The 122,736-nt window shown below is 32.4% G+C and overlaps 15 protein-coding genes across 22 annotated transcripts; 7 read left to right on the forward strand and 8 right to left on the reverse strand.

The window, feature by feature from the left end:
* Positions 1 to 770: 770 nt before the first annotated feature.
* On the reverse strand, positions 771 to 1,501 carry LOC103869748 (rapid alkalinization factor 23). Its single transcript, XM_009147827.3, has one exon. The coding sequence runs from the start codon at positions 1,376 to 1,378 to the stop codon at positions 995 to 997; it is 384 nt and encodes a 127-aa protein (XP_009146075.2). The 5' UTR covers positions 1,379 to 1,501; the 3' UTR covers positions 771 to 994.
* A 1,406-nt stretch (positions 1,502 to 2,907) lies between these two features.
* LOC103869749 (alanine--tRNA ligase) lies at positions 2,908 to 5,570 on the forward strand. The gene is made up of 9 exons (XM_009147828.3): positions 2,908 to 3,115; positions 3,185 to 3,331; positions 3,429 to 3,532; positions 3,781 to 3,873; positions 3,952 to 4,054; positions 4,133 to 4,207; positions 4,703 to 4,798; positions 4,889 to 4,975; positions 5,314 to 5,570. The coding sequence occupies exons 1-8, from the start codon at positions 3,029 to 3,031 to the stop codon at positions 4,946 to 4,948; spliced, it is 765 nt and encodes a 254-aa protein (XP_009146076.1). The 5' UTR covers positions 2,908 to 3,028; the 3' UTR covers positions 4,949 to 4,975; positions 5,314 to 5,570.
* An 8,603-nt stretch (positions 5,571 to 14,173) lies between these two features.
* On the forward strand, positions 14,174 to 16,963 carry LOC103869751 (probable protein phosphatase 2C 40). Its single transcript, XM_009147829.3, has 4 exons — positions 14,174 to 14,414; positions 15,088 to 16,203; positions 16,277 to 16,541; positions 16,625 to 16,963. The coding sequence occupies exons 2-4, from the start codon at positions 15,106 to 15,108 to the stop codon at positions 16,750 to 16,752; spliced, it is 1,491 nt and encodes a 496-aa protein (XP_009146077.1). The 5' UTR covers positions 14,174 to 14,414; positions 15,088 to 15,105; the 3' UTR covers positions 16,753 to 16,963.
* Positions 16,964 to 17,945: 982 nt separating this feature from the next.
* Positions 17,946 to 21,044, forward strand: LOC103869752 (UDP-glycosyltransferase 88A1). Its single transcript, XM_033291877.1, has 3 exons — positions 17,946 to 18,104; positions 18,367 to 18,998; positions 20,038 to 21,044. Exons 2-3 carry the CDS (start codon positions 18,435 to 18,437, stop codon positions 20,866 to 20,868), a joined length of 1,395 nt encoding a protein of 464 aa, XP_033147768.1. The 5' UTR covers positions 17,946 to 18,104; positions 18,367 to 18,434; the 3' UTR covers positions 20,869 to 21,044.
* Positions 21,045 to 23,151: 2,107 nt separating this feature from the next.
* Positions 23,152 to 25,091, forward strand: LOC103869753 (auxin-responsive protein IAA26). Of its 2 annotated transcripts, none has more exons than XM_009147831.3 (5): positions 23,152 to 23,676; positions 23,939 to 24,204; positions 24,296 to 24,428; positions 24,616 to 24,683; positions 24,755 to 25,091. In XM_009147831.3, exons 1-5 carry the CDS (start codon positions 23,372 to 23,374, stop codon positions 24,838 to 24,840), a joined length of 858 nt encoding a protein of 285 aa, XP_009146079.1. In that variant the 5' UTR covers positions 23,152 to 23,371; the 3' UTR covers positions 24,841 to 25,091. The 2 variants fall into 2 exon arrangements, with proteins under 2 accessions (XP_009146079.1, XP_009146080.1); XM_009147832.3 differs by having other exon boundaries at positions 23,372 to 23,676; positions 24,736 to 25,091.
* Positions 25,092 to 25,338: 247 nt separating this feature from the next.
* LOC103869755 (protein IQ-DOMAIN 14) lies at positions 25,339 to 42,606 on the forward strand. Of its 3 annotated transcripts, none has more exons than XM_033291878.1 (4): positions 25,339 to 29,000; positions 29,878 to 41,341; positions 41,541 to 41,723; positions 41,806 to 42,606. In XM_033291878.1, exons 2-4 carry the CDS (start codon positions 40,961 to 40,963, stop codon positions 42,403 to 42,405), a joined length of 1,164 nt encoding a protein of 387 aa, XP_033147769.1. In that variant the 5' UTR covers positions 25,339 to 29,000; positions 29,878 to 40,960; the 3' UTR covers positions 42,406 to 42,606. The 3 variants fall into 3 exon arrangements, with proteins under 3 accessions (XP_033147769.1, XP_033147770.1, XP_009146082.1); XM_033291879.1 differs by having other exon boundaries at positions 29,882 to 41,341; XM_009147834.3 differs by lacking the exon at positions 25,339 to 29,000 and having other exon boundaries at positions 29,713 to 41,341.
* Positions 42,607 to 43,965: 1,359 nt separating this feature from the next.
* On the reverse strand, positions 43,966 to 49,628 carry LOC103869756 (probable mitochondrial-processing peptidase subunit alpha-2, chloroplastic/mitochondrial). 3 transcript variants are annotated; one of them, XM_033291876.1, is made up of 13 exons: positions 48,356 to 49,628; positions 46,659 to 46,880; positions 46,293 to 46,589; positions 45,712 to 45,879; positions 45,463 to 45,630; positions 45,303 to 45,380; positions 45,165 to 45,231; positions 44,977 to 45,074; positions 44,835 to 44,904; positions 44,669 to 44,739; positions 44,536 to 44,585; positions 44,361 to 44,473; positions 43,966 to 44,272 (listed from the first exon to the last, which is right to left on the reverse strand). In XM_033291876.1, exons 2-13 carry the CDS (start codon positions 46,665 to 46,667, stop codon positions 44,226 to 44,228), a joined length of 1,236 nt encoding a protein of 411 aa, XP_033147767.1. In that variant the 5' UTR covers positions 46,668 to 46,880; positions 48,356 to 49,628; the 3' UTR covers positions 43,966 to 44,225. The 3 variants fall into 3 exon arrangements, with proteins under 3 accessions (XP_033147767.1, XP_009146083.1, XP_033147766.1); XM_009147835.3 differs by lacking the exon at positions 48,356 to 49,628 and adding an exon at positions 47,158 to 47,354; XM_033291875.1 differs by lacking the exon at positions 48,356 to 49,628 and adding an exon at positions 47,048 to 47,286.
* A 2,263-nt stretch (positions 49,629 to 51,891) lies between these two features.
* On the forward strand, positions 51,892 to 54,206 carry LOC103869757 (jacalin-related lectin 35). Its single transcript, XM_009147836.2, has 5 exons — positions 51,892 to 52,101; positions 52,390 to 52,599; positions 52,679 to 53,140; positions 53,233 to 53,679; positions 53,783 to 54,206. Exons 2-5 carry the CDS (start codon positions 52,405 to 52,407, stop codon positions 54,029 to 54,031), a joined length of 1,353 nt encoding a protein of 450 aa, XP_009146084.1. The 5' UTR covers positions 51,892 to 52,101; positions 52,390 to 52,404; the 3' UTR covers positions 54,032 to 54,206.
* Positions 54,207 to 54,250: 44 nt separating this feature from the next.
* LOC103869758 (jacalin-related lectin 34) lies at positions 54,251 to 58,236 on the reverse strand. The gene is made up of 6 exons (XM_009147837.3): positions 58,121 to 58,236; positions 56,720 to 56,879; positions 55,874 to 56,611; positions 55,336 to 55,794; positions 54,778 to 55,239; positions 54,251 to 54,678 (listed from the first exon to the last, which is right to left on the reverse strand). The coding sequence occupies exons 2-6, from the start codon at positions 56,861 to 56,863 to the stop codon at positions 54,427 to 54,429; spliced, it is 2,055 nt and encodes a 684-aa protein (XP_009146085.3). The 5' UTR covers positions 56,864 to 56,879; positions 58,121 to 58,236; the 3' UTR covers positions 54,251 to 54,426.
* A 5,920-nt stretch (positions 58,237 to 64,156) lies between these two features.
* On the reverse strand, positions 64,157 to 71,786 carry LOC103869759. The gene is made up of 9 exons (XM_009147838.3): positions 69,670 to 71,786; positions 68,949 to 69,222; positions 68,169 to 68,283; positions 67,968 to 68,092; positions 67,578 to 67,659; positions 67,360 to 67,471; positions 67,119 to 67,282; positions 66,902 to 67,022; positions 64,157 to 66,837 (listed from the first exon to the last, which is right to left on the reverse strand). The coding sequence occupies exons 1-9, from the start codon at positions 69,856 to 69,858 to the stop codon at positions 66,502 to 66,504; spliced, it is 1,518 nt and encodes a 505-aa protein (XP_009146086.3). The 5' UTR covers positions 69,859 to 71,786; the 3' UTR covers positions 64,157 to 66,501.
* A 246-nt stretch (positions 71,787 to 72,032) lies between these two features.
* Positions 72,033 to 80,159, reverse strand: LOC103869760 (nitrile-specifier protein 1). 2 transcript variants are annotated; one of them, XM_033291874.1, is made up of 4 exons: positions 77,841 to 80,159; positions 77,528 to 77,760; positions 77,177 to 77,437; positions 72,033 to 76,443 (listed from the first exon to the last, which is right to left on the reverse strand). In XM_033291874.1, exons 2-4 carry the CDS (start codon positions 77,717 to 77,719, stop codon positions 75,409 to 75,411), a joined length of 1,488 nt encoding a protein of 495 aa, XP_033147765.1. In that variant the 5' UTR covers positions 77,720 to 77,760; positions 77,841 to 80,159; the 3' UTR covers positions 72,033 to 75,408. The 2 variants fall into 2 exon arrangements, with proteins under 2 accessions (XP_033147765.1, XP_033147764.1); XM_033291873.1 differs by having other exon boundaries at positions 77,528 to 80,159.
* A 5,812-nt stretch (positions 80,160 to 85,971) lies between these two features.
* LOC108871905 lies at positions 85,972 to 87,030 on the reverse strand. Its single transcript, XM_018658935.2, has 2 exons — positions 86,500 to 87,030; positions 85,972 to 86,403 (listed from the first exon to the last, which is right to left on the reverse strand). The coding sequence occupies exons 1-2, from the start codon at positions 87,028 to 87,030 to the stop codon at positions 85,972 to 85,974; spliced, it is 963 nt and encodes a 320-aa protein (XP_018514451.2).
* A 9,052-nt stretch (positions 87,031 to 96,082) lies between these two features.
* On the forward strand, positions 96,083 to 96,481 carry LOC103869826 (classical arabinogalactan protein 9). The gene has a single exon (XM_009147895.1). It carries the CDS (start codon positions 96,083 to 96,085, stop codon positions 96,479 to 96,481), a length of 399 nt encoding a protein of 132 aa, XP_009146143.1.
* Positions 96,482 to 96,858: 377 nt separating this feature from the next.
* LOC103869761 (nitrile-specifier protein 1) lies at positions 96,859 to 107,250 on the reverse strand. 2 transcript variants are annotated; one of them, XR_004458374.1, is made up of 5 exons: positions 104,816 to 107,250; positions 104,509 to 104,735; positions 103,767 to 104,027; positions 97,270 to 101,200; positions 96,859 to 97,162 (listed from the first exon to the last, which is right to left on the reverse strand). XR_004458374.1 is itself a non-coding variant. In XM_033292125.1 (4 exons), the coding sequence occupies exons 1-4, from the start codon at positions 104,892 to 104,894 to the stop codon at positions 100,121 to 100,123; spliced, it is 1,647 nt and encodes a 548-aa protein (XP_033148016.1). In that variant the 5' UTR covers positions 104,895 to 107,250; the 3' UTR covers positions 96,859 to 100,120. The 2 variants fall into 2 exon arrangements, 1 of the variants encoding a protein (XP_033148016.1); XM_033292125.1 differs by having other exon boundaries at positions 96,859 to 101,200.
* Positions 107,251 to 108,955: 1,705 nt separating this feature from the next.
* Positions 108,956 to 114,420, reverse strand: LOC117134187. Its single transcript, XM_033292124.1, has one exon. It carries the CDS (start codon positions 114,393 to 114,395, stop codon positions 111,591 to 111,593), a length of 2,805 nt encoding a protein of 934 aa, XP_033148015.1. The 5' UTR covers positions 114,396 to 114,420; the 3' UTR covers positions 108,956 to 111,590.
* Between the last annotated feature and the right edge of the window lie 8,316 nt (positions 114,421 to 122,736).

Here is a 122,736-nt window from a genome sequence, read left to right on the forward strand (position 1 = left end):
CTCACGAACACTCCTACCATCTACTGCGATAACGTGGGTGCCACATATCTCAGCGCCAACCCGGTGTTCCATTCCAAGATGAAACATCTTGCTCTTGATTTTCATTTTGTCCGCGGGAATGTACAGTCTGGAGCCCTTCGTGTCACACATGTCTCAACCAAGGACCAGCTTGCTGATGCTCTTACCAAACCATTACCGAGATCACGGTTTCATGAACTCTTATCCAAGATTGGAGTGCTTAAACTCCCTCCATCTTGAGGGGGTGTGTAGAGTATATATGTATTAAGGTCATATTAGTCATTATGTAATACCTAGATTAGTATTGTAAATCACTATATATAGTGCTCTCATATCATTCAATAAGATCAAGCCTTCTATCCTATAGGAGTTCTCGTGACTTAACAAATTTCATATCGAAATTCATGGATCTTTTTAATAATTTTAGTATTACAGATTAATTATTCGACCCAAAAAAAAGTATTACAGATTATCCTGCACGTGTGGCTCTGCCGAAAGGGGTACAGGTAAAGCTGGCTTTAGTTGGCACCCAACCAAATCATATTATCGTCTTTCTTTTTTCCATCATTATTTACATAAAATAAAAACTTTATTCTCTTAGCGATCATACTTTCACCATATTTTATTTCTTAGGTTCTGTTATTTCTCTAGAACATGCGTGATGCACCGATGAACACTCATATAATACACTATTCTATTATAAGGGATAGTACGCATTATCTGCCTACAAAAATTTCATTTAAATAACAATATTACTTCAACACATTCCTATATCACTGATGATACTATTGATTACAACGTTAATTATCTAATTCAATTCCATACTTATTTTCTTGGTACTTTTACATCAATGACGGAGATTATTTCCAGAGAAATTTACATATATATGCGTATGAATATTGCAATGAAACTGAGAAATTATCTGAAAATTATATATATAAGAAAAAAGAAAAGAATATTGAGGAAAATTACAGATTTATCGCCGGCAGCGAGTGATGACACTGCAGCCGCGAGAGTACGGGTTGGCTTGTGCGCCACGTCGGCAATTGTAGTAAGATGCGCCGCGTCGTGAGCAAGGTACACTGTTTCTCCTCAGCGCACCGTAGCTGATGTACCTCCTGTTCGCTAACATGCGCCGGTTGATCTCCGAGTCCATCTCGAACTCCGCTCCCATTCCTCCGCCGTAGAACAGATCTCCTTCGTCTCCAAACGCGGCGGAAACCGAGCATTCGGCTATGGTACCGCGGCACTCTGTCTCTAACGGAGGGAAGTCGGCGGCTACGGTCAAGTGCTGAACGGCGAGGATTGCGAAGATCGCGAGAATCGCCGCCGTGCCGGAGTTTCTGGAGAGTCCTCTCATGTTTTTCAGTGCACGAACTTTGATGAAAGAGAAACAGAGACGAGGTTTAGTTAAAAGAGAAGTAACATGTCGAAATGACACTGCAGATGTTAGTAATTACGATACTACCACTTGACTTTAGTGTGATGTTAAGACAGCTTTTACAAGTGGGCTCTTTTGTTAGCTTCAAATCTTAAGGGTGTTTAATAATGCCCTAAGTGTTTTGATGGAGACATCCACCTTACTTTTTTTTTTGTTCTTTCTTAATTTTCTTGGTCACTTTTACTCATTTTATAGATGATTTACTGTGGTTGCGCAAAAAAAAAGATGATTTACTGTAATTATATAAACCAATTTAAAAAACTTATAGTGTATGTTTTGTTATTTGAATGAAACTTCTTTTTACTACCTTATATTCACTCTTGAATGTCTTTTATTTTTCGCAAATATCATAATGTTTTTAATCAGAATCATAAGTAGAACAATTATACTACAAAATGTCAATAAGAGTTATGATTATGTTTTGGCTTATGTCATTAACCCATTATGCACATACATTTGAAAAATCTAATGTTTTAAAGTACTAACAATAAAAAACGAGTACAAGGGTAGATAAGAATACTACAAAACGCATTTACTTTTAGTTTGTACAATTATGAATGGTTTTCTACCATGATTTGTGATTATTTCAGATTAAAAACATACTGAGTAAAATGAAACTTTTTTGTGTTACTGTTAGTCTAGTTGTAATTTGTAATTTGTAATTTCATCAAATTAAAATTTTTGTTTTGACATCAATGAAATTGATTTATTATTAAAGCCATCTCGTGCGGCAGCGCCACGCCGCCACCAAACAGAAGATTATGATTTGGACCTACATTTACGGGGAATTGAGCTTTATTTGGCTTTTATTCAGTTTTTCTCAGCAGTTTTTTTTTGTTCTGACGTGTGACTAAAACCATGTGTTCTCACCGATTTACGCGTTTCCATCTCTTAGAATCATAGGGTGTGCCCGGTGTGTGGAGTATGTATTCTTCTGTTCTAACAAAGAATATAATCACAAACCAGGAAAATCCAACAAAAAAAATGGTTTTCTAACTTTTCGAGATTAACATTAAAATCTACAGTAAAATTAGAATGAAATTATTCATCTGCCGATTTTTCAACATCATTTAGTTTCACTCGAAGAAATCATCTTTTCATCCACGAAATCTTCACCACATGAAAAAAAATTATCAAACTTCAAGGTTATTTATACACGGGTGTGTGAGAGAGTGTGGTTAAACTTTAAAACAAACGTGAGTGAAGTTGCTTCTATCATAGTCTTAATACATAACCCAAAAACCTCCCAAAAAATGGTGCTAAGGATATCTCTATCCTTAAAATGGAGTAAAAGTGAATATGAACTAAGAAATGCTCTAACTCAACTCCATATCTCATTCCATAATGAAATTAGTCTATTTTTTGTTTGTTCATCAACTCCATTTTGGAGGAAAAAATAAAGTTATACATTCGAGATGTTCTAAACAAATTGAAAATTCGAAGCCCAACAAGGAGATGAAAAGCCCATAATAATGAAGGCCTAATTACACTGCACTTCCTTCTTTGTTTCCCGTTGCTGTGGAGACTTATAGAAAAAACTCGGGAGGGTTCACACCCATCGGAATCACCATGGATTCTCCTCCTCCGACGAAGCTTGAATATCATGAGGACATGTTTAAACTTCAATCCCAAGCCACGTTCCTCTCCTTATTCAAGGTCCGTTCACCATTCTCGACCTCTTCGCCGTCTTCTTTATATACAATGCTGAATCTCTATATGAATCAGGGGGAAGATGGACGTATAGCTCTTATATTGGACTCCACCGTGTTTCATCCGCAAGGTGGAGGCCAGCCGTCGGACACCGGTTTAATCGAATTCGCCGGTTCGGATTTCAAGTTCTCGGTTCAAGATGTTCGATCCAAAGATGGAATCGTGAGATTTTGAATTGTGTATCTCAATCGTTCCCACTGCTTGATTAGTTTGGTAAAATCTTTATAATGTTTGTGTGTTACATGATTACATCCTTTAGGTTCTCCATTACGGAGTGTTCCAAGGTTCGAATCCTGAAGATGTTGAAAAGGGGAAAGAAGTTCACTTGCTTGTTGATGAATCAAGGCGTAAACTCAATTCCAGGCAAGGAAAGCTAAATAGAAGTTGTAGCTTAGTGTAAAGGTTGATTGTTTGATTGGTACTGGAAGTGTTTTCTGCATAGTGGTTGCTGATGCTCTTCTAATTGATGTGAAAAATGCTTTTGGAGATCTTCTGAGTTGTTATTTAGTCACTGTTAAAGATTGTTCTCATTGTTTATGATGGCAACAGAAGTTTCTGAAAACTAGGTTCTTGAGTTGTTAAAGTTTACTTTTTTTTTTATTAATGACCAGGTTGCACTCAGCTGGGCACTTGCTGGATTTGTGTATGCAGAAAGTTGGGTTGGGACATTTGGAGCCTGGGAAAGGGTACCATTTCCCTGACGGGTAATAAGATATTTGAGAGTTTTGGTCATCAGTTTACCTCTATGCCAAACTTAACTGACAATAGGATATATGATCCAGTCCTTTTGTGGAATACAAAGGAGTCGTTCCACAGGCTGAACTGCTGGTGAAGCAGAAAGAGTTGGAGGCAGAGGCTAATGAACTAATATCCAAAGGAGGAAAGGTAAGTCCTCAGAGTCTCTTTATTCATTGTTGGAAATTCTTAATAGTGATTTTTTTTGGTTGTTGTTCCTTGTATAAGGTTTATGCTGATATATTACCCTATGAAGAGGCATCCCTGCTCTGTGGTGGCACTCTTCCTGATTATATTCCCAAGGTATTTGTTTCAATTATCTTCTTCCTCGATCTCCAATGATTTTTCTCTCAGTATAAACCTCGAGTGTCCAGCTTACGGAGTAGCATTTTTCCTTGAATGACTTCGAGATCTTATAGGAGTGGCAATGTTTATCTTCAGTTGTAGCAAATTTTTTCAGTTAGGCTATATGGAGGCAGTTGATTTTCATAGAATGATCATTTTTGCTTTGAATTAAAGTGTAACCATGATGGATAGATAAATCAGTTTCTGTATCAGTTCTTACTCTCTGTCTAAAATGTTATATCATCTATCTGGTATCTATGTTAGTGATGATTCCGGTAGCATCAAAAGTACTTAACCTTGTTGCATTGCTGGTTAATAGGTATCCAGTTAGAGTAAGCTAGCTAGTTATGCTTGGAAAATAGATAACAAATGAATCCACAATAGATTGTCCTGAGCCACTTCACCTCTTGAAGTATTATCAAACTCAAGTTTCTATGTTTACTTACCTTACAGGGCAGCACTCCCCGAGTCTTAAGATTAGGTGAAAACCCTGGGTGTCCGTGTGGTGGCACCCATGTCTCCGATATATCTGATATCATAAGCATGAAGGTACACATCCATTATACCCAGTCTCGAGTATATATCTCTTCCCTTTTTGTTGATTACATGATTCTCTGTACTTCCCTTCTCGTTTCTCAGATCACACAGATGAGAACAAAGAAAGGAATGACAAAAGTTTTCTACACCATTGCATCTTAATTCCAGTATACAAAAAAAAAAGTCAAGGTAACCTCATCATCAGACTTCTTCTTGCTAAGATTATAAATCCTGGATCTATACATATGTGTACTATCTTGGTAAAACAATGACAACGAAAAACAACTTCAGGTTCTGTGGTTTAAGAAAGAGACGTAGTAGTTAGGAACTTTGCAACTAGATGCACATAACACAACAGCTTGCAGCTAAGATGCACATAAGACAGACAGCTTGCAGAAAATGGACAATCTATAGTTGAAAATTGCTTTCCAATAAAGACAAAACTGAAACCTCTCCTGTTCATTAGAAATTGCCAAAAGAAAAGGTACGTAAGCTAAAATGGGATTGTCATCGAATGTCAATTTCAGGGAAGGAATTGAAGTGATGACGACTGTTTCAATCAGTTGGCTTCAACAGCAAGCAGCCTCTCCTGTGCTCAACAGCCACCAATTAGTATTTTGTGGGTATTTTTTTTATATCAAAACTACTAAACGACTCTCCCTATCATTGATAAGTCGTATATTGATATGATATTGATGTGATATGATCTTCCACTCAGCCTCTTATTAGCATTACAATATTGACTCTTGGTTTCTATAATCATACCAAACATTTGGTTCGATAATTTTTAATGATGCATCGCTAAGGTATAGGAAAAAAAATTAGTGTGGAACGCGATCTCAAGCTGTAAACCGGAATTTTAGTTTACCAAACCGAATCTATTGAGTGATTTGCGTGGTTGTTAAGCTCTGATCAAGGAAACCGGTCAAGCTTGAACAAGTCTTTGTTGTTCAATACGGAGACCGGTCTGAGGTTGTGGGACTTTTTCAATATGTAGAAAATCGAAATCGAAATGGATTTTCTTTCAGGTGTGACCTCATAAGTTAGATAATAGTAGCTCCAAATAAACCAAGTCAAAATCGATAAACGTATATAAATTCATATAGCTTTTTCATTGCGTCGTTGTGATTATTTAATAATTTTCGTGTGGCTTCTTCGTCAGGTTTAACAAATTTTGATTAAACAGTAGTATAATAAAATTAAAAAAAAAAAAAAACACTAGTATAATATATTCTGAGAGAGATGTAAAATGTAAAGAACCGCTCCCGTTTCTTACGTCACTCGACCTAACTTGTAAACATTCCCGACTTTTTTTCTTGCTCACCATTTGAATAGTATTATTTGTGTGTACTATTTATTTTATAAGTTACTTCCTTGCGTCTCTGGTTGCGGCAACTATGATGTACGACACGTTGATATCTAGTGACTAGTAGCCTAGTACTCAAAATTTTATGATTTTTGTATAACGTCACTATGTATTTTGGGGGGTTTTATATTATGCTGCCCATCCAGACTGCAATATTTGTATTATAAATATGTAGAAGTACTCGACTCGATATCGTCTTGGACCGCACTCGTGTGATCGACTCACTTAGTTTTCTATCTCACTCTACTCTCGTTTGTTTGTAGATCGCAACTCTACTCTCTCTCGAAAGAAGCAAGAAGAAAAGAAAAGTAAAAGCGATGACACAGAGCAAGTTTTAGAGTTCCCCAGATCTTGGGTACATCTCCTTCAGGATCGGCACCTGGAATTCACTATCTCTCTGATTCTGTATGATTACAAGAGCTTTTTCTCGATTAACAACAATGGCTATAAGCCAGCGCCTTATATCAACAGAAGATAAGGACGTTAGGTTGTTACGGGATGTGATCCTCTGCGACGCAGACTCTCACCTGCTCTTCTGATTTGGGTCTTCTTCAATCACCGAGGCCCAAGTGTTGGCCTAAGCGTATTCAGCCTTCTTGCCAATCTCACAATCTCCACCTTGGAAAGACGGCTGAACCGGCGAGCTCCGACCAAGCTACCACCGTGACGCTGTTATCGGGTCACCACTACCTTTGCCGATCCTGGTTTTCCTCCGGACTCTTTTGTCATTACTTCAAATCCTCAACGAACATTCTTTCGTCACTACCGTCTCTTCTGTCTTCCGAGACACACCTCACCACCGTCGTCTTCTCAGTTCCAAAGACAACTGCTTCCTCCGTGAAATGTCAAGCTTCCAGAACGCCTAGCTTAGCTAAGCACCCATCAAATTTTTCTCCAGGTAAAGTCTTCGTTAGCATATCAGCTGGATTCACTGACGTATGTATCTTGATAACTCTGACCTCCCCGTCTGCTATAACTTCTCTGATGAAGTTATACTTCGTCCTGATATGCTTCGTCTTCTCTCTATACACGAAGTTACTCGCTAGATAGATTGCGCTTTGTGAATCACAGTGGATGTCCACCACATCATCACTGAGCTTCATTTCTTCACAAATGCCTTTGAGCCATAGACCTTCCCTAACTGCGTCTGAAAGAGCCATGTACTCTGCTTCCGTTGTTGATAGAGCTACCACCTTTTGTAGGGATGACCTCCAGCTGACGGTGTTCCCTCCAACAGTGAAGACATAACCAGTAATGGACCTGCTCTTGTCCAGATCAGAAGCATAATCTGAGTCACAATACCCTCTTACCCTCATGTCTTCTCCTTTCCTAAAGGTTAAGTTTACTCCCAATGCTCCTTTAACGTATCTCATAACCCATTTCACAGCTAACCAATGTTTTGTGCCAGGTTTGCTCATGAATCTACAGACGAGTCCTACTGCATACGCCAGGTCCGGTCTCGAACCCACCATGGCATACATCAAGCTGCCAACTGCGCTTGAGTAAGGTACGTTCTCCATATCTCTGCCTTGTTTTTCTTCATCTGCTTTAGATAGACTCTGTAGCTTGAACTGCGAACCGAGTGGTGTACTGACTGCTCTGCAATCCATCATACCGAAAGTCTTTAGGACTTTTGATAGGTAATCATTCTGAGATAGAACCAATGTCCCCTTTGACCTGTCTCTGTAGATATCCATTCCTAGTATTCTTCTTGCTGCGCCTAGGTCCTTCATCTCAAATTCCTGACTCAACTGATCCTTTAGCCTTCGCACTGTTCTCATCTCTTTCGCCGCTATTAACATGTCGTCTACGTAGAGTAGTAAGTAGACCACATCCTCTATACTTGTGCCCTTCATGTACACACACGGATCATACTCGCTTCTTCTGTAATTTTGCTCCACCATAAACGTATGGAATCTATGATTCCACTCTCTAGGTGATTGTTTCAATCCGTATAGTGATTTTCGGAGTAAACACACCATCTTCTCTTGCCCTTTCTTAACGTATCCTTCAGGCTGCTCCATGTAAACTCGCTCCTTCAAAACCCCGTGTAAGAAAGCTGTCTTCACGTCTAGTTGTTCCAGTTCTAAGTCGTGATGAACTACCGCTGATAGAAGAAGCCTAATTGATACGTGTTTTACTACCGGTGCAAAGACTTCATTGTAGTCAATGCCCTCTATTTGTGCGTATCCCTTAGCCACTAACCTCCCTTTGTATCTTGGAGGTTGATCTGTGCCTGGAACTCCTGGCTTGAGCTTGAAGATCCATCTGTTTCCAATCACCTTGTGATTCTTCGGTCTCTCAACATATTCCCATGTTTCATTTTTATCGAGAGAGGTCATCTCCTCGTCCGCAGCTCGATTCCACAGCTTCCATTCTTTACTCTTCATCGCATCGTGAAAGCTCTTGGGTTCTTCAATTTCAACGTCTTCTGAGCTTGCCAAAGCATATGCTACAAAATCCCCATCTTCGAACTTCGACGGTGGTTTGATGGTCCTTCTTACCCTGTCTCTTGCAAGAACATAGTTTCTTAGATCATCTGTCTGGCCTAAAGCGCTTGACGTCTCAGAGCCATCTTCTTCCACTGATTTTAGACCCTGAATTTCTTCTTCCTCAGTAGCTCCACCAGAATCTGACGTCTCCCCTTCACAAATGTCTTCAAGAACACTTTTGAAAGTAACTTTCTTCTTTGTGACCCTTTCATTTTGTTCCTTCTTGGAGTTTGATTTTTCTGCTTCCAAGTCCTTGAACAGCTGATCTTCATTGAAAACGACATCCTTGCTGATGACTACCTTCTGTTCATCAATTAACCAGACTCTGTATCCTCTGGTTCCCTGAGCGTAGCCTATAAAGATTCCCTTCGCTGCTCTTGAGTTTGTTTTCTCCTTAACTTGATGTACATATGCCACACAGCCAAAACTTTTCAGGTGACTGTAGTCGGGGCTGCGATCTGACCACCTTTCTTCTGGTATATCAAACTGGATTGAGGCACTCGGTGAACGGTTTATTACGTATACTGCTGTTGAAGCTGCCTCTGCCCAGTAGCTCTCGTCAAGACCCGTCTCATTCAACATAGATCTGACCTTGTCCATGATGGTGCGATTCATTCTCTCGGAGATTCCGTTTTGTTGTGGCGTGTAGGGACATGTTTTGTGTCTCTTGATGCCAGATTCCTTGCACAACTGATCAAACTTCTGGTTACAGAACTCCAAGCCGTTGTCAGTCCTAATGCACTTAATCTTCCTCCCCGTTTGATTTTCCATGAGCAATTTCCACTCTGCAAAATAATCAAACACTTCAGTCTTAGCTTTTAAGAAATATATCCACACTTTCTTTGAATAATCATCAGTAAAGGTTAAGAAATATTTAGCCCCTGATAAGCTTGAGACTGTGTTTGGTGATCCCCATAGATCTGAATGAATGTAGTCTAGGACTCCTTCTGTTGTGTGTTTAGCCTTTGGAAACTTCTGTTTATGAGCCTTTCCCATTACACACCCCTCGCAGAAGCCTAGCTCTCCTATCTCTTCCTTCTTCAGATAGCCTTTGCTGACTAGATGCCTCATCGAGCGAATGTTCATATGTGCTAGCCTTGTGTGCCATCTCTTGGTGAAGTCCTTGCAGTCTTTTGCTGAATTTGCTTCTGGTCGCCTTATTGTTCCTTGGAGATAGTACAATCCGTTGTTGTACTTCCCAGTTAGGACCTTTCTACCCTCTTTGTAGAAGTGGACCATGTAGCCTTTTCCAGTGTAGTTGCAACCTGATTGTTCTAGCTGACCATAGGATATCAGATTTCTTCCCATCTCTGGCATGTACCGAACATTGCTCAGAGTGACTGACGTTCCATCCTCATTGTCGATTGTAACCTTCCCCATCCCTTTTATTGTGCAATGGGTGTTATTACCCATCATGACCTTGTTACCTTCGAACTCCACCAGTTCTGTTAACAGGTCTTTCCTCGGGGTAATGTGAAACGTGCAGCCTGAGTCTAAGACCCATTCCTCGTCTGATACGATCAGACTTGCAGTCAATGCAATCGGGCCCGGGAGATTTGAAGCCACATTCGCGGAATTGTTTGGCTTGAACGACTGTGAGGTGTTCTTCTTCTCAGGACAGTCTCTTTTCCAGTGACTGTCACTGCCACACACCCAGCAAGTCTTATCTGATCTTCCACCATTTTTGCCTCTTGACTTTGATCTAAAACTGCCCTTAGATCTGTTGTTCCATTGCTTGTTGTTTCCTGAGTCATTTCTGGACGATGATCTTCCCCTTGACTCTGTGAAGAGACCTTCTGATTGTTTTCCTCTGGTGTTGACTCCCTTCTGCTTTAGCTCTAATTCTTTTGAGTATGCAGCTGTCATCACCTCATTTACGGTCAGGGTGTCTTTTCCAGTTCCATATTGTAACGTATGGACCAATGGTTCATAGGCAGATGGTAGTCCTGATAGGAGTTGTATAGCCTGATCCTCGTCGGTTATATCAATCTTGATGCTTGCTAGGTCAGCCACCAGCTTCAAGAACTGGTCAAAGCTTTCCTCCATAGGTTTCTCTTCTTCCATCTTGAAGCAAGAAAACTTCTTCTTAAGGTAGATTCTGTTTGGAAGGGACTAAGTTTGGTAGTCCCTCTCCAATGCTTTCCACATTCCCAGTGCCGTGGTCTCATTTATGATCTTCCTTAGTATCACATCACTCAAGCAGATGCTTAACAGGCTTCGAACTCTTAAGTCCTTCTCTGCCTTCTTTGGATCCTTCTTTACATCAGTGTCCTCCTCTTGCTTTCCTTTATCCGTTTCTGATGGGTCGGTTTCCTCCAGTACTGATAGCAAGCCTTGAATCTCTAGCTGAGCTTGCATCTTGAACTTCCATAACCCAAAGTCTCCTTTTCCATCGAACTTTTCGATCTCAAACTTTCCTCGTGTTGGATCCATCCCGTCCTTGGTGTGATTCTACGTTTCTTGTTACCTGCAGATAACCAAGAGTACAGTACCACAGCCAACAGAGAATATGCAACCGATCTATGAGAATCGAGATTCAATTTTCAGATTAAAACAGGAGATTAGACTTTAACTTCCCTTTCTTATCGCGATGATCGAAGTCTATCGCGATCCGATCCTTGTTGACTCCTCTTCCAAGAGAACCAGTAGGTTCTGAGTAGAGGCTTGATCCTATCTTCCTCGATCGAGAGCTCCTCGTTCCTCTAACCGATGCTCTGATACCACTTGTAGAAGTACTCGACTCGATATCGCCTTGGACTGCACTCGTGTGATCGACTCACTTAATTTTCTATCTCACTCTACTCTCGTTTGTTTGTAGATCGCGACTCTACTCTCTCTCGAAAGAAGCAAGAAGAAAAGAAAAGTAAAAGCGATGACACAGAGCAAGTTTTAGAGTTCCCCAGACCTTGGGTACATCTCGTTCAGGATCGGCACCTGGAATTCACTATCTCTCTGATTCTGTATGATTACAAGAGCTTTTTCTCGATTAACAACAATGGCTATAAGCCAGCGCCTTATATCAACAGAAGATAAGGACGTTAGGTTGTTACGGGATGTGATCCTCTGCGACGCAGACTCTCACCTGCTTTTCTGATTTGGGCCTTCTTCAATCACCGAGGCCCAAGTGTTGGCCCAAGCGTATTCAGCCTTCTTGCCAATCTCACAAAATATTTTGTTAAATTATTTACCTGAATATGGATTAACATAATTTACGCTACTATAATAAAATATGAAAGCTGTTTTATCTCTGAAAAGGTTATATACAGTCGATCCTTCGCATCAGAATGTGCTAGAGTGGAGGAACATGTGGGTTTATGTCATAGGATGGATGTCAAGAAATTTACCATTTTAAATTGCATACATAAGCCCTCTTGTAATTTTAATATGATGTATCGTGGGAAACTAGACAACAAACAAAAAATGGAGGTTATTTGCTTAATCTTATAGTATTATTAATATTATATTGTTACATTGAGCAGTCCAAGAAAAATAATAGAGAGGTAGGGATCTGAGGATGACATAAGCATAGACAATGTCAACCAACACACTTATTGCCTTCAATTTGTTGACTATAGTTTTTCAATCTCGTCTATAGATTTGTTTGGTTATGATTATTTACGAAGGTTATACGTTATAACAACAACAATGCATATTTAACAGATTAAAAAATTATATTAATTTCTTATAATTTTTCCTTTTTGAAAAGTAGTTTTAACAAGCCCACCAAAAATTTCTAACATCTTTTTTATCAGAAGGATCTGAAAGTATCCTACCAAGAAAATTTTACTTTAAAAGTCTAAGATTTAATATTGGATATAATTTTCTAAAATTTGTATGTATGATTTCTACCAAACATATCTTCGGTTTTTATATAATAATTTACTCATTTAAATTTATAGTATTTTAAATAACTATATACAAAAAGTAAAATCATTTTAATTTTAAACAACACATAAAATTGTAATTAAATATTAAAATGGCTTAAAATAATCAAAACATGTTTTTGTTCTTAAACTAGTTCAAAAGGGTCAATATAACTAAATTAAGTTACATTAAAACTAAAATAAAAATTAATATGCTTTCTACAGATATATCAAAATAAATAATTAGGCATAGCCTATATGAGTCGGTCTCAGTTGTTGACAAAAATATATCAAAATAAATATTTAAATTAAAATTTGATTTTTTGGAAATTTCTTTTTGATTTTTTCTTAAATATTTTTAAATAAATTTGAATTACATGCATATCTAGTAAAACATTACTAAATATACGAACTGTTCCTAAGTGGTGAAGATGGTTTCGAAACCAGAGAAATGGTCAGCATTTGAAAGTTACCTAGAAGACATTATGCTTTTGAAAAGAAGCTTCACCAACTCAAGCATCGTTCATGTCTCCAGGACGGAAACCACAAAGGCGGATTGTTTGGCACGTAGTGCTCGAATTCAGTCGTCTTTCGTCATACACATGAATGCAGAGTTGCCGCCTTGGTTTACAGAGTCTATATGAATCTGTAGGTTGTTGCTGTCAAAAAAAAAATTCTAAATATACATAATATCTTATTAAATTTAGGAAGATAATGATAACATGTATAATATCTTTATAAAATTAGGAAAAAATCATAAATATGTATTTTAAAATGTATTCTTAGATATGTATTTAATAAGACTTTTGTGAATATATATTTATGAATAACTTACTGAATTAAAGTTATACCTATATTTAGTAAGATATTTTTGAATATGTATACATCTTCTTAAAGTTGTTAGAAGATATTCCTGAATTTAATATCTAAATTTATGAAAATATTATAAATATTTAAAATTATCCTTGTACAATTTATAAAAATATTATGTATTTAATATTGTTTTTTAATATGCACATAGTTCATATTCACGAAAACGTCATATACATATTTAAAAAAGTTTTTCCAAAATATACATACAAGTTACATTTAAAATTTTTAACTAAACGTTTGCGAAGTCCTTGAATTTGAAAAACCGTTTTTGTTTATAAATTCAGAAAATTCCATACACATTCAATAATTTTTTTTAATATTTTTTTTTAAAAAACACATCCCAAACAAAACATAAAAAAAAAACAATTTACAAAAAAAACAATTTTGAAATAAAAATTTTAAAATTTCTTTTGAACATTTTGAAAAAAGATTAAATTTTATATTTTCAATTTTGTTTTATTTATTTATTTTATAAATTTAATAAATAATTAAGTGAGTTTATAAATAAAAATATAATTTATCTTTTCACAAATTAATGAAGCTAGTGATTATACTTTTGTCATAAAATATTTGATATCTTAATTAAATAACCTCAGACATTAAAATATATGATGAATGATTTATAAATAGATAAAAGAGATTTAATAAATACAATAATAATTTATTTTAACCAAGATAATAAAGTAGCATATTTTTCCGTGTAAAACTGAGCTTTGAATGAAAAATATATAAAAAAGAAGCGAAAAGGTAAGGACGAATCAAAAACCCAGAGAGAGAGAGAGAGAGAAAGGTTATAAAGAGAGGGAGGCATCGATTTTTTTTAAAGAGACCCAAAATTAGCAAAGAAAACATTCACTCGTTAGCTCTTCTCCTCCATCCATTCTATATTTCCTCTTCTCTCTCTCTCTCTCTCTCACTCTTTTCTTATTCGCTTCCTCCTCCTCCGATTCGCTTTCTCCTGTGACTTCTCTCCGGTTCTTCGAATCCCTCTTTGAGTTTTCTCCATCCGCGTTACTAATCCTTTCTACGTTAAGGTAAACACAAACACACGTTATCACAATATCCTGTATAGTCTCCAATGACTTCCCTATAATTCGATACTCTTGATTCACGGTTTTGTAATCCGGTTTGCCTGTTACTGCTTTTGTTCTGTCAGTGGAGAATTATTAATACATCAGTGTTTAGGAGATTTCCTTCAGACAACAGTGTTCAGTAGATTTTGTTAATGACCACTTACAAAACATGTATCTCTCTCTCTCTCTGTTGTATGGTGAATAAGTCGATATTCTCAAGGTTTTTTTTTTTCTTTCATTCATTAAAAGTTCGTTCCTCTGTTTCTGTTTTGTTTTTCTCTGTAAAACATTTTTATCTGAATCCTTTAGCAGCAACAGCTTCTGTGGTCTGCATTTAATATTGTCCTATAGTAAAAATATTGTTTTTTTTAACTCCACATGTAACTTGTGCTAACTGTGAAAATGTTTGTTATTTTGGCACCAATCTATCTTTCACTTTCGCTCTCTGCTTATACTCACCACCACGTATCTTGTCTCTAAGGTCATTACTAATGCTAAGTTTCTCAGTTTAAGATTTGATTAGGACTGGTTTTTGGATCAAAAATAATAATAACAAGTCCTTTTTTGTACTTTTTTTGGTTAATGGCTCTTTTGATTGATAAGCAAATACTAAACTAGATCTTGTTTATTACAGAAACATTTTTTCACAAAAATGCAGCAAGAGACGTTAAGTGATCCTTATGGAGAGATTGAGATAAGCTTTGGCTATCAATGCAATAACAACAACAATAACAACAATAATAATAAGAAGACGATAGGAATCCCTGAAGATGCTATTGTTCCTGATAGCCGCGGCGTTCTTGCTGGCTTTAGGCTTCAAAAGACAAGCAGCTTCTCTTGTCTATCAGGCGCTGCTTTAAGCGGCAACCCTACACTAGCCAACACCAACATCTGCAACGGAGTCATCGGCTCCGAGATTCTACCCTCTCTAGACTCTCCCAAATCCTTCAGGAAAGTTCCCTCTTCCCCCGCGCTTTCCAAGCTCGACATACTCTCTCCTTCTCTCCACGGAAGCATGGCGAGTCTCAGCTGCAGCCCGAGTCCTCCCGAGCCCGAGTCTTGCTTCTTGACCTCCATGAGTTCTCCTTCTTCCTCTCTGAACGAAGGGTTTGTCCTCTCTGCTATGGAAGTTCAAGTCGCGGGTGGTGCTGCTGGTGAAGATAGAGTTCAGGCCGTTTGCTCTGAGGAGAACGGTTGGCTCTTCTGCGCTATCTACGACGGATTCAACGGAAGAGATGCTGCTGATTTCTTGGCGTGTACTTTGTACGAGTCCATTGTTTTCCATCTCCAGCTGCTTGATCACCAGATGAAGACGCATCAAGATGTTGATGATGGAGGCGTCAGTGTAATAGTAGACTCTTCTTCCTCTGATTTGTTCAGACAAGGAGTGTTGGATTGCTTGAACCGCGCGCTTCTCCAGGCGGAAAACGATTTCTTGAGGATGGTTGAGCAAGAGATGGAGGAGAGACCGGACTTGGTGTCTGTTGGTTCTTGTGTTCTGGTCACTCTCCTTGTCGGGAAGGATCTTTACATCATGAATCTAGGTGATAGCAGAGCTGTGCTAGCGACGTACAACGGTAACAAGAAGCTGCAAGCTGTTCAGCTCACGGAGGATCACACTGTTGATAACGAAATCGAGGAAGCTAGGCTATTGAGTGAGCATCTTGATGATCCTAAGATCGTTATTGGTGGGAAGATCAAAGGGAAACTTAAAGTGACACGTGCTCTAGGAGTTGGTTACTTGAAGAAGGTATTGTTTTATAACATCAAAGTAGCTTTTTTTTTTGTCTTTTGTGGTCTCGTTTTAACTTTTGTTATTGCAGGAGAAACTGAACGATGCACTGATGGGGATTCTTCGAGTTCGTAACCTTTTGAGTCCGCCTTACGTTTCGGTGGAACCATCGATGAGAGTTCATAAGATAACGGAGTCAGATCACTTTGTTATAGTTGCAAGCGATGGTTTGTTTGATTTCTTCAGCAACGAGGAAGCGATAGAGCTAGTTCATGGCTTCATTGCTAGTAATCCTTGTGGTGATCCAGCAAAGTTTCTACTTGAACGTCTTGTAGCTAAAGCTGCTGCTCGTGTTGGTAAGCGAATGTTTAAAAAAATTCTTTAGTTAGAAGTTTTTATTATCTATAGTAATAACAACAACTACTCTTTTGAGTTTTAGGGTTCACGTTGGAAGAATTGTTGAATGTTCCGGCTGGTAGGAAGAGGAGATATCATGATGATGTGACTGTGATGGTAATCACTCTCGGTACAGATCAACGCACTTCAAAGGCTTCTACGTTCGTGTGATGATTGATGATTTGATGATGATGATGGCGACAAATCTTTAGATTGGTGAAATTGTACATACAGTCAACTCTTGATCCCCACTTAAAAATACGTATGAAACTGATCTTGAGTTTTTCTATTTATTTACTACGTTCGTATTTTTATTCAGTGTATAGCAATAGTACCGTACTAATACTGTATCCTAGTTTGAGGTTTTTTTGGTTTTTTGCTTTTGCTGTTTTGTTTTTTTTGGGTTAGTCTGTCTGTCACGGCCAAGCCAATTTGGTTTTTGCACTGTTTTTTGACCTTATGGTTTGGTCTGTAACACTACAGACAGAAACCGGTTATGCTAATTGGTTAACGACTATTTGAATAAATGGGAGATGAGAAGAGCATTAAACTGAAACTGGGAGACAGATAGTTTGACACAAAAGTGTGTGCTATATTATCTCTAGAGCTGAGCAACATGTTTCATCAATCTTCACTCTCTGTGTTTTTAGTCTTGCTTGTGACTGTTGAGAGTGTTTCTCCATAGAAAATGCTTAAGTGTTGGCAGGTCACCAAATTAGATTTTGTAAATCATAACAAGGAGATTTTGGAACTCCTCAATCACCTCTTTGCTTTGAAAATTCTGGTTATTCAGAATTGATAAGGGGTTTCTCAGAGTGGGGAAGGTAGAAGACGCATATGGTTTATATGAGAACGTTCTTAGAGATGGGTTGAGGAGTCATGATCTTGTCTTCTTAAACAAGTTGATTAACATATTTAAGCAAAAATAGGTTAGAGTGGAGGTGTTAACAAAGGTTGTGTGAGTGTGGGGAATTCATACCAAGAGTTGCTGCTTTTATTAGGCCTTTATTTGAGTCCAATGCACCTGATTCAGAAGTGAGGTTATTGCAGCTTCATAAACACTCTTGGAGCAAATGAGCTATCTAAGGAAGATAAAACCCGAGTTGATGTTGATGTTGACGCTTACAATGCGCTTATGTCAGGAATGGTGAAGGACCTGAAGGCTGGTATGATAATGAAGCTTATTTGTTGCTTAGAATGATGGAAAAAAATGGCTGCATCCCGGATGTAAGTTCACATAATATCATCCTCAATGGCTTTGCTAGATTAGAAATGTTTGAAACTATGAAGCATTCTGGGATTAAGCCTGATGGTGTCACCTCAACAGGAGTGAGAAGAACTGTTGCTTTTGTGACTTATCAAATTTTTGGTGACTTTTCAAATTTTTACAACTTGTGATGTTTTCTTTGTCGTAAAGTGGATCCATTATCCATGCACCGCCATTGATTGATTGGTCCATGTATATTTTCCTCCACAAATCATAATCTGTCTCCAATCAGAGAGCCGTGTGAGACTCTAAACCATACTCCCTCCGTTTTTTATTATAAGTCGTTTTAGAGAAATTTTTTTGTTCCAAATTATATGTCGTTTTCGATTTTCTATGTAAAATTTATTAATAATTAATATTGTATGACCAATGGTAATATATCTTATATTTTTCTATTGGTTGAATTGTGGTTAGATAAATAATTAATGATGTTTTTGTTTATAAAATATAATAAATTAATGGTTTTATTAATCTACGTGCATACGTGTAAAACGACTTATATTAAAAAACGGAGGGAGTATCATTTACATCATCTTCCAACTTCACATTCTTCTACTCATCCTTGCAACAAAGCTCACAAACCCCAATGGAGAAGCAAGAAGCAATAGTTCTTTATCCATCACCACCAATAGGCCACTTAGTCTCCATGGTCGAGCTAGGCAAACTCATCCTCTCCCAAAACCCATCTCTCTCCATCCACATCATCTTAGTCCCACCTCCTTACCAGCCCGAATCAACCACCACCTACATCTCCACCGTCTCCACCTCCTTCCCTTCAATCACCTTCCACCGCCTCCCAACCGTCACACCCTACTCCTCAACAACCTCACAAAGCCACGAGGCGCTCATCTTAGAAATCATCTGCTTCAGCAACCCGAACGTCCACAGGACTCTCTTCTCCATCTCCCAAACATTCAACCTCCGTGCCATGATCATCGACTTCTTCTGCACCGCCGTGCTAGACGTCGTCGCCGGTGACTTCACTTTCCCGGTTTACTACTTCTTCACCTCCGGAGCCGCCTGTCTCGCCTCCTTCTTCCATCTCCCTACTCTTGACGAAACAACCGCTGGAAAAAACCTCAAAGACGTCCACACGCTGCTCAACATCCCCGGCGTTCCTCCGATCAAAGGCTCTGATATGCCTACTCGGGTACTGTTAAATTCGGTTTTATCATGAACTTCCTATTTAAAACCTATTTACCTATAAATAGATCTCTAACTTTTACATCCTCTGTTCCTTATTGAACATTACTTTGATATTTTTTTCTTATTACATTAGAATTGTTATTTTACAATTTCAATACAACTTATATTTAGTTTTAGCTCAATATTATGATAAAATATATTAATTTTATAAATAAATGTATTTATCTAAAATGATATTGATTAAAGAGAAAAAGACTAGGATAGCACCAAACCAAGTTTTTGTTCCCAAAGTAGTACTCAAGGCTCAAAATCACAAAAATATGTTTTATTAAAGAGGTAAATATACACGTATACCCCTTGGGTTAATTAATCCAAACCTTAGAGTTTAGAGTTAAGGGGTGGGGTTTTGGAATTAGGGTTTAAAATTTTATAAAAAATAAATACTAAAATAAAAATAAAAATTTTAAAAACAGTTTCAAAAAGTATTTTTAAATTATAAAAAGAAAATTTGAAAAAAAAAATATTTGAAAAAAAAAATTCAAAAACAAAATTATAAAAAATTCGAATCTGAAAACAAATAATCTGAAACTATAAAAAAAAAATTTCATTTTTTTATTTTTATTTTATTTATTTTTATTTATTTTTGTTTGTTTATTTAATTTTAAACCAAGGGTATTAGAAATATTTTACCTTTTAATGAATGTCATTTTTGTGATTTTTTCTTTCTAGTGTCATTTTTGAGATATAAACTTCAAAATGTGATATTATTGACAATTGCCCTTGATTAAATAGATGGCATTAATAAAAACATAAATGTATTTTAATTCGTTTTTTTTTAATATTTGGAAAATGTATAAGTGCCATTTTTTATAATAGGTAAACGAAGAGAGTATATATTATTAGTTAATTATTTCTCACACTTTCATTTTTCTTTTTGGTAAAATGTTAAATTATTATACTAATTTTTCAATTTCGAATTTGAGACAGACTCATTCATTCTTTTTTTTTGTTTTGATCATAGACTTTCGTTCATTTATTAACAGGTACTTGACCGCAACGATGAGGTCTACGATGCATTTATATCCTTCTCTAAGCAGCTCTCGCACTCTTCAGGGATCATCATCAACACGTTCGAGGCATTAGAGAACAGAGCCATCAAGGCCATAACAGAGGAGCTCTGTTTTCGCAATATTTATCCAATAGGACCGCTCATTGTTAAGACAAGAACCGGAGATAATAAAAACGTAGATTCTTGTCTGAACTGGCTAGATTCTCAGCCAGAACAGAGTGTTGTCTTCCTCTGTTTCGGGAGCTTGGGTTTGTTTTCGCAAGAACAGCTCAAGGATATTGCTATCGGTTTAGAGAGAAGCGAGCAGAGGTTCTTGTGGGTGGTTCGTAATCCACCAGAGTTACAAAACCAAACAGAACCGGACTTGGAAGCTATATTACCGGATGGGTTTTTAAACCGAACCGGAAACAGGGGAATGGTGGTTAAATCATGGGCTCCGCAAGTTCCGGTTCTGAACCATAAAGCAATCGGTGGGTTCGTGACTCACTGCGGCTGGAACTCTATTCTTGAAGCTGTTTGCGCGGGTGTGCCGATGGTGGCTTGGCCGTTGTATGCTGAGCAGAGGTTTAATAGAGTGGTGATTGTGGATGAGATCAAGATTGCTATTTCGATGAATGAATCGGATACGGGCTTCGTGAGTTCCATGGAGGTGGAGAAACGAGTTCGGGAGGTAGTGGAGGAGGGTCCGGTTAGGGAGAGGACCAAGGCTATGAAGAATGCAGCTGAATCAGCTTTGGTTGAAACCGGTTCGTCTAGGAACGCGTTGACTGCTTTACTCGAGTCGTGGAGTCCAAAGCAAACTTAGACTCTGCGTCAGGTTGTTGAATTACTATTGATTAAAAATTATCAAAAATTAAAAAATACAGTACGATACATTTATTATGGTAGTTTAATATGTTTTTGTGAAAGTAAACAATATATCTTTGTGGAACAGATGAAGTAGTTCTTTGTTAAACCAACAAATGGTATTAGAATTTGTCATAAGAGTGAAAAGAGAATCCGCTCAGTTACTAAGCGTTTTGAAGTTTGATGGAGATTATAAGTATTGAGCTATACTCATGAAAATAAATATTGATAGTGAATTATTAAGAGCATGATTAACCCTTGTACAGATTCTTAAGTGAAATTTTTTCTACTAAAAAAAATAAACCAATCGCGGACTACCACGTATCAGTGAGACTCGTGAACAGTGCAAAAACCGAGTTAGAAACACCCCTTACAGAAGAGACATGGTTAATAATGCTCTAAGAATACATTACTAGATTAGTTTATAACAACACACACTATTTTGAACTGAGAGCTTTATTAAAGTTTGTGTATGGTTTTTGAAACTATTATGTATTCTTAACAAAATTTAGTTTATTTATCTATTACAGACGATGAGAGTGTACAACTGATGATAGTAATACCCTAAAAGTTACAAAAAAAAAACTCTGCATACTAATAGTTAGTGCATAAAATAATTCATTGATTTAGACAACTTTATATATGGTTTTAAAGTGTTAGATTGTATTTTCTTGGTGAAAATGTGGGAAGAACATTATTGATACCACTATTCTCTTCACTATCTTTTTTTTTCCTTTTTCTTTCTCCTTTCCTGATATGACATTCATTTCACGAGTTGTTTTTGTTCATTATCTCCTGAGTCGGCTGCTTTTAATCGAATGCTTTGTAAAAACTTTAAATCAAAGCCGTAGCCTTAGCTCGTGTCTATTAACTTGTACGGTGGTGATTAATGGCCAAGATTTAAACCTGTATGAAATCTTAATATCATGTGCAAGTGCAACATGTGTCCACTGTCTACTTTGTCGCGCAGATCTAGTAATAGTTTTCTTTTTTGAGCAACTTCTAGTAATAGTTTTCTAAAATTTAATTTAATACTCTGCTGTTCCACTTTAAACTATCGACGGTAAGAGATAAGGAAGTGCGGTTAATTATAAACCGGAGGAGGTTAACCGTGGTTAAGGTTTGTCTGGACAGTGAGGGAAGAAAGTCACGGAGTTGGGTAAAACGGAGACAAGTATGACTAGCGACACACTCTTCTTTCTTTTACAAAAATACCCTTCCTTACTTGACCGGAACTCTCCACTCACACGTGGGAGAGACATGTGCGTTCCGTTTCTCCGCCTGAAAAAAAAACAAATATAAATAAGTTTTAGCTTAAAATATCTTAATTTTGTGAATTAAGATGCTACTATTTATGTCTTGAGAAAATTAACAAGGATTAGGAAACAAACAGTTGACTATTACTTGGTTACAATCGCAATCCACACGTACGCAATGTTTTAGCTTTTGACAAAATTATTGATTAGCTACCTAACAATTTGACCCTTTTTTATTGTGTGTCAAGTTCAATAAACGATCACCTATTTAGAGACGACATGCAGATTCGTATGTACACCCATTTCTTAGATTCTTTCAGTTTATCTTCCCATGCGGTTCATTTATTATACGATGAACAGAAAAGAAAATTAAATTTAGTGTATATTAGTAGATAGTGTTATACTACTATATTAAAGTTTTACATAGAAAGAAGCATGGGGATATGCGTCTTATGGACAGTGGATAAGAGAACAGACCACACATTATGGGATCTTCCCTAGTTCCTTATTGTTATCATATTTTAAATGTTTTTTTTTTCAAGTTGTTTACTGGATTTATGCATTTAATTATTTCTTTAATACTTTGCTTCTTTCACTAGATAATTAGCGATATTTGAGGCAGAAAAAAGATAAGATTGAGTGTGTTTTACTCCAATAAATCTCCTAAAGCCTATATCCCTTTTTACTGCTTTTTTCATGTCAAGAAAATTACTGTTTGCTCTTTTGTAGAGTATGTAATTTTTATGGTCCCTTTTTACTTCAGCTTTTGGGGTTTACGAGTAAAAGTGGAGTCACTCTCTTGCTCTCCTTTTTTTGTAGTTTTTTTTTTTTTTTTCTGATCAATAGTGTTGTTTAATAATCGACTCTATTAATAATAGATCCCTTTCAGAATCTAGAGAGAGAACAAATTAAAAAAGGGTATGTGTGTATGAGAGAGAATCCACCAAAGCGTGCACGAGAGAGAGAAAGAAGAGCACCACTTGTATAAAACCCACCACTTGTCTTACCATATCTTCATTACATCTCTCTCTCTCTCTCTCTCTCGGTTTTGTGAGACTGTTTCTATCTTAGGGTTTTCTTAGGTATTTTTCATTTAAAACGTCTCTTAGGGTTTGGTGAAGAATCTCTGTCGTACGTCTCCCCTTGTAAGCAAGCGAGATAAGGACTCTTCTTGCGTTGTAACCAAAACAAAACAAAAAAAACACAATGGAAGGTTGTCCAATAAGCAGAGAAACCTGTCCTAAACTCCTTGATTTGATTCCTCAAGAAAGAAAATGGTACCATGATAAAGAGAAGAACAACTCAGATCAAGAAAAGAAACTTGAGCTAAGGCTTGCACCACCCGGTGGTGATGAAGAAGATCTTTCAGCTATGAAGAAGAAGAAGAACTTAGAGACAAGAAACAACATCAAGAAGGAAGCTGAAGACAAACCTATCTTCAATCTCAGTGGAAACCATTTCTCTCCTTCCAACAAAACCACTTATGCTCCTCCTCACATCTCTCATAAAAGGTATCTCCTTTTTTCCCTACACTGTTAAAACTTTTCTTACTTTGACAGAGCATATTCTCTAGACACTAGGGACCCATCACCTGAATTCTCTGTTTTTTCTTTCCTTTTTTACCCTCACATGTTTTTTTTTCGAAACTTTACCCTCACATGTTAAATTTCCAATATTTACTGCCTGGTTTACTCTGTTTTACTCTGCTTTACTCTGTTTTTTTTTGTCTGGTGTTAATATATAATATATTTGTTTTTAATGAATGGTAAAAAGAACTGCTCCTGGTCCAGTGGTGGGATGGCCTCCGGTTCGTTCGTTCAGAAAGAACCTAGCGAGCTCAAGCTCTTCAAAGCTCGGAAACGATCAAATCAACAAGAGTGGTGAGGGAGAGAAGCAAGTCGAACCTAAGAGGGAAGGAATGTTTGTAAAGATAAACATGGATAGTGTTCCAATAGGTAGAAAAGTCGATCTCAATGCTTACAGTACCTACGAACAGCTCTCTTTAGCTGTTGACAAACTCTTCAGAGGTCTACTCGCAGGTTAAAACTCAGTGTGTTTTGTTTTATTAGTATTCTGTAGATAATGATTCTTGTTTTATTGAGTGTGTTTTGTTTATGTTGTTTGTTTTAGCTCAAAGAGACACCTCTGGTGGTGAAGGAGAGGAGCAACCGATCATTGGTTTATTGAATGGTAAAGGAGAATTTACTTTAACGTATGAAGACAATGAAGGAGACAAGATGCTTGTTGGGGATGTTCCTTGGCAGTAAGAATCTTTTCTTCTTTTCTTCTCTGAATCTGATTCAGTGTTTTGCAGAATCATATTCTTAAATCATATAAAAACAAAAAGTATATAGTATTACTTTTTGTTAGCGTTTTTTTTTTCTCAAATGGATTATTCTTTATGGAAAGAATGGATACTAACTAATCTTATATATGTGCTTTAAACATAGAATGTTCGTTTCATCTGTGAAGAGACTGCGTGTGATTAAAAGCTCTGAGATTTCATCTGCCTTGAAATGTAAGCTTCTATGTTCTTATGGTAATATGTTTTATAGTCATAACTAGAATAGTTTTCATCTGTATTTGCAGTTGGATGCAGTAAGCAAAGAGAAAATGAGGAACTGAAGTGGCTTTCAGGAACTTCTGTCTGCGTCGAAGGGTCTCATAGTTTTTAATTTGTACATCAGGTTTTTGTTATATATAAGAGATAATCATTGGCTTTTGTTCAGAGAGACATTTGATCTGATCTTGATATAATCTTCCCATGTCAAGACACTCAACAATGAGATCATAGAAGCGATGTGTGTGTAAAAAGCATTTAATTTACGAAATGCTTTTAGGAAGATACTTGGAACATAATGATCATATCATGTCTACATAGCTCCTTTAATAATGTAAAAGGCTGAGAATAAAATTCCATTATTTATCTTCTGTTATTTTAAATAAATTTGAGTCTGTACATAAGATTAAAAGTTGAAAACTCAAAAAAGATTTTTCAGAATGATCAGTCTATATCGATAATTTTGGTGGCTACCATCTATTTTGTTATACACTGTATTGCATTATCTATCACCATTCGGCCGTGTCTCGGTGGACCGACTGAAACATCACAATTCCCAAAGGGAACTTGTTTAATTTAGCATATTGTTTTCGTTTAACTATTTTGCATAACGTTTAAAGTAAAAAAACTGGCCGACGTAGGAATAATCTCAAATTAAGTACAGCTTCGACTTCGAGATAGAACTTTGAGCACAACCAAGTTACTTATAACAGAGTAGTAGAAAACCTTCTAATCTTGTAGTAACATAAAAGTATTCGAATATCTCGCCGTGGCTATGCTGTTTAACAATATGCAGGAGCATGTACCCATTGAAAATCACCAAAAACTATCCACATTAGCAAGAGTTGTTTTTTTTTCTTTTCATCGGGTTGAGGACCTATATAGAATTTCATTTTCTAATTTAACATACGCAGAATTTAAAGGTCAAGGAGATGACCCCAATTAGAGCAGTCGTTTTCGTGGTTGAGTTAGAATTTGTGGTTGGGGGATTTTGGGGGAAATGAAAACCAAATATGATAGAAACATTGAACTAGAATAGTCATTTTCGTTGAGACATGCCTAACTCAAAGCAATTATGGACTTGTTACTCTATTTCAAATAAAGGAATTGGTCATTTGATAATATGTCCATGATTGTGATGCTACGAAAAGAAGCGAAGAAATCGAACTTAAAACACATGTTATGTCGTTTTAGAACGCTAAACAAACAGAAACTCCGGAAGTACTTTTAGAACGTCAAACAAAACAGAAACGAATTACGGCTTAGAATTACATTCACAGTATACTACACTTATTGAAATGAAGAAATAAGAAACTTATAAAAAAACAAACACTTAGAATTAACAATAAATAAGAAATTTATAAACAAGAAACAAGAAATTTGTTTAAAAATAACATATACGTAGAATTAATCTATAATAATAAAGGGGAGTTTTCTCTCACCTCCTGCAACCACGTCCTTCTTTAGGGGTGGGCATATGTTGCCACGTGTCGGCGGCTGAGTGGTATGTGAATTTTACGCGGTTGCTTTTTATCCGCGCGTCTGTTTTGCTTAGTCCTCGCTTCTTTTCTGTTTTCCTTATTCCTCTATTTGGGTTTGGGTTATGTTAAAAAAATAAGCCCACATAGGCCCAGATGCTCATCATCGTCTCTGGTCACATGAGATTAGGGTTCTTCTTCATTCTTTTTTTTTTTTTTGTAGCGGATGCTTGAGCATCTAATTTCTAGAGAAACTAAGCACTCCCTTCGCTACCCGTAACAACTCCAATTCCTTAAAGCTGTCATTTATTTTGAGTTTTCCCTTGATTAATCCACTTCTCATTCATTAAGATTTTGGTGCACCTGTACGTTTCCCTTGAAACCGCCTATATCTCCAGCTATATATATCTCACCTCCATACCATGCAAACTCCAACTCAAACAAAATCCGAAAACTTTTAATTTGCAAGCAAACGGACTCGAGAGCCGGGAGATGCTTCAATGCGGCGGAGGTCCGTCTTTTGAGATTCTGGAAGCCAAGAACATCAACAAAAGGGGACAACTGATGAGCCTTGAGATGTTATTGATTGATGGACAAGTTAGTATCTTTTTCCACTAATATAATTGTCTTCTCGGTTTAATCTATTTCCATTTTATAGAATCAAAAGATTTTGTTATTTTCCCCATTTCTTCCCGTTTCTATTTTTTTGCAATCACGTTATTATCTTCTTCGTCATTTTATTGATGATGCTCAGGTCTCTTCTCTCTCGATGGATAAACCAGTGTTGGTATCACTATTATATTCTCTTTTTCTTCTGTCCATCAAAATCTGATGAAACCAATAAACTCATACTCTGTTTCTATTTCGCTGCTAATTTTACCGGCCGTTTACTTACTTGAAGAATGGTTCCATGTTTTCTTTGAGTAGCTACAAAATCCCACAGCCAAAAGCCGGCACCGTACTTCAACCATGCCTCCTCGGTTATCCACCGCAGCTTCGTCGACTTTCAATCCTAGCCGCCATTTCTCAATACAACTCAGCCACCTCCAATGCCTCAACAGTATCAAGACCATTTACCTTGCCAGAAAAGTAAGCTGGAACTCGGTTCAATGTCGAACTCCTTACAGAACGGAACCCAAGTTTTAGCAAACTCAGCTGCTTCCGTGAGAGCATAGAACGTTAGCTGAGAGCTAGCGTCGTCCGAGAGATAAACGACTAGATTCTTTGGTGGGTAAACGAGAGCCAACACGGATAGGACTGTGTTGACCATCATCAATAATGGCTCGATCACCAGATCCGCCATGGAGTGGAAAATATCCAGCCTTGGGAGACCGTTACCGTATCTCTGGGAGAGTCTATTGGCGAAGGTGAATCGCCAAACAGGATTCCACCGGACAGATTGTTGGTATTAATCAAACGAAACCGGTTTGGTATTCAATAATCTCAACCGGTATGGTATGGTATGTCTTTAAAGAAAAAGCCAACAGATTCAGCCAAAAACGGAGGTCTCGAAACCTCTGAACGCAATCTTTTCTCCGGTCCTCTTCCTGGTCACAAGAAGCGGCTAACTATCGCCTTCATGAACCGGTATAAACCGGTCGTCTTTTTTTTTTGACTGATAAACCGGTCGTCTTCTTTTGTCCTGTTCTTCTTTCTGTGATTTCTCTGAGACAGAGTAAGTGGAAAGCTAAGACAAGTGCATCGGCCACATATTTACTTATCCGACATGTTCAAAAGCAACTAAGAAGGCACACCTTGAATAGGTTGAAGAGGATACAGTCTTAAACCAAGACGTCGACTCCTAAAATAATGCTTAGGCATCGTTGTTGCTTTTATTTACTTCATCTGATGTTAACTATCTTCAACAGAATATAAAGTTATATTTGGAATTCATTATCATCTTTGGCCACATATTGGTGTACTATTATGTCTGTGTTCTATTCTTTCATGTCAGCATTACGACAAACTAAAATCGTTAACGATAATAGCTACTTAGATGTCATTCATAATACGTGTGACCTAAGTTATGTATACTGCCTCGAGTTTTGTCTGACCAAACATTGAAACCATAGAGGGAGAAGTTGAAATTCAACATAAGAATAATTAGAGACACCTAAATAAAGTAAAGATATAATGCTAAATAAAGTTATTAAAAACATTAATAACTTTATTTAGCATTATAAGGTGTTAAGGACATGACCATGCAACAATTTAGTGAGCCAGCAATTAAACAATAAATATAATGAATTTGCATTTTTTCCTCCGATAACTTATAGACGGTCAATAATTTTTATGCAACTATAAATTTGATTCAAATACAAACTACATATCATTGACCACATACGAAACTCTTTGTCTTAACATTCGATGTTAAGGACCCAACGGCTTAATAAATAAGAACCACAACAAACCAAGCTCGGCACACTCACATGAAACCTTACTACCTTGAAGGCCACTTTTTAAGAAAAAAACTGCAACCATTATTTGAAGACAAATCTGTTGTATATATATATTCCAGATGGTTCAAATACATCAAAACGGATGTAGGACGAAGTCAGAACAAAAAAAAAATTAAAAGCAAAAATTTGCACCAGGATTATGCAATTCCAAAATGTTAGTACATCTAACAATGTTATAACGCAGAAATATTATTGTAAGAATTTAGTGTGTAGCTTTTGTCGATATAGTTGTAAGTTTAGCTGTAGAAAAATATTATAACTTTTAAACCGATGGTTAAAATAAAATAATTATAAACATGAAAACAAAAAAATAGGACTGTTAATTTAATGGGGGAGAGGTAGGGTGTTCAATCCGGATATCGGTTCGGTTTCGGTTCGGTTTTTTTTGGTTTTCGGTATTTCGGTTAGTAAAATATAACTACCATTCTAAATCCATATTTACTTCGGTTCGGTTCGGTTTATATACCGTCGGTTTTCGGTTTATTCGGTTTTATACCAAAAAACATAATTATTTTGTTTGAGATCATATTATATGAATTTTAGAGTCATATTGTCAACACAGTCATTTATTAAAAATATATTACATGTTCAAATAGATGAACAAAAAAGTAAAAATGCTTCTACCATCAAATAAAATAATCAATTCTATAACTAAAATCAAAGCTTGAAATTTTGAAAATAAAAATATGAAATAAAACATAAACATAAAAGAAAAGTTTTTCCACTCTTCCATATTTAGTGTTCATTAAAGTCATGCTTTTTCAATTGAAAATTTTCCATTAATTATTGTCCATCAAATTTATAATCTTCATATTAATTAAGTGAAGACTAAAAGAAATTAAAAAGATCAAAAAAAGACTTAGAAAATAAGATGTATGAATTGCGATGTATTGTTATTTAGTTATAGTTCAAGTGTTTTACAAATTAAGGTTTTTTATTACTATAAAATTATGGTAATAGTTATTAACACAAATTTAACTTATGTAACAAATAGATTTTCATGTATTGTTTTAAAATAGATACATATTTACATGTTTCTACTTTTAATTGGTTTTGTTCGATTTATTCGGTTTAATCGGTTATATACCAAACCATATCCAAATCCTACGGTTTTTATAAAATTATATCCATTCGGTTTATATGGTATATACCAAAACCAAACCATATTGTCTATTTCGGTTCGGTTCGGTTTTACCATATTGAACAGCCCTAGAGAGAGGAGTCCATTAAATTACTTAAAAACTAATTTGAAACAAAAGCTATAGAAATTATAAGTGAACTGAAACATTTCTACAATCCAACCAATATAACAAAAATTTAAATAATTTTCTGTTTATTTTGCTCATCACCTTATATATAATTTAAATTAATAAATAAATTATTTAAAATAATTTTAAAAATGTAGGAAAAAATAAATAAATAATTTTAAAATTGTCTACCAACTTCTATTTTAATAATAACACAACATCTATATGCTAAAATATGCATACAAAATATATAATTAAGATTAAAAATTTAACAAAAACCCCGGGCGTAGCCCGGGCCAACCCCTAGTAATAAATAAAGTGGTAATTAAGACCAGTCCTGAGTATATGGTAACGAAGTATTGGCTTATGACTCCCATTTTTTTTAATTACATATTTACATTATATAGGTTTTCAAATTTGCAAAAGAATAAATTATATAAACTCTTATTAAATTGTCTATAGTCTCCAAATTTTAGATTGTTGATAATAGTGTAGTCAAATAATTGGTTCAGTACTATTGGTTTAGTAACTTTCATCACTGAATCTCTTTAATGTGTGTGTGTGTGTGTGTCGACAGGCATGTAATGAGTATCGTTTTGGAGTTTCTTTGTCAGACTGTGTGCCGTTTTACTTTTAAATGGTCGGCACACTCACCAAACAACGACACTCATTTAAATTTCTTAAACCAAATCTTTCGTAATTTACCTTAAATTACCTGAATGTATAATGCAACGAATAGTCTCTTCTATGATTCTCTTAGTCAAAAATTAAAATCTATAAGGGGAAAGTTGAACCACTGGACAAGTTGATAGCATATAGAAAATCATTATTAATTTTACAATGTTTATAAAATATTAATGCATCTCCTATCTGTAACACCTAAAACACTGTATATACAATGAAAACTTTCTCCGACATAATCTTTAAACATAGTGAACACTAACGAATATATTTTGAAAGACAGTAGGAAGATTTGGCCCACATTTGAGAAAAGCGGTAAAAGATTCTTCGATGTATTTCATCTGTCACACTAGAGCCATGAATACCTTATCTACAATATGAAACAATAATGTAACATTTTTTTGCACCATCTCTCTAACTATAAGCGCAACAAACGTTTCAATACACATCATGATCCCAATTAATTATTAACTTTGTTGTCGATATTGGTCAGATGGATTGATATATAAAATTTGGCATTATATAGTTTTGATTTTTTCTCTCGATTATATAATATTAGTTAGTTAAAACAACATGAAACAGGAGAGTATTAAGAATGGGAACTCAAAGGCAGCGATCATGGGTTTTGTGACTAGGAGACAAGATTCTCCAATATATAAAGAATTCATCAAGTGGAGGCGCCCATAACTGTTGAATATGTATTATTTGTTTCTCATTAATAATGAAACTGAGGGTTGAATCCTTACCAGTGTCTATCCCACTTAACTATCCCTTTATACTATAGTGTCAAATCTTTTTTTTTTTTTCTAAAAACGTGTATACGAAAAACGCAGCGGAATGATGCAAGTATGTGTGAAAAAAAATCAATGGACCGACGATTTCTCTGGATAGTAAACAATCCAAATTAAAAAACCTAGAATGTGAATAAAATTGGATAGAATATGATTTATTGCATATGACACGGTCGTTGTATGAAAAGGTTGTTATATTTATCTTACATCTTTGGACAATACAAAATAATACAACAGCAAAAAGCCAAAAAAAAAAAAAAAAAAAACACAGACACGGAGATCAGTCTTCCAACAAGGGAGTATAGACAGTAGTTCTTAATTTTACTATTTGAAAAATCTTTTGTAATTTTGTTCCATTGGAAATAAGTTTTTATTAAAATGTGTGAAACGTACCACTATTAATATTCTTTTTAATTATCAGTATGTATTAATTTTAAACATCCCAAGAAGGGCACCCGAACATAAATCTCTGGTTGGAAACAGTGACGCTTGGAAATAGATTAGGCTTATCGCAATCTATATCGCAATCTAGGAAAGAAAAACAAAAATATAATGGAAGGGAAAAAAAATCTAAAGCTCAGAGAAACCCGAAAGATTCCCATCCTTGCTTTGCTCGAGATCCACGGCCAACGACGGCCATTTACCACTATTAATGCTATAATCAATAAGACAATGAGAAGTGTTCTTCTTGACACTCACGAGTCAAATGAAACAAATCAGAAACATATATATCTTCTTTGTTTCTAGAAGTGAATATATTGGCCTAAACTAAACCCTAATATGCAAATACGTAAACTGCAAAAATTATACGGAGAAAGAGAGTAAAAGATAACTCTTTCGAGTTGTGATGGACCTATCGGGTTGCTTGTGTATGCTCATATTGTATACGTCTAATCATTGAGTTATATGAAAAATGTTTCCGTGAGTAAATGGTCTCCAAGCAATCGAGTGCTTCTAGAAACATCAGTTGGCATATTACAGGTTAAGACGTATTCCCTTCATCAGTTAAAACATTCATATTTTTTCTCTATGCTCCTTCTTTATGTGTCTGTATATTTATTTATAAGTAGAAATATGGTTAACCAAGGGTAGTGTTGTAAATCTAAGCGATAAGGGAAGTTTATGAGCAAAAACTATGCCTTCTTGTTGTTGTATCTACTTCTTCAGAACGAAGCAAGAGACAAAGTGGATGTATTGGATTTGATAAGGAAGAAGACGAAGCAGCAGAAGCAGAGGTTCTTGAAAGATGGCCTGAAAAAGATAACTTCAAAGAGTGCCAATGTCATAAAAGGGGTCCTATGGCACACAGGGTTAAGTCAGGCAAAAGAAAGAAATTAAAACAAAAGGTAAATATTTATATATAAAGTAAAATTTCAAGTATTTTCTTGTTAACTAGGATGTTGATCTAGATAGGTTCTTGTAAAGTATGTATTAGCATAAATATGGAGCTTGAAGCTCACGTCTATTAATATGAATTTGCAACATTAATGTTCAGAACGATCCAATTCAACCCATGTTGTAATGCAGTGTTTCAGACAAGGGTATTGGTTAGTTGTTCATTATTACGTCTGCTCGTAACTTGGATTGATTTATCATGTTCGACTTTGAACGTGTGTATTTTAAAGAAATTGTTGATTAACAAAAAAAAGTTGTTTACAACTAGCCAAAACAATGAAACAAGATTTGTAAAGAAATAGAAAAGATCGGATGCTAGATTAGGTGAATGTTATTGAGCTGAACCATGCACGTATAGAGAAGAAGTTCTTCCAATATGCGAGAGTTGTTGTAGTGAAGAGAAGATATCCAATTTCAAATGGATTTGTCAGTGATGCGATTGAGAAGAGAAGATTGGCTTTATCTTGCGTTTCATTTTTTTTCGTTATCTTGCGTTTCATTTAAAGATGCTTGATGATTGATTTCAAATGTTGGTTTCTAACGATCACTCAACTGCAAAAAAAAAAAAGCTATACAAAATTTAAGTCACATTATATACTATCTAATTATACTTAGAAAAAAAAATATATAGGAAAACCTAAACTTCATAACGTCGAGTCGGTTTGCACAAAAAAAAGCTCGGATAGACTGAGACACAATCAATTAAACTTCATTGATTCAAAGCTCCAGAAAAAGGAGCTCGAACCGGTTATTATGTGCTGTGTCGTCGGTTAGGAACTTATTATTTTTCCTTTTACCGCATCCCAATAAAGGAAACGTGATCATGTGATGTGTGAAACTAATGGTAAAGCACTCAAACATTTCTAATTTAAATTAAATTTATCATGTAAGTAGGTCCGTCCCATCAGATGGGACTCATCTATCAAAAAAACGTTTTGTTAGCCTGTGGTTGGAAAACCTAATGGCTTAAGCATGGAGGTTCACCCTTGCTCGCCTATAATGGTTTCTAGTAATGCTTATGATATTTGTTTAGTTTCATTTAAATGTAGAAAATTACTTCAGGAATTAGGAAGGATGAAACTGTGACATTTAAGAAAATATCGGTGGGGGCATTTGCCCTACCTAGTACGCAAGGCGAATAGCCAATATGTTATTATCCTCGTGATCTAAATATCAATTATATTGCAATTTTCACCACATAAAAGTAGTATTTATATTCAAGTTTTTCTATAATTTTTAATATATTACTCATCATAATAAATTTAAACATATTTTAAATATGAGTAATTAAATTATATATTGTTTCACAAACTAAATTGTTTTGAATATCTTTTTCACAAATTGTCATGAACTAAAACGATATTATATATATATATATATATATATATATATTTCATATTTCTCGACATGTATTCTGTCAAATTTGAAATCGTGTAAACGACACATATGCATCATGATTACAAAACATCTATACTATTATTTGAAAATTGATTTTGCTTATTTGTCATATTTTCCATGATTTTAGATAAGTTTTCTTATTTGTCATATTTTTAGTTTTAATAAATGATTTGGTGATTATCTTAATATATTAAATAATAGAGATTAGCAATTATCAATTTTGCTTATTTATCATATTCTCCATAATTTTATGTAATTTTTTTTATTTGTCATATTTTTATTTTTAATAAACAATTTTAGTGATTATCTTAATATATTAATATACAGAGATTAACAAATTCTATCAAAATTTCAATTTTATGTATTTTACCATATCATATATTTTTCTTGAACAATGTTTTTTAAAAAATTTACAGGATATGAAGGTTAATGTTTTAACATATATTATATTATTTAAATTTAGTTAATTTTATTTTATTAATGAAATAAATATTATTTTACAAAAGATTAGAAAATTTATGACAACTACGACGTATGTTATATTTGATATTATCTTATTTATTATTTTACAAAAATAAATTTATCCTCTCTTATATGTTAAAAAGAATTATATTGTTCTAGGTATATATTGTTTTGGACTTCGTTAACATTAGTTTATGGATCCAAAAAAAAAGATAATACTTTTAACAGTTACAATAAAAAAAAAGAGAGAATTTGTCAACTAACCAAATTTGCATTAGAAATAAAGATTATATCATTGATTTTGACATAATTAAGTGTATAATAATTTTTCACAAATTTTATCTGGTACTACCTTTTTGATTGTAAGTTACATGTAATAAAGAAAGAGAAAGTGATGTCATCGATGATTTTAAACATATAGATAAGATAAAAACTACACTGTTGAAAATCAAATCAAGCAATATATAACATGACGACGCTCAACTAATCACCACATATAGAAACTCAATTTCTTAAACAAAAAAAAAACAGAGGAACAAGCAAAGAAACAACGATAGAGGATAAGTGACTTTTTACAAATAGTACAAAATAGATGGTCCATTCCATTACATACGTAAAGTAATAAACTTGAACATTATATAAAAATAGTATATAACTTATAGTGAATTAATAGATAAGTTGTATAAAAACTCTATAAATTGTATAATCATAAACCCTACCTCTAATCCCACCCCCACCCTCAAATACTAAATCTTAAAACCTAATCAGTAAACCCTAATCCAAATATAATATATAACATATAATATATGTTATATAATATATAACATATAGTTATATTATTTAAATCAAAAGTAAATCTGAAATACTTGCAATAAAAATAGAATAGAACATATCAAATGATATAGTATATATTCTTTTGGATATATATGATTATTAGTATAATATATATTGATTAAATTATCAAATGGTCTAAAAATACTATATTATGATGGCGTTAAATTAACAAATAGGATAGAAATAGGATAGACTCAATTTTACAATCACTATATCAAATGGTCTAAGAATGGATGTGGTCATGAATGAGTTGATGGTGATTACGAAAGAGGTGTGGTTGTTACAGAGTAAGATATAGTGGTTAAAAAATGGTAGAAAATTTTGTGGTGGTGGTGGTTATAGCAGCGGTGGCGGTTACCAGAGTACCGACTGTGGTTACAAAGCAATCGGTGGTCATGATGAAACTGTGATCGTGGATATAGAAAAACACTATGGTGATGGCTATGGTGATGATACAATGGTAAAGATGACGATATATCTATGGGCATGGAAGAAGTATAATAGTTACGAGAAACATTTACCAGAAGAAAATTAAAAAAAAAAAGATAAATAAAGAGAGGTAATATAGTGTATGTTGTAGGAATGTTGGAGGCTTTTTATTTTTTAGTTAGATTGTTAATTATCATTTGTTTGAACGCTACTAAGTGAAATTTCTCATAAAACAATCCTAGCTTTTAATAGGTGTATATAATTTATTTATTTTAGTTTATATGTGTGTAGTTAAAAACAAAACTCCAGGTTTTAATAGGTGCATGTAATTTATTATTTTTAGTTTATAAGTGTTTAGTTAAAAAGTATGTTTTTAACTACTGTAGGTTTTGATAATAGTTATCACTATAAAAACTTATGCTTATACTCCACCGAAACCAGCACGGTGCTCGATTACAGATCATATTAAGAAACATACTAATAGCAAACTTACAAAGAAGAAAAAAATGAATATTTTGAAACATAAGAGATCACCTAAACATGTTCAAGACATTGGTTCTAATCATGTACATAATTTATATAAATTAAAGAAACATCATGATATAGGTGATTTCGTTTATTTTGTGGCTGTAAATTTAAATTCTAATGAAGATGAAAATTATCTAAACTTTAATCAAACTAATGTACATAGGGTTCATCGAAAAGATGCTTAATCAAATATATTGCTTGATGAAAGAGTGTTTGCTCTCACATGCCTTATTGATAAAGGTAATAATAGGTCTTTTTGTAAATTGATATTTTATATTATTTTAAATTACTAATAAAATTTATTAGGTTATTACGATGATAGTGATCTTTCCTACATATGTAATTATTGTGAAACAGTTATATGATTTTGTGAAAGAATTAATATGCTAATATAATGTGAAAATATCTATACCATTATTTTAGAAGTTAGTTTATTTCTTTGTCATATTCTCCATAGTTTTAGGTAAATTTATTATTTGTCATGTTATTTTACTTATTTGTCATGTTTTATTAATTTTAGAAGTAATTTATCTTATTTGTCATGTTTTCCATTATTTTAGGTTGATTCATTAGTTTTAATAAATAATTTTTTGAGTTGTTAGTTTTTAACCAAATGTTAATTATTAATGGGTACTATCAGTTATTAAGGGATATTATCACATTTTAGCAATAATTTTATAGCTATGTTCAATCTTATTTATACTTTAGTAAATATTAGATCATAAATATTTATTTATTTATTATTTTTAAAAGAAAGCTTCATTCCCTTGTATGTCACGGAAAAGTTATATTGTCTTATGGAGTTCGTTAAAATCAGCTTACCAATCAAAAGCTATGAGTCCAAAAATACAATTTCTTGCCGTTATCATTAAAAATTAATCTTTTACTAAACATAATTTCCTCTGTTTTTAATAGATGACATTTTAGGATTGTGTAAATATGTTAAGAAAAAAAATAATTTCTTACATCCTCTAAATAAAAATATCATTAATTATTTACCTAATAATAATTCAACCAATAATAAAATAGAATATATAATATTATTGGTCATATAACATTAACTTTTAATAAATTTTAATAAAAATGCATATAATTTGGTACAAAGAATTTCCTCTAAAAAGTCATGTATTAAAAATGGGGGAGTATAATTATTGCTTTTAGTTCTAAGATTTAAGTTAAAAAGAAATATATGCTTTAATTATTGTATATTTTGTTAATAAGTATCACTATAAACTCTGATGAAGAGGAATTTCATATAAAATACAATTAAAATAATGTTCATAGGAATCAACAAAAAAAAAAAAAATGTTCGATCATATATATTATTTGATGAAGAAGTGTTTTCTTTTATAGACTTCATTGATAATTGGTAATTGTGATTTTATTTTGTAGATTTATCTTTTATGTTATTTTAAAGTATTGATACAAATTTATTAGGTTATTATGATGATGATTTTTACGTATGTGATTATTATTTGTAAGGTTATATATATGGTTTGGTGATAGAATAAATAAAAGATTTACAAGTACTAAGTCATTGTTTAAGCTTCATCGTAATGAAAATTTTAAATTATATCTTATGATTAATGTAATATTTGAAATTAAGTAAATGATTTAGTTTCAAAAATTATATTACAATTAGAATTGATTGGATATATATTATTCCGCACATTGTGCGGACCGTCATCTAGTTAAACTATATATTTTAAAAATTATCATTGATCAAATACAACATATACAAGAGATATTAACAAAAAAAGTTATGATGTTTGCAAATAACAACTTTTATACTGATTAACAAATCGTCAAAGCATGGTATATCGGCCACCAACTAATAACTCCCGAAAGATTTATTTTGAAATTAACAAGTCGAAATAACACCTATTTGGATCCAACTTTAAAAATGGTCTTGTCACAAATCTGGGTCTTCATTCTTGCAGACATGCATTGTTCATTTTGGATGAAAAAGAATCTCTTGTTTTTTTTTTAATGTTTATCACGTTAATTGAAGTTATTGATCAGTTCCCATCTCAATTATCTTCTTGTCAAAGACTTTGGTAATCTTTTTTTTTTTAAGTAATCTGGATGTATCCCATGTCTATGGAAGGACTCAGACTAATTTTCAAGGGGAGGTGCAGCCCATAGATAGACAATTTTTCTGGGTATTCAAATGAATCGAAAGCAATGGTTCATATCTATGTTAGTTTCGCATAACAGGTGGATCGAACTTAAAACGTGTTGGCGTCCCAAACCTTTCCCCTTATCACTTGACCACAAGCTCCCGAACTCAGACTTGGTAATCTCAGGTTCGGTTTCCTTGTTCCTTGATTAATCCATTTCGACATTCACTGTGTGGTGCAATTACTTGTCGATGAGAAACTGAATGCTTTCAACTTCCGCTCCAGATTAACCGAGTTGCATGGTGAAGAAGATGTCAGATCCTGAGTTGTTTCAGCGACTTGTCTACAAAGTCTTTCGGATCTTAAACACATTCTCATAATTACCAAACACTCCCGAAAGATTTATGGTCTTTTAAATGGAAAATCAATTAGTATGAAAGAAAGTTATTGATCAGTTTTTTAATCAATGTAACGCATTCCGCTACCGTGAAATTCCCATAACGACTCTAGATTCTAGAATATATACCCAAAGCCAAATAAACCACATAAAAAGTACAAAGAAGAACGTTGAAAGGACACTATTTCACAGTTAATTTCATTCACGAGGTAGACAAACCTAATGCGACTACCTTCTTTGATTGGTAACATAAACTCATCATTAAGTCATAAAGTTTCAACTTTTCGTAAGCCACACTTCATCGTAATCCTTAGCCATAATAATGTAAATGTTTTGGTCAACGATCGTCAACCACGACTATATTTACAGATTGGTTTTGAATTATACTATCAATAAATATTGGAACTTCAAATCGTCAAATCATAAACTCTTAAACCATACTTGATTTAGAAACAGGTCAATATGATTCTATAATCAATGTAATTAGCTTAAATGCATGCTTCATACCAAATAAAGTCAGATTGGTTAGGTTATGTTTCAAAATTCATTAGATTTTTTAACTTGAGTAAAAGGAGTATATTTTAGTAGGCATTTTAAAAAAATGGGATTAAAAAATGGGATTATGGGTTCAGGAAGGGAAAATGGTAATTAAATTAACTAAAAACGGGAATTACGAGAAGGGTATCTCTAAAATCGAGTAAGAACACAATGCTCCATAAATTAACTAACATTATTATTACTCAATGGCAAAATGTTGAAGGCAGACACAGCACTTTTGAATCTTTGAAGGTGTGTTTATTTTCAGTTTTATTTTGAAAATAATATAAAAGCATACTTTACTCTGTTCGTCTTCATCGTTTGTCTGCAGATCCGTGGTCCGTTGTGTTTGATTTTCTGTATTTCTTTCTGTTTTTGCTCATTTTAAATAATTCAAATAAATCGATTAGTAAAAATAATTAGAGCGCTCCATCTTTTGTCTCTCCATGACATCATTTGTCTTGTAATTCAGTTCTTCACGAGGTTGTGTCAGATTATTTTATTTATTACTTATATATCATATTTCTTTATTTCTATCCTTTTCAAACAAAAAATATTCACTGCCCACACTGTGTAAAAATATTCTGTAAATCCATATTATTTTTACTTAATGCTCTTTTATTTTATAAAAAAAATCGTTTACGATGACAAAATAATATCGTTTTAAAATTTCTGAGCAATTTTGTAAAAAATACAAAAAATTCTGGGTAGCTGAAAAAAAATACAAAAAAATCCTGAGTAATGATTCCTACTTTTCGCGTTTTCAGAAAGGATGATTACAGTTGTTGTCTGCTCATTGAAACTGAGTTCAAGGTATTGTCAAATGAAGTAACAGTTTGTCTTACAACAACAAAACTAGAAAAATAATTTTTTCTTCTACTTTTTTGGTTCAGAGTATTTATTTCTTTACGAACCAATAAATTTAAAGGTAAGACATTATATATTTGCTTAGAACCTTCAACATGACGCTTAAGTTTTAATATTTTGTTAATATTTTGAATCAAAATAAGTTAACTTATATCCGAAGCTATATCGCAGATATAATAAATAAACAAAAGGTTTAGCTAGCTCTTTACCGATCGGTGCATTTTAAAACAAAAATTCTCCATAACAAATGTACAGAAATAGTTATTTTTTTAATTAACCAATTTGTCATTGCTCGAGTTTAAATTCAAATAATAGATATATATATAAGAATGTGAACCTGATCTTTATATATTCAAGAATCTATTTCCATCGCTCCCCCTCTCTCTCACCGAAGTTCTTATCTCTCTCTCTCTTTTGTTTAAAGGGGTTCTTTCACTAAACATCATACTTGTGTCTTCAGTTTCAGTGCCATAACTTTTGTTTTCCTCTCCATTTCTTGCATACGAAAAGTTCGTCTTGGTATTTGTGATTTGTCATCTCTGATTATTTCTTCTCTTTAAAGCGTGGAGGAGAGATCTTTGACCGTTCTTGAAAACTTGAACTGAAGCAAAGATGGGTAGAGCAGTGAGATGGTTTAAGGGAATCTTCGGTATGAAGAACAGCAAAGAGAAAGAGTACCGAGTTTCCGGCGACGGAAGAGGAGAAGCCGGTGAGTCTCTCATCCACCGGAAAATTCTCCAAGCAGACAACGTCTGGCTCAGAACATACTTGGCGGAAACAGACAAAGAACAGAACAAACACGCCATTGCGGTTGCTGCCGCCACTGCCGCAGCCGCAGACGCAGCAGTTGCAGCGGCTCAAGCTGCCGTTGCGGTGGTCAGGCTAACAAGTAACGCGAAAACCGGAGGACGTTCCGGTGGCAACGTAGTTTACGGGACCACAATGGAGCGGTGGGCCGCGGTGAAGATTCAAAGTGTCTTCAAGGGCTATTTGGTAAATTCTTAAATATCTCCAAAACCTTTTGCCATGTGGCTAATGTTCTAGATTCGGATTTGTAAAGTAAAGCATGTCTGTACATTGCTTGCTTCTTACACATCTTCCTTAATGTAACAACAGTACACGTCTTTGATAGTTACAAAAAAATTAGATTATTATTATCTTTTAAAAAATATTAATTTGAATCTTTTTCTAGGCGAGGAAAGCGTTAAGAGCGTTGAAAGGTCTAGTGAAGCTACAAGCTCTAGTGAGAGGATACTTAGTTCGCAAACGCGCAGCCGAAACGCTTTATAGCATGCAAGCTCTCATCAGAGCACAAACGAGCGTTCGGTCTCAACGCATAAACCGTAACAACATGTTGCACCCTCGACATTCTCTTGTAAGAAGAACCATTTATTTATTATTTCTCTGTCCTAGCATTAATCGCTATGGTCTAAACTTATGTTTTTGATATATAATAGGAGAGGTTTGATGATTCAAGAAGCGAGATCCATAGCAAGAGAATGTCAATCTCTGTGGAGAAACATATCAACAACAACATTTATGATGAGACCAGTCCCAAGATTGTTGAGATTGACACTTACAAGACTAAGTCAAGATCAAGGAGAATGAATGTTGCGGTATCCGAATGTGGAGATGAAGATTTCGAATGGAGTTTTCGTGGAGAGAAATGTAAATTTCCCACGGCTCAAAACACCCCAAGATTCTCTTCATCGGCGGCAATGAATAATAATTATTACTACACACCGCCTTCGCCGGCAAAAAGCGTTTGCAGAGACGCTTGTTATAAGCCGAGTTATCCTGGTTTGATGACACCTAGCTATATGGCTAATACGCAGTCGTTTAGAGCCAAGGCGCGTTCGCATAGTGCGCCGAGACAGCGTCCTGATAGGAAGAGGTTGTCGCTTGATGAGATTATGGCGGCTAGGAGTAGCGTTAGCGGCGTGAGGATGGTCCAACCGCAACCGCAGTTACTGCAACAGCAACAAGAGAAACGTTCTTCTTGTAATTATGATCGTCAGTTTCCACAAGAACCGGTTGGTTTTAGATTCTATAATTAGAAAGAAACGTTTCTATTTTTCGTCCTTGAGAAGAGTACGTCATAGATTTGACTTTTCATCAAGGACTACTTTGGGTCTTTTATTTTCTCCCTTTATCTTCGGGCTCTTATTTTGTAAATGTTTGGTTTGGAAAAAATGTTAAAAGTTTATTTAAAAAGTCACTTTGACCACTCCAAGCAAGTTTTTAATTTGTCAAATTTGTTTATAGATGTTTTCTCTAATGATGTTTCTAGTTAATTACTACTAGACAATTTACTAGTTAGCACTACTACACACGACCTCTTTCATGTTGAAATGTTTTTTTTATGATGAATTAGTTAAGGTTACATGTTAGAAAAATAAGCTGTTTCATTTCATGTACAACAAACAGTATGAAGTTAAGATATATTATAAAATATATTAAAAGGTCTACTGAACTTTTTTTCTTGGTTAATTGAACTACTTTTTGAGTACTCAAGGTTAATTGAACTTGTAATTATCTGTTTAGGAGAAATTTGAAATTTCAAAGATTGGAGTGATCGAGAAGATATTATTATCAACTAACTATGATGACGAAATGAGGTTGAAATTTGCAATGAATTGAGTATCCATGTAGCGTCAGACAAGTACGATATGACGTTTGCATTACTACGAAATTTTCAAAATCTTTTGTAATGTTTCTGTATCTAATCATTATTAAAACCACCAGGGAATATGATTGGCGGAGACCGATACGTGTTTACGTCATCATATTCGCTCTTCTGAAACCCCAAAAGAAAAAAATATTTCAACTACGGCTTTTAATAAAGCTCCGTTTACCATGTCCAAGATAAAGAAGCAGGTAAGAGCTACATTTACCTCGTAATCTGCCAAAAAGATTCCCTAATAGCCTTTTAATTAAGATTTGTATAACCTTAATTATACTAGTTTAGTTTAGGCTCTAGACGAATATGCTTTTACTTTTCAAAAAAGTCGGAGTAAATTCGTCTGCTTGATCACTCACATGACACTGTTTTCCTTGTTGTTGTTGTCAACGATCACATCATATTATTTAAGATATACTACCAGTAAAGCATTTAATTGATTGATGAGCTGCTTTCATTATTTTGATCCAAGTTAGCTAAGATATTAAATCATCAGAACTGGTATATTTTTACAAAATATTTAATGTATAGAATATTAATTTAGTTTAAAATTAAAATTATCTTTTAGTTATGAAAATTAAACTAGAATAAAAACACAATAGATGTAAAAAAAAGGAATAAAAACACAATTGTTATAAGAATCTCGTTGTTATATGGATAATTTCTCGAAATTCATCTTTCTTTCTTTTCAATACTACATATATGTTATTATTTACTATTGAGAGACATCTAAAACTACCAGTAATGTCTTTAGCATTAAGAGCTCATAAAAGTACTGATCACTTGATAATGTTAAGACTATTGGTTAACTAATGTGTGTAAACTTTAAAGTATACTCGATCTATCATATATATGTCTCAGTTTCCCAATATAGGTCAATCATGGAAGAAAATAGAAACTGTTGAACAGAAAAAAAAAAAAAAAACAAGGTAGAAACTGAAGATAAAAAAAAGAAGTTGGTAAACGTATCAATGGTATTATTCACGAACCCAAGTTAGAAACATGGTCGTGAATTGTCGCCATTTTGGTGGACTTATCCTCTCTCAGAATTCAAAAAACTATGAGATGAAACAATAAAAGAAAAACAAAAAGAGAAGTGGTTGGATCTTCCTAAAAAATGCTTTCTTTTTATTTTACAAGTCCCCCCAACTCGTTCTTATGATGCAAGAAAAGATCTCTTGCTTTGAACAGAGAGCTTCAAGAAAATCTACTGCTTACGGAGTCGTAGCTTGGAACATTCAACACTGCAACCAAAAAGCAACACAATGATGTAACAATATAAATAAACTGGATCAAATCAAAAGGAAAAATAAATGCTTATTTTTCTTCTACCTGCTCCTAAAGATCCCATCGTCAAAGGTTTTGCAATAATCTTGCTGGTGAAATCTGCAATGTCCTTTAAGGTGAGTTGGTCCACTGTCTTTAAGAATGCATCCACTGGCTTCCTGCAAACATGAACCCGGTTATAACTGGTTTAAATGTGGAATGTGTATATGTAGTTATGTACCTCTCCCCGTATGTAAGTATCTGTCTACCAATGTCTTCTGCTACAATCATCTGCAAATCACACCAAAACAATTAGATAAGATTATATCTCATGGCTTTAAAAAAGAAAAGAGTGGAAGTTATGAATGATCTACCCTAGATTCAAGATTCATTAGAATTGCAGATTTAGTAGCAGCCTTGGCTCGATCAAGATGTTTCTGGTTAACTGTCAAACACACAAACCAAATGAACTAATATGTTTTTAATGTATACATAAACAAATGGTTAAAAAAACAAAGGAAGGAGCAAATATTACAAAACCTTTTCCTTCAGCGACAGCTTTCATTTCATCAGCTACTAATTCAATTCCCTTTGCAGCATACTCAGGACTCTGCAGACCCAAAGTAAAATGTAAGCAAACCACCATAACAATCAACAAACTAGAACAAATGAAAAAACTCACCGTGCAGCCATAGATTCCAAACAATCCAGAGTTGTTAAAGATGCTAGTGAAGGCAGTGCATGATTGAAACTCCTGGTATTGGTTCAAAACGCGGAGGTCTGCATCCACAAGTAAGTAATTCATCGTTTATCATCATCATATCAAAAGATGAGAGAGTTAAAAAAAAAACAACACAGTGAGAGACTTACAGAGCCAAGAATGCATTCCCTTTCCAGGTCCTCCCGCAGAGAATGAGCCACCTCCTCCCATAAGCATCTAATAAGAATAAGGTTTGTACACAATTAAATGTTTACAAGTAAAGAGTAAGTAGTATTTGAGTTAGGCACCTGAAGAACAGTGGCCATAACAGCTTCCTTCTCCTTATCCCAACCTGGCACTCCAAAAGAAAGTGCAAAATGTGTAGCCTGACCATGGCGGGAACAAAAAAAAAAGAATATTAGGAATAAACCCCAGTGAAATGGATTATATAAATCCAGATGAGAGTACCTCGTCACCAGTATGTTGACGGAAATCTCCACCAACATATTCAGACTTAGGCTCCACTGGTCGAGCCACATTAGGCAGGTCAGAGAGTAATGGCTCAACTACTTTTAAAAGCTCCTCATGTTCTACTCCACTAGCTGCTAATACCATTCGTGGAGCAGTGTAGTTCTCCTAATATTTCAAGTACCAAATGAGTAAGAAAGATAAAAAAGGAAGACACATAACTGCAGAGAAGAATGCAAGTGATCTTACGGAAACGAACTTCTCCAAGACGTCTCCGGTTAATCCACTAATTGCAGACTCAGGTGCATACAAAGGATTCGCCATTGCGCCAGAGTAACCAGCTGAATGAACCGCCTCCAAGAGATAACCCATAGGGTTCTTTGCTAGTTCTCCTATCTCCACTTTCATTTTCCCGAGCTGCCATGAGAAGAAACAGCAGAAACATAGCGTCAAAACACATGTTCTGCTTTCGTATTTGCAAGAGAGAAGCAAAACCAATATGTTCAAGAAATAGCTTTATAGAGGATTATCGGATTAGGCATTAACGAATTATTGATTTATTTTATATATATACTTTACGTCTAAATACTAATACATTTTAGTTTTTCGGTTTAGGAATTATCAAAATTAATACACAAAACAAAAGAAATTAGAAAATTTGTGAATTTGTACTAATATCATTGCTTAATTTAACAGGTTCATATTATTTTAGTTCGACTAAAACAGACTAAAACATATTATAACCGATTTAGAAACAGTCGTATAAATGGGATTTTAAGAAAATCATTTAAATAAGCACTTGAACCATTTCAGGAACATAACAAGTTTACCTCTTCGTTGACTTCCCAATCCACGAAAGCAGGGTTCCTCACACTGTCGACAAGCACTTCCACCATTTGAGGAACATAAGTTTTGAGAGCATCGATGGTGTAACCCATCTGCTCTCGTGAAGCAGAGGCTGAAGTACTAGCTCCCATAGACTCTATCTCCCTCACAAGACGAATATGGCTTCTGTTCAATGTACTCTTGAAAGCCATCCTCTCAAGCAAGTGCGTCGCCCCACGGGAATAAGGTGTCTCGTAGATAGAGCCACAGTCTACGTATAAACCAACGGAAGCTGCTGGATTCTGAACATAAATTCGTCACAAAAACCGAAGAGAAATTGAATCTGAAGTCATTAGAAAGAAAGGTCTCACCGGAGACATCTCAGAGGCTATTATAAGACCATTAGGAAGAGTAGTGGTCTGAAGCTTGCTAGGCCCGACATTGTCAGGGAGTGATGGTGGAAGAGAGACACCGTCCAAGGGAATGCTCAACGAAGGAAGCGAGCTACCGGAGAAAACTGGTGAAGCCGTAGCAGCAGCAGCAGCAGTGGAGCTTGCATAGCGTGATGCCCTGAAACTTCGGCTAAGACAGCCCTATAAACAAAAACATAAATCTTTATCATGCGCCATTACACAACACATGGCCAAGCCTTCAACAACGTGGTTACAAAAATCTAAAACCAGAAACTTGCGATAGATATTGGAAAAAGACAACAACTTTCGGATCGAAACATTAATAGAAAAACATCAAATGTAATCACCAGTTGCTAGAAAACGATAAGATCGAATCTAGATCAATAGGAAACTAGTGTGTTCCAATGGTTTTGCACTAGAAGAAAAAGTGAATGGAAAGGTGGAGTGGGACATTGACCGTAAGTGCCTTGGCTCGTAAAGCTGCCGTGCGGTACATGACTACTGCGAAACCCTAGAACGGTCTGACGAGTCCCGGTGGTGGCTGACGACAGTAAGAGAAAGAGAAGGATTAAAAGGATTTCCTTAATATTATGCAAGTTTATTGGATCGTGCGAATTGCTTCCTCTAATTTGACGAGATATAGTGTTATAACGCCCATAAGGTATTAATGACTCTGGCCCAAATTTGTATTTACATAATAAGGCCCATGATAACGTAAAAGTGTGACCATATTTATTTGAAAAATACGATAGAAATAAATAGAAAGTTTTTCAAAATTATTAACTAAAAATTAAAATAAATTTTTTTATTTTTTTATTTGGATTTAAGTTTAATGATTAATGTTTAAGATTTAAGTATTTCTAAGCTGCAGTTAGGACAAAAAAATTTAAGTTTAATTTAATTATTTTATATTTTAATTATTACTATTTTTTCGATATCTCAACTTGTGTGTTGTTTTATCATAATTTTGTAATACTAGATAAGAGATTTTTCCTTTCCTAATTACAATCTTATATATATATATATATTAAAATAAAACTGGTATATGTCAACTAATCCCGAAATTAGTCCATTGTCAAATAAATTTGTTATGTAAAACATGTGGTCACAATAACAATTACCTAGAGGATGATGGTCTTTAATTCATCCACGTAGCATGTTCAACAGTCTAGGTTCAAATTGCAACACGTTTTCAAGTACCAAAGTGTTTTTTAATTTTTTATAACCAAACAATGTATATAATAAAAGGTAATAAATAATAAGAAGGAACTTCAATTTTACCACAAATACAATTTTTAAATTATTTTTACGTAATAAACATTTTAATAAATACTTGAAGTTTTGAGACTAAGCTAGTTTTTCTAAGTGAAGAAAAGAGAGCAAAAAAATAACATCCTCTCTCTTTTTATACATTTTTTTGGTAAAAAAAAAATATTAACCAAAGTTTTAAAACTTTTAACAGAATTACATAAAAAACAAAAAAAAGAATAAATGAAAAAAAACAACTAAACATAAACACTAGGTGTCTAAAGGATGACTGACACAAAAGTATAACTGCTTACCATAAAACACTACTCCAATAGCACTAACCGCTTGTCACAAAAAAAGAAATTACAATGATTACGAAAGACAAAGTCCGGTAGAAATTGACGTACCCAATAAATTGTTCTTTAAAATTTGGTTTACCGAGAACAACTCGCTGTAGACCTCAAAAACAGAAACTAACATGGCCAGACAGCAACACACAAGGCCAAACACACCCGTTCGACAAAGCAGAGCATTTATTCGGAAAGAAAGAAAAACCTCCAAAGATTGTCACACGTCAAAACTCTACACCAAGCAGACATAAAAAACAGCACCACCATACCATAACAATAGTGGACAAGAGATAGCCCTATATCATGTTCCTACACGAACTTTCTTTGTATGCAACGCCACCAAGAAGAAGAGTCATGGTTGACTAATCCGACGACTATCCTCCTCTCACGCACCCACAACGCAGACCCACAACGGACGTACCTATCTTGAAATCAAAAGCATCTTTGGAGGCTCTTCAACAAAAGCAAAAAGACGGGCTCGATGAACTGCTTGTTACAATATCCCGACCACACTCCAAGGCCTACAAGAAGAGTGTGACCAAACACTGCCGAGACAGTCTTAGGGACCACCGTTGACACTGGGAAGTGCCAGTCACCACAAGGAATCTCTGAGGTAAGCTTAAGTTTGGAGACAACCCAAATGGTCTAAGCACCTCGCCTATAGTTGATTATGAGAACTGGAACCAATCTTTTCACATGCCAAAGGTTGAAACGGAGACACATACCAACCTACACAAACTGAAATAAGGAGCAGTCTTCTGATTAGCGAGCCACCTGCATCACAGAAGAAACGGGAAGAAGAACCGGGTAGAAGAGAGAGTTGAGCCGGATGACAACGGAGCTGCCAAGCATAACCATAGACGACCACACCGTTACATCAGATCCGTGAATTTCCACAAGCCAACACTAATAACCTTAACACATGCTAGGAAATCCACCAGCATACATCACGCCAATGAGGAAACAACACTCTGAAGCACTCACAGCGTCAGAAGAGAGTCAGTACCAAGACACCAAGGCAATACCACATGACAAACTTCTAACGCCACACCTCCGACGAAGAACGGTACAGGCCAGATCTAAAGATCTACCACCGGAACATAGAGAGGAGTTGGCCTCCTACCACCACGCGCCGTCACCTATAAGATAGGATAGATCTGGAAAACCCCACTCGTGAAACCCTAGAACGCCGACCCTGACTCAACCACCTCCTCTCTAACCTCACTTCAACACCAGAGAACCAAACCACAACCACCGGGTCCGGTCATGACTCAATCGGCGAGGTTATCTTTTTATACTTGTGAACATATTTACTTATTATAAAAGATGATGGAGACTATGAAATAAATTTATTCGAGATAAATATAAGATTGAGATCTGCATACTTAAAAGTAAAGAACTAGAATTAATAAAAGACCTACAAAATTTAGAGGACGGTATATTATATAGATAACACAAATTTATTTTAATATTAATTTTAAATATGTATAAATATAAGATAAACTTATATTATATTTTATTGATAATATCTAAAATTTGAGAGACTCAATTAAAAAAATTAATATGAGAAATTTTTGTGTAAAATTTTCAAATTATAAAAAGATTCATAAATACAATAAAATAAAATATAATTTTATGTTTATATTTATAAAATAAAATCACTAATATAATAGAAATTCTAGTAAAACTATAAATAATAAATTTTATGAATTGTTTTTTGCCTTAATTAATAGCAGTGTTAAACTGAATTTAAATTGTTAATATTTATATGGATATGATATCCTTTTTAACGCTGATTTATTACGATATTACAATTACGAGAAAGATTACATAGATGATTCAAGAACCGACAATATTATCTGCTTTATGAGGATCTAAGCCTAACTGCATCACTTGAACTGTCCTATGAAAATCCACGCCTGATTGGATTTACTTGCATCATGTTAAAAATTCTTTATAAATTTTTTTCTGCAATCCGTAAAAAGTTGTATAGTATAAGATTCAAAACTCAAATTTGGGTGTAGAAATTTTAAATTTTAATCACTAGGAGACAGTGCTTCTGCATGGATAAAATATCTATGGAAGTAATAGTAACTCACCAACTACGCTTTGAGACTTTTTCTCATTTATTGAATGAGTATAGTAGACTAGTAGACAGTAGTATTCTATAACAGATGGGTCCCATCTTAATGGTGCTTATATCAGTGGAAATGTCACATATGGCATTAATGTAATACGATAACAAGTTAAATATAGCTTCTTTTTTTTTATAAAAGGCTAAATTAAATATAGCTACAATAATGTAAAAAATGCAATTTTCTCCAAAATAAAATGATGACGCCATTCTGAACATTTTGTCCGCAGAAAATTTCACCTACTTGTATTAAGAAAAACAAGCTAGTAATATTTTGATTTCTTTTTTTTTTATAAAGCTCAAGAGTTATAGTTTTATCACAACCTAATACTTGTACTATTTACGGGTAAGATACATATAATAATCCTAAACCAAAGTACATCAAATAACAAAAAAAAATGTTGCATGTTTGGATGATAAAATCAATTTTATATGAAAACGAAAGCTGTAAGATTATAAGAAAATGGCATTGGAGTTTTTATATTCACATGATTTGTGGATTATTAAGATTTGAGAGAGTACCAAACTTGGAAATATATATAGCTCACGTGAATAACGAGTGTAACAGTTTCGTTGTTATAACTGGAGAGAAAAAGAGAGAAATGATCGTCCGACTTTTGTAAAACATGATTAATGGAGTCATGGGCCGTGCTCAGTGCATTTCTAATTCTAATGCCACGAACCCTAGCAATCTCTATCGTCTCTAATTACTCTCATTCATCTTTACGAAAATCAGAAGTTGTGAAATTATCACTATTTTAGAAAAGAAATGAAAATTTTAAAACACTGAGTGTTTAGGTAAGGTAACAGAATTTTGAAGACATGTTAAAAGAACAAACACGAACAACATAGTTTAGGATATCTTATGAAATTCTGTAGTCCACGTCCAAATTCATTATACTGAAATGTTATATCCTAATCTTTATTTGTTCAAAAAAAAAAAAAAAAAAAATCTTTATATCGATATAAAAGATACTTTATCTCTTGCTCAATGAAGCTTTCCCATCCGTTTTTATTTATTTATTTTATGGGAGCTTTTTATTAGTTTGAATTTTTTTTTTTGGGGGGGGGGGGGGGATGCTACTGTGCTAGTTACGACTTTCATTGAAACATAATAACTCAAATGCCTTTAGTAGAAAAAACATAATTCGATGTTGAACTGCTAATATATACTACTATTTTTGTTTCATATTAAATGTCATTTTAGTTTTATTATAAATGTTATTTTACATTTCTAATGCATATTTGAAACAATTTTTTCCAAAAATTACTTTTATTTCTAATTTATTAATTAATGAAACCAAAAAAATATATTAAATATGGATAAAACAGAAAATTTAACAATTTTACTAATTTGTGTGCAAAAACCTTTTAAAAATATTATTATGAAACGGACAGTGTGCTTTTATAAATTTTCTCGTGAAATAAAGGTGTGTCGAGTGTACTGTTTTGTTTGGTACACATTCCTAACTAATCGAAGCTTCCCTCCCTCGTGGAGCACGAGTTGTTTAACTCGAAGCCTAAGAAAAAAGAAAGTAGTTAGTATTGATTTTTTTTTTTTTTTTGTAAAACGTAGTGTCCGTATTCGAAACTGTTTTATATATATATAAAAAAGTACCAAGCCTGAAGCCACACATTCCACCTTCATCTCCATTTCTCGCACTTAAAGGTTTATCTTTCTCTCTTCCCTCTTACTCTTTTTTATCATTTTGTAAAACGTAATGTCCGTTATTTTACAAGTTTTCTTAAAAAAATTATGAATATCATCTGTAAAGGAAACTGAATCTACGAGAATATGATAATATTATCTAAAAGTAACGATCTAGTGGAAGTATTATAGTTCTCTCCATTTAGATTAGTTTCATCATTGTCCCTTTTTCAGTGTGGCCAGTGGAAACGATGCATGAATGTTCATGACTCTTCTATAATTTTCGTATGCGTTTCTAATTAAATTTAGGTTTAAGAAATAACAATGGCGACAAAGTTGGCTGCTCAAGGTGGCCGTGGAGGAGAGGTATGGGACGATGGTGGTGTTTATGAGAACGTCAAGAAAGTGTATGTCGGTCAAGGTGACTCTGGTGTGGTTTACGTCAAGTTTGATTACGAGAAAGACGGCAAGATCGTATCACTTGAACATGGGAAGAAGACAATTCTTGACCCAGAGGAGGTAAAACATTTTCTTTATATACGTTCAACAAAATGACCAAGAGAGTTTTCTTGATTTTTTTTTTTTGTTTTTTTGCTAGTTTGAACTTGATCCAGAAGATTACATCACATCCGTGAAAGTGTACTACGAGAAGCTCTTTGGAACGCCAGTAGAGATCATCACGGCTCTTATCTTCAAAACATTCAAAGGCAAAGTTTCTCAGCCTTTTGGATTAGCTTCTGGTACAGAAGCTGAGCTTGGAGGTGGCAAGATCGTTGGATTCCATGGAAGTGCGAGTGATGCTATTCATTCTCTTGGAGCCTATATATCTCCTTCAACTACTCCGGTGACTCCACCGGCGTCAGGTGGTCCGACCAAACTGGATGCTCAAGGTGGTCGTGGAGGAGAGCTTTGGGACGATGGTGGTGTTTACGAGAATGTCAAGAAAGTGTATGTTGGACAAGGTGACTCTGGTGTGGTTTATGTCAAGTTTGATTATGAGAAAGATGGGAAGACTGTATCACTTGAACATGGGAAGAAGACAATTCTTGACCCAGAGGAGGTATAAATAGATATTTGTAGTTTGAGGTTGATTCAGATGATTACATCTCTCTCTTTTCCTAATATTGAAATTATTGATGTATGGTTTTGCAGTTTGAGGTTGATTCAGATGATTACATAACATCTGTGAAAGTTTACTACGAGAAACTCTTTGGAACACCAACAGAGATCATCACGGCTCTTATTTTCACCACATTCAAGGGGAAAGTTTCTCAGCCGTTTGGAATGGCCTCTGGACAAGAAGCTGAGCTGGGAGGTGGCAAAATCGTTGGCTTCCATGGAAGTGCAAGCGACGTGATCCACTCTCTTGGAGTTTATATTGCTCCTACGTCCACACCAGTGACTCCCTCCGATACTATTCCAGCACAAGGTGGAGATGCTGGAGTTGCATGGGACGATGGTGTTCACGACGGCCTGAGGAAGATATATGTAGGACAAGGTGACTCTTGTGTGACTTATTTCAAGGCTGAGTATGTAAAGGCTTCAAAGCCTGTCCTTGGAATTGATCATGGGAAGAAGACATTGCTTGACCCAGAAGAGGTTGTTTTCTTGATTTCATCTTCAAAACTAGTGTGTCTTTTCTTTTTTTGTTAATTTACAACCATTGAGTTTTTGAGTATTGAATTGGTTGCAAAACGTGCAGTTTGTGCTTGAAGATGGTGAATATATCACAAGTGTGATAGGCTACCATGACAAGATTTATGGAGTAGATGCACCGGCGATCATCTGTCTTAAGTTCAAGACAAACAAGAGGACGTCTGACCCGTATGGAATGAACTCAGGAACAGAATTCGTGCTGGAGAAGAAAGACCACAAAATCGTTGGGTTCTACGGACAAGCTGGTGATTTTCTTTACAAGATCGGAGTTAAAGTGGCGCCCATAGCCAACTGATGCCGAACCAATCTTATTATATGTATGAATAAGATTATCATGTGTTTTTCTGGAGTCATATGGTCTATTGTTGTATTTGGTTTATCTTAAGCTTTAATGTATGTTTGTCTTGTTTATTGGCTGTCTAAATAAAGAAGGTTTCTTCTATTTTTATTTTAATAAACCTTATGTGTCTTTTGGAGTGCTAAATGTATATGATTTAAGGAACTAGAGAAACAATTGGAACAAGCTTCTTTTATTAAAATGGATCACAAATCCATCAACAGACAGAACAATAACACAAAGAAAACACTTCACCACTGAAGAGATGAAACAAAAAGAAACAGCAGAATCAGCTTATTCAAAGTTCAACGTGCAAAGACCACAAAAGTGTGATAAATTCAAGATCTCCAGTATCAGTTGATGGGAAGGACATGGACTCCAAATTTGTGAAGCAGATCACCAGCACTTCCATGGAACCCAACGATCTTGTGACCATCCTCTTTGAGGTCGAACGGTGTGCCAGCGGTTAGCCCAAAGGGACCATATGTTGCTGGCTTATTAGTCTTGAACGTAAGCATGGTAACGATCGCGGAGTTACTCGCAAAGATTTTATCGAAGGTGCCATGTACTTCCGTGATGTACTCACTTGGATAGTTAAGCTCAAACTGCAATCAAAATAACCCAAACAAAACTGAATATTGTCCATATGTTAAAAAAAGGAAAAGAAAAAAAAGAAAGAAAGCAACAAAATAGGTTAGTAGTACCTCTTCGAATCCGAGTAGAGTACTTTTTCCATGTTCATCTCCTATGACTTCAGAAGAGCCATTGTTGTACACAAACTTAACTGCTCCTATACCATCTTGGGCTTGTCCTACAGACACTTTCCGTACGCCGTCGAAAGCACCATCATCCCATAATGTTCCTCCATCACCACCCTTAGCTTCTAGCTTCTTGGTTTGTGTTGCTGGAGTCAAGGGGATGGTGCCTACTGGGGCCAAGTAAACTCCAATAGCAGTAATACTATTATCACCAGCTCGGCCATGGAACCCAGTAATCTTGTGACCGTCTTCCTTGAGGTCAAAGTGTGTGCTACCTTCGAGACCATACGGTCCATATGTTCTGTTCTTGTTAGTCTTGAAAGTGAGCATTGTCAGGCCATCACTCCCTAAGATTTTGTCGTAGGTGCCTTCCACGATGGTTATGTATTCATCTGATTCAAGCTCAAACTGCGCAAGAGGAAGGCATAATACAATATTGAAACTTGTAGCTCACATAGCTTAATTTTTTCTTTTAAGAAAAAGGGAAACTCTATTATATTATACCTCTTCATATCCAAGCAATGTTGGTGTCCCACGTTCAGCTCCAATAACCACTTGAGAGCCATTTCTGTATTCAAACTTGACAGCTGCGATACCATCTTGGCCTTGTCCAACAGAGACCTTTTTAACATTGTCGTGAGCACCATCGTCCCACACAGCTCCAGACGCACCACCCTTAGCTTCAAGCTTCTTCGGTGGAACGGTAGGAGTGGTGGGGGTGGAGGACACGGGAACGAAATACGCTCCAATGGAATTGAGATGGTCGCTGGCGAAACCGTGAAACCCTATGATCTTCTTGCCTTGAACTTGGAGAGTAAACTTTTTACCACTGCCATCGAACTCATAGCCGAGGTAGTCAGAAGTCTTCTGGTTAGTTTTGAACTGGATTCCCAAGATGACATTGGCTGAATCATACCAACCCTCGACTGAAACCAGATACTCGTCCGGATGGTTAATCAAAATCTGCAGTGATTCACAATGTCAGTACCAAGAAAATAATCATTCTAGTGAAATAACTTGATTAAAATTCTTATTAGCTTACCTCTCGCGTTGAACCTCTACTACCTTGCACACCGCGGAGAGCTCCTTGTTTCGGTTGTCCCACTTTCACATAGTCAAACTGAACGAATTGAACTCCTACCCCACCGGTTCTTACGGTTATCTTTGTCACGCCGTCGTGATCGGATCCGTCGTCCCATGCGGTTCCTCCTGTGCCACCTTGTGCATCCAACTTTTCAGCCCCTGATCCGCCGGTTCCGGTTCCTCCAGTTCCAGTTCCACCGGTTCCTGTTCCTCCCGTGCCAGTACCACCGGTTCCGGTTCCCCCAGTTCCAGTTCCACCGGTTCCGGTTCCACCAGTTCCAGTTCCTCCGGTTCCGCCTGTACCAGTTCCTCCGGTTCCTCCGGTTCCAGTCCCACCGGTTCCGGTTCCGCCTGTACCAGTTCCTCCGGTTCCGGTTTCGCCCGTACCAGTTCCTCCGGTTCCGGTTTCGCCCGTACCAGTTCCTCCGGTTCCGGTTCCGGTTCCGCCCGTTCCAGTGGGAATGGGAGCGTAGTGAACGTCGATGGAGTTGAGAACGTTGCCGCTCGTACCAAGGAAACCGGCGATCTGTTTACCGGTACCCTCCGGAGCAGAAATCTGGTAACCAGTTTTGTTTCCGTAGGGACCATAAGTCCCCTTGTTCGTTGTGAAAGTCAACGACGTTATCACGTCTTGCGTGCTCAGCGTTTTGCCGTAAGCAGACAGAGCCGTTATGTACTCGTCCGGACCCAAAGTGAACTATTACATAACAAAACAAAAAGTTCAATTATTGTGTTACATAACATATTATTACGCTTTACTATTAAAATTGAAAGTATAAAAGACTTTTGTTTGTTTTCAACTAACCTCGGCAGTTTTGGGCCCAACGGAGCCACGACGCTGAGATTGAAGAGCGGTTCCGGCGTACGTGACCTGGATTGAGTAGATGACGTCATCGTACGTAATCTGAACTTTGTTCACCTTTGCGTGCTTACCATCGTCCCAAGACATTGTCGCTTTCGATTACCTGTTCGTATATTATACAGTAATAGAGATTTAATTTTGTTGTTCTTGACTAAATGTAATAAACTGATCTATAGCAGTGTTCTAAGAGCATTTCCAATGGTACACTATAATTTTATATATATTTCACTCTAATATAGAGTAACTCTATTATAGAGTTGAATTTGCTCCAATGGTTCACTCTATAATAGAGTGAAATATAGAGTATTCTTGTAAGTCATGGTAAATAATAGAGAAAATTATAGTATAACATTGAAGATGGTCTGAAATACAGTCGTCCAGGCGGCTTCTAAGCGCTATACGGTAGCCAACCGTATTATTTTTATATTATACAGTGTTTTATGTGGATTTATATAATTCTGACGAATAACAACGTTTAGGCGGACATTATGCAGACGTCTATGCGGATTTTAAGCATCTTTTATATATTTAAAATAGATTTAATTTTTATAATTTAAAACTATTTATATATGTTAAACTATATATTTATACATAAAATTGGATTTAAAATATATTTATGTTCAGTTTTTTTTTTCAAAAATAATGTATATATTAATCTTATACTTATATTTCGTGTAAAAATATATATCCGTATATACCCCGTTTAAATGTCCGCCTATACGATTAGACGTTATACAGTTATGTAACGCGTAATGAACGCTCAACGTGTTTTAGAACATGCTCTATAGTGTAGATGAAAGTCTCAAGTCAAAGCTAATAAATCCGGTTCCTTAATCTAAACGCACCTCTCATCAATATAATACTGTATATTTTTAAGAAAAAATATTAAATTATATAATTAAGAATAAAAGTGAATCAAACAACAAAGACACAAGTGGCATGTAAATCTTTTTGTACTATAAAATTTTCAAAAATTTCTCACCTTCTTTCCACCATTTATATTAAAATAAGAAATTCATGTCAACCTCTGGAGAAGCTTCAACATCTAACTCATGTGATGAAACCGGTCTATGTCTAAGTCTTTACAACACTTAATGATAATAATCTCGAGCATTGGTTAATCAAAAGTCAAATAGGTCTCTTAGTTTTTATTTTTCAAAAGTAAGCGATTGAGATAGAAATGAAAAGAATCAACTGATTATTTTCGCACACCAGGTACGTAATACATACATACGTGATGCATTTATATATACATTTTTTTAATATATACTTCTGTTCGAAAAACTTATATAATACATACACAGAGAGAGAGAGAGAGAGAGAAGTCAGTGAGAGAGGGATTACCTGATTGTAGTGATTATGAATCTGATGATGAGGATGAAGGTTTGGTGTGGGAGAAGAGAGCCTAAATGCTAGGATTTATATACAACGAGCTTTGTTATAATTTAGTGTATTTAATTACAACAATAATACGCATCACATGGGCCCTTTATAAAAATATTAACGTGGGTCCACAAGTATGTAATAGTTCTTGTAACTTTCCTTCTCATGAAAAGATAAACCATTTTGTTGACCATTTTTCCTTGTTGATTAGAAATTCCACCTAACCTAATCCTGCTGGTTTCTAAACTCATGGTTTAATTATTTCTTTACCTAAATTAGATTATACACGTAAAATTACCAAAATTATGCATGTTTTTGAATTGTATACTTATCGGGCCTCTGTTTAGTACACACGATGGGTACTAAAATTCAACGGAACTTTTTTGATCGATCATTTCCTTAACTATCTCGTGAATTGATCGTGCATCGCATGCCTGAATAATAATACAGTGCTTGGCTGTCACCTGTGTTTATTTATTTCCCTGATACCCATATCGTTGTAACCGATCGATTCTAATCATATTTTGTATTTTTTTTTTCGTTTGAAATCGGTTTTTGTTGTAACAATATGTACTAATTAAAATTACTGAGATGTCTAGTCTAACCCTCGTAACAATTTGAGTTTTTAATTCAGTATTTTCTCGTTTTATTGTATTTGTCGTTTTAGGTTCATGTACACATTTAATTTTGCATATTTTTTAAAATAAAAACATCATTACTCATCTAACTATATTTCAATCAATAGAAAAACAAACCGGAGAATATTTGCTAATAAATATTACATCGAATTATAAAACGATACTTATTTTAAAACAAAAATTTTAATGAAGTTGGAATTATTCGGGAATCTTCTTAATTTTTCAAGAAATTGCTAACTGTTTTTGTTCTTTCATCAAGGCATGCAATTTAAATAACAGAAATGGCCACTCGTGGGTCTCGTGGTCATTATTTATTTATACTAGAGGTTTTTCCCGGGCTACGCCCGGGTTTATTAAAATAATATTGTATTTGATATCTATATTACAATATATTACTTCTATGTAATATAAATATAAATATTAAATTGAATTAGAAATGAGTAAAACTTACAATTTTTTTTCTATTTTTAATATATTTGGAATGGTGAGAAAATGTGAAATGAATAAATAATTTGTGAAACCTTAGTTATTATCCAAAATATCTCCTGTTACATATTTAGGTTATTAAAAATATATATTATTAATCTCCATATCGTATATTTCTTTGTCATATGTATTATTTATACCATATTGATGTTTTTATTTATATTTTATTTAATCTCCTATAATATATTTTCTTACGATTATAACATATTTCTTACAATTATAATAAGTAAAGATAATTTAAATACTCATTGCTTTAAATAAAATTACGTTAAAAATGTTCTATGTGTAAAATACACTGAAAATTCTATGAAATTATTATGATTATCATATTTTTTGTCAGCAATTAATATTACTAAATTATTTGTTTACTTATAAACAAAAATATCTTACAATCTAGCTATAGTTAAAATATTATTCTGGATTTAAAATCAGTGTAAATGATAATCAAAATATTCTCAAAATATATTCATAATTTATTTAAATTTTATTATTATATATTAGTTGATTTAAAAATTACTATTTTAAAAAATACAATCAGGTTATTACGTTGTTATTAAAATGAATATTTATATACCAATAAGGGAAATTTCGAATATATTTTCAGTCCAAAACTATGATCCAAAAATATTATTTTCTTATTATTTTTTCATTTCCAGTAAAAAAAATCTACTATCTTCTACTAATGTCACAAATTGAAAATATAAATGATTTCTAATTCGATATAGCCTTATCATTTTAATTTAAACTAACAATATTTAGTGATTTAGACTATTATTTTTTTCTTACTTTGAGTCTTTAATATTTGTTTTGTCAAACTTCATATACTATTTTGATTTTAATCTTTCTTTATTTTTCGTACCTATTTCTTATATTTTAATTGAATTTTTTGCATTCACATTTTTCTAAGCTTTAAATTTGATTTTGTATTTCAAACAGTTGTTTCTGTTTTTTTTTAAATAGTCATTTCCGTTTCACCTTTTCAACTAAATATTTTTATAAATTTGCGATTTAGTTTTAAAATTTATGAGATTGTATTTTCTATATAAAGCTTATGTTATTGCAACATATATTTTCATTATATGAAATAAAAATGTAATGCGATTAACAAAATAAAAATGAAGGTAGTTTGAGGGTTTTTGTAAACTTAATATATCACTTGTGTATACAGCTTAAATCATATTAGTTCATAATTTTACCATATGTAAATGCGTGAGGAAAAAATCTCTAATAACGAACTTCCAAGTATTGTTCTAGGTTTACGTCCACTTTGTAATCGAATGTTATATACCAATTTTATATGTGACTACTTTTACTAATACGTATCATGGTTTTCTACTGACTGAAAAAAATAGTAGTTTATAACACTTGAACGGAAAAAAAATATAGTAGTTTATAACAGCTGCATGGATTAAAATATGAAAATACAATATTGTTATATAGTGGTGTCTTATATTTTAAGTTTAAAGTAATTATTTGTTTTTAGTGATTTTTATCATTGTTTAAACGTTTTTCACAGTTTTTTAATCATGTTTAATTATTATAGTTAATTTTGGTCTAATATAATTTGCATGATGGTTTAACAAATAAGCTTTTTCAACTTTGAAGCAACCATTTGCTAACTCACTGTAAGAAAAAGTAGTGTACAAATCAATATATCACTGAAAACTAATCTAAACCTGGAAGGAAGGAAAAATAGAAAAACGCCAATGAAAATTCTGGAGACATGTTATTCTTATTGATCAGTAGCCTGAACCACATAAAAACTCAAAAATGAAACATTGCATATTTAAGATTGATGAAAGAGAGCAAATGAATAATGTTGTTATGCCTTTAGACTGGGAATAGGTCATTTTTTTATTTTTTATTCTTAAATCCGTAGAGAGAAACAAAATGCAATTCAGAATAAATATGTCTAGGGAAGCAAGACCTCTCTCAACGTTTCTGGAATCCAGTAACAAATTTAAGAATATGTTGGGAAGTAATGAAGGGATTGAGGAGGCGAAACGTTTCTTAATATTTCCTGATGTTTTACGCAGAAACTCATTGTTACTTTATTTGAAAATAAAACTTATCCACTTGAAGCTTCTCATAATCAGGGACTGAAGAACCTCCGAGCATTTGCTGAATGAATCTGAAGGAAAACCAAAGGAGGATCTTAACCAAAATTCTCGAGACGTGAAATTTTCAACAACTAAAACCAAAGGATCATATAGTAGCAAGGCAAGATTTTACAGAAACCTTTAAGAACAGTAATCTTATTTCAAGACCTATTCGAAATTCTCAACTACTTTCTATTAGGATTTAGTTCAGAAAATGAATGTATCACTTGGTTCAAAAAAACTGGGTTTGAAGATTATTTCACTACATTATAGTATTCTCTCAGGACATAATTTAGTTAAGAACAGTAATCTTATTTCAAGACCTATGCGAACATGATTAAATTATTTCCGTTGACCTAATTCATATTAGGATTTAGTTCAGAAAATAAATGGATCACTTGGTTCAAAAAAACTGGGTTTGAAGATTATTTCACTACATTATAGTATTCTCTCAGGACATAATTTATTATGGTTATAAACAAAATTCTTTTCCAAAACTTAAAAAGCAGAGGAGGCTTGTCATAAAGCTCACACAAAGCAACAATAACTACATTGAAGACCACCACTGTGTTGGCATAAATCAAGTTATTATTCAGAACAGATCGTGTTTAAAAAAACATAATTGTCACAAAAGGTTAAGTAATGGTGGAATACAGGAAAAGAAACTACACCTTTGGTGAGAGTATCAAGAACTCCACTCCACTGGACTCGATACTTCGGGAAAAATTCTTTCTTGGCTTCCTTCTCTGACTCAAACATACCAAAATTCAGCACCTAATGAAACAGTAATGGGCATCACCAGATCCTGTGAAGAAACAAAGATGTAAATAGAATAGGTTACACATATTATTCTTTCTCTATTTCATTCAGACAGGATGGAAAGTAATATATATATACCAAACAAAATTTGATCTTTGATTTAATCTCTTATCTTGATGCATGGGAAGCTTTGGCCTATTTAGAGACTTGAAGGGTTAAAGAAAACAAAGCATTCTCTAATCACTCATTCCATCAACGTAGCTACCGAATACAAATGATCATAGATATCAGAAACAAAGACCTACCCAACTGACGGCTTTGATTCTTCGTTTCAACTAACAACGACAGACCAACTAAATAAATTTGGCTTTCAAGTGGATTCCTCCACTGAATAATTTAATTTAAGATAATGAATTGATAAACAGTGTTAAAACTCTAAATAAATAAAAATGGTCCATGATATACAGACTCATAAAAATGGTTTTCATCAAATAACTAAGTTATATAAGAGAGAAGAGTTATGAAGAGAAATAGAATAAACATACTGTATATTCCAGAATGGAATTATGCCAGACCAACAGAGGTAGTTGTTCACATGTGTTATATCGTAGACATTGAGATGAACCTGTGTAACGCCATCTCCCCTCTTCTCTTCACTCCCTCAATTGAGCCTTAGCTCAAAGTAGGCAACCACATTTTTACTCACAATTGTAACTTGTAGTATCTCAATTAACAGTCACGGTCGATTCATCCCTTTCTTCCTACGACTCTCCAAGACCAAAAAAAAAAAAAATTGAAATTTCATCAAATTAGATAGAATATGTATTATCTCATTCGAGACAGAATCAAACTCGAATCTCGAAGTTCCTTACTCTAAGAACACTACATCTCAGTGGGTCTGCTTCAGTTCTAAAGTCAGAAGTTGACAGCAGGAATCCAAAACTTTTTAACATATTTTTAGGTCTTTAAAGGAATACAAATCTCCAAAACGTAGATAGAGATAAAGCAAACGATGAGCTAAATAAGTGGGAACTAACAATGTTTTATATGCAAACGAAAAAGTGATAAGCGATAAAGTAGATAGAGATAAAGCAAGAAAACAAACATCTCAGTGGTGGTCAAAGTTCTAAACACGTTTATTTTCATCCTTTTTTTTTAAAACTGAGCAAACAGATCATTGGTGGTAGTAATCTTAAACATTGTTAATTCATCAAATCTCTAAAAAGATAGATTACGAAGATTTCACGTAAGTGGGAACTAACAATGTTTTTATTAAATAAGTGGGAACTAAAAACCAAAATTTTTTAGAAGATTGAAGATTGGAACTAAGTTAAATAATTTGGAACTAAAGGTAAAAAAATTGAAGATTTCATATAACCTTTTCGTCGATGAGGAACATCTCCAGGCTAATAAGCGTCGGGGTTCCAAGCCTTCCAGAAGTGTAGCAGAGGGAAGCGCAGCTGAGTTTCGTGGGTACCTAGAGATATCTCTGAAGAACATGACTTCTTCATCAGAAGCGGATGAGACAGGGGAATTTCCATTTGGTTTCGTCGCCATGGATTGAGATTAGAGCAGTTCTAGGGTTTAGGTTTGTACAAAGAAAGTTGAGTATATAAAGAAGCAGGAGAAGAGGGAGCTGAAACGAAATCATAATGAAGAAATTGATTGATCGAAGTTGAGTATTGATTATGTAGAAGACGAAGAAAAGAGGGAGCTGATACGAAAGAAGTCGCTATGGTTTCAAGCAGAGAAGACGAAGTGGTAGGAGGTAGATCCTCGTGACTTCCGTCCTCCGACTCCTTTCATTTTTTTTTCGGCGTATGTAAAATAAAGTCCAGACGTAATGAAAATGAAGCCCACACGTAAACCCACTCTAAATAATAGATTAACTTGAAGCCCATACGTAAACTCAGATATTGAAGCCCATCTGACGTGTCAAAATGAAATATTGTGATTGGAGGAATATTTTTAGTGACTTGGATAGCCTAACTATTGAGGATATTCAACTTTTAGTATTGTATTGATTGTCATGACAATAATGATAACTGGTTAAGCTTTACAAATAACTGGTCTCGGGGTCATTATTTATTTATATTATCATGACAATACTATCACACTCTGAGTAGGGCACGTCCAAGTCTAAACTCGTGGAACGTGTATGCTAGGATCAGATCTCCGCTTCCTTACGCGGCTGATCCAAGATTGATATTGTAAACTCAATCGACGTGATGGAGGTAATTAATACTCCATCAGTTTTTAAAAGATACATATTCTAAATTTTTCACATATATTAAAAAAATTCATTAAATATGTATTGTTTTTTTATGAATAACATTTTTTCATAACTTCTACCCAATAGAAATTTAATAAATACCATTTTTTCGAAACTTACAATTTTTCATAAAATCATACATTGAAAAAGTAAAAAATATATCTTTTTGAAACAATTTTTTTTTCCAGAACATACATCTTTTAGGAACGGAGTATATTGTGAGGAAAAGTTTATCTTTTATCGTATGATACGGAACTCGTTTTTTTTAAATCCACCCTTGTAATACATAACTACTCACATCGGGAATGGACTATCTCACACTGCTGGATTTGTAAAAGACGAAGCAAAATATACAATCTAACATTCCTAACTATAAGACGGTAGGGGAAAGTACCCAAAACTTATTTCAAACAAAATGGAGCACAAAATCCTGGACAAGACTTAAAACGCTGAAACATTACAAGCCATAGGTCAATAATATCAGTAACGAATAATCATTGTTAAACGGTTAGACGGTACACCACGTAGTAGGCACGATTATATCTTTAAAGAATATCACTATCTATTAATAAATGTGTACTACTACTACTACTACTACTAAAACTAGATCATTAATATCAACTATTGAGATCACAACAATTCAATATTTTAGTGACACGTGAATAACGAGATTATATAGTAGTTATATAAATTATTTATGGGCTTATATTGACGCAGATCAATTAATACAGTTGTTCCCAATGGATCACTAACTCAGCATAACTTCTAAGGTCAACTCTCAATCTCTGATAATTATTTCTTTGACTTTGATTACAAACAATTCGTGTTCATAATTAAAAGTAGAATTGCGTGAGCAAAAGAAATGCCAGAAAGGCGGAAGCACAAGGAGGCCAAGTGACCAGGATCCAGGCCGCAGCAGGCGTCAGGAGTGTTCAATATGTTAAGTTCGGATATGTCAAGAACGGACAAACCGAAGACCAAGGGCCGTCCTATCGCAGCTGGAATTTGGTTATTGGGTTGGGCCGAGGGAGGAACGTATTTCTCTTGGGTGTTTGCTTTCTTGAGTCTGATAAAAAGTTAGTTTTTGGGTTGTGTTGACGATTCTTAAGTCTTAACTCTATAAAAGACTAGAGGGTTTTTCCGGGCTACGCCCGGATTTTTCCGTATAATATGATTAAATTGAAGTAAACTTGCCTTTTTTAGAACTGAGTAGGGTTTTTTCTTGTGAAATTGTATTGTAACTCTTTTTATATATACAGAGTAATGCATCTCTTGTAAAATGATGGTTATGGCTGAAGTTATTGATTCAACTGTTATTATATAATTTTGGTAAGTGGTGCTATGCTGCTAGTATATCTGAAGTATTAGTTTTTATCTTATTACTATATACATTATTCTGTTGAGCTTGTATTAAGTTGCGTATTTCTTTTTTTTTTTTGTATTTTAAGCAGTTTTTTTATATATCAAATTTATATTTAATAGTAGTAAGCAAATAGCAAAATCTATAATATTTTGTAAAATTTATTTTTAAATATAAGTTAGATTAAAAAAATTCTTTACTGCACATGGTGCAGTTTAGTAGTTGTGTTTATAATAAATTAAATAAGGATCAGTATTTTTATATATTGTTGGGATGATGTTTGTGACGATAAGAACATGGAATTTTCTATCTCTCTTGGCTTATAAGGATCTAAAGGCTGCGGCTTGGTTGTAACTTGTAAGTAGCTTATATTATTTGATAATTTATTGGTCAATGGTAATCACAAAATCATATATTAATGTCTTTCCACTCCTAAACTCTGAACTATTTACATTTCATGTCATAGATGTTATCAAATATACATTAGAACTTGTTTCTGAAGACATAAATAATAAACTGAGAAAGTAATTCTGAAGAAGCAGATAGATAAAACAGTATACATGATTATAAGCTGATAATCATGCAAAGTAGACATGATGTTTCAAGGGGAAAAAAACACTGAAAAGTAAAACAACTGAAAGAAAATCATAAGTCAATACTTAAACTGAAAAAGACGTAAACATCATTGAAGCATGCAATACGTGAGAAGATGAGTGGGAGCTCAACTTCTAACATCTTGGACGCTTAGCTGTCGATGTCTCAGCATCTGCAGAGATCCTCTTACTCTCCCCATCTGCAGGGTCTCCACGGCCGTTGGAAGTTCCACACACTTCGTTTCCAGTCTTCACTGTTTCCTCGGACGTTGCAGCAATGTTGCTTTCAACCGAGACTTCTGTGGGTGGTGGGGTGTCTAGAGAGAGGATCTTGGTGACAGTAATAGCACGGGTATTGCCTGAGAAGTTGTGATCTGTAACTTTCACACAAAACTTATGTGTCTGTCCGATGATGCTGATTAGAGCTTCCGGAACAGGCACCTCATGGTCAGCTCCTTTGTGTTCATTAGCCTTGCATTCAAGTACAATAACGTGAGTTTAAATCATTTGAGAGTATAAACTGATGCGCAATTACCTCAAAGTAGTTGGTAACTAACTCGGATGCGTGCCTCCCAGTCAACTCACGACCAGCATCACCAAGTAGGACAAAAAAAGCTTGTTCACTGTTGTCATAAACTGAAATCTTTGCACGGTACCTGTTGTGAAAGAAACAGAAGCCAACGTCACAATTTTAATAATCAGAAACTAATAGCAGCGTAAGAGTAATTGAATATTCAGGCGAGAAAACATACTGTGCAACACCAGTTGTGTTAACCTTCTCACATCTTGTGTTCGTACAAATCAATGAAGTTGCGCCTTTGGTAGCCTTAGCATGGCACTCACTGCATCCAATATAGTACCAAGCAGAGCCATGCACAACATCATCAATCGTAGCCGTGCACTCAAAAAAGGCATCCTGCAACCGTGTATAAAATTTGATATAAATATCAAAGCGTTTCAAAAGGAGGAAGAAATATTTAGCTTTATTTTTACCTTTGCAGATTCCTGAGTCATGTAGGAGAATATTTCTGCTATAGTCAGTGCCTCACGTTTAGTAACCACCTCTGCACTAACCTGGTTAGCAATCTCTGGGTTAGAGGCAAGCCTGATACAAAACATAAAGCACTGTTCCAGTTAATCACTGCAATATGTGTAAGTGTGCGCTTCAGATGAACTTGTGAAAAGTAGATGTTGAAGACTTGGATACATACCAGGTGAAGTAATCTTTGGTTGGTTGGACGTCATAGTCCATGAAGAGCCGTGTGGAGGACATAGAGGTCAGGGCAAGGGTACCTGTCCAATAATGAAAGAAACATTTAAAACGAATGAGTGAAAATATGCATAAAAATGACAATGTGAAAATATATAAGTTGTACAAATGCTCTGCTTCTATGGATTAACTCGGCATGCTATATATGATTAATAAGGCTGTAAAAATATATAATCTATGTCACACATGATAAATTATCAACCTATGACAAATAAAAAACGTTTTTGGAATGTTTAATAACTTAGTATCTCATAAGCGAACAGTGGCAAACTTTTTCGAAAATGTGTCACTATTATCAATGAAAACATGAGTCTAGAGATAGAAAGATAACCTCCGAGACGTTTGGTGTTAACAGTCGTGACCAAAAGAACTGTGGGAGTATTTTCATAGGAATTGAACTTCTTGCAAAAGTCTGTTGCAGCATGGTCCCAAAGGTAGAGCTTCATCACAGGCCCACTGCAAAACAAAATAAGCTCTTACGGATTTAGGAACTACTGAGAGATGGTGACTTGAAAATAAAAAATACACTTACTCATGTGATTGCACATGCACCATAATGCGCCGAGAGGCTGCTATCTCCACTTCGTCAAGGATGGGACGCTCAATAAGGGTCTGTCCATTGACCAGTTTCATGTGGCCAACAACATCTATTACAATGTCCAAGAAGAGTGTAAGTTAGATGGTTAATAAAAATTCTTGGAATGTAACATGTTACTTAACAAACTGAATCAAGACTTAACAAACCGAATTAAAATAAGATTCACAATTCACAATTCACTTCAGATGATGTTCAAAACAAACCAAAAACTCTAAAAACTTGAACTAAAACTCCTGGTATGAACTTACTAACTTTACTACAAACCGATTGATTGAAAACAACTCATCGGCATGTGCCTCTTGTAATAATAACTTCAGAGGACGTTCAAAACAAACAAAAAATTGTAAAAGTATAATAAAAATTCATGGAATGTAACATGTAACCTAACAAACCAAATCTACAATAATATTCACAATTCACTTCAGATGATGTTCAAGACAAACATAAACTCTAAAAACTCGAACTAAATACATCTATAACAATGTCCATGAATAGAGTTAGATGGTTAATAAAAATTCATGGAATGTAACATGTAACTTAACAAACCGAATCTGCAATAATATTCACAATTCACTTCAGATGATGTTCAAGACAAACAAAAACTCTAAAAACTCGAACTAAATACTTAACCCCCAAAAAATATAGATTTCATTATCTAACCAGGAATATATACCAATGTAACTGAGAGATGACTTATAAAATTAGAGAGCTTACCGTAGAGGTCACCTTTGAGATCACAGTTAGCTTCAAAATCTTCATATGAATGAAACCTGAAACGGTCTTCATCAAATGAGATGGGAACCTCGTGAAGAACCGACATCTCAGAGTTCCACGTGAAAGACACGGTTGCGATATGATCAGCAACCCGATACATCGGTTTGTTTTTCGAACCGTAGAAGTTGTTGAGTTGGTAAACTGATCCTTGTTTCATATCAGGCAAATATTTTTTAATACGCCCCGGTGGGATGAATCCTTGAATAACAGTCCCCTGTTGTCAAAAAAGAATAACAAATCACGTTAGTAGATTGAAAACCCAGAACCCTACTTTAACTAATAAACCAATCTCATAACAATTCTCCAAATATATTCATCAAAACCCTAGCTCACTCTCCGAAGCTAAAACAAACGTTTAAAATTTTCAGAAAATATAGGTCTCACGGTTTAAAACAAACATCTAGAAGTAACACAGAACATTTTGAATGTGAGCAGAGCATTTTTTTTAAAATATTTTTTTTAAAATATCTATACGAAAGATCAAACAGAAAACCTAAACTCGAATCTCCAGTGAAAGCAGAGAAACATTCTAGAGATGTTTCATGAACAAAACCTATACATGAACCTGTAGGGGCAATAGAAAAGTTTAAACAAACGTTTAAAATTCTCAGAAAACATAGATATCAAGGAATCAAAACTATTTTTTGGAGAATTGACTCACCAGTTCGTCGATGAGGAGCAATTCGAGGCCAATCAGCGTCTTCTTGATCGGGTTCCGAGCCTCCCAGAAATGGATGAGTCGGAAGCGCAACTGAGTTGCATGCGGCCCTAGAGAGACATCTTTGAAGAACATAACTTTCTCATCAGATTCGGAGGAGACAGGAGACTTCCCATTTCGTTTCATCGCCATGGTCTAAGCGTGGAGTGGTTTTAGGGTTTTGGTTTGATTGAAAAGAAGATCAGTATATAAAGAAGGAGGAAAAGAGGAAGGTGAAACGAAATCATAAAGGAGTTATTGATTGATTGAAATGAAAGTATCGATTGCGTAGAAGTGGATCGATTGATTCTCGGCTTCGTTTCTCTTCGATCGGGAAGACGAAGTGATAGAGGTGAGGGGCAAAAGCAGACGCAGAAGAATAACTCCGACAAAGCCCAAACGGCACGCTTTTTGGATGAACGATAAAGCCCAAATGGCACGAATGGTACGCTTTCAGATGAAGCCCACACGGAGCAAGAGCCCGTCTGACGTGTAAAAAAGCTCGTCTCTGATTGGTTCGAATATAAACGCTGACGTGGCACGCTCCCTGCACTGCTTATTCCCCTTTTAGTAGTGTTAGATAGCTGGCTATCTTTGACAACTACAATTACTAATAAACTAGTGTATCATATTACAACGAAACACATTGTTAATGAGGTATCATATGATCACAGAATTGGTAACTTCAAGATAACTTTATTAGAGAAGGTATATATGTCGGAGAAGGCGATTGCAACTTTTGGCTAATTAGTGACTGGAATAATAGTAGGAGTGGTCACATGTCTTTGTGTCCATTTGTTAGAGAATGTTCTATGAACTCTGTATATGTACATGGTCTAACTCTTCTTTGTGGACTTCACGTCGACGAAGGGCCAGTTTACCTCTTCTTTTAAGTCTTCTCATAAGCCCATTTATCAAAGAACCCAACTCAAAACGAAGCGGACATGTTATTGAGTTGAACCGGATTATTGTTGGAAGTAAAACCCTAGAAGAATAACTCTTTTTTTTTTTTTTTTTTTTTTTGACAAAGGGCTTAACCCTAAAAGAATAACTAGTCCAATGATTATAAGAAAAAGAAATATTGTATTGCATGGTTTTAACTTTTAAGTTTTAACGTGAAATTTGATGGCGTCAATAAGTCCAAATATTAAGGAAGCATGGCGGTTTATATAAGGGAAATTGGTTTCTATGACTATGAAAAAACACTAATTAGCTACATAACCAATTTTTTTTAATACATATATACACGGTTTCACTTTTGTATAATAATTCTATTTTATCTTTCAACACAACCGGTGAAACCTGAAAAAAATAAAAAAATAAAACTTCCTAACAATTTCCTGTCAAAAGTTACTAGTGACTCTTTGATATTCATTTACCTTCTGCAATTAATTTTTTAATTTAGAGAAAGTGAATCTGTTTCTTCTCAGATTTGTAGAATTGTTGATGAAATTGTCTATGTGAGATTTCTGAGAGTATTTTGTGATCAAAAATTTTATCCCTAAATTCCAACCTTCTCTACTTCTGACACCACCAGCTCGCCGCTGCAAGTTACAGCCGATGCGGCAAGGAGCTTCACCCGGGCCGACGACGTTGCGGCTCTGTGCATCCATCTTCTCAATCTGAGATATTTTATTGAGTGAAGACGAAACGTGAAAACATGTAAGTTTTGATTTCGCGTACGAAGACGAGGAAGGAGATGAACAAAGATTGTATTTCTATACTATTTTATGAAATGAAACATATTGTCTTTTCTTCAAATTTGACTATTTTTTTTGCCAAGTTTATTAATATATAATGTACTATTTACAAAGTTATATTTCATTTGATGCTTGGAAAAAAAATTCAATCTTGTTAGTTGTTGTTTCATGTTCTGTTGATATGAATTTTGTATTGGTGTATGTATGTGTTCTACATTATGTGGATATGATTTTGTAAAGAGAAATAGTATATTAAACGTCAATGGAATATAATTTATTATGACATTAAATAAAATAGAATACAATGTGATGTTGAACGGAATGATATTCATACGATGTTGTCTTTCCACTTCTTTTCTCTAATGCCGTTAATCTTCACATATTATCTCTACAATCAATCTGAATTTGGGGTCAACAATTAACTTCTTCTATGCAATCATAAATATTTCATAATTTCACCGATATGTATTATTCTATCTAATTTGTTTCATTTTAGTTGGATTTAAGATTTATATTTAAATTTAGGGTTTATAAATGAGTTTAGGGTTTAGTGATTAAGATTTAGGGTTTATTATTTGGAAGGTGGAGGTTGAGATTGGGGTTAGCATTAACTTCTTTCATGCAAGCATAGTCATTTCATAATTTCATATATGTACTGTCCATATTTTGATATTTGGGTTAGGGTTTTATATTTTCTTTTAGGGTTTACTTATTAATTTTTTGGGCTTAGTTTATGTACTGTTTGAGTTGACATTTAGGGTAAGCATTAACTCATTTCATGTAATCATAGACATTTTAAGAATTGAACAATATATACTATACTAGTTCATTTGTTACTATTCTATTTTGATAATACTTCATATGTACTAGTTTGCATATTTTGATATTTGGGTTAGAGTTTATATTTAATTTTAGGGTTTAGTGATTAATTTTTTGGATTTAGTTTATAGAAGGTTTGGGTAAACGCTGGGATAAACATTACTTACTTCCATGTAATCTTAAACATTCCTTGCTATGGTAGTCCTATACTATTTTGGTTATATGGAATGTAATTTTTGTAACTTTTAATTCTTCAGGCTTTTAATTCTTCAGGTATGTTCACATATTTTACGTACTTTAAATACACTTTTTAATTTAAAGCATCTATTATTTTTCTCATTTTACTGCATACAGTTAAAAGTTAGGTGATAAATAATTTGGGACATGCGCTTTGTTTCCATATCTCTTATATATTAAAAGAGGAGCATTGCAATTAATGCGTTTACACCAATATTGACACGTGTCGTTTAGAGAGACACTCTCACATATTTGTTTCCTTATTTTTCATCTTTTGGAGCATGTTGGCATTTTTTTGTGTGATCGTAACGAGCTTTTGATTATAAACTAGCATGAGGATTGAAACACTTTCTAAAAAGTTTGTAATCTTCTTCACACCTTCGAGGTTTCAACATATCTCATCAGACATCAAGAGATGACAATTTTTATAGACAAAAAGGATTATAAATTGCAAACTGAAATGAAAAGAATTGTGTTTTAAGACAAAATAGAGAAATCCAATACATCTGTTAGTCTACTGAACATAGAAGTCTCCTCTTCCTTCTTCGCATGGCCTATACGACGACGATTCATCTTGGTTATTCTCGGCGAGGTTCTTGAGATGGGGACTTTAGTCGTGGACAAGCGTCACGCAAACTGAGATGAAAAGAACTGTGTTTCTCGATCGAACCTGTGAGAAATCCAACGCATCCGTTACTCCATTGTTGAAGTCTTGAAGAGGAGAAGAGAACATGTAAGTTTCTATTCATTAGATCGGCTTTATGAGGCGAATTCTTTTGCATCTTTGTGCATACCTGTTGATTATTACTGTCAAAAAGAGAACTCCTCTCCCATTGTTTCGTCAAGCTTAAAATTATCGTTATTAGAAACTACTGCAGCTCACGGACTCTTCTCCCCTTTCTTTCGTCAAGCTCACGAACACAAATGATAAAATTTTTATATTGCCAATGATAATAATTTTACGTTTGCATGGCTGGTTAGCACACTCTGACCTACCATATGTTCTTTTAAGCATACTATTTATTCTTTATTATCACGTACAAATTAATGGAGGCGGTGCATGCGAAGACAAATAGGGTCGAAGTCTTATGAGATCATGGAGATTCTGCAACAGATGATAATTGGTACATAATCTATAGGATAAACACACAACTTTCAAGCTAAACTAGAAGAGTCTCTTTTTCTTTTCTTGTGTTGTGCAGTTTGTTGTAGATGAATGGCTAAGAGAGGCACGTAAAAACCAAAAAAAAAGTTATATTCATATGCAACTGTTATTAGTTCCAAGTTGAAACTTCTGATTGTGGATTTACCGAATCGAACCGGCCGGTTCCGAGTTGGAACGTCTATTGAAATCAACGAAGATAAACCATGTTTCAGTTCGGTTATTTCAAGTTTACTATATGATTTCCTATTTTGCTAATATGCGTGATTGTGTTAGTTATGAATATGAGATTTACATATATTTCAAAAACTTAGTTTATGGCAATAGATTTAAATCGTAATATCAGTTTTATCTTTATGCGTCTTAATAAAATTGAACTTTTTATTTATAAGACTTCTTCTACAATATTCTTCATCCTTAACCTCCAGCACTTTTGTGAATTTTTCAAACCAAAATAAATAAGACTTTTATATTTTACGGAATAAAATACAATAAAATCCACATACAATTAAACCGATGTCCACATTTAACAGACTTTATGTCTTTTCATCTTATAAATATCAAAAATAATAATCTCATTCCGCACAACGCGCAGGTTATCCCCTAGTGTTGTTGTAAATACACTACAAAAAGCACGACGTCATCTACTCTCTCACTTGCAACTGGAAACTTGTTAAGTGCATGAATAAAACTGAACAATTTAGGATTTAAATGTCTAACATTACATTATGTCAAAATCATTGCCATTCACCTAATTTATGTTGGTTATTCTGAAAATAAGCCGTTTATATAATGCATGCTCTTTTATTTGTGATAATCTATCTACAGGCATCGAGATATATTTTTTCTGTACGCACCTATACGAAAAAAACATCGCATTTCTTCAAACCTTCAACACATGAACTTTAATGTCCCAAAACCTTGTTGATATCTTTTTATATATGTGCGGTGGTATTTGATAGAATCACTCTTTTATGTAGGACTATAGTGAAATAAAGCGCTACGTGATTTGTATGATTCATCGTGACAGTTGAAAATTGAAATTAGGGCTTGAAATTCTTTTCAATACATTTTTCTTGTAACAATTTCTCATTACATTTTTGTTTCTTTTGTATGTATTTATTTTAGAAATACCAAGATGTTTTTATTCTATTTTCTTGTTGGTTGTTTGTTTCTTTCCAATTTTTAAAATATATTTCATATTTTTCTTTAAAAAAACAGATTTTTTTTTTGTGTAACCGATCATGATCCCGAGCAGTACTATAATTGTGTGATGCGGGGCTCCACACAAGTCATATTCAGTTCAAGCTTTAATTAGGCCAAACAGTTAGATTTGTTCAGATTGGAGTATGTATATATTGGCTTTTAAAGGATTAAGAAAAAAGTGTAGTATATATATGAACTATCCGTGTAGACCACTCTTCATGACTTATTGAAAAACTGTAGGTATAAAGGATTAGGATTGATGTCGCTATAATGTACACGTGCTTTCTAAGTTTCCAACACATCCATCGTTGTTCTTAATTAGGTGATTTTTATGGAGAAAAGTGACGGAAAACAAGCCAATTCATTAAAAAAAGGAAACATACATAAACAAAACAGAAAAGATAATGAAGGATCGTATGGTATATCACACGACCCTTCCTTACTGCATCACACACAACGCAAACATATAGAGAAAAAAAAAGAAGGATGATGAAGGATCATATGGTATCACGTCCCTCCCTTATTGAATCACACACACAACACAAACAGCCACAAACGGTAATGATCAAACCAAAGCGTTTAAGCAGAGTCAAACTCGTAAAAGAAGAGATCATCAAAACGGTCATTGGTGACAGCTTTACCACCATGCATCAGCAGCCCTTTCTTACCATCAATTATCCCACTCGTGGAAGCTGACCATCCTCTAACATCCGGAGTCTCCTTCTCTTCTTCATTTAGAACGTTTCCGAGCGAAACATCTACATTTCCTAGGATCGGGATCCCAACATGTATTGATAGTCCTGTCTCCTCCTCTCCACCGAACTTATCCAACCTCTCCCATTTCAGCGTCTCTGTATCCAACGCAAAAGTCCCATCGATCAACTGTCCCGGACCCACGTGAGCTTGTGGATCCATCGCTATCTCACCTCCGAACAACACAATCTGTTTCCCAACAACCGCACTAGCAAAAACGCTCCTCGCGGAAGGCTTCTCACCAAATGTTTCCACTTGTGTCCACGTGTCTTCAACCGGGTCGTAGTAGTGAACATCATCTATTTCACATCCGTTGAACCCATAAACAACCCAAACCTTCCCTTGCACTACTTGGAGCCCGGCTCCTCCTCTTATGCTAACCGATTCTCCTGGAGTCGCACACTGTACCCACTTCTGATCAGCGATGTTGTAAGCGTCCAGGGTCTTGAGCCGCTCCGTAGCACCCACTCCACCGAAAACATAAACATTGGTCTCATCGGCTGCCATAGAGTGGAAGCTACGAGGAGCGGGTCCTTCTTCCACGGGAGTTAGCAGTTTCCACTCATTCGTGTTCGTGTCAAAAGAGTAGAAACCGTTGTAGTTACGGGAAGCGTCTCGGCCTCCAAAGACATAGAGGCTTGATCCAACTGACACCATTCGGACGCCTAAGCAAGAGAGGTGTGGAATGTCTCCCGTGGCTGGAGCAATGGACCAACTCTTGGTCTCGAGGTCAAACACGTAAAGGTCTTTATCAATTGGCACATTTGGTGTGAACTCGCCCCCAAAGGAGTAAATCTTGTTTCCTACCTGTGCTATGGCATGTGAGCATCTTAGCCCTGGACCCTCTCCATTTTGCTCCACCTTATAAGTTACTAAGATTTGTTAATTAACACATTTTTAAAGAGATTTACAATCTGATTAGATAATATCAAGATATACGCATTATTTTAACAAATATACTTTTAGTTATATATACATTTCTAGCCCCTATTACGTTAACTTTTCAAATTTAGTCATGCTTGTTTTCACATAATCGCATATACAATATAAACTCTATAAATTAATACTCGATAAATTAACAAACACGGTGATTTAATAAATTTTTCGGTTTCAAATTAAGCCGGTTGAAAATATGACATGAATCAATAAGATAATAAGATAATATTTTTTTAGAAAATTTTATATCAAAATATAGTCCCAATAAAATCATAAATTAATAATAATATATATAGTTTATATAAGTATAGACAAAAATATATTATTTATTTTATATTAATATATTTTGATAGTATTTACTAAATCAATATATTTTGATAGTATTTACTAAAATTATATCTTAAACAACACTTAAATTCTATGAAACATATTTTATATACAACAAATAATATACTAAAATAGTATAAAATTTAATTTCAAATTTAATTAATGTATATACAGTAAAATATATATATATATATATATATTTAATTAATAACTCTATAAATTAATAAAATACCATAATCCGAATATTATTAATTTATAGAATTTTTTTACTGTATGTGGTGTTATGTTGAAAAGGAGATTCATTTTTAATGTCGATCTAAGAGATTCCTACCTTTATCCAGTTTCCAAGCGAATCAAGAGTGGATGAGAAAGAAACATAGGCTCCAAGGGAGTGTAGAACATCCGTCGAACGCCCGTGAAACCCAACGATTTTCCCACCTTGGAGAACAAACTTTACTCCCGGACTCGTCTCGATGTGCATATTGGTTTTGCCTTTGTAAGTCTCGAACTTAAGAGCCACGATGGTTTCTTGAGTTACTTTCTCACGGAAAGCTTCTACGTAAACGATGTAGTCATCTTCATCAATCTCAAACTACATACAGAAAAAAAACAACTCTTGGTCCGACACCAATATTGAATAAAACTGATATTTTCAACCTTATATGGTATATATTATTAGTACCTCCTCAACTTCTTGTGTTTGTTCTCCATGTTCATCTCCAACAACCACTTCAGAATCATCAACATACTCAAATTTGATGAAGGCTATACAGTACTGGCCTTTACCTACATATACTTTTCTAACATTTTCGTGAACGCCATCATCCCATACATCTCCCTTCTCACCACCCTTTGCGTCCAACTTTTGGGCCATCGCTTTTGCTTGCGCTTGATCAATCTTACGAATATTACAACCTGTAGTTATGAATGTAGCAAAATCATATACAAAACAGTAATATGGGATAGAGGGAGAGAGACATGTTGAGAGAACTGACCTGGGAATAATGTAATGATTGATCCATATTGGGAAATTGCATGGGTATTTATCGACCCATGGGAAGTTCACATCGACGAATTTCTTCATGTATTTTATATCGTGCGGTACACGAGACTTTAAATAATGAATGAATCCATGTGGGTACACGCTGACAAACCGCAAGTAGTTGGATCGGAAATATATTTTCATTACACCCAATACAAGCGCCAACTCATATAATTTCCTAATTAGTCACACCCAATAAGAGCTACGCTACTTTCGTGGCAAATGCGCTATTAATGAAATACAATAAAACTTCTAATTTTTTTTTGTGAGAAAATAATCAAATTCCTAATTTAATACTTGATAACTGAATAGCGATGATATGTTTCGGTCGACTTAAATTTCATCTTTTCTTAACTACTATCATGTATTTTATAGTTTTGCAGTTTTGGTGAGGATAAATTATATTCCGTTTGCAATATTTTTATACATATGTTCATGAAATAACGGCATTATATTTCCTTCAATTTTATTTTAGTTATATATTCCATGGCGAATATTATTTTATAATAATTACAAATCTACAATATTGTATATGAGAAAATTTCTTAAAAAATTACATTATTTTTAAAAATTTGACTAAAATATATTATTAGGGATAAGATATTATAACTTTTCAAATATCCAATTGATAAAATTCTTATTTTAATTATTTCAAATATCCATGTTCCTAAGTTAGATCATAGGCTAGGTTTCAAGTTATATCACGAGTTCTAGATAAAAACTTCATTTATATGATTTTCTAAATTTTCTGAAAAATAATTTATATTATATATTTTGCCCGCATATATAGCCACAATTATTTTACACATATTAATAATTATTAACTATCAAAATATTTATTTAAGTTTTATTTTTATTTTGGTGAAAACAATCTATTCTTTTTTCTGCAAGAACTTCTATTAATAGTAATAAAAAATCAAAACAACAAAAAATTGCGTACGTTTTCGAATAATAATTACATTAGTGAGTGATAATATTTACATTAAGAAATTCCAACTAATATAGCGTTTGATAGAATACATTTGGGAAGAGCATATGTAAAATCAGCCTGCTGATTTTGACCTCTCAGCTTTCTTCTTGCAACTTTCATTTTGGTTGGTTATTTGAGTTATTCATACCATCTACTGGTAGATTATTGTATTTCATCTAGGAAAAACTATGTCGTTGTTTTTAACCAAAAAAACTATGTTGTTGTCCTTTTGAAATGAAGTTTTCAGTGTTAAAAAAGAAAACATTTGGGAAGAGCATATATAAAATCATATTTAGAACTTTAGTTTATTCTAGAATAACAAATTTAGCATAAATTTCGGTTCAAATAGATTTCTGTTCCGATTCTGTTGATACCAAAATTTTGTACCCATTCAGATATTTAACCTATTTTGATCCGGATTTAGTACTACTTTCGGTTCGGATTTGGTTCGGGTTTTTAGATAAGATAGTAACATTTCCAAAAACTGGTTGAACCTATTATACTTTAGTGTTTCACAACTGGGTTTTTGGTTCTAAAATATTGTTTTGTACTTAGTTAAATCCTAAAACCAAATAAAGATCCAGTGAAACAAAGATTAAAATCAAAATTTTGAAATGAAAAATAAAAAATACTCTTGTCACGATTCTTTTTGGTTCCAGTGAAATTTTCGAGAAATGAAATTATAGAATAAAGATAATGAAACAAAAACTATGTACAAACACATCATATCCGATAAACCCGAAGTGAAAACACATCAACCCAATAAACTCGACTATATAGAAAAAAGAATGAAGAGCACCATATAACTAAATTTATTAAAATAAGTATTTGAGTTAATTATTCATGTCATAGATGTTTATTTAGGTACTCAATGAAATCTTTAGTATTTTGGGTATTTATTTGTGATTAAGTTCGGATTTGGTATAAATATTTTTTTTTGGAATTTGGTTTTTTGATATTTTTGGATATCTATTCGGGTTTGGGTTTAATTTAGATAATTCCATAATCCAAAATACCATAAAAAGTCTCGTTCAATTATTTTTTATGGTTGGGTTTGAATACATTTTATTTATCAGATCAAATTCAGTTCGGATATCCCCTATATATTATTTGAGAAGCATTGCAACATTTTTTTGTAGCCACGTGTCATCACTAGAATGATTCTTAGAATCCTTAGAGAAATAGGTTGGTCCATCTAAATATATAATAAGCTTTTTATTAAATCACAATAAATACATTATTAATGTGCTTCATTATTTCCTTAAATAATATTACGGAATTGCCTAATGTGGCTAAAGTATATATGATAATTAATGATTTTGAATAATAAAGATTTGATAAAAATAAGTGTGTATTATAATTATATTTCTTTAATTTTAAGCTATTAAAATAAATTAAACAATCATAGTAAACATATAATAAAAATTTAAAAAATATTTATATATTATATTTTGAATTTTTAAAAACGAGTATAAATTACTAAACTGTTAAAAGTTTCACATTCAAATTTTGTGATCTATGATTTAAACCTTTTGTTATGACATGATACAAATAATTAAAAAATAATATAAGTTGAAAGTCTCATTTAATAAGTATCAAAAATAAAAGATATATAAATATATGTATCATTTTAAATTAAACTATATGCCATATAAAAATACATAAATATCTTAATTTTGAAATTTACTTTGAACATTTTTTTGATAAAAATTTTGAAAAAATATTGACAACTTAATTTTTTAAAATATTATAAATTATTACTTAAATCATTAATCTCACAGTGAAAATTTTGTTATCACTAATTTAGAATTTTTGGTATAACATATACAAATGATCAAAAAAATATGAGAAAAAAGCATCATCCAATAAATATTAATATTAAAATATACCATATATATATTACTATCATTTAAATTTAATTATACATCATATCAAATAGCAAAAATATTTTTTTGATTTATAAAATTTATTTATATGTTTGCACCAATTTAATTATATAGATAGTAGATAATGACTTTTTAATTATTCAATATATATATATAATGTTTATATATCTTAACCTAGTTTGTTTTATTTGTCCGTCCTTAAAAACTATGAAGCAATATAGTAATAATCTTTATAAAATTATTTTGAACTAGACGTTAACAAACTTTCCACAACCTCAACAACTTTCTATATATCACTGAAAGCGAAATTTACTTAAAATAAGAGGGTGTTATCGACAAATAAATTATGATTGTTATATTGAGTATGAATGGTGTCCAAGGAACGACAATGAATAATGTATTTCCTAACATTTTTTTAAAAAAATCATAATTCATAAATAATAATTTTCCTTTTCATTCCATACCATTCCTTTTTTTTGTAGAAAAATAAAGAACAAAGTTATTTCTTATTAAATATGGGATTGAACAACCATTCTTTTTAATTCCTGCAATTTTATTCTTTTACGTTCATTTCCTATTAGTTTATTATATTTCCAGAAATGCCACCAGTCAGATATTGAACAATAAATAATTATAGTAAATAATCAATAAAATATCAACAATAAATAATTATAGTAACTAATCAATAAAATATAAAATGGTCAATGATATGGACAAATAATATCTAAACATGATTTGGATTTGAATCTACATTGTTGAACATGATTTCGATTTGATTGAAGTAAACTTAAAATAAATCAAGGTGGTAATTCTCTAAATATTATATAGATAGTGCCTTGTTGAACATATTTTGGTTGAACGACATTTTTTAACACCAAAACAACATATTTATTTTATTTTTTATAACGTCCAACATATTTTATCATTTACATAATTTCCCTAGTATTTGATAGAGAAAAATTACTATCAGATAGAAAAAAATGATCTGTAATTAATTCATAGACTTACGAGTTAAGAGTTTTATGAAATTTTTTCATTAAAAGAAAATGGAGAAAAGTACTTTTATTCCTATTGGTTTCCTCCTTCAAAAGACTATAATACCAATATGATTAAAGAGCATTAGAAAAAAAAAAACATTTTCAAATATGGTGGTTCCTCTCCATTTCTCCTATATGTGATGTATTTTTTAGTAAAACTTATCATGAAAAACTATTGAATTTGTTAATAAAAATTGATTTGTATGAAAAATAAAAAATATGTTCTTTAAAGTTTGATTTATATATTCTGTAAATTTATAACACTACTGTTTAAATATCTTATCCGAAATAATTTATACAATTTTATGTTTAAATATATAATGTACTAGTTAGTCATCCATTTTATCAAGAGAAATTTTCTACGATAAATCTTTTAAGTTTTTGTCACAAAAATAGCACTTAGTGAAGAAAATGACCAAAATAAGTTTTATTTAAGGGAAAAATATATTTTTACCCTATGGTTAACTAATCTAGACTTAAGGTTTAGAGTTAACATGTGCGTTTTTGAGGATAAGATTTCAAACTAAAAAAGAAAAAATTCAAAATAAAAGGGGTTATTTTGGTCATTTTTTTCTTAAGAGCTATTTTGTTGACAAAAACTTAAAAATAACTATTTGAGATAATTGCCCATTTATCAATATCAATTATTTATGCAATATTTGATACAATTTTTTTTATTTGAAGTAATCAAATTAAAATCTTCAAAAATTAAGAATAATGAACATATATATATATATTTTTTTTTGCATATTTTACTAGCAATTCTCTACATTCAACACTTTATACATTTCTCTTCGTTTTAATATTTTTTTTTAAAAACATTATATCACAACTTTTTTACATATTTTGTTATTTTTCTAAATTCTAAATTCATATTTTAGCAAATAAATTTTTGTTATTAGTTTTAAAATTCTGAAATATATGGTGAAAAAGAATTCAAACAAAAATACTAGAAAGTTCTTGATATAGACTCACACGCTTACATTTACATTTACATGTACATTTATGTATCTCCTTATTTTTATATGTCAGTTTATATTAAAAAAAAACTCAAAATTTTACATTTCATCTTGATAAGAAGACAAGGCTTAAAAGTCAAAATCAAGACCTTGTATCGTTATTTTTAACTTAATTTTCTTTGAGAAATTATCTCTGAAAACTGAGCTTCGATATAATGATTATCTGATCAGACCAATTGTAAAAATAAAATTTTAATAGTATTTCTGGTGATAAAATTTGTCAACTATTTTTAAATCAGAAAAACTATTTAGTTAATATTTTATTGTTTTAATCAATCACAAATCGTTAACGTGTATCACCATTTATTTATAATTCTATGATGGAAGGTGGCATACATTAATGATTTGTTATTTAAAAGGTTAAAACCTTAAAAACTTGTCTAAAGATTTTCTTCCGATTTAAAATAGCTCAGGCTTTTATCAATAAATATCCTTTTCAGTAAAGATTTATGCCATATATACAAAAAATAGAAGATTAATGATAACTAGATTTTGACCCGTGCAATCGCACGGGTGTTTGTTTTCACTTTTCTATACATAAATTATTGTTTTAGAACATAAGTGGTATATATTTTTAATGTTAATTATATACTTAAATATTTATATAACTATTTCAAATACAATAATTTTATAATTTACATGTTATAATTAATTAATTATTTAAACCTTATGTATTTGCCACTTCTTATTATATATTTATCTTATTGTATTTGCATTTAGTTATTAAGGAAATTAATATATTCATGAGAAAATATATTTATAAAATATTTTGTATTTAATTTATGTTAAATTCTGACCCGTATTTCAAAACTGGAGTTCTTTTTACCAATATTTTTATGCTTATTCATTTTAGATAATTTATTATTGTATATATAAAAGTGTAAGATATATTAATTTTTAGAGATGTATTATATAGTTTGTTAATTTTAAACCGTTCTATCATCATATTATATTTTAAATAAATAGTTTATATTTATGAAAATAAAATTTATAAATTTATCAATTGAATATAATTTTATCATATTTATTTTAGTATAATAATTATATTTTAACATGATCATGACTATAAAAGTAGATAAAATATGATATAATTTATTTATTTTAATTTCTAAACGGTAACTTAAAATACATTTAGTCATTGTTTAAATATTACACAGATTTATTAGAATTTTTAAAATATAATATATAAATATATATTATATTTAAAATGAAAATATATTATGATTAAAGTAGTTACAAAGATTTTATATTATTAACTTTAAAGAAATACATGTTAATTTTTATACATTTATTATATAGTTTGATAATGTTAACCCATCTTACCAACATATTAGATTTTATTTTTGAACATAAATATTTTATAATTACGAAAATAAAATATATAAATATATAAATTTAATACAATTTTATTATATTTAGCTCAATATAATAATTTTAATATAATATGATTGATTATGATTATATAATAACTAAAATATTATAGATTTTTTTTATTTTTCATTTTATATAACTGAATATATTAATGTATAATAATATTTTAAACTAATTTCGAAATTAGTGAAAATATTTAAATATAATTTTAAAAATGAAGATCTTGTAAAAATCCTTTTAAACAGATTTGTTAGAATTTTAAAATAAATATATTTATATTTAAAATGAAAAGATATCAAAAGATACTATGATTAAAATATTTTAAAAATTATATTTATTATTAGTCTAAATTAAAATATAGTATGAATTTCTATGAATAGGTCCATTAGGTCCATTTTTTAAAAAAATCACACATAAATCAAGGTTGTGACTTCTGTTTTAATATAAAAGATAAGAAAAAAAAGATCAAATATGTGGATAGGAATACCTTGGCATTTGTTTTTACCTTACCAATGCATACAGACGATCATACAGCTTGATTATTCTTGGGTATGTTTTTTAATACAATGCATCTTTCACATTTACATATATACGCACGACTACTAAATGCTTTTAGAAGAAACATTGAAACTAGTTAAGAAAGGATTCCAAATCTTCCACAAGATCAGGATATATATAGTTAGAATATATTAAATTACATAATTAATTAAGTTGGTTCATCATTGTTAGTAAATGGCTTAAATATTTTTTTTTTTTGACATCGAACCGCTATTCTATTACTCAAGCTTGAGGTGGTCTGGGTAACCAGACCGGAATTAAACAACTAATGAGAATTAACTCCCTACGAAAAGTCCTAGCAGTCTTAGCTAAAAAATCAGAAAACTGGTTGCGCACTCGTGGCACATGGGTGATTTTGAAGTCCAGGAAACAAATCTACAGCGTCTCTCTCTTCTCCAATTCTATCGCGAAGCTTGGCCACTCCTGGGTTCCTTTATCATTGCAACCAGCTCCTTGCAGTCTGTTCCAAAGCTTTGACATGGGAGTGTTGAAGCATATTCTCCATCACCCATCGCAGTGCTTCTACCTTCGAATGCAAAGTTTATTCACATCAAGTGAAGTTCCTTGTTCTCATAAGTATTATGTTCTCCCGACTATCCATCCAGACTCATCCACATCCACTAAAGTGATCAGAAGTTGTCTAAGATCAATCTAATAGGCAAATATTACCCAAGCTTAAGACTTGGTTTTCCTCACTATTGATGGCCTGTACTACTGGCGGTATCAGCTCATTTGCATTAAACCAGGGTTGACATTCACTTTCTGCGTATTGAACTAGTTCCAAAGAGTCTCTGTCTACTCCCCTGAAAAGTTTATCATTGTGAGCCTTCCAAATATACCATATTATCCAGGGATAAGGATCTCTGTCTTGCTCTGGTTCTAGGATAGTATTCTTCCTCCAGAATAGATAGTCCATGTTTGTGTAGACGCTTGACACTGGAAATGTACCTGGGCTTGTATGAGTTACCGATAATGACCATACTTGCAGAGTTGGAGGGCATTCGAATATTGCATGAGTTACATATTCCTCTATTTCCCCACACCTTGGACAATAATTATCGCACATCATATTCCGCCTTACTAGATTCCTCGTTTTTGTCACCTGACCCGTTATCAATTGCCATATAAGATGGCACATCTTCTTTGGCGCTTTCAACTTCCAAGCAAAGGCTTGAAGTTTAGTGATGCTTGGTTCCAATATTTCCTTTTCCTCTTCTGGCTTCAACAGATTTTGAGCAACCCATTATCTGGATTTAACTGTGTATTGGTCATTTCTCTTGTAGTTCCAACAGAAAGTATCACAGCGATGAGTAGAGCTTATGGCCATACTGCGAATGAGTGGTATGTCATCAGGATGGACATAATCCTGTAGTAGTCGTACGTCCCATTCCTTCGATTCCTGATTAATGAGGTCACTAACTCTCATATTCGGGTGCATCACAGACGCTACATGTGTAGCTGGTCTAGCAGGCGTCATTGGAATCCATGAATCCTTCCACACCTTGACTTTATAACAAGAATGAATCTTCTGTCTGATCCCCAGAAGTAAAAGCTTCCTTGCGGCGAAGATGCTTGTCCACACATATGATGGACTACTTGCAGAAATTGCTTTTAATGGCGAGGTCATCCTATAATATCTGCCCCTCAAGACTTGGGCAACCAGTGAATCGGGGTACTGAACCAATCTCCATAATTACTTTGCCAGTACTGCTAGATTGAACTCATGAATTAAACGGAAACCAATCCCGCCCTCTTCTTTTGGTAGACAAACCTTTTTCCATTTCGCCCAGTGTATTCCTCTTTTTGGTGGATTCGAACTCCACCAAAATTGTGCAATGGTACTTGCGAAGTTTTCACATATCTCCAATGGAAGCATAAACGTCGACATAACGTATGTCGGAAGAGCGAGTAAAATGGATTTGATCATTACCTCCTTCACCCCTTTTGAGAGCCATCTACCAGTCCATACATTCACTCTATGCATCAGGCTATCCTTTAGAAATGTAAAGAGTTTGCATTTGGAGGCACTAATATCCTTTGGGATTTCCAAGTACTTTTCCATCCCACCATCATTATGTATTCCAAGTGCATCTTTATTCTCTTGCCTAGTAGCTGCATTAATCCTCTTACCAAAGAGTAAGGAAGATTTGTCAAAGTTAATATATTGGCCAGATGCTTTATCATATGTCCTGACTACTTTCATTACTTCTTCACATTCACAGAGCTCTGCCTTACAGAAGAAAAGACTATCATCAACAAAGAGAAGGTGAGATACCGTAGGGCATGCGCGTGTGACGCGCATTCCCGTTATCTTCCTTTGGTTCTCTGCATGATTGAGAAGGCTAACAAGCGCTTCCGTGCACAGAATAAAAAAGAAAGAAGACAAAGGATCTCTTTGACGCATGCCTCTACCTGGAACAATACTTGGCTGCCCATTCATAAGAATTTTATATTTTACCGACGTAATGCACCTCATAATCCAGGTGATCCATGTTTCAGGGAACTCCATCTTTCGCATCACATCTTTAATAAATGACCATTCCATCCTATCATATGCTTTACTCATATTTGTCTTGATGACCATCCTTTTATTACGTCCACTCAGTTTAGTTCGCATGGCATGAAACATTTTTTAAACAATCATGATATTATCCGAAATCTGTTTTTTAGCAACAAAGACTGACTGGATTTCTGATATCAATTTTAGCAAGACTTTCTTTAGTCTGTGGCATAAGACTTTAGAGATTTCAAAAATGACATTTTGTGTAATTTACATATGAATATAATATGAGTTTCATTATGTACTTCTCTTTGAAAGTTAAAATCAAGACCTTGTGTCGTTAAAGACTTTTTTTATATCACTTCTCTTTTAGTAAGTATCTCTGAAAACCGACTTGTCATATAATAATAAAATTATCTGATCAAAACAATTGTACAAATGAGTTCTCAATAAAGGCTTATGTCTTATATAAGAAAAAAAACAGAAGATCAATGATAATAAGAAAACAATAGAGATAATCATTGCTGATAAAAAAATGTGTTTCTTAATGTTTGTTGCAGGGTACTACAGTTCAAACTAACACTACACGCAAATTTTTTTTCCTCAACCGGCTGGAGAGGCGCGTTTTGGAGAATGGAAAATCATTCAAATTTTTTCACTAAGTCCTTCTTGTTAGATACAGATCGACAAAGCATGTTCACAAAATTTCCTTTGTAAATAATACTTATGTTACACGATCTCCTTTTAAATCAGAAGATCGAGATAAAACATGCTTCTTGATCCGTAAGTCAAATCGAGAAGATCGTGCGTGGACGGGAAGTTATTTGAACTCAAGTTATTTATAGAGTTTATTTATGAATATAACTCTTTATTTCTCAGATGTTATTGCTCAAGTATTAGATGTTGCTGAGATTCAAAGGGTTCAATTTGCTGGAAAAGAAAGGAAGAAATTGGAATTCACCCTCAAAGTCGACATCAAATCATTGTTTAGCATGTTTCTGTTAACGATCGAATAATTACATGATATTATTTTCATATTTTTATCTAATTATGTGGTTATCAATTAATGATCATGGGAAAACTGCCAATTCATACGTCAAGGGGTTACGGTTCAGATCAGTACATACACTCACACCATGTGCTAAAACATACTTCAACTCAAATTATATTTAAATTTCATACGTTAACTAACACTTTTCGGTAAATTTATTCATTGACCGTGTTTCCGTTAGTCAAATATTGACGGAATCTTACGAGGACTTACCGGATGATTACGTGAAAATTAAGCCCAAAATACCGTCATTTTATTGAAAAAAAATTGTTTTAAATCGGTTTAAAGTGGGATTCAAACCCGGGTTACCCACAATATCACATCCCCCACCCGACCATCCGGTATATATTTTTAACGTTAATTATTATTATTTTTATTTCTCTATACATTAATTATTATTTTAGAACATAAGTTGTATATATTTTTAACGTTAATCATATCCTTAAATGTTTATATAACTATTACAAATACAATAATTTTATAATTTAAATGTTATAATTAATCAATTGTTTAAAACCGTATATATTTGTCAGTTCTTATTATATATTTATCTTTTTGTATTTGCATTTAGTTATTAAGAAAATTAATATATTCATGAGAAAACATATTTGAAAATTATTTTGTATTTAATTTATACTAAATTCTGACCCATTTTTCAAAGCTGGATTTCTTTTTACTAATATTTTTTATGCTTATTCATTTTAGATAATATATTATTGTATATACAAAAGTCTAACATATGTTAATTTTTTGACGTGTATTATATAGTTTGCTAATTTTAAGCCGTTCTATCATCATATTATATTTAAAAAATAGTTTATATTTATGAAAATAAAATTTATAAATTTATCAGTTGAATATAATTTTATCATATTTATTTAAGTATAATAATTGTATTTTAACATGATCATGACTATAAAGTAGGTAAAATATGATATAATTTATTTATTTTTCATTTTATAAACGATAACTTAATATACATTAAGTAATTGTTAAAATAGTTTTACCCAGATTTTTTAGAATTTTTAATATATAATATATATTGTATTTAAAATGAAAATATATGATTAAAGTAGTTACAAAGATTTTATATTATTAGCTTTAAAGAAATACATGTTAACTTTTATACATGTATTATATAGTTTGCTAATGTTAACCCATCTTACCAACATATTAGATTTTATTTTTGAACGTAAGTATTTTATTTTTACGAAAATAAAATTCATAAATTTATAAATTTAATACAATTTTATTATATTTAGCTCAACATAATAATTTCTTTTAATATGATTGATTATGTTCTATAATAGATAAAATATTATAGAAATTTTTTATTTTTCATTTTATAAACGATAACTGAATATATTAATGTATAATAATATTTCAAACAAATTTCAAAATTAGTGAAAATATTTATATATAATTTCAAAAATGAAGATCTTGTAAAAATCTTTAAAACAGATTTATTAGAATTTTAAAATAAATATATCTATACTATTAAAATGAAAAGATATCAAAAGATATTATGATTAAAGTATTTTAAAGATTATATGTATTATTAGTCTTAATAAAATACATTTAGTAAGATTTCTAAGTGATGGTCCAAATTAAAAAATCATACATTAAAGAAGTCATGACTTCTATTTTAATATATAAGATATACACATATTTATCATTCATCTGTTCTGGGTTCTCCCAAACAAATTCGTTTTCATTTGGTTTAGAGGGGGCTTGAAACACGGGTTCCCTAAAATAACCCATCCCCCACAGGACCTCTCGCCATGTTCATCGGTTTAATACATTACATATACATATATTCGACTTGGTAGAATTTGTCAAATGTTTTGTCAAAAAAAAAATTTGCTCAAACGTTAAATTTTAGGAAATTGTAAGTTTCAATTTGTTTATATATTTTAATCCAGATAATTTATATTTGAATTTAGGTTCTCGATGTTGCTCGGCTTGATTACATCTTGATCGGACAAATCCCCATTTGCTGTAAACACGACCAAAGGACATCAAGATTTTGGTTTAATTAGTTGCACAATACTTATTGATTAACTCTATGATTAATTAGGTGATAAAGTAGATTTGTATGCTGCTCACATGGATGTGCTGAAATAATTCTTTTAACTGGGTTCGAATCCCCCTCTAAACCATAAGAAAAGAAACTTTTTCGAGGAACCCGGAAAGGATGAATATGTATATGTGATGTATTAAAACAGTGAAGCATACATGGCAGAGTGGTCGAGTGGGGGATGCGTTAATTCACGGAACCCAGGTTTTAAACCTCTTGTAAACCAAATGAAATCAATTTTTTTTTGGGAATCTGGAACCGATGAATGTTAAATATGTATATGTGATGTATTAAGATGATGAAGCATACATGGTAGAGTGGTCGAGTGGGGGATGCATTAATTCAGGGAACCCGGGTTCGAAAACCAAATCAATTTTTTTTTGGGGGAACCCGGAACCGATGAATTTTAAATATGTATATGTGATGTATTAATACGATGAATCATACATGGCAGAGTGGTCGAGTGGGGAATAGGTTATTGTGAGTACCCGGGTTTGAATCCCACTATAAACCAATTTAAAACATTTTTTTTCAATAAAACAACGTCGTTGAGATTAATTTCCACGTAATCATCCGTTAAGTCCACGTAAAACTCCGTCAATATTTGACTAACGGAGACACGGTCAATGAATGAATTCACCACAAAGTGTTAGTTGACGTATGGAATTTGAATATAATTTGAGTTGAAATATGTTTTAACACATGGTGTGAGTGTATGTATGTAGGAACAATATTTGTTTAAGGAAAGTCTTCTAACTGATAAGATACTAATCACCAGAACACTTCCTGAAAGTTGTCTGGACCCTAAATATATATCCTAAACTCAAACAACTAATTAAATAGAAACAAACATTTCATTAAACTTAAAATATGTTTAATATACACAAAACTAAACACATATATGTCAAAATATAATTTTTCAAAAAAAAGGTTAAACTTCCAAAATCTAACCTTAAGAATACATACAATACTACAACATATGTTGTCAAACCCTAAACCAAAAAATATCATGACTCACTACTTCCACTCATCTATGTTGAAAACAATTCAATTTTATTATATTTTAATTTATATCACTTACAACTGTTTATAATTACATAATTTTAATTTTTACCCTATCAAAATATATTTTACAAAGTTTATAAATTATTTTTAAGATCTACTATATGAGAAAACTTCCAGAAAACTTACAGAACCTCGAAAGATTTACAAAATCTCAGAAGACTTTATGGGGTTATATTCGTAAAAATGAATTATGGTTTTTTGTTTGGTCGACTCTTAAGGAGTTGGTTGTAATTTCACTAGTATTTTGGGTTATTTTGTATTTGATTCAAGTTTGGGATACTTTTGTGGTTAAAATTAAGTTTTGAGTCATATTTGGCAAATTTCTTTCGTCAATCTTTACAAAATGATTTTGAACTAGAAGTCAATAAACTTTCCATTATCTCAACAAATTTTTTCTCTCTCTGAAACTTTATTCCATTAAACAATAACAGACATAATCAAACACAATCGTATTCAAAAGGCAATAAATTCCACTGGAAGCTTCCCTAAACAAAAATATTAATTAACTAAGGTTTTTTTCTTTCAAAAATGATTCAAAAAAAAATCAAACATAAAACTAATCCATAATTCTTTTTTTAGAATTTTCATTTGGCGTATTCACCTTAAAAGATTGGATTATTCACAAAATGCCATTACCTTTTTTTTTCTTTTCGAAAATGAGTGTTTTACTTTATCATCTTCATCTTCATCAAATATTTACAATATTACCATTACCATCACTACACTAACCCACCATGAACAACCAATTTGAAGCTCTTAATGCACCAAAATTTTGATTTTTATTTTTCATATCTCATTACTTATGCACACAAACTACACCTCTTTCACTTTCTCTTTATATTCATCAAAAAATCCAAAATTTTGATTCTAAACTTTGTAAGGTTCAAACTCATGATTCTTGGTCATTAACAATTGAGTCTGTTTCGTGGTGAAGTTATGTGTGATGGAACAAGCTAATCAAGTTATCTCACTGGTTGAAAGTATGAAATTGATTTTTTTTTCAGATCTGTTTGTCAGAAGACATCCGTGTAAGTCTTCTGGTCATAAAAGACTTATACGGAAGTCTTCTGATCAATGCACATGTTAGGTTTGCAATTGATTTTATGTATTTTTTAGAGATGACTTCTGTGGAAGTCTTCCAACTTTTCTTTGTGAACAACAAATTTCGAAAATACCAAAGAAGACTTCCTGATAAGTCATCTAAGATAAACAAAGTTTTGCAATTGACCGGATTTTGTCAGAAGTTTTTGACTTTCTCTAAATGACTTATACAGAAATTTTCCGCGGAAGACTTTTCTGTAAATCTTCCAAACTCTCGGTAGAAGTCTTCTCATTGTCGATTCGTCTCTTCCTCCATCATCTTCAGCTTCCTCCTTTGGCGCCTCAACTCTCCGTTGCACCACCATCCCCTCTTCTACGGTCTCCTACACCATATTTTTCGTTGGAAAATGTTAATTTAGATGACTTCATGGAAAGTGTGGTGTCGTAGAGGAATAAAACAAGAAAAAATCTGGTGTAGTAGAGGAATAAAATATTTTCATGGGAATGTTAGTTTAGATGACTTCGAATCTGAAATGTACTGTTAAAAACAAAATAAAGTGTACTGTTAAAGTCATTGAACGAGCAAACAAAAATGATATTAGTAACACATTATTCAAAAGAAATCATAGTGTTACTAGTTGATCACCCACACAGACGCGCGTGGTGAGTTTTAGTTACTAATGATCGCTTCGTGTTAACTTTGTTTTTCCCAAACAACTATATCGTGTCATAAGTCCAAAAAACGTTACCTGTTGTGAACATATATTATAATGATGATGCATATCGGGCCAAGATATTGATAAATTGGTTTCATAAAAACCTAATTAATTAAACATTAGAGCTGAAACAATACATAAGAAAAATGCACCTATGGTCAACTCGTTTACCAGATGTAGAAATGACAAACATTGAAAGTGCTGACTTAGACCATCTCCAACCCACTTCTATTTTCATCTCTATATTTTCGTTTAAAATATAAAATTTCTACTATAGATGTGGATTTGCTCTAATGCATGCATCTATAACATAGTTCCTCTATTTATAGAAAAAAATATAGAAATGCGCTATGTTGAGTAGTATAGGTTATATTAATTGTTAATGAACATTATATTCCACATCTGATATGAATTATCACATTAAGTGATTTAAATGTTAAGTTGACATTTTTGGAATATGCAATGATTTATACAAAGAAAAGAAAAGCTAGACATTGTGCATATAAATTAACTTTTTACATTATTCAAATAGAAAAAATAGAGAAAGTTTATAGTAAAATATTTATAACAATATAGTAGTAGTTAATATTCATTAAACAATCTACATAATTGCTTTTACATAAACAAACAAAAAGATATCTAAATATTTTGTTATTTAAAAGCTATAACTGTATAGAAGGTTAAATAGAATTTTTTTATAAATTATATGTTGAATACAATTTCATAAAAAATGTATAATAATCATTTATATTTTACTATTTTAAAATTATAATAAAATAAAAGAAAATATTAATATAAACTCGTGCATAACCCCGAATTAAAAATCTAATATTATATTAAATTTCAGTACATTGTTTTTTTTTCCTTGTAAAAAAACACATTGTTATTATCTATTATATTAAAACAGAAGTCACAACTTCTCTTCATGTGTGATTTTTTTAAAATGGACCTTCCCTATAAAATTATATTTCATTTAATTCTAATTAACATTATGACATCTTAAATAATTGACATATATAACAACTCACCTATAAAATTGTTTTATTTTTTAATTATAAAAATATGTTGAGAAAAAAATCTACAAAATCTTATTAGATATTTTAAATATTATTATAAAATGAATCATTGACTAATTTCGTGATTAGTAGTCTAATATTATTATAAATTAGTATTAGTTAAGATTTTATTATAAAAAAAATTGTATACTATTTTCTTAAAATTTCTAATTATAGTCTATATTATCTATTAAAATAGAAATAATGAATTCTTTCATGTATTGTTTTATAATTTGGACCATCCTTTAATTTTTTTATTAAATATATTTTATTAAGACTAATAATATATAGAATCTTTGAACAACGTTAATCATAATATCTTTTGATATCTTTTCATTTTAAATATAAATATATATTTTAAAAGTTCTAACAAGTCTGTTTAAAAGATTTTAACAAGATCTTACTTTTCAATAATTATATGTAAATATTTTCATTAATTTCGAAATTAGTTATGAAATAATATTATACATTTATATATTTTATAATATTAAAAATATAAATTCTACCAATCATAATCAATCATTTAAGAGAAATTATTAATTATTATATTGTTCTAAATATGATTAAATTATATAAAATTGTCAAATTTATATATTTTATTTTTTGTAAGTATTTATATTCGAAATGTAATATGTAGGTAACACGTGTTAATATTAGAAAACTATATAATATACGTATATACATTAACATGTATTTCATCAAAGTTAATATTACAAATCATTTATGCATGATATCTTTTTATTTTAAATATAAATATAAATAAATATATACATATATATATATATATGTATAATTTTTTTAACAAATATTTTGAAAATATTATAGCATTATCTTAATTTTCAAAAATTTTATGTAAATATTTCAACTAATTTTGTATTTAGCAATGAACTATTATTATGCATTAATATATATATATATATAGTAATCATTTATTAAAAAAAATTACCTTTTTATCATTTTATAATAATAATAGTTCATATTAAATGAGATTATTATACTGAACTAAATATGATAACATTATATTAAATTGATAAAATTGTAAAAACAGTTTTTATAAATATAAAATATTTATGCTAAAAATATAATACAATGATATAACGAATTTACATTCAAAAACTATATAATACATTTATAAAAATCGACATATCTTAGACTTTTGTATATATAATAATATATTATCTGAAATAAATAAATGTAAAAATATTGCTAATAGAAAACTTAGTTTTCAAGGTCGGTGGGTCAAAACTGAATATAATTTTAATACAAAATAATATTTAATATATTTTTAATGCATATATTAATTTGTTAAATAAATATATATACCATAAATGATGTAAAAAAATATTTATGTATATAAAATGAAAATAAACATCCGCGTGATTGTGCTGGTCGAAATCTAGTTAAGATATTATAAATAAAAACGTGGAAATCTTCTAGTTCAGTTTATAATATTTATTTAAACTTGAGGGTCAGCTTCTTCATGTGAACCCACGTGCCGGTTCCACGCATCAGGTCTCGACCGTATTTCGAGTCTAAAATGGAAAACTACTTATAACGTTTGGATCCAGTGCTTTTCCTCTCTGTCACCACATGTCCTACGTGGCACAAACTTCTTACTTGTAACTTTGAATGAAAACTACCATGAAGCGATCCCGTGCTTCCCTGCCTTTTATTATGTTCCCCTACATCTCCCACGTGGCGAATTGTAATTGTAGGAAGGTTTACGTAGCCAGAAATTTAGCGATCGTACTTATATGTGCCTCCCGCTCAGTGCAAAGATCGTACTCAAGATCTCTTCTTCTTTCTCTCTACTAAAGTTCTGGAGAGAAACATCGTTAAAGTTTCAAAAATGAAGCTCGGAAGCATCATTGCAGTTCTGCTAATGCTGGTACTCGTCTCCGGTGAGGTTTCGACTAAATCTTCACAGGCTCCGGCACCAGAACTACCCCTCGAAGCTGCAGATTCGCCTCCAATCCCCGCGCCTATGCAGGAAGTTGGATCTCCTCTAGCCGAGTATCCCAATGAATACTCCTCTCCTCCAGAAGTTGGATCTCCTCTAGCCGAGTATCCGAATGAATACTCCTCTCCTCCGGAAGTTGGATCTCCTCTAGCAGAGTATCCGAATAAATACTATTATCCTCCATCAGATTCAACTCCATCGCCGGAAGCTGGGGATTCAAACTACATCGACATTACTGGAGTCGAAGAGAAAAAAACCCTGGGACGCAAAGGATATTGGGCTTATTAGACTTAATATTTGGAGTTAATCATAGTGCTCTGATAACGTAGGAGCCCTTACGATTTAGTAGCTAATTTGAATCTTTCTAAGCTTGTTGAAAGTCCTCTAAATATGTAGGAGGCAGTAATTTATGTAATCTACCATTCAAGAAATAAGAACAAAGTACCGTTCAGTCTCATTATTCAATTTGTTCCAACATATTGATATCAGTCTTGTTAGCATCTGAGTGGTTAGATTTTGTAAAAGAGAGGGTTAGAGAATGTTATTAGAGGAGGAAAACAAGCTGGTGATACCTGATTTCTATGGCGACTTATGAACACTGGAGTAAGTTGGAAAACCTCCTGAGATCCAAAAGTTAGCGAGACTTGTAGAGAAAGACTACAATGAGCCAGCCCGAGGATAGATATATATATTCAATGGAGAAACATAGACAATAGTTTGTAGAAAAGAAGCTAACATACGTTAAGGTGAATAACTACTTGCCTAAGAAATTAAAATCCATCATGAATACCATAACTCAGAAGGAGACAGCCAAGGAACTGTGGAATTCGTTGAAACCTCCTAGTATCAGGGAAAATGAACGTGTAAAATGAGAACAATTTCAACGTTTAAAAAGGGATCTCGGTGAAGGAAACAAAGAGCATCACAAGGTACTTCTCAACAGTGTCGCTTGCTCAACAGGTATGAGAACTGTTGGAGAAGAAATGCACGATTCACTTATTTTGGTGAAGATTCTAAGACACTCTCAGAAAAGTGTACATACATCATATGTTCGACTGAATTTTTCAAAAACATACGGTTTTAGATGATGCTCTCCAAATGTGGTACAGCCTTGATTATTTTTTCCTGGATCATTTGAAAAAGGTGGATGAAGATTGTCCTGGAGTCTACTTGCACTTTTTGTGTGGACGATGTACTTCACCTTCAGTTTGATCCCGGAAAACCTAAAATATATTAACAAAGTATTTTATATGCATGGGGGCATTCATTAAAAATTTAAAGAAAATACATTGAAATTTTAAAAGTCATGGTGGACAACTGCCCCACCCTTTGTCCAAGGTACTTTAGCCACTCTTCACTTTAGAACTATAGGCTTTTCTCAGATTGTGTTGCTACTCTTATGGCACATGTACACCTTACTTAACGGCAACGATTATTCACGTGGAGATTCCTTTTCTTAGGTTAAAAGATTAATGTTGTGCCGAAAAGAGAAAACAATGGACAAGGACAGGTTATTCTCAAAGCTTATTAGTTTATTATCTCCAAAACTCAGGATAATACACGTTTTTAAAGAAGAAAAAAATCGACTATCTAGTCTAAGAAAACCCTAATTCTAAACCAGATTGATTGGGATGTTCTTAGTCCTAATTTGAATTGGTTAAATTCCTATAAATAATTACACTCGGTTTACATTAAGACACATTTAAAGTTATCAACCATAAGAGCAAGTGCAACAATGATCCTTAGTTGGAGTCCTTAAAAAACAAATTATTATAAAATTATATGGGACCCATGATTTTTAGGTCTCTGTGCAAGTTGGTGCCCTTAAATTCCTTAGCTAAAGATCAATTCTGTGGAATCTGTTAACTATTCGCGGGCCCCACTGACATGTGGCGGTCCGCGGTTGGTTATATATATATATATATATATATATTTTTGTTTTTAAATCCGAAAAAATAGTTAAAAAAACAGAAAAACACCTTTTTAAAGATTTTAATGGGGGTATACTGTTGTGGATGCTCTAAAGACACTAAACCACATGGCCGGTTCTCCATCTTTGGTTTTTGCTTCTTCTTTTTTTATAGGTGTTATATGTTTATATATTTTGATTGATTTAGAAATACATGTAGGGGGTTATTGGGAGATGAATCTGTGTAGAATTTGTGAATTTTGAGAGTTGGTAGATTGTAAAAAGTTATGTGGATTGTGAAAATTTATATACATAGACTTATCAAATTTGATCATAACTTTTTTAGATTGATATAGATTTTCATGAATTTGTATTACTTCTTTTCTATCATTTTTTTGTAAAATAAATATAGAATCTATTTATTTTCTAAATCATATAGCACGATAATTTATTTTTTGCTCTCAATTAAAAAGAAAATAATACTAAATACATACAAAATTGAACAATTTTTTTTAAATAACCATTTTAAAAGATTTTGTCACAAAAAGAGCATTAAAAAAATGACCAAAATAAGTTTCATTAAAAAGACAAAAGACTATTTTTACCCCTTGTTGTATAAATGTATAAGTAATAAAAAAAATAAAAAAAAAAGTTATTTTATATAATTTCAAATTATATGTTTTCAAATTCGAACATTTTTATAATTTTCTATTTTTAAGAAACAATATCTTTTTTCAAATTTTCTTTTTGAAATTAGAAAATGTTTTTTGAAATTATTTTTGTTTTTAATATTTTAAAATTATTAAGATTTTTAAATGTAGTTATTAATAATTATATTAAAACTATAATATTTTTAAAAATAATTGTGTATTTGAAAATGTAAAAGCATATAAATGTAATGAATTATAATTTTGAACATATAATTTGAATTTAAGATGCAATAGATATTTGGTAAGAATAATTATTTTGCTTTCTAGTTTTTTATCACAAGGATTTTGAAAATCACATGGATACATATGATATTTTGAAAGTTGAGTCTTATGAGTAAAATGAATAGAATTCATCTCCTGTAACACCAGATTTAGTTAAAATTAGAGAATCAATAATATTTAAATTTTTTGAATAACAAGAGATTTGAATGGATTTTGGAAATTCTTAAACCAATAACAATGGATTCGAGTAAGATTTTTGAAATCCAAGAACCAATAACAATGGATTCTTAAAATATTCAAAATTCATGAGAATTCACTTACCAATAACCCTCCCCCTGTAGTATTTATAAATCCAAGTAAAATATGCAGATTTTTAAATTTTTTCGGATTAGTATTTACAAATCCGGAGGTTTACCTTCGGATTTGAATCTTTTTATATTTAACAAAAAAAATCCAAACAAATCTATTCATATCCATTATAAAATCAAATTTATTAGTAAATCCGTACGATTGAATAACACTTGATTTGATATAGAATTTATGAATCATTAAACCAATAACACATGATTTTAATACATATTTGAAAATCATAGAACCAATAATGGTAGATTTAGTTCGAATTTTCAAATCCGTTAAAATACAACAAGTAAAACAATGTTGAAGTGGCCTTCTTTTGATCTTCTTGCTCTTTTTATATGTGATCATCCTATGATAGAGATAAATATTTGTATTCACAAATCATATAGAAAGAAAACAATGCATGTCTAAAACCTTCGTACTATAGAGAATGTGGTGCTTTCTAACAGAAACTATAATATTCCGATTGTCATCATATGAAGGTCTCCACATCCATCATTGTTCACTGGATTAAAAGCTAAAGCTAATGCTATGTGTTCTAAAATTTGGCTATTTTTTTATCTGGCGCTTTCTTTGAAGAAAGGAAGCAATTTATTGGTTTAAAAGATGAAACATAACAAACATACATAGTAGAAAACAAATGGAAAGCTGATGAAGGATCATATAGTATCATGACCCTTCCTTATTGAATCACACAAACAATCACAAACGGTGACGATCAAACGGCGTTTAAGCAGAGTTAAACTCGTAAAAGAAGAGATCTTCGAAACGGTCATTGGTCTGGGCTTTGCCACCATGCATCAGGAGCCCTTTCTTACCATTAATTGTCGCACTCGTGGAAGCTGTCCATCCCCTGATCTCTGGAGTCACCTGCTTCTCTTCTTTCTTTTTATCCTTGTGGCCTCCAAAAGGGTTTCCGATCGAAACATCTACATCTATTAGGATTGGGATCCCAATATGTATTGATAGTCCTGATGACCCACTCGTTGTCCCCTCCACCTCCTTCTCTTCACCTAACTTATCCAACCTCTCCCACTTCAACGTCACTGTATTCAACGCAAAAGTCCCATCCATCAATTGTCCCGGACCCACATGAGCTTGTGGATCCATCGCTACCTCACCTCCAAATATCACAATGTGTTTCCCAACAACCGCACTAGCGAAAACGCTCCTCGCAGAAGGCTTCTCACCAAATGTTTCCACTTGTGTCCACTTGTCTTCGACGGGATCGTAGTAATGAACATCATCAATTTCACATCCGTTGAATCCATAAACCACCCAAACCTTCCCTTGCACTACTTCGAGGCCGGCTCCTCCTCTTATGCTAAATGATTCTCCTGGGGTCGCACACTGCTTCCACTTCTGATCAACGATATTGTAGGCGTCAAGGGTCTTGAGACGCTCCGTAGCACTAACTCCACCGAAAACATAAACGCTTTTCTCATCGGCTGCCATTGAGTGGAAGCTACGAGGAGTGGGTCCTTCTTCGACCGGAGTTAGCAGTTTCCACACGTTTTTGGTCGTGTCATAAGAGTAGAAACCGTTGTATTTGCGGTCCGCGTCTCGGCCACCAAAGACATAGAGGTTTGTTCCAACTGACACCATTCTGACGCCTAAACAGGAGAGGTGTGGAATGTCTCCCGTGGCTGGAGCAATGGACCATTTCCCGGTCTTGAGGTCAAAGACGTAAAGGTCTTTGTCAATAGGCACATTTGGTGTGAACTCGCCACCAAAGGAGTAAATCTTGTTTCCTACTTGTGCTATGGCATGTGAGCATCTTAGCCCTGGGGCCTTTCCTTTTTGCTCCACCTTATATATAAATTACTAAGATTTGTTAATTAACACATCTTTAAAAAAAAATTACTATATGATTAAATGATATCAAGATCTACGCATTATTTTCTTTGATTCAAGTCTACTTTTAGTTATATACTAGGTTTTGATCCGCGCGGATATATATTTTGCATAATTAAATATTTTTGATTTTGCGAACCAAAATCTAAACCATAAAACAACCAAACCGTACCTTTATTATAAAATTAATATACTAAATGTTGGTATGCATAGTGATAAAGAATATTATTCTCTGTTTATATCATGCATATGTAATAGAAAATGTGAATATAATGGTGTAGATACATTTGATATGACGAACATTTTGTAAATATATGTTCAATCGATTGGTTTGCAACGGGTTAGCAAGTTTTGAAACATTTCGTTATTGCTTTTCTGTGTTCGGTTGGTAAAATACTAAATTCAAAAAAAAAAACAATATAATGGGTGGGTAAGAAATACGGTAATATTAGGTGTAATGTTATGTCAACGTAACTGACGGAAAAAAAGAAAGTAAAACGACCGAGTTTCGATGGCAGTGGCATAGGGATGTGATTTTTGTGCAACTCTAAGGGGTAATTACTGTTTGTACTTCTGCCTTAATAGTTTAGATTACCACTGTTACTTTGATTTTCAAATTTAGTCACACTTGTTTTCACATCTCTATAATATTATTTGAAAAGTCAATTTCTTATGTGTGGCACGTTAATTCTTACGATGGTTATTTACATTTACATAGGTACCCTTAATGAATTAAAAATATTAAATTTAAATACAATTATTTTTTATTTTTTAGTTTACTTTTTTTTTCAAAACATATATAAAAAAGGAAACATTCATAAAGTTTAAAAGCGAATTTAAAAACGAAATATATGTATATATAATATAATTTCATTAAAAGGAAAGTTCAGAAAATAGTAATATTCAGTTTAAAACATATTTTTAGATAACAAAAAATATACTTTCAAATTAATAAAAATACTTTCTTTATATCAATTTTTTTCTAATATGGAAAAGAGTATATTTTATATCATGTGATTTCATAAAATAAATATATTTTCAGAGTAATAGAAATATTTTCTTTATATCTATTTATTTTCTTAGATAACTACATAAATTAATTAAAGAATATAAACAATATATGTTTAATTGATTAAAAATAGTTTATAATTATTAATATTGGAATGTTTTTTCATAATTTTTAGCTGACTATAATATCTTACAATTGCATAAAAACACGTATAATTAATATGATTTCACAAAAATAATCACAATTTTAGTGCTAATTTTAAGAGATATTAAAAATGCAACCTATAAATAATTGTTTATGATAAGAATATTTTGATCAAATAATTACATATTTTTTTAAATAGCATATAATTTTAATGAGGTACATATATTATATTTTATCATGACTAAAAATATTTTTTTTCTTAATATTTAGTTTCTTTTTAATTTTATATTTTCTTTATGTTTGTGGAACTTAATATACGTATAATCAAAATACCCAGCCAAATCTGAATTCTCATTTTTTAGATTATTTAAAATAATTTTCAGTTTGCCTTTCAATAAATCTAAGGCATACTATTATTTAGGATATATAAAATATATAATTTTTGTAAATATTGATATTCGTTTATGTTCTTACAAAACTTTATCAGTTATACTTATGTATGTAATTTCCTATTGATCATCTCTTTATTTCCTAATATTTTTTAAGAAATCAACATATAATTTTGATAAATATCATGAAAATACATGCACATTTAACTGAGAAATAAAACTAATTTGGTTTGATTTGATTAGAATGAAATTAATATACTTGAGTTTGAATTTGAAAGAATATATGTAACTCAATATACTCACAATCCAACTTATATCCAAAATCAAAGATCAAACTACAGTAACAAATAATTTTATAATAAGAATCTATTTATTTTTATACATATGATGGATGACTCAAACCTTATTAATAAATAAAAATAAAATAGTAACTCATTGTTACAATATAATTTTATATATATGCATGAGACTTCATAATATTATCGTTATATTCATTTATGTAATTTAGTTTATTTTATTTAATTCTAAGCACAATATATATTATGTTATATATAATCTTATGAAAATATATTTATATATCTAAGAAAATAACCAATGTAAATACAAATAAGAATTTAATCAAAATTAACAATGTTTAGAATAAAATATTATAGTTGAATTCGAAGAAATAAATGCAATCCAATATATCCAAATAATAAATAAATCGATTGTTGATCCAAAAACAATCAAACCGACTAGATATAACATATCCAAATCATATGTCTAATAAAAATAATATAATATTATTAACATAAATTATACATATAAATTATAAATTGATTTCAAACTAAAAGTAAATACAATTAATTATAATATTTAACTTTATAAAAATTATATACGTGCATGAACACGGAAAAATCACCTAGTAATCACATAAATATGGTGTGTCAATGTTAAAAAGGAAAATATTTTTTTTTATGTCGATCTAAGAGATTTCTACCTTTAACCAGTTTCCAAGCGAATCAAGAGTGGATGAGAAAGAAACATAGGCTCCTAGGGAGTGTAGAACATCGGTCGAACGCCCGTGAAACCCAACGATTTTGCCACCTTGGAGAACAAACTTTACCCCCGGACTCGTCTCGATATGCATATTGGTTTTGCCTTTGAAAGTCTCGAACTTAAGAGCCACGATGGTTTCTTGAGTTACTGTCTCACGGAAAGCTTCTACGTAAACGATGTAGTCATCTTCATCAACCTCAAACTACGTATAAAAAACAACTCTCAGTACGAAACTAATATTGAACAAAATTAATATTTTCAACCTAATATAATTATATAGAAGTATATATATGAGAAATTCCTCAGGATGGACCTAAAAACGTTTTTGTCACAAATATAGACCTTAAAAATAAAAATGACCAAAATAAACTTAAATGTTTTATCAAAAAAAAGTAAATATACCTTATATTTCTAAGGTTAATTAATCTAAACATTAGGGTTTAGAGTTAATGGGTGAAGTTTAGGGTTTATGGTTTAAAGTTTAAGATTTAGAGTATAGAGTATAGGGTTTAGAATTGAGGAGTGGGGTTTAAGGGATAGAGTTTCAAATTAAAAAAAAAAATTAAAATTAAAATTTTCAAAATAAAAATGTCATTTTGATCATTTTAGTTTCTAAGATCTATTTTTGTGATAAAAACTTAAAAATAGTTATTTGAGAGAATTGCCTTATATATATTTAGTACCTCTTCAACTTGTTGTGTTTGCTCTCCATGTTCATCTCCAGCAACCACTTCAGAACCATCGACATACTCAAACTTGACGAAGGATATACAATCCTGGCCTTGCCCTACATATACTTTTCTAACATTTTCGTGAACGCCATCATCCCATACATTTCCTTTCTTACCACCCTTTGCTTCCAGCTTTAGAACCATCTCTTTTGCTTGTGCTTTCTTACGAATATTACAACCTGTAGTTACGAATATTATAGCTAAGTCATACAAAAACAATAATATGGGGTAGAGGGAGAGAGATGTTGAGAGAACTGACCTGAGAATAATTTAATTATTGGTGCAGTGATCCATATTGGGAAATTGCATGGGTATTTATCGACCCATGGGAAGTTCATTCACATCGACGAATTTCTTCATGTATTTTATATCTCGCGATACACGAGACATTAAATAATGAATGAACCCATGTGAGTACACGTTGACATACCGCAAGTAGTTGGATCGGAATATATTTTCACTACACCCAATACAAGCCAACTCATATAGTTTCCTAATTAGTTATACAAGGAGCATTGCCAGGGGCCAGGGCTATTAATGAAATACAATAAATAGATTGCCGGAGCTAATTTATATACATTGCCGGAGCTAATTTAATACATTGCCGGAGTTAATTTAATACAAGGAGCATTGCGAGGGCTATTATTGAAATACAATAAATCTCCTAATTTAATAGTACTTGATAACTCAATAAAGATGATAATTTAATACAAGGAGCATTGCCGGAGCTAATTTCGTGGCAGATGGATGAATGATACCAAAACCTACAATTTGGAGTTAATTCCAAAACCAATCTTTTTTTTGTTATTACTATTCCCTCTTGAAAGTTCCAACTCCTTCTTATATTTTTGAATTAAAAAATCCCCTATATATAAACAGATACACATTTAAAAAGTTATAACATGTAGTTTGTATTAATTAAAAAAATCCAATGTTGAGTTGTCACGTAACTAGAATGTTAATTTTGCTTACGTGGCGGCTTGAGAATCAATTGATAATTTTGTTAGTCCAAAATTAAATTGATAGGAAATGTTATATTATATAGTATGTCAATTATGGATCATTCATTTATCAAATTGAATTTTTTTCTTAAATAAAACCTACGAAATTACCTAATATGATTAAGATATACATGACAATTAAAGATTTTAAATAATAAAGATTTGTTAACAATCTGTATACTTTCTATCATTTATGTTTAATTATTTATTAGTAAAATAAATTACATAATTACATTAATCATATAATAAAAATTTAGATTTTTTGTATATGTTGTATTTTAAATTTTTCAAAATTACTAAAACTGTTAAAAGTCTCACATAAACTTTTGTGATCAAGATTTAAATTTTTTCTATAATAAGATACAATGATTATAAAATCATATGAATAAATAATTTTATTTTAATAGGTGTTTTTTTTTTTGATAATCCAGGTATCCGGACCTCTCACTTAGTCCGACTATCCCACCGCGTCCAACCGGAACTGGCGAGGAAGGTCCTGGAGGCCAAACGGAAACCATGTTAAATTCGCTGTGGCCGGAGCTCGAACTCGTGATGTCGGGCACCTCAGCCGAGGTTCCTTTACCACCAGACCACGAGGCCCGGTTTTTAATAGGTGTTTATGTTAATATATATATATATATATATCATATCGTTTAAACTAAACTATATACATCATATGAAAATACATACTTATATTTTGATATCTACGTTGAACATATATTGAAAAGTTAATATTTTAATTTTAAAATATTTATTGTTTTTTTTAAATAACTATAAATTATTGAAACCATTAAACATTCCACTTTACAAAAAAATCGTTGGTGTAAGATTTTATAACACAAATAATCATAAAATCATATAAGCAAAAACCTCATTTAATAAATATTCATATTAAAAGTATATTATATATATATATATACTTTAAACCACTAAACATTATTAAAAAATCGTAGGTGTAAAATCTTCATTGTTTTTTTAAATAATTATAAATTATTGAAACCACTAAACATTATAAAAAGATTGTTGGTGTAAAATTTTGTTACACAAATATGCAAATAATCATAAAATTATATGAGTAGAAACCTTATTTAATAAATATTCATAATGAAAACACTATAAACTATTGAAATCATCATTGTTTTTTAAAATGATTATAAATTATTGAAACCACTAAACATTATTAGAAAAATCGTTGGTGTAAAATTTTGTAACAAAAATATGCAAATAATCATAAACTCATATGATTAATAAATATCCATATTAAAAGTATACTATATATATATCTATGTTAATATCATTTAAATTTAATTACATATAATATATGATAGATAAGATTGATTGTGTTGATTTATTTATTCTAAAATGATTGCGAATAAACAAGAGCGGTCATTTGATTTATATGTGCACGCCAATTTATTAAATAATAGTAACTGATTTCTTAGTTATTTAATATATAAAAATTATTTTATTATTTTATAATATGCAGAAAAACATAAAATAAGTAATAAATATAAAATATTTATTCTGCACAAGGCACATATCTTAAGCTAAGTATGTATTTCTTTAATAATTTTGAATCTTAAATATTTTCTAAATCTAAGGCAAAAAAAAAACAAAATGAGAATAAACTCAAAAATCAATATTTATATCGAACAATAACCAAAATGAAAAAAACGACAGAAAAATGAGAAAATATTGAAGATAGATAGGATTGGCACGTGAACTTTAACTTCTCATAACCATAATAAAATTTTAAATTGCTAAATCATAATATAAAACCGAGCTGACATAGTAGATGTTTAATATGATATTTTCATATTGTATATTCACTTATTATTTATTTAACTATATATTTTCAAATATATGTGTAATTTAGTTTTTCCATTTTATATTAATATTAACGTACTTGATGACAAAAAAGGTAATATTTACTTATTGTTTATCTTTTCTTATTTTGTATATTGAGATATTCTAAATCTCTTGCTTTTATATCGATGATAATATTACGATAATATTTAATGTAATATTTTTGTTTCTTATACAATATATTTTCTTATTATTATTTTTTATTTTATATTTAGTTATCCTAATATTATGATAAATGTATAATATAATATTTATATTTATTATATTATGTAATTAATTATTATTTATTTTACTATACAGTTTTCAGATAGATGTTTAATTTAGTTTTTCCGGTTTTTAATTGTATATTTATTTATTCTAATTTTCTTACTTTATATCAAATGATAATATTATGATTAATTTTTAATATAATATTTATATTTTTATATTGTATATTTACTTAGTATTTATTTTTCTGATATTGTATATTTGCTTATTATTTTTTAATGTAATAAGTATATTTCTTGATTGTATATTTACTTATTATTTATTATTTATTTTTCTTTATATAAATAATTATTTTTTATTTCTTAGTAACAATGCCACATGTCATTTTCTGGATGAAGTATTTTTCGTTGATGTGGCCACTCCATGGAGCCTCAAAAAGTCTCTTTTATTAGTAGATATTTTAAATAAATATGTTACACGATTATAAGACATAGTATATAACAATTTAGGAAAAACACAAACATCAAAAAATCAAAAAATCCCAGCACTTTCAAATTGTACCCATCTACACTAACACATTTTATATTTCTGTTCATACAATTTTAAATAATTATAATGATTCATAACATAGTATAATATAAAATTTATAGGTTATAAAATAAAATTTTTACAACATTTATAGGTTATAAAATAACTTATTTACAAAAAAAATGAATTCCCAATGCGTTTTTAAAGCGTGAGTCAAAATCTAGTGTACATTAATGTGTTGGACTAACCATGTGCCATGTGGGCCGCCAAACAAAATCGTGAGAGCCTAACAATGAGAAAATCTTTTCAAATAATTAGTCTATAATCGATGAGGATATCTATAAATATCTTAAAAGAATCGGGGTAGACTAAATTGGTTAATTGCCACACAAAAAAAGAGAGACTAAATTGGTTAACTCAAATAATTTTTAGGTTCGTTACACACATTTTTGTTGGTCTTAAATTGCACTCCCATTTTACCTTTAATGAGAAACTAATTCTTAGGAAAATTCATGATGACACAAAATGTAATATCCAAAGAAAACCGAGGGAAAATCTAAAAGAATGATCATGTTTTAAATGTGATTAAATTATCTGAGAAAAACAATTGTACAAATGGGTTCTCAATAAAGGCTTATGACTTAGCGTTAAAAAAAAGGCTTATGTTTTGTTCCCTCTGTTTCAAACTAGTTGATGTTTTGGCTAATGCACAAGAATTAAAACAATCATTTTTTATCTAAATAGTAGCATTAAAAATATAAAATAAAAGTAATTCATCCAATCATCTTTTTTTTTTGTCATTGATTTTTACAGGTTCATACTGACTCTGTAAACCAAACCAGGTGATCCGTATCCATGTGAATGGCGAAAGACGGTTGCTTCCTAACACTGCGTGCTAGTCTATCCGCCTTTATATTTTGCGTCCATGGTACATAGATAATCTCTGATCGGGTGAAACTCTCTTTCAGGATCTTGACATCGTCCAAATAAGTTACAAAAGTTGGCAATTCTTCTGGTTCCGAAACCATCTTCACCAATTGAGAACAATCCGTTGCAAACCTAACATAAAATTGACGTAAATTTTTCATGCATACCATTGCCCAGAGTAGCGTTTCCATCTCCGCTTGAAGGGGAGAGAGACTAGCCTGAACAATCTTTGCTACCAATAATCCATCAAATCCTTCTAAAGTGTTGTACTAACCTTGTCCTGAAAAAGTATCACCCTCTTTCCCTGAGCCATCCACAAAATGCCATCTTCCTGGAATTGACTGCAGGGTCGTATCTACTATTTGTGGTATTGTTCTCTGTTCTTTCAAATAATGTGTCTCAGCCCACAGTGTTGATTCTGTTTCTGCCAACTTAAGCGTATCCAAAAGATCAATATCCAAATTACTGAAAACTTTATTATTCCTACCTTTCCAGATATACTATAGTATCCATGCAAACTGATGCTCTTCCATCTGCGGAATAACTCTCCAGAACAGATGATCCAAATTTGTGAAGAGAGCACTTGTCGGAAAGATAGTTAGATTTGATGGTATCTTCGATAGAATCCAAACCTGAATTGTTGGAGGACAATCATCAAAAATTCTATAAAACAGTATTGATCACACAGTTTTCAATAAAATTAAAACTAATATAAAATACCAAAACATCATATATTATTAAACATAAAAAACTCTTTAAAACATCATCTACATTTTGAAACGGAAAAAGTATATATTAAAAACAGAAGATCAATGATAATAAGAAAACATTAGAGATAATCATTGCTGATAAATATTGTATTTCTTAATGCTTGTTGCAGAGTACTACAGTTCACACTACATGCAAAAAATCTTTCCTCAACCGGTTGGAGAGGCTTGTGCGTCTTGGAGAATAGAAAATCATTCAAAAAATTTCACTAAGTCCTTCTGGTTTATACATATCGACAAAGCATGTTTACAAAATTTCCTTTGTAAAAAATAATTATGTTACATGATCTCCTTGATCTTGATCCACACATCCGTGCATATTTTATTCTTTATATACTAAAATATTCTAATTTATGTAATAGTATTATATAACAATATTATTTTACGTAATTTTTGTATTTTATAAAAAAAACATTTTTGTAAACATAATTATGTAACAATAGTATTTTACATATGTTTCATTTCTAAAATTTAGAATTTATATGAAATTAAATTAAACTGCGCCTATATAATAGAGAAATTGTTTTTGGGATATTATTAAAAACAACAAAAATTATTTTTAAAATGGGATATTATTAAAAACAACAAAACTTTTTTTAAACTATAATATTTTGTACTTGCAAAATAATTTTGTAGTGAATATCCTATTTGAGAAATTTATTGAAATACACCAACTTGGATAGCATTTTTAAAAAAAAAAAACTCAATGAAAAATATCCTAACATTTGAGTTTAGGGTTTAATGATTATTATTTTTTAGAATTTATTGTTTAGGTGGTGAAGTTGAGTTTTTAAACTTCTGTAAATAATTCTTATCCCTTATATACTAAAGCGCAAGTCGCACGCCCAATCTTAACATGACAAGTGGAAAATCTTTAAAACAAAATTTCCAGAAAAATAAAAAACAAAACACCTGGATGAATTTAAAAGTAAAAAGAAGTTTCAAAACATGACAAATAACTAAAACAAACGGTTTCTCCGTTATCATAAAACAAAAAAAATCAATCCTTCATTTTCTGAAACTGAAAAAAATTATATCCCTAAATTTAAGCACATCATTACCATCACGTTTAAAAATAGATCACTTCATCTACAATTCCTTAAATCATGGAAAGTTTCAAACCGTTTCTTTTTTTTTTATATAACTTGCAATCAATTTATTTATTATCGGTTTACTCTCCTTTTATTTCTCTACAGTGTGTAGTCTTCTTCTTCGTCAATTTGGTTTTGGGTGGTAAGTATAGCAAAAATATATATACATGTTTATAGTTATTTCCAGGTTCAATGTTCTCTTCTTAACTTGATACTCTCTTTTATTTTTTCGCATGATGCCAATGGATTTACCTCCTCCTTAAGAGCTTAGTTTTTCCCAAAAATGGAGAATCAGATCACGGTCAACAAGACAAACAACCCAGGTAACAATAACTATAAAGCATAATTTTGAAATATTACTCTTTTCTAACTTTTAACAAAAAAATGATTATGACTATTTACTGTGTAAATAGATACAAAACATCAGACTTTAATTTGATTTGGAATACAAACGTGAGTATTTATATTCAGTTTACCATAAAAATTATGTTTAAAGCTTTTTTCTACTAGAATTTATGTATAGAACAAAAGAAAAGTTAGGGCATCTTAGTATTGAGGAATTTAAAAATGGTATAGTTGCTGTAGTGGGAATTAGATTAAGGTCAATTGTTTTTTTTTTTTTTTTTGACAGCAAGACATTCACAGACTCATATTGACTCTGTAAACCAAATCGGCAACTCCGCATCCATATGAACGATGAAAGACGGTTGTTTTCTAGCACTACGTGCCAAGCTATCCGCCCTTTGGTTCTCCGTTCGGGGAACATGGATGATGTCTGAGTTGAGGAAGCTTCTTCGTAAAAGCTTGATATCTTCCAGATAGGTTTCAAATGCTGGCCATTCTTCTGGTTCCGAAACCATCTTCACCAATTGAGAAAAATCCGTTGCAAACGTAACCTGAAACTGTCTTAGATTCTTCATACATTCCATTGCCCAAATCAACGCCTCCATCTCAGAATGAAGAGGTGGCAGACACGCCCTGACATTCCTTGCTCCTAATAAACCATCAAAACCTGGTAAGGTACTATACCATCCTTGTCCCGAAAAAAGTTCATTCTCTTTCCACGAACCATCTATAAAACACCAGCGTCCTGTAGTTTCTAATGTAGGTCGGGCCTGTACTTGCCTCTCCCTTCTTTGATCAGTGTTAACTTGTGCTTCAGCCCAAAGTGTCGATTCCAGTTCGGCTAATCTAAGTGTTTCCCTTGGATCAATATCCAGATTACTAAACACTTTATTGTTCCGACCTTTCCATATATACCATAATATCCATGCAAATTGGTGGTCATCCATCTTTGGAGTAACTCGCCAAAAGAGATGATCCATGTTACCAAAAAACGAACAAGTTGGAAAAAAATCTGGACTCGATGGTATTTTAGATAGTGCCCACACTTGACGTGCTGGAGGACATTCAAAAAACACATGATTAATTGATTCCTCCGGGTCTCCACATCGAGCACAACAAATTTCTCCTTGTATTCCTCTCCCCCGTAGATTCTTCATTACCGCTATACAACCTGAAACGAGTTGCCATAAAAAGTGCTTCAACTTCGGTGGGCACCGCACTTCCCAGCAAAAAGCTTTTAACGGATCCACTGTGGGTCCATAAAAATCTGGTGGTTTTTCCTTATCAGGATATACCCGTTCCACCTGATACCCTGATTTGACCGAATATTTCCCATTATTAGTGAAATGCCATCCATTCCTATCATCCATCTGATTTCTACTTAATGGAATACTTTCTATAATTTGTGCATCATGAGGATCCACCAAAGCCCTGATTGCCTCAAGATTCCAAGTTCGGGATTCCAAATTAATGAGGAAATCCACTGTAAGATCCGGGTAACTGTTGTGAAGATTTTTGTTTGCTGGTCTCGGGCGAGTGGCTGGGATCCAAGGATCATTCCATACAGAAATAGATGAACCTGTTCCCACCCTTTTAATTAGTCCTTTACAAACCATAGATCTAGCAGAGCTCATACTTCTCCAGCCATATGACGGGGAGTAAGATCGGATCGGTTCAAGGGGTGAAGCATTCCTATAGTACCGTCCTTTAAAGACTCTAGAGAAAATAGTGTTTGGTTTCTCAATCAGCCTCCACAGTTGCTTTCCAAGCATCGCCGTGTTAAAATCCATAAGATCCTTAAAACCTAATCCACCATTGTCTTTAGGGAGGCATAACTTATCCCATGATTTCCAATGCATGCCTTTTGTACTCCCTCCTGGACTCCACCAAAATTGAGCTACTGCACTCGTTAATTTTTTAACAGTAGCTTTTGGTAATCGATAAACAGACATGACATGATTTGGCAGAGCCGTAACCACCGACTTAATAATCACCTCCTTCCCACCTTTAGTAAAATATCTAAAAGTCCATCCATTTACCCTCTTATTCAAACGTTCTTGAACAAATCCGAACACTTGGACTTTAGATCCCCCAAGGCTTTCGGGTAACCCTAGATAAGATCTCATTCCTCCTAAATTCTGAATACCCAAAATATCCCTCAACTCTTGTCGACTGGACTCTTCAATCTTATGACCAAATTGAATTGAAGATTTCTGAAAATTTATTTGTTGCCCGGAAACAGCCTCGTACTCTTTTAAAATCCTGTAAATAGTTTGACATTCTTCTCTGTTTGCCTTGCAAAAGAAAAGGCTATCGTCGGCAAATAATAAATGCGATATTGCTGGACAAGCTCTTGCTACCTTCATACCGGTTAATTGTTTTACCCTCTCCGCTTTTTTGATATTCACAATTAAAGCCTCAGTACATATAATAAATAAATACGGAGACAAAGGATCCCCTTGACGTAGACCTCGTTGGGGAATTATAAGGCCTCGCGGCTGGCCGTTGAGGAGGACCCTATATTGAACCGAAGAAATACATTCCACCATTAGATTGATCCAGCGAGGATCAAACCCCATTTTGTTAAGAAGGGCCTCAATAAAACGCCACTCTATCCTATCATACGCCTTGCTCATATCTGTTTTAATGGCCATAAATTTATTTTGACATGACTTATTTGTTCTCAGACCATGAAACATTTCGTGAGCTATAAGAATATTATCCGATATTAACCTTCCTGCCACAAAAGCCGATTGCGTCTCTGAAATTAATCGGGGGAGGCAAATTTTCAGTCGTTGACACAGAACTTTCGATATAATCTTGTAACCTACATTGCATAGACTTATCGGCCGTAGTTCCATCATCCTTGTAGGTCTCTCTACTTTTGGAATCATGCAAATATTAGTAATATTTAATCGTGGATCCAAGTTGCCTGTAACCAAGAAATTATTCACCATCTCAACCAAGTCCTTCTTAATAATATGCCAGGAGTGCTGAAAAAACAGGGCTGTCATTCCATCCGGGCCTGGCGCTTTCTCTGGATGCATCATGAATAAAGCCTGACGAACCTCTTCCTCTGTTGCTGTTCTCAATAGTATCTGATTCATTTGGGGGGGGGGGGGAGAAATAGACGGCACTATCTCATCCAGAAAATTATCAAAGTCCGTTGGATTTGTAGTATTAAAAAGACCATCAAAATAATCCACCGCCACCTTCTCAATCCCATTTTCCTATGTAATCCAATTTCCGTGTTCATCATGGAGTCCCACTATTTTATTACGGATCCTACGCTGCTTAGTCAGAGCATGGTAAAATTTGGTATTAAGATCTCCAGATGAATGCCACATATTCCGGCTTTTCTGATGCCAATATTCCTCTTCATCTTTATACGCCTCTTGTAACTTTCTGGATACCTCAAGGATGTCCTCTTGTGATCTACTATTATCTGACTGGACCTCCTCGAGTGCATGTTGAAGATCTTTAATTTTATCCTTTCCGTATGGTTGATTATCCTTTCGCCATGATGAAATTTCATGACGACAATTACTAATTTTTGTAACAACATCCTCCAGCTGTCCTTCATGATTTTCTGTCCATCCTGCCACAATTGATTCCATAAGCCCCTCTTGGCCAATCCATCTCTTATCAAACCTGAACTGACCTCTTTTTTTCCTAAATACCTTATCCTCCAAAAAAGCTATCACAGGGCGATGATCAGAGCCCACCATCCTCAAATATTCTGTGTAAGAACATGGGAACAGTGTATGCCACTCCTCATTTGCCAAGGCCCTATCTAATCGACACCTGATCGTCATTGCTCCTTTTCCTTTACCTCTCTTTGCTTGCCATGACCATTTATTACCGCGAGCCGGAAATTCTAGTAGACCACTGTTCCTTATCATATTGTTAAAGGGTATGAATGAGGTGGCACTTCTCAGAGATCCCCCATCCTTTTCATGATTTCCAGTAATCTCGTTTAGATCTCCAATAATAAACCATGGTTCAGAGCGTGATAATCCATACCGAGTTAGTCTCTCCCAGACCTGTTCTCGTAACTTTTGCACCGGGTCTCCATAAACAAAAGTAAGAAAAACTTGTTTTCCTTTGACCACCGCCTCAATATCTATCATTCTGTTGCTAGAATATAAGATTTGAACTTGATATTCCTTATTGTAATAAAGAGCTAAACCACCACTTCTCCCGTTTGGATCCACAGTAACCAAACTATCATATCCAAAATGTGATTGGAATCGTTGTACAAACTCGAAATCTTGTTTCGTTTCAGATAAAAATAGAAAATCTGGTTTATGTTGATGCCATATCTCCCGAAGATAACTTATAGTCCAATGACTTCCAAGTCCTCTACAATTCCAACTTAAAATATTCATATATAAAATATATATCTTGCTCCTTCGAGCCAGTAAATACAGGTTTAATGATACCCACTAATATAGTAATCTCAAAAAGCCACTTCCACCATAGTTGCGTGATACTCAAGTAATCGTTAAAACTTGATAAACCGAAACCCCAACATCTACGATCAACATTCTGGTGACCACCAATTTGTGTGTTTCTTCTAAAAAACTTCCAAGAACGAGTGAACTTCATGGATTTTATAGTATTTACCACAACCAAACAGGGGTTAGAATGTAATAGAAAAAAACTCCATAATCTCCAACAAAAATTAACTGGACCAAATAATTCCACAAGAGATACCCTACTCCAAGCATCAAATAACACTTTATAATAATTGAGACAGATGAGCTTCACGTTCAATAAGACCAATGATCCCTTCCACTCCTTGTGGAAATGTATTTTCCATAATTCCAATAGCCAATACCTCATGGCATATTCCACATGAACTTCAATAAAAAATTCTTTAAAATATTGCCATATATATCTCCGCATATGACCGTAACACATTTGTATTAACATTTTGGTATTCAAACTAAGGATCCAAAGGCTATAATATGATCTGAGGAACAAACCCAACCTTAAAATCAAACCCGTCGATCCACTCCACCAACCAAAAACCAAATTTACCCACTGCAGCATCAATAACCATGAGCACTGGGTGCCCCACCTGTAGACAGTGCGTGAGCAGGCCATCTTAAGGAAGAAGACCCTATGATACCAAGAATCAGCAACAATATAATATATACAAACCAAAGCACTCCTGTTCCTCATGTATCCATAACCCAGCCACATCCCTTCAAACCAACTATAAACCTCTATATACTTAGGTCTATCACTCGTAGCATGCTTCAGTTCTCTCACGAAGAGACTAGAAACTACATTAACAAAGCCAGACTCCATACACACACACCACCAACAAAAGAAAATACCATTTTTATTCCAGAACTGAAAAGATAACAAGAACAACAATTCAAAAAGATAAAACCACAGACCCTTGAAACCAAATAAAACATAGACGCTCATTAATCTCATTGAATACTTTAAAACTTCTTTCCCGCAAACCCCACCTTCCTTGCATAGATGAAATGCTAATAAAACCTGATCCATAAAACTTAGGATTTGTGATTTGGCTCTTTCGGGTTTGAAGTTCCCTTGGCCTCCGGTGGCTTGCCATTGTCTCCGTAATGCGTAACTCCCTTGGAAGCAGCACGCTTAACCAGAGCATTAGCAATACGCATCTTGGTGCTTCCTACAGTGCTCGAAGTAGGCTTGAAAATTCTCTTTTGATTCCCTTGCTTCGACGGTGCGTCCCCTGCTCCCTTGCTTTCGCCCTTGTTAATATCACTCTCCACTAGGCCCTTTTCTTGTATAGGGACCTCATCTCCCTTGGCCAAAACTTTCTCATCCTCTTCCTCCGAAAGAGTTTGAAAATCCTCTTCCGCCCCTAAATCGAAACCGCTTTCCAACAGGTTAGCCTCAAGAGCATCCATCTCCATATCATCATCCTCTACACGACCTTCCTGTTCCTCAAACAGACCGTTTACTATTTGTAACCCCATACCCTCATCAGTAGGATCCGAGACTACCTCTGTGCCCTCTGCTTGAGTCCTAGCTAACTCCAACTGGAACTCCTGAGAAGGTGGATTCAGCGAGCTCTCATCAGAGACCTTAAACTCTCCTTCCTCCCTAGACTCCTCTCGTGTGCCAATGGGATTTCGTTGAGCACTTGTTTGACCAGAAGAGGGCCTAGTACGCGTCTCCTGATCACCAGATCGTACCTCCTCCCTTCTATAAGTTCTGTGGCTTGATCCCTCGCTATCACCTCTGCGTTTTCCTTGATGCTGAGCGCCTCTTGTGTTACTTCTCTCTGCTGCCTTGACCCACTTTGCCTCTGATCCCTCATACATCTTCCCCTTGCCCTTTCCATAATAATCCCGACCTCCTCTGTCTTTGTTTTGTGGAGCCACGTTACCATTAATAACTACTCCTTTGTAACTCCTTGCTCTCTCATCATGCTTCCCCCCGTCAGACCATCCTCCATTCTCCTCTCGCTCTCCCGCTTCCTCTCTGGACTCTTCACTGTGTTCTTCACATAGAGAGAACACTTTTCCTCCTTATGGCATAGACTGAAGCAAAGAGGACAATACCCAAAGAGTTTCTCATAACGTAACGATACCGCCACCTCCTCTTCCTCATAGAACTCCCCCCCCACTGAAGTCCACTGTGGTTTCAAAACCTAAATAGTTGTGGATAAAAATAAAAATTATAGAAATTTGGATATATTTCTATCTTAGAAAATACAATTAACTATAATACATCTTTTAACAATTGACCTTAATAGGAATTGTATTAAGGTCAATTGTTAAAAGATGTATTATAGTTAATTGTATTTTCTAAGATAGAAATATATCCAAATTTCTATAATTTTTATTTTTATCCACAACTATTTAGGTTTATTTTCAGATTTAAATCAAGTTTTCTTTTACAAACTTCCTATGCTGTTTTAAAAACTACCCAAAACAGAAAAGAACTAATATTTTAAATAAAATAATTTTCGGAAACTTTTAAATAATAATTTAAGAACAAAATTTTCTTTTACACACACAAACTAAATTTGTAAATTTTAATATTAAAACAGATTAAAAATCAAAATAAGTAAGATTAAAATCAAAATTTTAATTGTAAAAAATCAAAATTTTAATCTTAAATTTCAATATTTATCTCAATAGTTTTGGAAACTATTGCAAACATGTAACCATTTTAAAAATAATATCAAAATTATTGTTTAACCCCTCCCCCTTTCAACCTATTTGATTTAATATGAATACACCACTGTTCATATATAAAATATTTGACATAAAATAATTTAATTATGATTGAAAATTATAACATAATCAAATAACTTTAAATACAGAAAATTGATCCGTGCGTATGCACGGGCGGTAATACTAGTATATTTATAAATGTGTGTTCTCTTCATATAGAATAGTGTTGGAATATAAATCTTTGATATATATAGGTTATTCATGCTATGACATTAGTATGCATATATATTATAAAAGTGTGTTCATGTTTAATCACTACAAAAAAAAGAGACAAGTTAAATCACTTAAATTGTATCATAAAATTAAATGATTCTATTTTAAATTACTTATGTATAAATGATTCAAATATACATAATTCTGTATCAATTACAGTAAGTGATGTTATTATTAATCTATTTAGCATCAATTCAATAAAATGATGTACTTTTTATTAATTTGTATCACTTTAGCATAATTGATATTAGTATATATATTTATATCAATTATATAAATGATGCACTTATTTATTTTGGTTAACATCATTTATTAAATAATTCAAATCTTATATCAATAAAAAATTGATGCTAACAAAAACTTACATAACCATATTTTCTTTTAACATCAGTTTGATAAAAAATGATATTATTTTAACTTCATTTGCATCATTTCAAACATGGTTCTTTTATAAATATTACTAAAACAGTCTAAATTTCTTTAAAAAAAAAAAGAGATTACGTGATGTAGTTAAGATTTGTTTGTAGATTTAATTTTCTTTTGTGCTTTTATATTAATTGAGTTTGTTATTAGCAGTTTTTTTCTACAAAAGCATATTCTTTTATGCTAAGATCTAGATCCTCGTTTTCAGGCTCGTCTCCTTCTTTAGTGCTTCAACTTTTTCTTAACAGTTTATTTGTTCTGAACTATTTGATTAATTTCAACAAGCGATCAATCTTTTTTTCTTTCTTATGAGTCCCTATTAGCAAGCCCCATTATATGATGATGATGATGATGCTGTTTCTTCTTATGCTAATTGTCCCAAGTATTTGATGGAAAACTTCTGAAAAGGTCGGTTTATTGTTCTATTCAGTTTTTTACTTTCGAAGTTACAATTTGTTACAGATTATACAAGAGACATGGTTATCAATCTTATCGTATATCTCTGGAAAAAAGTTCATATCGTTTGATTATGTAATCTGCCATTGACTTGATGAAGCAGGAGAAGAAAACAAACTCTGGTCAAGCGTACATATTCTACCAAAAAATGGCTGACCAAAAGCATTGAGAAGTATAGAAGAAGAAGTATACGAGAAGAGAAGTTCTTTGGCAATTTTTTAGTTGTTTAGTAGTTATTTTGTTGTCAGTTCATCTTCTTTTCCTTTCATGTTTTCTTCTGAAATTTCTCTGTATACTTCTTTTTCTTCGTCATATTTGTAAATAGAAAAATAATTATTATTGCAAAATATTTTTATATATTTATTTTCTGACATATTTACTTATTAACATAAATCTAACGTCAACTGAATAAAATTATTTTAAAATGATAATATTAAATTATACAATTATTAAAATCACTTCTAAAATTTCTATTAATTTAAAATTATTAGTAAATTATAGAAATAATTGAAATCAGTTATTTTTACTGATACTAATACTAACATCATTTTAGAAAAATGATATAAATATTAAAATCATTTTTTTACAACCGATACATATAAACATTACTTATAGTAATTGATGTAAATACTTAATATTTTTACATCAATTATTGATAAAATGATACAAATTATTTGCATCACCACTTTCAGAGTCATTTAAATAAGTGATACAAATTCTTTTAGTATCATTTATAACTGATGAAAATATTAAAAATAAATGATGTTAAACTATCTTTTTTTTGTAGTGAATGTATTCATTCATGTAATATCCACTTCGTATATAAATTGTTTGTCCATTTATGGTTAGAGTAGGAGATATAAAACTTTATATATAGTGATTAATAAACCAATTTGGTATAGTTTTAAAATATTAAAATGAAATGGTTTTTACTCAATAGAATATATTAATTTATCATATTTATTAATTTATAAACTGTCCATCAGTGTAGCCATAATTATTAATGTACCGAAAGTTAGATAGATTGAATTAGATCTGTTGATTCTAAGTTATTTCTTGAGACAATTGGTATAATATGCCCAGCGAAGATCCAAATTGACAGAATACCCATGGCTATAGATAACTCAAAAAGAAGTAACTTTTTGACACACGAAAATGCCCTCTTGCATTATCAAAAACATGTAGCTCTAGATTTAGCGGGTACATATTATGTTAACTGAACACTAAAAGATATTTATCAAATTTTCACACAATCTCTGAATTTCTCAATCGCCGCCAATTCTATTTTTTCATCTAATCCTCCGATGAACTCTTCTCAGTTCTTAATATCACATTTATCGGTTTGTTAATATAATAAATAAATTACTTAATTGTTATCTGTTAAGGATCATATCAGGTGGATAAATTATCGATTCTTTAAGAAATACTAGATTTCCACCCGCACAAACGTGCGGGTATATATTTTCACATTTATATATATAGATATTTGTTTTACATAATTATTATATATTTTTAATGTTACTCACATATTTAAATATTTGTATAATTATACCAAATATAATAATTTTATAGTTTTCATACTGTAAATTAAAATCATCACATATATATGTTGCTTATTATATATTTGTCTTATTGAATTTGCGTTTGATTACTAAACTAAAATTTTTAATGCATGAAACAACATATATGAAAACAATTTTGTATTTAATTTATTATAATCATGATCCGTAATTCAAATCGCTAGATTTTTTTAGTAATTTTTTAATGTTTATTAATTTTATATAATAAATTACTGTATATTAAAAACTTTAAGATAAGTTAAATTTTTATACATGTATTATATAGTTTACTAATATTAACCCGTTCTACCAACATATTATATTTTTAGCATAAATATTTTATATTTATGAAAATAAAATATGTTAACTTATCAATTTAAAATAATTTTATCATATTTTGTTCAATATAACATTTTTATTTTAAAATAATAGATATTATTATAAAATTGATAAGATAGGATATAATTTTATTCTTTTAGTAACATTTCATTACTAATTACAAAATTAGTTGAAAATATTTATATTCAATTTATGACAATTAAGATCTTATTATAATCTTTTTCAAGAGATTTGTTAGAATTTTAATTTTTTTTTTAAAAAAAAATTAAAAGATATAAAAGATATTATGATTAAAGTAGTTAAAAATATTATGTATATTAGCATTAGTGATATACATTTAATATAAAATTTAAATGATGGTCCAAATAAAAATATCACTCATCAAAAAATCATGATTTTTATTTTATTAGAAAACAAATTTGAAAAAAATTAAAATAAAAATAAATATTTATTTCTAACAAAATCTTTAAAAATTATTAATAAATATATTTGTGAAATTAATTAATTTCATTTTATTTAAATTTTCGTTTATAAACCAAAACTATATTCAATTTTAATTTCTAATTATATTTTATGATAATTTAAATTAAAACTAACTAATTTTTGAAAGTAAATTTTAAAAGATTCTAAGAAGATTTTAAAAAGATTTTGTTAGAATATTTTAAATATATTCATTTGTTTTTCAAATAAAAAGATAAAGATATTAAAAGATATAATAATGAACTTATGTTAAATATGATATTTTTTAGGAATGGTCCAAACTAAAAAAATCACACATGAAAAGAAGTCATGACTTCTGTTTTAATATATAAGATATAACAACTGGACGACCAGTGACCACTAAGAAAATATTTATCGATATTAAAAGAATCAGTTACTTAATAATGGATATTCATTATTTGATATCAAATAATGTACCAGCTAAATATTTACATATCAAGTAACAATCTACATACCAACTAACATATCAACTAATAATTCCCGTATCATCTAACAAAATGTATCGACTAAAAAATCATATATTGGTTAATGAAACTATTAACATCTAATCAGTTATCTATCAAATAGCCCCAAAAAACTAGCACTCCATATATCGATTAAGAATCTATTAAAATATAAATAAGAGCATGTAAGTAATGAAATACCTACTAACGTATATGTTATCTAAAGAAATGAATGTAGATTTCAAGCTTTCTTCTTTCCGAGATCTTCCGATC

The sequence above is a fragment of the Brassica rapa genome, chromosome A05, assembly GCF_000309985.2.
Source record: "Brassica rapa cultivar Chiifu-401-42 chromosome A05, CAAS_Brap_v3.01, whole genome shotgun sequence".
Lineage (NCBI taxonomy): Eukaryota > Viridiplantae > Streptophyta > Magnoliopsida > Brassicales > Brassicaceae > Brassica > Brassica rapa.

Excerpts from the sequence above, each read along its gene's own strand:
- LOC103869748 (XM_009147827.3), bottom strand. The coding sequence starts at position 1,378 with ATGAGAGGACTCTCCAGAAACTCCGGCACGGCGGCGATTCTCGCGATC.
- LOC103869749 (XM_009147828.3), top strand. The coding sequence starts at position 3,029 with ATGGATTCTCCTCCTCCGACGAAGCTTGAATATCATGAGGACATGTTT. Across the intron at positions 3,116-3,184 it reads CGTTCCTCTCCTTATTCAAG|GGGGAAGATGGACGTATAGC; the intron begins GTCCGTTCACCA and ends TATATGAATCAG. Across the intron at positions 4,799-4,888 it reads CTGATATCATAAGCATGAAG|ATCACACAGATGAGAACAAA; the intron begins GTACACATCCAT and ends CTCGTTTCTCAG.
- LOC103869751 (XM_009147829.3), top strand. The coding sequence starts at position 15,106 with ATGCAGCAAGAGACGTTAAGTGATCCTTATGGAGAGATTGAGATAAGC. Across the intron at positions 16,204-16,276 it reads GAGTTGGTTACTTGAAGAAG|GAGAAACTGAACGATGCACT; the intron begins GTATTGTTTTAT and ends TTGTTATTGCAG. Across the intron at positions 16,542-16,624 it reads TAAAGCTGCTGCTCGTGTTG|GGTTCACGTTGGAAGAATTG; the intron begins GTAAGCGAATGT and ends TTTGAGTTTTAG.
- LOC103869752 (XM_033291877.1), top strand. The coding sequence starts at position 18,435 with ATGGAGAAGCAAGAAGCAATAGTTCTTTATCCATCACCACCAATAGGC. Across the intron at positions 18,999-20,037 it reads GCTCTGATATGCCTACTCGG|GTACTTGACCGCAACGATGA; the intron begins GTACTGTTAAAT and ends ATTTATTAACAG.
- LOC103869753 (XM_009147831.3), top strand. The coding sequence starts at position 23,372 with ATGGAAGGTTGTCCAATAAGCAGAGAAACCTGTCCTAAACTCCTTGAT. Across the intron at positions 23,677-23,938 it reads CCTCACATCTCTCATAAAAG|AACTGCTCCTGGTCCAGTGG; the intron begins GTATCTCCTTTT and ends AATGGTAAAAAG. Across the intron at positions 24,684-24,754 it reads GATTTCATCTGCCTTGAAAT|TTGGATGCAGTAAGCAAAGA; the intron begins GTAAGCTTCTAT and ends CTGTATTTGCAG.
- LOC103869755 (XM_033291878.1), top strand. The coding sequence starts at position 40,961 with ATGGGTAGAGCAGTGAGATGGTTTAAGGGAATCTTCGGTATGAAGAAC. Across the intron at positions 41,342-41,540 it reads GTGTCTTCAAGGGCTATTTG|GCGAGGAAAGCGTTAAGAGC; the intron begins GTAAATTCTTAA and ends ATCTTTTTCTAG. Across the intron at positions 41,724-41,805 it reads TGCACCCTCGACATTCTCTT|GAGAGGTTTGATGATTCAAG; the intron begins GTAAGAAGAACC and ends GATATATAATAG.
- LOC103869756 (XM_009147835.3), bottom strand. The coding sequence starts at position 47,196 with ATGTACCGCACGGCAGCTTTACGAGCCAAGGCACTTACG. Across the intron at positions 46,881-47,157 it reads TACGAGCCAAGGCACTTACG|GGCTGTCTTAGCCGAAGTTT; the intron begins GTCAATGTCCCA and ends TTTTGTTTATAG. Across the intron at positions 45,075-45,164 it reads GGGAATGCATTCTTGGCTCT|ACCTCCGCGTTTTGAACCAA; the intron begins GTAAGTCTCTCA and ends TTGTGGATGCAG.
- LOC103869757 (XM_009147836.2), top strand. The coding sequence starts at position 52,405 with ATGGCGACAAAGTTGGCTGCTCAAGGTGGCCGTGGAGGAGAGGTATGG. Across the intron at positions 52,600-52,678 it reads CAATTCTTGACCCAGAGGAG|TTTGAACTTGATCCAGAAGA; the intron begins GTAAAACATTTT and ends TTTTTTTGCTAG. Across the intron at positions 53,680-53,782 it reads CATTGCTTGACCCAGAAGAG|TTTGTGCTTGAAGATGGTGA; the intron begins GTTGTTTTCTTG and ends CAAAACGTGCAG.
- LOC103869758 (XM_009147837.3), bottom strand. The coding sequence starts at position 56,863 with ATGTCTTGGGACGATGGTAAGCACGCAAAGGTGAACAAAGTTCAGATT. Across the intron at positions 55,795-55,873 it reads GTAGAGGTTCAACGCGAGAG|ATTTTGATTAACCATCCGGA; the intron begins GTAAGCTAATAA and ends GAATCACTGCAG. Across the intron at positions 55,240-55,335 it reads CATTGCTTGGATATGAAGAG|TTTGAGCTTGAATCAGATGA; the intron begins GTATAATATAAT and ends CCTCTTGCGCAG.
- LOC103869759 (XM_009147838.3), bottom strand. The coding sequence starts at position 69,858 with ATGGCGATGAAACGAAATGGGAAGTCTCCTGTCTCCTCCGAATCTGAT. Across the intron at positions 69,223-69,669 it reads TGCTCCTCATCGACGAACTG|GGGACTGTTATTCAAGGATT; the intron begins GTGAGTCAATTC and ends TTTTGACAACAG. Across the intron at positions 68,284-68,948 it reads TCTCAAAGGTGACCTCTACG|ATGTTGTTGGCCACATGAAA; the intron begins GTAAGCTCTCTA and ends ACATTGTAATAG.
- LOC103869760 (XM_033291873.1), bottom strand. The coding sequence starts at position 78,031 with ATGAAAATATATTTCCGATCCAACTACTTGCGGTTTGTCAGCGTGTAC. Across the intron at positions 77,438-77,527 it reads AAACACAAGAAGTTGAGGAG|TTTGAGATTGATGAAGATGA; the intron begins GTACTAATAATA and ends TTCTGTATGTAG. Across the intron at positions 76,444-77,176 it reads CGCTTGGAAACTGGATAAAG|GTGGAGCAAAATGGAGAGGG; the intron begins GTAGGAATCTCT and ends GTAACTTATAAG.
- LOC108871905 (XM_018658935.2), bottom strand. The coding sequence starts at position 87,030 with ATGCGCGTCACACGCGCATGCCCTACGGTATCTCACCTTCTCTTTGTT. Across the intron at positions 86,404-86,499 it reads ACTGGGCGAAATGGAAAAAG|TACCCCGATTCACTGGTTGC; the intron begins GTTTGTCTACCA and ends AGATTGGTTCAG.
- LOC103869826 (XM_009147895.1), top strand. The coding sequence starts at position 96,083 with ATGAAGCTCGGAAGCATCATTGCAGTTCTGCTAATGCTGGTACTCGTC.
- LOC103869761 (XM_033292125.1), bottom strand. The coding sequence starts at position 104,894 with ATGAACTTCCCATGGGTCGATAAATACCCATGCAATTTCCCAATATGG. Across the intron at positions 104,028-104,508 it reads AAACACAACAAGTTGAAGAG|TTTGAGGTTGATGAAGATGA; the intron begins GTACTAAATATA and ends TTTTATACGTAG. Across the intron at positions 101,201-103,766 it reads CGCTTGGAAACTGGTTAAAG|GTGGAGCAAAAAGGAAAGGC; the intron begins GTAGAAATCTCT and ends TTTATATATAAG.
- LOC117134187 (XM_033292124.1), bottom strand. The coding sequence starts at position 114,395 with ATGAATCAGATACTATTGAGAACAGCAACAGAGGAAGAGGTTCGTCAG.